The following is a 111,377-nucleotide window of genomic DNA, read 5'->3' on the forward strand; positions in this document are numbered from 1 at the left end:
TCAGGAAGTCATACGGGGGTTAGCCTAAGATATTTTGGGGGCTTTCTCAGTAGCTAAGTAAGGGAATAAACTAAAGCAGTTATTTTTCATGCATGTTATTATTAATTATGAGCACATTTATTTTCAGAAAAGCCTATGCTATCTTTGTATATTACATATGAAATGTATGTTTGGAAAATACTGCTATTATGATGAAAATATATATGTATGAATGAGATACCAGAAATGATGATTTTAGAATATGAAGCATGACTTTAAACGGCATATGTGTGGCATGAACATTATTTTTATGTGAAGTGAATCATGATATGAAGGATTTTACGATCAAAGCATATTTTCAGGTGCTTTGAAAAGACGACTTATGTTATACTGAGTTTGAGGAATATATGATAAATGAGTTGTTTTCAAAATGTAAATACCTGAAACGTATCAGGCACGAGGCCATACTTATATTATCGGCACAAGGCCGTATTTACGATTTTGGCGCGAGGCCATGTATTTATACTATCGGCACGAGGCCGTATTTATGATTTCGGCGCGAGGCCGTATCTATGTTTTCGGCACGAGGCTGTGATGATGTTATGTATGTTCATGTATTATATGTTATTACAACTAGGATGTTAGTTTAGTTTAGTTCAGGGCTTGGTACCGTAGCTATTTGTGTGGATTAGATATTTACGTCAGATTAGTGCTAACCATCCCACGAGGGGATGGGAGATGGATAGTCGATGTGGCTTTCAGTAGAGTGTGGACGTCCACCTGGCAGTCCGGACCAGGGTGTGGCGGGCCCATCGTACTTACAGACATATTTGATTCTGCAGTGGTCGACCAGTCATTGTCGGGTCCCGCCTTCGAGCTGCCCAACCCGTCATGGGGGGTAATACATAACATTAGCTAACTATTCATCCTAGGTAAGTTTTCAGTATTTTTAGTATTATCAGTATATCAGATGCATTATTTATGATATGATTTACTAGTAAATATGAAAGTTTATGATGATTTATTTTACGACGATGAATGTCTACGGAAATATGAATTGTACTGTATATGCATGATTGCATTAAATGTTCATGTGCCACACAGCTGTATTTAGTTTATTTTCCCTTACTGAGAAGTGTCTCTCCCCCAATATTAACACATTTTTCAGGAAACCCAGAGAAACCAGCGGATCAAGACCGCCGTTGAGTGAGTGGAGCTTCCCTACTAGAAGGGTAAGCATTGAACTAGGACTAGAAGATTTTGTTGTAAGGTCCTAGTGTCATTTTTTACTTTTTGAAAGATTGTAGATAAATACAGTATTTTGGGAATGTAAATAACTCTAGTATTATGTTTTATGATTGGATATTCGAGATTGTATATTTACTGCTGCTAGGTTTTCCGCTACGCTTGACAGGTGTCCCCGCTACCCACGGGTTCAGGTTGACCATCTTTATCTATTATGTGACATTTTATATTAAGAAATTGAGGGACGTTACAAGAAGGTTCTCTATGCGATGTCTAAAATGACGAAAGAGGCGAAATGTTGGTGACTTTCTGTGAAGCTACTCGAGGGACAGAGGTTAAAACCAGTGGCGTTGACATGGGACCAATTCAAGAAATTGTTCTTTGACCAGTATTTCCCCTCTTCCATCAAAGAAGATAAGACGGGGGAGTTTACCAGTCAAACCTAGGGGAGTTTTACCGTCAGAGTGTACGCGGCCAAGTTTGTCAAGCTGTCACGCTTCACCTGTACATGATCCCAGATGAGACGAGGTGTAAGAACCCGACCCGAGGTATGTAAATCGAATAAATGAAAAAGGGTAAAAAGGTAAATTTTTGCAGGCTTCGTCGACAAAGCCATTGTTCTTGTCGACGAAGGACTTCATACTCTTCGTCGCTGAAATTCAGAGCCTCATCGATGAAGAGATACCGAATATGTTGTAAAATATCAAAATAGGGTTCGTCGCCGAAGGAGCCGGTTCGTCAACGACGGCGTCATCTTGTGGACGAGGTTGGCCGAGTCAAAGGGGCTATAAATATTCTATTTCATTGCTTAGGTGCTAAGAAACCTAAAATTCTCTCTCTCTCTCTCTCTCCCTCTCTCTCTCTCTCTCTCTCTCTCTCTCTCTCTCTCTCTCTCTCTCTCTCTCTCTCTCTCTCTCTCTCTCTCTCTTTTTCTTTTCGATTCTTTGTTGTTCGTGGCCTAATTCGACAATCCGACGTTACTGCGTAGATCAAGTGAGGAATCTCTTCGAGAATAGTGGATCAAAAGGTCGTTTCAAGGATTTTTGGATTTTGATCCAAAATCGAGGTAAGGGTCCAATTTTAATTTTGTTTTGGAATATATGTAGTAGTAAGAATTGTAAGGAAGTATTGTTCTTGGATGTTTAGGTTTTGGTGTCTCGGTTTCGTAGTTTTGGAGCCATAGAATTCGTATTTTGGTATTCGAGAAAAGATAAGGGGATTCTATTCATATCAGTTTATTTTTGAAATCGAGATCGATAAACTTGTAGTTTACTTTCGTATGTATGTTTTGATTACTTATTTAGGAAAATCTATCGGGTGAAAATGCGGGATTTTCGGGTTACAATTTTTGGGAAATTTTGAGGGTTTCAAGTATCATCTTTATTTTGTTGAAGAAATTGTATGTTGTATTAAAATTGTAGTATTGAGATGACCGTGCCCATATTTGTATTAAACTGTATTCTTGAACTGAAAACGATAGGATTTTCTATATACCAAGTAAGTATAGAATGAACTGTTGTATGTAAAATGTTTCAGGTTTTGTAAAAACAGCTAGGGGCGGCTAATTACCGTATGCTGATGAGTATAAGGACATGAGTTCCAAAATTGTTCCAGATTTTGTAACTCAGTTAGGAGCAGCTAATTACCGTACGTTGAATCAATTAGGGGCAACTAATTAACATACGCTAATGCCATGTCTCGGCTAATTACCGTAAGCGAGAGTATCCGGTTCTATATCCGAGGATATGAAATATCACTTGTTCTTTCTCGCTAGTCACTGATGGGTGTGCGCTACGCCGTAGTGGCAATGATATCACTGTGAGGCTTCGATTATCGCAGGTTATCGGGTGCTCGTATTGGCAACGTTATCGTTGTGAGGTTTCGGTTATCGCAAGGTAATTGGGTGCTTAGTGTGACGACACTGACCGTATGTTTAGGTATCGAATGTATTGGAATTGGATTGTGAAAAATATCGAAACTGTATTGAACTGTATCATATTGTATTGTATTGTATTGTGTTATATTTTATGCCGAAATAACACTCGTATGCCACACATTAATATAACCTGCTTTCTTCCTTACTGAGAGGTATCTCACCCATAATATACAAATATTTTTCAGGTCTTTCGGGTAGCCGAAACTAGCATCCTAGCATTCGAAAGCGGGGGTGTCGGTTAGCTGCATTTAGTACTTGTGTAAGTACGAGTTTTCCGCTGCTGTAGTCACACCCAAATTAAAAGGGCAAAATTACAAACGATATTAGAGTAAAGGGGCATTACAAGTTATGGGCTTGTAATCTCCCCAATCCTCGGGAACTCTCGCTTTTGAATGATTGTGTATGTGTGAGTACAGTCTACATATGTCTTCTCAGTTGTTGTTGATTAACAAATGGTCATATTTTGTATATACTAAAACTCATGATAGCCACACACTGATAATAGTTTATTCGTCCTTAGTAAGAAGTGTCTCACCCCAATATACAACTCATTTTTCAGGACTTTATGGTGATCGAGCTTAGAGAGCATACTGAGTACAGTCTGCATGAGTGCCTGTAAGATACTGGAACATTTAAGTTTATGTTTTAAATTCCTTGATGTGTAATATGGTTGAATGGATACACCTTTTTGGGTTGTGTAGTATAGTACTTTGGTATTTTAATGGAGAATGTTTAATTATTTTCGCTGCGTGCATGATGAATATGGTATGAGAGAGGTGTGAATGGTCTCATAACACCCTGGGCCCCACTCTCGGGTTCAGGGCATTACAAGGGACTTGAATGACAAGAGGTTTACTGTAGTAACTCGACCCCGAGAAAAAATAATAATAATAATAAAATAAATAAATAAAATTAAAATAAATAAATAAATAAAGAGATATTTTGGAGAAGATATTTTGAAAAGAGATATTTTGAGATATTTATATATAAATATCTTGGAGGAGATATTTATTTAGATTACTTAAGGGCTAAGTTAGGAATTATTCTATAAATTCTCTTATTCTCTCTCTCTCTCTCTCTCTCTCTCTAAGATTCTTCGCCGTTCGTCATCCGTTTCCAAAAACGAAGGGTACTGCGTGGATCAGAAGAGGAAACTCTACACTTTTAGTGGATCGGATCGTCGTTTCGGAGAGTTTCGGGTTTTCCCAAGAATCGAGATAGGAATCTGATCCTAATTTTGATTGGATATTTGGATAGCAGTAGAAAACATAGTAAGGTTATGTTCTGTGGTTTTAGGTTTTTGAGATCGCGGGTTGTCGATTTGGACCGTTTTCATACGAACTTTCATTTCGAGTATAAGGTAAGGGGAATTTGATTACAACAGTTATTTTGGAAAACTAAACCACTAAAAAGTTAGTTTACGTTATTATGTATGATTTAACTGCTTATTTGTGAAATTCTATCGAGTAGAAATGCCAGTTTGACGATTTTACGGTTTTTGGTAAAAACGAGGATTTCGATATGTGATCTCCAAACTTTACAAATATTGTTTATTTGTGTTTATACTATAGTAGGAGAGGCTTGAATCCTTTATTTATTCAGTTAAACTATGTATATTGAATTTCTATCATTTAGAGGGTTTTTGTATTAAACTTGTGTGATATATGTTGATATGGGAATGAATGGATTTTCTATACTATTGATATAGAATATGGGAACAAAGTTCCAAATTTGTTATACTGATAATGTGAATAAACAGAGGCTGGTGATACACCGAGTCGCATCAGTAAACAAAGAAGGATAAACTGAGTGGAAAGACACCGGTTTGAACCCAATGCTATTATGTGAATTTGTGAAAAATACTAGAAATGCGCAAGTTATTATAATTGTATAAATTGAATTTATGATACACGGAACCACAACTTGAGAGTCCTGGGAGGGTTGAAAAATACTTTCTTTGCAGGGTGAAATTGTAATGACCTCGTAATTCTTATCATTTTTTTATATATATGTATACAGTAAACATTCCTACGCAGCGGAAACAAAAAGCATATCACTATTACAATATAACTGTACAATATCAGATTCTAGAATATACAGACCATACACAAAAGTGCCACTCCAGTATTATCTATTCCAAAAACATACACATCTCTGCCAAAAACTCACCCTATAACCAGGGTGACCAAACACTCTCTCTATCCGCGAGCCTGATCTGCTCGCCTATCTGGCTCTCCTGAAAAATATGAGAATAAAGGGGTGAGTCGACGCTCAGTAAGTGGAAATATGCTATTTTTAGTGTGTGGCAACTAAGTTAAAGGTACTTTAAAATATAGCAACTGAACTGTAATGCAACAATCTGTAAAACATATTTTTCAAACATATCTATCTTTCTCAATTTAAAATACACTGTATCATTTGTATTTTCTACTTTTCATACTGATAATATATCATACTATTCTCATCTTATACTGTAAAACTGTAAATATATATATAACTGTGCTTTTATCCTTGGGACTCTGTACGTCATGATTTGACCCCTCATGACAGGGTTGGCGGCCCGTAGGCGGGACTCTATCTGGTCGGCCCTCCAGATAAGTTATCATACTCTACACTACCTCAGTTCAGTCAAACTACATCCTCTCCTAAGCTCGAGACCGGTTACTATCTCGTCAAACCGGCCCCCTCAACCCAGTGTACTGGGGAGCTGCATACTCTCCGAGCACGGCTGACGGTACCCACATACTATCTGAGATATGTGATTGCACTCTATCTGTATCTAGCAACGGTACCGTGCTCTGTAATCTGTATCTGTCTGTGTAACTTTTCTCAGGGATCTGACACTATATACATATATACATATATATACTCTTTTACTGTTTTCATCGTGTTTCCAAAATTACCATAACTCTGTCTTTCTGTACTGTAAACACTATATCTATAGCATCTTGATGCTACCTCTGTGTATCTATCTGTGTATTTTGTATGTATACTCTGTCTGTGTTCTGTATGTTATGGTAATAGGAAAAACATGACATGTTATAATACTGTATATATGTATATACCGTTCTATAATAAACTGCAATATAAAATACTGATCTGAGTATCTATATACATGTATTTGGATATATGTATATAACCGTTTCATGAACTATTCATATAAAACTGTATATGCATGTACATTTCTCCGCGAATATAAATCTATCTCTGTATAATCTCATATGCTGGAAAACCATATCAAATGTATATACTATCTATATCTTTGTATTTAGTATAATATGATGTTTCATAACAACTGTGTAAATTCATTTTTCACATGAAAAGTCTACTTAGGCCACACAAACATTTATGCTCATTTTCTATAAAAACTGTATAATAGAATGACATAAAAATATGCTTATGAAATCTCTATTAACTCTATTAAAACTCCTAGCATAACATATTTCCCTTACCTCAACTTTGAAAAACCTCTATAAAAATCTGGCTCTATACCCATAGGATTCCTAACCCAACATCCTGAAAATACAATGTCCTAGAACAAAATATTATTATTTTTTCGCTTACGTCATTTCTTATAACTACCATAAGGCCAAAAACTCAATAAAAGACCTCACCCAGAATTTGGGATGAAATCCAACTTCGTTTTCCTGATGATCCGCTCCGACAATCTTGTAGAGAACTCCGCCAGAAGCGTCGTGGTAGCTTCGGATCGTCGATCCGGCGACTGGTGGGACCAAAAACGAAGAGAGAAGGGAGAGAAAGTCGTAGTGAGAGAGAGAGCTTTCGTAAAAATGAAAATTTTCCCCGGATTCTGTATATATAAACAGGGGATTTCGTCGACGAGACCCTGTGTTCATCGACGAGTCCATCTCAAATTTCGTCGACAAGACCTTGTATTCGTCGACGAAATTCAGGCTGCCTCATAACCCCCCTCGGTATTTTCTCGTCGACGAAGCCCTGTGTTCGTCGATGAAATTCTGAAGGTCTTCATCGACGAGACCCTGTGTTCGTCGATGAAGTTTGGCAATTTTTCTGAGATTATTTTTATTTAATATTATCTCCAAAATACAATGTCGTCGACAAACTCCTTCTGTTTCTGTATCTACTTTCCTCTCTCTTTAATATTTGAATATGGATATTTTCTGGGTCGTTATAGAAATGAAACCACTATTATATGATATGACACGATATCGTAGTTAGATGTACACGTGCAACCACACGTATTAAACGATGTGGGTACCAAGATGGTCGACTAGCAGGGTGAAACCATTGGCTGATATTGGGCCAATGGGGGCATTCAGATCGTATGTAGGTACTCGGCAGTGTCTACACGAACAGGGCATTGGACGAATACCAGTGCACAACCCGAGCCACGGGATAAAACTGGTTATAGGGATATTTTGTTGTTGGTCATCTGATAAATCATTAAATGGTCGAAAGACAAATGTGAGAATTTTGTAATATGAATATTGATATACCTTATGCATTACTGTATTGAAAATATTTGATTTATATTCCAGATGTTGAATGAAAATATGCATGTATGCAGTTACACACTGTTGTAACTCCTTCTTCCTTACTGAGAGGTGTCTCACCCTATCTTACAACCTTTGTTTTCAGGTCCGTCCGTCCGTCGGTCCTAGTAGATAAAGGGACTGGGGAGGTTATTTTGGTTAGCTTATGTAAACATCTAAATTTTGTACTAAACTTGATGAAAGTCCTTTTTGGAGGGTTGTAATATGACGATTACTCTAAGTCCGAATGTATGTAAATTATGGATGTATTAGTGAACTCTGGTATAAGGCTAGTAGTAATCCCAATGAATGTTTATGTTTTTCTGCGACATTTACATCATGATTATGTATGATTTACACCCGTATGTCCCTGTTTAGGGCGGATTGTTTCCATATCTTGAACAGGTATAGGTATTTGATGTATGTGAGTGACACCTGAGTTCGTGTAAAGGGTCGAGTCGTTACATTTACTACAGCGTATGTGTTCACCCTTGCAGGAGTGCCTATGTTTTGGACGTCCATGGTTCAGTCTCTAGTTACATTATCTACTACTAAATTGGAGTATATGGCAGTGGCTGAGGCTACCAAGAAAGCGTTGTTGATTACAGGATTGGTGAAGGAGTTGGGTATTCAACAAGGTGGAGTTCAGCTGCATTGTAATAGTCAAAGTACCATTTATTTGCGAAGAACCAGGCGTATTATGCAAGGAACAAGCACATAGATGTGAGATTTCACAAGATTAGGGAATTGGTCTCTTCTGGTGAACTACTGCTTGAGAAAGTTTAAACTTCTAAGAATGCAACGGACATGTTGACAAAGCATGTTATCACGGACAAGTTCAAGCATTGCTTGGACTTGATTAATGTCTCAAGATGCTAGATAGGAGGCGTCCCAATTTATTATCTCAGGTGGAGCTGCAGATTTTGTTTTTGTTTTCTCCTAAGGGATGAATATTCGTCAAGGTAGAGATTATTGTAGTATATGACTCATATTGAGTGGAACATATGTACAGAGAAAGCATGTTGAGAAAAAAAAAAAACAAGGAAGCTGGTCTTCAGAAGAAAATTGTTAGCTGTTTGCATAGAGAGTTGACGGTTACATCGAGGGTTTCAGTATTAAGAAGAAGCTGTTGACAGTTTAGTCTCATTAAGAAACCGTCGACGATTTTGTTTGGCTCTATTTTTGAAATTTGAATTGGGAAGATCAATAGGTTTGGAATTTAGAGGCAAATCCTCCTGGGATTGATACAGGGGTATTTAGGGAACTTTCTAATCCCTCTATACGTGTAGGGTTAGCATAAATACAATGTTGTAATCCTGATGTTTAAAGATAGTGACTTTCAGTTGCTGCTTGCTCCCGTGGACGTAGGCACGTTGTTGAACCACGTTAATTATTGTGTCATTGTTTATTTTCTTTCCTTATAATCTGTGTAATTGTTTTTCCATATTGTTTATTCTTAGTTGTTGCATTACACTTTTGAGGATGCAACAGACATGTTGACAAAGTCTATTACCAAAGACAAGTTCAAGCATTGCTTGGACTTGATTAATGTCTCCAAATACTAGATAGGAGGCGTTCGAACCTACTGTCTTAGGTAGAGCTACAAGTTATATTTTCATTTTCTCCTAAGGAGTGAATATTCGACAAGGTGGAGATTGTTGTAATATGTGACTTATATTGAATGGAACATATGTACTGAGAAATCATGCTAAGGAAAAGAAGCAATGAAGCTGGTTTGTAGAAGAAAATCGTCCATTGTTTGCATAATGGGTTGACGGTTTCAATCTTAGGAAGAAACCATCGACGATTTAGTCTTAGTAAGAAACTGTCAACGGTTTTCTAAAACCATCGACAATTTTATTCGGCGCTATTTTTGAATTTTGAATTGGGAAGATCATGCAATGAGTTGGGGATTCGAAGGCAATTACTCTGGGGATTGATACATGGGTATTTAGGGAACTTTTTAATCATTCTATACGTATAGGGTTAGCATTAATAAAATGTTGTAACCCTAATTTTGACAGTTAGTGAATTTTAGCCACCGCTTGTTCCCGTGGACATAGGCCCATTGCCAAACCACGTTAATTATTGTGTCATTATTTATTTGCTTTCCTTATTATATGTGTGATTATTTTTCTATATTGTTCATCATTAATTGTTGCACTATAGGATTGTATGCATTAATTTGCACAAGACAAACCTAAAAGACAAACCTGCCAACCAAACTAACCAATCTGAACCTATCCAAGTACAATAAATACCAAATACCAATTCATATAGATTCATTCACCCTAAAGCCATGAGAAAATATTAGATATAATACATGTGTATATATCATATCTAATATGATTTTGTAATGTGTAAAAAAATTATTTAATTTAATTAAAATATAGAAAAATAATAAAATCATATTAGATCTGCGGTATATACTTGATATATATAATAATTTTTCCCGAAGTTATACAATGAAAAATATGCAAATAAGACTCCATGTGTTTGCACACAAAACACCCACCATCTACTTTTAATATATATCATAGATGTTGCTTGTGTCTCTTTCTATTTTTCCTTTATTGAACCAAGAGGAAAGAAAGGAAGCTTCCTTCCACTTTTAATTCCTTGGTAAATTTTGTTTTCCCTTCTTCTTCCCCCCCCCCCCCCCCAAAAAAATAAATACAACCTTCACTAGCATTTTTTTTTTTTTTTTTGCTTTTCTTTTGCTATTTACTTGATGAACTGTTGTGTGATAGAATGGTTTTCAAATTTTTAGCCCTTTTTTTTTTTAAATCAAATTTTTAGCCCTTTTGAGAGGATTCTTTTGTGTGTGTTTAATTGAGCTTGTGAATCTGTCGTTAAAAAGAAAAAAAAATTAGCTATCTGTTTGATTATCCCAGTGAATTAGTTGAGTGTCTAAGAAATTTCGGACATTACCATCTGCAAAAAAAAAAAAAAACTTTGATTTCAATAAAAATGCTGAAATGTATCTAGCTAAGAGTATTTAAATAACTAAAAAGCACATATATTTTTAGAAAATGTAATTAATGTGTCAATAATTTTAAGATATTCAAGGGAAAAAAAGTTAGGGCAAATAATTGTATAGAATAATATGTAAGGAAAAAAGTTCATTTTTTTAACCTTTAAAAGTTTTAAATTTGTTATTGTTAAAAAAATCTTCAAAAAAGTTCAAAACTAACTTTTAAAAGGTTTAAAAAGCATTTATCAAATACATGCTACTTGGTTTTTCTTTCAAAAAGCAGATATTGTGGTAAAAACCGGTATAAACACACTTAGAGATTACGATATCGTTTCTAATACATTTTTGTGTTTCTATATCGTCATAAAAAACCAAGCAACCACAATCTATATTTATCTATATTGCTATTTTTCAAATTTACCTTTGGAAATTTTGAATTTCAATTGTTATATATATGACAACCTATTGCCACTATTTTAATGTCTAATTTTTTTTATGGATCAAATCATCGCATTGACAATTTTCAATACAAAATTTAAATAAAATTAGCATTTAAATTTAAATTTAAAATCCTTTAAAAATGACCAAAAATCAAATAATAAGATTATCCAAAAATATTTTCATTATTTAAAACCTTCTTATGAAATTGGACTAGTCTTGAGGTAGAAAATCAGCACAAATTCAACTAGGTATTTGATATACCCCAAATATATCACTTACCATAAATCCAAAGGAGACTAGAGCCCAATATTGACGAGGGCAATTACCACGTAAGTCAACTGCTTAGGCAGAGCAATTGACGACAGCTCCATGATGATTAAAGCAATCTACGCCAACGTTATAACAACCGGAGCGATTCATGCTTGCGCCATAATTCGCTAATAAATTGCACATCACCCTTGGGTCAAACTCCATCACTATAAATGGGATTCAGAGAAGAGGCTAAGGTATCTCATTCTATACTCTACTTTACTGTTGCATAAAAAACCTCTCAAGTCAATCCCTGACTTAGGCATCGGAGCGATCCCCCGGAGTACACCCCGGGTCCTCCAAGCCTTGCTTATTTATCTCTTTTCAGGTGGTCATGATCAGGGATCGTGAAGGTCGTTCAATTTTTGGCTGCAACAGTTGGCGCCGTCTGTGAGAACTTCTTTAGAGGTTTTCTCTTTCAATCATTGATTATGACTACATCAGATAATTGAAGGTCGGTGCATTGGCTCAATTAAGATCGTCCGAAATGCCACCGTCCGACACCTAGACGTACTCAACTCCATTCGATCCATCGCCAATTGGGACCCTACCCAGTGCAAACTCTTAATTCGCGGAATTGGATGTGACACTACCATCAAGAACCTCCACAATTTCTTCTCCACCTACGGTGACCTCGAAGAGGCTGTCGCGATTCTTAGCAAGGTCATTAGGAAAAGTAAAGGGGACCCAGCTTGCGATATTGGGAAATTCCGAATCTAATATGAATTTGACTACAATTGATGTTTTTATGCACAAGATTTATGTAGTCAACGTGTCTATTCTCAAGATATGATTTTTTGTCCACCATACAATAATAATTCTAAAAAAAATAAAAATAAATAGATGTCATAGTTTCAACGCTTGAAGAGCTCCGCCTTAATGGCTAATAATAATTAATAGGATGTTCAAGATATTTAATTGATTGAACAGTGACCTATGCACTAAATGCATAGTGGGGTCATGACAGTTACACTGCCAGTCAAATAAACAAAGCCAAGCTTTAAAATTTCAAATGGGTTAGCCGAATGCACCATGGGGTTAGTAATAATGACTCTTGCACATTCATGTGCATTGAACAATGCTCTAAATAGTGAATTTGAAATTACAATTGGAAATTTGAATTGAAATTGCAATGCACACTAAAATTGCATAATTGTAGCAACTGCAATCGGCAAAACCCGAAATAGCAAAACTAAGCTTCTTAGTGACATTCAGTTAAGCACCTGGAGCCCAATCAACTGAATAATCCACACCATAATCAAAACAAACAGTAACAAAATCACCGTCATCAATGGTATACATCTCGCAGATCTCAATCTTAAACTTCAATCTGCCACTGCACTTACAACCCCATTCAACATGGGACTCACGAATCAACTAGGATACAATTGAATAATCTAAGTTTATAGACCCCATATATGACACAAACAACACAAAAATAGTCTACAAAATCTATAACATTGCACGCTTACTTGCAGTTCCCTTTACCATAAATGATGGAACACTTGGTGCATACACATTCAAACCCTTTGAAACAAATCCATCTCGAACCGATTAAGAATCCTAATTGATATTGAAAATACCATAACTCACATCTTTAACCCCAATGAAATCAAAACTACAAGAACCTGTCGAATTGAACAACCATCCCAGCATCATAAATTATCAAAATGTTACTGAAAATATAGCCCAAAAAATGAGCACGGCTCATTAGGTAAGGAAGAATCGGCCCAACTGATGAGCAATACTCGTGAGGCCAGAAGACTGCCCAAAAAATGAGCACAACTCATTAGGCAAAGAAGAATCAGCCCAACTGACGAGCAACGCTCATGAGGCTAGAAGACTGCCCAAAAAATGAGCACATCTCATTAGGCAAAGAAGAATCGGTCCAACTGACGAGCAACGCTCGTGAGGCCAGAAGACTGCCCAAAAAATGAGCACAACTCATTAGGTAAAGAAGAATCGGCCCAACTAACGAGCAACGCTCGTGAGGCCTAAAAACAGCCCAAAATATGAGCACAGCTCATTAGGCCAGAAATGACAAAAAAGAAGAGCACGACTCATGAAACCACAAGCAGCCCAAAATGCCTCAAGAAGAGCTACTCGACAAAAATAAATAAATAAATACAACTTTCGAACTTTGGAAGCCAACTTCAAAAATTCGAAACTGAAGGGGGGACAACTGATATACCCCAAATATATCACTTACCATAAATCCAAATGAGACTAGAGCCCAACATTGATAAGGGCAATTACCACCTAAGTCAACTGCTTAGGCAGAGCAATTGACGACAGCTCCATGATGACTAGAGCAATCTACGCCAACGTTATAACAACCGGAGCGATTCATGCTTGCGCCATAATTCGCTAATAAATTGCACATCACCCTTGGGTCAAACTCCATCACTATAAATGGGGATTCAGAGAAGAGGCTAAGGTATCTCATTCTATACTCTACTTTACTGTTGCATAAAAAACCTCTCAAGTCAATCCTTGACTTAGGCATCGGAGCGATCCCCCGGAGTATACCCTGGGTCCTCCAAGCCTTACTTATTTATCTCTTTTCAGGTGGTCGTAATCAGGGATCGTGAAAGTCGTTCAATTTTTTGCTGCAACAGTATTAATTTATTTTTGTTTTATAATATTAAAAAAGGGTTATATCAATTTTCAAGTTTTAAAATTTTGTTTCTAATTTGTTTTATTTTTCATAAAATTTCACTCTAATATCATACTATTATATTTTAAGTAATTTTTATGGTTATCAATCAAAATGAATGGTTCATACATTTGTAATTTAAGTAAATCATGTGGATTTAGGTCAGGGTGCCTAACTCCAAACAATCCACAAATTGCGAGATTAATTGCACATATGCAATTTTATAGGATTGCAAGTGCATTAGCCCATTGAAGAGCTATTTAGTGTCTAAATAGATAATGACTCATTTGAAATCATCCATTGATATAAATGAGACAAACTCTCACTTAACTAAATTTGAAACTTAAAAACTAAACAAATTAGTTAGTCTTAAGTTAGATCATACCCAACTTGCCCAACTCTCAATTGAATTAACTTATTTATTGAATTCAGAAATTAATTAATTTATTTTTAAACTCAATAGTAGTCAATAAACTTGTTTAATGCTGTCATGAGTTCAGTTATTAAATTTGTTCATAACTATGTTCACAGTTTTATATTTGATTCGTTTGTTAGTTAAGATATAACTTAAAAAGTACTTCATTATAAGACAAATTAATATATATATCCACATAATCTTGTTTACCCCTTTCCTATTTTTAAATTATAGCTTTAAGTTAAAGTTTGCCTCATAAAATTTACAATGAAAAGATATTGACCTATTTTTCTATTTGTAAAAATGGTAGCATTATGATCTAAAGTTTTAAAATTTTCATCAACACTTTCTAAACTTTAGCAAAAACACACGAATTAATCTCTCTTTATATTTCAAAAAATCATGGAGATCTAAACCTGTGAACAGAGAAATGTTTATTCCCAAAATTAAATATTTTTCTTCAAAGTCCCTATGCCTGCATAAGCTGATGTCATGGAGAGAGAGAGAGAGAGAGATTTGAGGTTAAAGAAAAAAAAGGATGATGGCAGAAAAAAGTTCACCCTTCAAAGATTACGACTGTTGAAAGGCAGCTCTCCGCCCTAAACTAAACATACTAGGAAAAGTCCATATCAATATACTTAAAATATATATATATATATATATATATATATATATATAAATGAACAGAGTAAACACAAAAGTAATGTGATAAAACTGTTGGTTGGGTCAAATGAAAAATCTAACTTTGAAGATACGGGAAGGATTCGGTGTGATATTTGGTCGGATCTGAGCATCTCCCTCCCTTTCCCTCTGGATTTCCATATCTACACTCCCCCCCATGTGCCCCCACCCCCTCTTTAATTTCTCTCCGCCTCTCATCATAATTCATATTCTTTTATATGTATATATATATTCAACCCTTCCGTCTTCCACCTACCTCTCTCTCTGTTTCTTCTTCTTCTTCTTCTTCTTCTTCTTCTTCTCCTGCTTCTGGTGCATCATCGAGCTCTGCACACAATGGATGTGGCTGCAGATATCCAATTCCATGTTCTTGCTGTTGATGACAGCCTCACTGACAGAAAGCTCATTGAGAAGCTCCTCAAGACCTCTTCTTTTCAAGGTTTAATAAATGTTTTATGCATATGCTTGTACACACACACACACATACATACATACATATATATATATATATATCACACACGCACACGCACACGCACACACATAGATATATATATATATATATATATAGCTTGTATTCGAATTGGGTATCCCTTTGTTCTAGTTGTTTTTGTTTTGTTTTTCTAATCTTCCATGGATGGGGATGCAGTCACTGCAGTGGATTCAGGAAGCAAGGCTTTGGAATTTCTGGGCTTGCAAGAAGATGAGCGTGCAAATTCAGACTCTCCCTCTGTTTCTCCACACCATCAGGTATTTATGATTCTTTTAACTGAAATTTTCTGATTGGCTTCTCTCTCTCTCTCCCCCCCCCCCCCCCTTTCTGGGTGTTATGATTTTCATCTTTTCTTGTAAATAAAATTTTCAGGAAATGGCAGTGAATTTGATCATCACAGATTACAGTATGCCTGGTATGACAGGCTATGAGCTTCTCAGAAAGATTAAGGTGTGTTTGCTTGTTCATCTGCTTTTTTTTTTTTTTTCCTGTAATTTCATTCACACATTTCCTTTGATCTAATCTAATCTCCAATCCCGAAGGCAAACCCTTTATTTATTTAATTACCAGATCTGAGTTCCAAACATTTTGTCTGATCTTCTTTTCTTAAAAAAGAAAAAGAAAAAGATTTTTGTGTTGGGTTTATTCAACTCACTACATAATTTCATGCAAAAGGAGACTAAAATTTTAAGTCATCTGATTTTCAGGAATCTAACTCAATGAAAGACATACCAGTTGTGATCATGTCTTCAGAGAACATCCCCTCAAGGATTAACAGGTCAGAAAATTAACTTGAATTTGAATTTATGTGAATTTGGATTAAGTATAATAGAAAATTATATTGAGTTTCGTCAAAATCTGTTCAAATAAAAAATATTCAAATCAAAATTCAGGATTTCGGCTTATAGTGTAATGGGTATGGTGCAGATGCTTGGAAGAGGGTGCAGAAGAGTTCTTCTTGAAGCCAGTTCAACTATCAGATATGGACAAACTTCGACCCTATCTGTCAAAGGAAAGTGCTGAGGATCACCAATCCAGGAAGAACAAAAGGAAGTGCACAGAAGAAAATCTTTCAAATGACAGAACAAGAATCAGATACCGTGATCTGCAAGTGGCCTGATCTTTAATTTTACAAGTGCAAAATAGGAGTGACATACTAATTTATTTAATTCTTCCTCTTCTTTCATTGTTAGAATTTTCATTCTTTTTTGGGTATTTTTTTTCTTCAGCTTAATTTTGGAGGCCTATTAGAATTGTAAATACAGAGAGAAAGGGAGGGAGGACAGAGGGGGTGCTAATCCTAAACCCTAAATCTGTAATGCAAGACTTTTGCAAGTGCCAAAAAAAAAATTTCCAAAGGGAATTCATGTTCAATTTTGTATTCTGCAGAGGCCAAGCAAATTGCATTTGTAATTACACCATTTATTTTCATTTTTTGTCATTAAAAATTAGTTTGACACCTAATTCATTTAGGTAGTGTTTTGATAGATTTTGGGGTTTTGATTTTGATTTATATGTTACACAAATTTAAGGCTTGAAATTTATATTTTTATATGACAGATTAATATATTTTTAAAAATAATTATGAATTTAGTAGATAAAAAAAGAGTTTTAAAAAAGAAATCTATGAAAATGAGCTTTTGAAAAAAATTGATAAAAAATTATTTGAACTGATTTAGATTGCTATGAAAATTGATTGGCCATTGAGAAAACAACTATTAAAAAGAAAAGAAATTGATAAAAAATTACAAATTTTCTAACATATTCAAAATGATCAAAAAATAATTGTCATTTTTTGAGTTGGTGTAAATCATGCATGAATAATTTCATAACATATGAAAACAAAAAATTAAGAAACCCATTTTTTGTGGGAAAATAATCAATTTATGTATTTTGAAAATTTTAACTACAAAAAAATTTGAAACTCTAAAAATTCAACGGTCTAATTTTTCAGGAATTAGATTTTGTTAATCATCTTATATTTTCATTTTACTGTGAAGCATGTATTTATATAAGTAAATACATTGACATCCTAAAGGTTAATCACATAATGAACCATTATGTGGATAGTTGTAACCAATTATTTAGATAGTTATCCACATAAATATACATGTTTTACAACAAACTTCACAACTTTTAAAAACTACCAAAAATTGAAAGTAAAATTAAAATTATAAAAACTCAAAAATATTTTCCAAATACTTTGTGCCCAATTTCTTTAATGAAAAGATGGGAAGCAATCACCCTATTGAAACGATAAAATTTTTTATATTATATGTGTTAAAAATAATTAAATTATATCGATTCAAATTAATCCTATAACACATTCAAATACTTAAAAACTTTATAGTCAAACTTTATTTAATTGTAGTAACTAAAAAATTAATCTTATTAAGTATTACTTTAAATTTATTTAAATCTTACACTGTAAAATCAACATTCCGCATGTTTGTAGATACTTTATACTCTTCAGAGAATTTGAGATGAGAAGGGATCTCATTTATTTTAGTTTATTTAATTATAAAATTATTATTAATTTATTTTTATACAGTAAAAAGCTTTTTTTTAAAGATAAAAATTGCAAAATATTGAATAAATAAAAAAAAATGAAAACTCAAGTGAACAATCAAAAACTTTGCTCGGAAGAATTGATTTAAACCTTAAATTTGGATTTGGGTAATATGAATAAATTTTATTATAATTTTATATTACATATGATCCAAATCCAATATGAGTTCAAATTTAAAGTCTCTTAAATATAAGATGATTGTATATATCGAGAGAATTGTATTCATTAGTATAGAAAAATAAGTAAATTATAAAATGATTGCAAAGTATGAGAATTTATCAAATATAATTTCAAGATGTATTTAATTTTTATGTTTTGCAATAAAAATATTTTAGGCTTGTCTATTTATTTTGAAATGATTTTAATAATATTTTATACCAAATTTGTTCCTAAATTTTGCTTCAATTAATAAAAAAATACAACTTGATTTTTATTAACTCCTAAAGAATTTAAACATTTAAATTATTAAAATATCAACTTGCAATTTCCAAAGATATTAAAAAAAAAAATTGCTACTCCAAAAATCTTCCTTGGCTTATTTAATAAAGTAATAGGATTGTATGCTTTGTTATTCGAACACCTTAGGATAGACTTTTCGTGGAGCCGATTGTATGAAGCAGTTCGCCGTTGTTCGACTGTTTGAGCTCGAGATTTTCAGTAATGGAAACATTTAATTGTTGTTCTGTGCATAACGGGAATGTCAGCGCTGTTTCGGTCATCAATCGCTTGGGCTTATGTTGCCAATTCTACCAGAACACCTCTTCTGAGTTCTACTCAAATTCTTGTACCCACCGTGAGAAATCTGAAGCTTCTGTGGTATCATCAATGTCAATCGTATTATTCAACGATGGATGGACCTGGAGTTTCCAAAATGTCGATACCCAGAAGAGATTTCTCTTGTGATTCAAACATTGCTCGATCAAATTGGATGATAACGGAGCTATGCCGAAAAGGGAGGATTGATGAGGCACGCCAGGTGTTCGATGGAATGCCTGATCCAAATGTGATATCGTGGACTGCGGTGATTACGGGTTATTTAAAGTGCGCGGTGATTGATGAAGCTAGGAGTCTGTTTGATAGATTGGATGCTAGGAAGAACGTGGTCACATGGACTGCCATGGTTGGTGGGTATATTAAGGCCAATAAGATTCTGGAGGCAGAGAAGCTTTTTAATGAAATGCCGAACAAGAATGTCGTATCTTGGAACACAATGATTGATGGGTATGCGCAAAATGGTCGTATTGATTCAGCTTTACATTTGTTCAAGAAAATGCCCGAGAGAAATGTGGTTTCTTGGAACACGATTATAACGGGGTTGGCTCAATGTGGAAGAATTCAGGAGGCACGAAAGCTTTTTGATCTTATGCCTGAAAGAAATGTGATTTCTTGGACTGCGATGATTGCGGGTTTGTCAAAAAATGGGAGGATTGATGAAGCCAGGGCACTTTTTGATAGAATGCCAAAACGTAATGTGGTTTCTTGGAACGCAATGATTACGGGCTATGCACAGAATTTGAGGTTGGATGAAGCTATTGATTTGTTTGGGAAGATGCCCGAGAGGGATCTTCCTTCCTGGAATACGATGATCACAGGTTTTATCCAGAATGGGGATTTAAGAAGGGCGAAGAAATTGTTTGATGAAATGCCTCGTAAAAATGTCATTTCTTGGACCACGATGATCACGGGCTATGTCCAAGACGGACAAAGTGAAGAAGCATTGAAGAACTTTTCAAGAATGCTGGCGGCTGATGGAATAAAGCCTAATCAAGGAACTTTTGTGAGTGTCTTGGGAGCTTGCAGCAACTTAGCTGGCCTCAGTGAGGGGCAGCAAATCCACCAAATAATTAGCAAAACAGTCTATCAAGATACTGCATTCGTGGTGTCTGCGCTCATAAACATGTATTCGAAGTGTGGGGAGTTGGGAATTGCTAGGAAAATGTTCGATGATGCTCTGATAAGCCAGAGGGATTTGGTATCTTGGAATGGTATGATTGCTGCCTATGCCCACCATGGATGTGGCAGAGAGGCAATTAGCTTGTTCAAAGAAATGAGGAAATTTGGATTCAAACCCGATGATGTAACTTATGTGGGACTTCTCTCTGCTTGCAGCCATTCTGGTTTAGTGGATGTAGGGCTAAAATTTTTTGATGAGCTTGTCAGAGACAGGTCCATAAAAAAAAGAGAAGATCACTATGCATGCTTTGTTGATCTCTGTGGTCGAGCGGGAAGGCTCAAGGAGGCTTTTGATTTCATTGATAGAATTGGGAGAGAAGCATCTGGTGCGGTTTGGGGAGCACTTCTTGCTGGATGTAATGTTCATGGAGATGAGAATATAGGGAGATTGGCTGCAAAGAAACTTTTGGAGGTAGAGCCGGAGAATGCTGGTACTTATTTGTTATTGTCTAACATGTATGCATCTACTGGGAAATGGGGAGAAGCTGCAAAAGTGAGGTCGAAGATGAAGGATGAGGGCTTGAAAAAACAGCCCGGTTGCAGTTGGATTGAAATCGGGAATAGGGTTCATGTATTTGTAGTTAGAGATAAGTCTCATTCCCAATCTAAGCTTATTTATTCTTTCCTCCGTGATCTTCATGCGAAAATGAAGAAGGCTGAATGCGTACGAAATGATGATTTAGTAGTTTGCTAGCACCATCTCCTGTGGTTTAAAAATGTAGATTATATTATCCTTCTGTTTGTTGTTATAATAAAGACAACATATGTGTCCACAACTCTTATTTCATTTGTCGCTACAACGGGAATAACCTTTGCTTTCTTTTCCACTGGCTACTAAGATATTTCAGTCCAGGTTATTTCTTCTCTGCCCATGGATTCAGTGGTAGTTTGAAAAGGTTAACCTATACGAGGACTCCGAATCTATCCTAATTTTCAACTCCTGGAGCATTTTTTTGCTTACTATGCCCTTCCTTGGGTCTAGGACCCAATAATTCTTCGCTCTTTTCTTTGAAATCAATCTCTATAAAAGCAGAAGTGATTTTATATGATGATATCTCAACATGCAGGCTAGCCTGCCTCAGAAGAGCTATAAACCCAAACTTGACTAAACTCCTAGGTCCAAGTTGGGCAAAGGGCGTTGACACAGGTGATGCTGAAAACTATTACATAGCAGCTGATGTCACCAGAGAATCTTAGTGCAATCTAACCAAACAAATTGGTCCCTTTGGAAGCCTCTCTTTATATATATAAGCATTCAATCCCGCTTAGGCAAGTGAGTTCACTAGTTTTTCCTTTGCCCTTTCACCTTCTCTTCTTTATATAGCTGTCATGTTGAGTCACAATTTCAACCTCAAGTTATTGAAGTTGTCTTTGGAAGACAAAAAACCTATCCACTCTAGCATGGATCTCCATATCAAAGGTCTGTGCTTGATGCCCATCCTAAGTTGTGCCAGCCCAATGAGCCTCCAAATTCTTATTTAAGAGCCCCATATGACCAAAACACACTCACCTTTCTTGATATTTGACCAAAAAAAAAAATTGAGACCACTCTTAAGATTTGTCAAAATGACACAAATATTCCCTCAAAAGACTTGTCTTTTTACAAAATATAAGAGAAGATTTGTGTCTTTTTGACAAATTCCAGGAGACGTCTTGAGAGTTTTGAAATCTCAGGAGAGTAAATGTTTTTTTATCAAACCTTAAATGTCAATATCTTTTTCTCAAAAATAATAATGATAAAAGCAGCTGGCTTGGGATGGTTCCTTTTTGGTACCTTTTTAAAAATAAAAGGCCTGGGGGCCATATATTGGAACATAGTATGCTGTTTTGTTTTATATGGGGGCTCATCCAAATATAAAAGAAGTGTATAAATAAATATATTGAACAGGAGGAATATCAGATTTGCTTCATCGCCAACTCAAAGATCAACAAAGGAGATTCTGCTGATTCTGTGGGATATCTTATCAGATCCTTCTCCCTAACGCAATTCAAGTGGATCTTTCCTGTTTCTTTTGATACTGTTCAAATGATCCTCAACACACTTCTGAAAAATATAGGAGTCTGTGACTTAAACACTGTTCGGAAAGAGTGAAAAAAGATATGAGATGGGACTCAGTTATTTCCCGTTGTGTAGTTCTGGCCCAACAGGCCTCTAATTAATTAAAAAAACAGTGCTTATGGCTTGCTCATATCTACAATGGATTCTTTCCCACCAACACTCGAAACAGCTTCACGGGTCACTTTCTCTGTTCCATTACTCTTCAAGGCACTTCTGTTTATTCATCGTTTTGCTCTTGCTTTGGTGCATAATACAGCAGTTTGAATGGATGGCTCCTCCAGATATTCAGTTTCATGTTGTGGCTGAGGATGACAGCATCATTACAGAATTTTTAATTGAAAGGCTCCTCAGGACCTCACCATTTCGAGGTTGATTTCATATTTGATTGTAATGCAGAGACAGAATGATCTCAGAAATGGGATTTTGGTAGACACCCCCAATTTTTTTGGGGCTTATATAACAAAAAAATTGGGTAAATACAATAAAATGATAAAATGCCAGAAATTAAAAATATTGAGAAAATTGAATTTTTGCAATGAAATTTTTTTTTTGAAAGAAAAAAAAAAAAAGCAGAAAAGGAAAAAATGAAAAAAAAAAAAAAAAGGTCGGATTTTCCATGCTTGTACCTTCTCCCACACAATAAAATTTTAGCTAAGAAATCAAAATTTAAAACTAATTAGTTACTTAAGATTGATTGAGCAATTTAAATTAATTAATCAACTTAATTAATAAATTAGTTTTAAGTTTGATAGATTAATTTAAATTTTGATTAGTCAATCAAATTTAACTTAGGATTCAGAAACAAGCCTATAAATAGAAGATTTCAGAAAGATAGAAGGACATAAACACACAGAGTCAAAACTGAAATCCAAAGAGAGTAAAGAAAAAAATAGTTTGTTGATAAATTTGAGAAGGAATTAAGAGGATGAGAAAGAAGAGCTAGAAAGCTTGAGGTTCAAAGGAGGGGAGGGAAGTAAAAAGGTTAAAGGAAAGGTGATTCAAATGGCAGAAATAGCAATGGAAGAGTTAAAAAAAACTCACAAGAAGAATTGTAAAGTGAAGAATTTAAAACAGGTTAGTACTTTATTTTACACTATTTTCTTTTAAATTTTTTTAGCAGATCTTAAATTTCAAATTTTTTAGTTAGTGTTTTAATAGAATAGAAAATAATTTATTTCCTCAGAATATATATCAAATAAAATTCGGATATTTGACCCGAATTTAGAATGCCCCGGCCTGAATGTTGACCCTAATTCAATTACCCATAGTTGGATCTAATTACTCGAATTTGAAGCACTTTTTGCCACGTGGGTGATGTCATGCTAAAGTTACTTTGCTGCAGAAAATTTAAAATATATATATAAAAAATAAATTTAAAAAGGAAGTGCCACGTGTCACCATTATTGGTTGATAAGGCCATCTTTTCCCAATCGACCGTTGACCCGATTTAGATCAGTTGAACTGGTCTGACTTTTCCAAATTACCGGTTCATTTATTTAATTTTAAAATTTATTTTAATTTTAAAAAATGAAAATATAGTAAAAAACTTAGAAAAAATAAAATAAAGTAAAAAATAAAATAAAAATTTTGAACTATTTCAACTCTGATAACAAAAAAATTAAAAATATTCTATAAAAAATGAAGGGAAAAGTGTTTAAAAATCCTAGGAAAAATGCAAAAAAATGTTGGAAAACTTTTAGAAAATTAAAAAAATATTGAAAAAATTTGGGAATGTTTTAAAGACAATTTTTTTTTAACAAATTATTGAATTATTTTTGTATATATTTTATTTTTATGCGTGTGCGTCTCAATAATTAAATAAAGGACAAAAAGGTATTTTAAACCTCACCTATATTAGCTCTAAGAGGGTTTGTCTAATAAGATCACATCCTTTAGAGGTTTTATTAGACATTCATAAATCGCACCTTATTCTATATTTTATTTTAAAATTTTAATATTTATTTATATTTGTTGAAAGAGTTAATTATAGACAATTAGATTTAATTTAGGGATAATTCGTAATTAATTAGATATCGTTCGCAAAGCGGGTGTATATGCAGTGCTAGTACCTTTCCCAGATTGAACTCTCAACCCCAACTCTGATAAATGCAGACCGAGACTACTGATTCTTTGGTCTTAGATTAGTTTAAAGAACAATCAATAAGCAGTGATTAGGTGAACTAACCGTACCTAAGAAAATAACAAGTTAGTGGTAACTTTATCGAACTTTTGTAATGATTATATTTTCAATGATGAACAAACTTTAATTTTATTAGTTGGTATGTAATTCAAGTTTTCTTTTTATATTATGGGAAACTTAGGGTGGCCAAAGTCCTTTGAGCTTTTACCTCCTTACCAAGATTTAAGACAGGACTAACCTTACCTAGAAAGATCAATCCCCAAATCGATCTTTTTAGGACCTCTTTTAGCTTTGGTCGGCCTTTACCATTCTATTCAAATGAATAGAGAATTGCTCGAATATTGCAAACAAGAAATTCAAACCTTACTCAAAAAGGGACTTATCCGAAATTCCAAATATCCTCAAAATTGAAAGAAGTGTTCAACTTCTTTACTCGTCAAAAGTAGATTTCAATAAAGCTAATTTCAATAAAGTCTGACAACTCAACTTTTTCAAACACAGATTCTATCCGTCAACTTTATGTTTAAATCACAGGTTCAAGTTCCACCGACAATTGAATGAAAACCACTTATTTAAAGTTATTCAATTATTGTACTTAGATTCAATTATTCAATTCTTCAATTATTGTATCAGAATTTGTCTATTTAAGAGTTTGTATCTCGCATTATGAGCAGACCCGATAAAGTGGATCGGGTCGGATAATTCATGGTGAATAAGGTGGATTATTAGGTGAAGAAATCATAATCCATATTTGACTTGTTTAAGTGGCGAATTAGGCAGTTTTAGGTCGGATAATTCATGGCAGATAGACGGATAATCCATCATTCTCAATTATAATTTTATTAATAATTTATTTTGTGTCATAATAATTTAAATTGTATATGACAACTTGCAATTAGTTTGTGTATTAACTTTTCTAATAATTATACCAATCATTCAATCGTTTATACTAATTAACAACTCCCGATCATCTAAGTAAAACTGTAAGTATTAAAACATAATAAATTAGTCTTAATCCAACTCAAAATAGAAACTCAAACTGTGTGACTCGTGTGAGTCTCTCTAAAATCTAAACATTACAATTGTTCTTAAAGCATGCGAGTTTCTTTAAACGCAACTATTTAATCGATTGTGTGAGTGACAATTGTAAATAATTTCATAAATGGGTGTTTGGTAAGAAAGAAAAAAAGAAGAAAAAATGTCATAAAAGTGGGAGAAAAAAAATGAAAGAATCTTATTTTTTCCAAATTTTAAAAATTTTGTGAATATTTTTATTTTAATTGTAGTTTAAATTCCCATGGACATTTTATTTCACTTTTTATTATAATTCTAAATAGAATGATTTAATCACAAAAGTAAATTCTACACATGGCAACTTGTTGCCATAAGAACTAATAATAACAAATTCTAATTTACAATTTAAAAGAACACCTAACTTTGTGTGTACCTCATTACATCTTAACATGTCTCATTTCAAGTCGAACATTTGAAAAATAATTTGGCTATTAAATCATTTATATTAGGTGGGGGGACTTTCCTATAACTTCTAAAGAAAATATTTGTAAATGTCTATGTATACATTCATATATAAATACAAAAATCCATTGATCTTATATACGTATCAGTTTCAGGTCTTAAATTTTAATTTGCATGCAATTAAATAAAATAGACTATGAAATTATATATAACTTCTTCTAAATTCGATGAAATTAAAACCTAAAATTCAAAAGTCATACTCGCAAATGCTATCTTAAGTGCAAAATCCTAAAATAGAATTCACTCGAATTCGGTCATAAGTACTAACTCTTTGATTAAACTATAATAGATCCAATTAGTAGAACTCAATTAAATATTTACCTAATTTATTTTTCAAGTATTTTATTTTTTGAGTGTTCAACATACTTAACTGTAATCTTTTTAAAAAATAAATTAAGAATTTTTTGAGAAGGTAAGAAAAATATATTAGCTCCGTAAAAAAAATACAACAGGAGAAAAGCACATGAAAAGGTAACTTAGCCAAGAAAGAAAATCAAAACAAATTTTTTTTTCAATATGAAGAATAGATGGTTCTCTCAGCCCAAGTGATACTTCAACATTAAGCAAAAGACTCATGATCCAATGGAGGAGAGCCAATGATTGCCCTTATTGATTTCCCTACAATAGTTGATTTTTTCTTCAAAAGGGGAAAAATAAAAACAAGAATTAAGGACCAATAGCAGATTTTGAATCATCGAAACACTTTGCCATGAAAAATAATGCAGAAATTAAAGAATATATGCAATCCACCTCAAGTTGAATCGTGAACTGGCCGACTGGCTGAGTGGCCGGCGAGGGCCGACTAAGCGAGTGACTGGGCGAGGCCCCGAGGGAAGACTGGGTGAGGGAATCGTGGCTCGTGGCCGTGGGTGCCAGTCGGCGACGGCAGTGGCAGTGGGAATCGTCGTTGTCGTGGGATGGGATGTGGCCGCGCAGCTGAAATCGTGGCTGGCATGTGGCTGCGCAGCTGTAGTTGAAAGTTTAAACTCTGAAAGCTGAAACAATGCAAGTATGAAACCATAATAGGACTTTTAGACTGGGCTGGCTTGGGAGTGGGAGGGACTGACGGACTATGGGCCTGTGGCCGTGTGGCGTGGGCCATGTGGCCGTGGGCGTACAAAAATTACTGAAAAACTGAAAACCGGATCGAAACCGAACTGAAATCATAAACTGTTCGGTTTTGTGGTTTTCGGTTTTGGTTGCGGTTTTCAAAAATAAAAATGTTCGGTTTTTGTTTTATGTTGAAACCAAACCGAAAAAAACCAAAAAACTGATTTATATAAGATATATATATAATATGGTTAGTAAAAATAAAGCATGTAATATAGTCATATAGTTACTATAGAAAATAAAATTTCTTAATAAATTTTTAAGAATTTTATGAAAAATAAAGGTTATTTTTGTTAAAAGTGTTCAACAGATTTTATTTTGTTAAAATTATGAGTCCTTATAAAAAATTAAAATGCTCAAAAAAATTTTAACAACTTTATGAAAAATAAATGTTATTTTTTTTGTAAAAAAAATCGATTTAAAACCAAAAAACCGCAACCGAAGCGTCACATTTTCGGTTTTCAATTAAAGCATAATTTCGGTTTGGTTTCGGTTTTAGGTTCTGGCCAAAACCAAACCGCACCGAACCGTGTACAGTCCTACGTGTGGGCACTGCCGCATTAGGCTCTCCATACTTGGGTAGTGGGTTGTAGGCCGTTGGGCTTTTATAGGTTAATTAGTAATGAACTTTTAAGTGGTTTGGTAGATATTCGTCCGATAAAATCGACCCAACCCGCTAAGGAGGCGGATATAAAAATGAAAAGTCATATTTGACTCATTTAGCAACAGTTGACTATAAGTCGATTAAAACGGATCGAATGCGGGTTGGATGAACGGATTTTTATCCATTTGCTCAAGTCTAATTGTGAGGTATCGATTTTTGGAAGAGAATTCACTCTTGAAGGAAGTTCTTCGAAAGAATTGAACACCTCCTTTCTTTGTAAGTTTTTTGTTTTTATTTCAAGTACTTGTATTGTAGTTAGTTTATCAAGTTATCAAAGTATTTTCAATATTGTTGCATTAATTTTGCTTGACAACATTAATTTTGCTTGAGGTGGAATAATTATAATTTAATTATAGAATGAGTCAAAAATCACATTTCTATATGCTACATTATCTTCCCTAGTTTTTGGATTCTCTTTTCATATTTTCCTTTCTTACTTTCATTTTATACTTACCGAAAACATGATAAGTAATTCCACTTGTAGAATTTCGGATTTTTTGAATTTTAAATTTTCATTCTTTCTTATTGTTTGATTAAGTTAAATTAAATTATCTGAGTCAATTTAATTTTAATAATTTTAATATTTAGTTTATTGTCATTTTCATCTTTATAAGGGATGCCATTAGAAAAGAGACCTATGAATCTAAATAAGATGTGTCATGTTTCCATATTTGGTTCTAGACAAATTTTAAGAAAATTTAGAATTGCTCCCAATTGCTCTGAAGTTTGACCGGTTAACTTATTTATTGAACTAGTTCAAACTTGACCTCTTTTCAGCGATTATTAGATCAAATAAACGTCTCGTCAATACTTTCAGAAAATTTTTGCATATTAAAAGTTATTCCAAAAACTTAAAATTATTTTACAGTTGTATAGTTATGAAACACTAAAAAATACCATATTATTTTATAGTTCCTTGATATTTATGTAGAACGCTAAAAAGAGTCTTTTATTATTTTCCCAGTTCTCCATTAAAATGTTGAAAAACACAAGAAAAAATAATTGTATTTCTTTTAGGGTCTGTTTGGATTATGGATTTTACTTGTTCAAAGGAGAAAACTCATTTTTCCTTTATGTTTTCCTTCTCTATTAAATACTATAATAAATGAAAATTTACTTTAATGTGACTAAAAGTTAAGAAAAACTAAATATTAAAAATGTGTTAAATTAAAATTTTGTTTATAGATTTGCTATATTTTTTTTATTTTATTTATACTTTATTTGATAACCAAACATGAAAACATGATTTTTTTTTTAATATTTTTCTTTCATTCCCTTAATATTTTCCGAGTTCCAAACAAAGCCTTTGAAATTATGAAAAAAAAAAAGGCTATTTCCCACCACTTAGTAAATCTAATGTTTTTTAAAAGAAAATCCTAAATTTATTAATAACCTTCATTTATGGCGGACGAAAACCGTGGTTATAAACAAGTTACAAGGGATTTACAATTAAACTAGCAAAACCATCTCAGGCAACAAGATCAAAAACAAACCTAACAGAACACGACCCAAAATCCAACTAAAACAAATTAAACAAGGCCATATGAAACAAAGCAAAACAAACAAAAACAAAACAAAATACCTACAAACTGATAACAATTACCTATAAAACAAAAACTTGAGAAAAATATAGAAAGACTAAATGATGTCAATTAAAAACGAAAGTTTGGAATACTTATCTTATTCATACGAATTAGACCTCTCATTTTACTTGACAACACATCACTTACAAAATATCTTCTCGTGTTGTCTCCCTCGCCTTGACGAGCCAATTAATATGTCACGTGATTATCTTTTCTAAATTGGTATTTTATAGAGAATTGAAGATCTTGTATCTCCTCCTCTAATAAAGTTTGGAATACTTATCTTATTCATACGAATTAGACCTCTCATTTTACTTGGCAGCACTTCACTTACAAAATATCTTCTCGTGTTGTCACCCTCACCTTGACGAGCCAATTAATCTGTCACGTGATTATCTTCTCTAAATTGGTATTTTATAGAGAATTGAAGATCTTGTATCTCCTCCTCTAACAATTCCTAAAAGTCTCATAAGTATCAAGAACAAATTCTAGATGTGATCCATCCCACCCACCACCAATTCCAAGTCGTTTTGTAGTAAGCTAATTATTATGTTGTAGAAAGCAATTTTTATTTTTTCATTTAAAGAAGTTTAACCTATTTCTTAATTTTTCAACATTGGTAGTTTCAAAATTTTTTATTTAAATTTATAATAATAATAATATTAATAATAATAATAATTTGGTATTTAAAAAAAATAAATTTTTTGAAAAAAATAAAAAAAAAATAAAAATAAATTTTCACAGGTAAACATCCCAGAAAATTTACCAAGCAATTTGCCCAAAAACAGGAGAATCGGCCAATGTGATGTGCAGTGCTACTCTCTTTTAATTAATTAGCAGACAGAATTCAATACTAAAACAGGGGATCAGCCAATGTTATGTGTAACAGCGTAATGCTATTCTCTTATAATTCATTAGTAGATAGAAGAATTCAATACAAAAACAGGGGAACCAGCCAATGTGATGTGTAATGCTGTTAACATTTATTGAATTCATGGTTATTTGGTATCATATGTTTGGAAGAAGTGGCAGATGAGTTCTTTCTGAAACCACTTCAGTCATCAGATGTGAACAAGCTTAAACCCCATTAGCTAAAAGAAAAAAGCTATCTAAGGAGCTGCAAGTCCTGAATTGAAACAGAGATATGCCCTTTTTATCATTTGTGTAGCCTTTCTTTCACATTTATTAAATTTTCCTTTTCACTATGTTTGGGAGTTAAATTTCAGGTTTTAGATTTAGATTTGTATAAAAATGTAATATCAAATTGTATTTAATTTCATTCAAATTCATCCAAATCTATATTGGTAATATCTATATCACCAAACACTACCTAGATAATATTTTGAAGAGTAAATTTCGGACCTTAAAATTAGATTCAAGTGAATTTTCAAATAAATTTTAATACAATTTTATATATCATCTTATCCAAATCTAATACAACTTGAAATCCCAAACCTCTTCAAACATAGGATTAGGTTATTTGGGATTCTGCATTCTTGCTTGTTACTAATTGTGAAGCTCTTATTGCTTTTTCTGTTTTCTTTTCTTTATATTTAGTCTAGTAGGCACCAGCTCTAGCTCTAATGCATTTACAACAAACCTAATGTTTTTTCTTTTCTTTAAAAATTAAATTTTTATTATTTTTTATTTTCTTTTTCACTTTTCTTGATAGCCAAACATAAAAAACCAGGTTCCTCCAAAATTTCCTTTACTTTTTTTTTTTTTTTTATAATATTTTTCAAGTTCCAAACTGGACCATACAAAAAATGAAAATTTACTATAAACAGGAGTTTGGAATTCAATAATCAATAAAAATTAATTTACAAAAGAGACTTTATATGAATCATCAAACGCCCTTATTGATGAGAACAGTAGCAAGAACAAACCCTTGTGTCTTCAAAACGAAAAGAAAGTCTTGTTGTGTGAAGAACACAAGCATGGGGATTTGGCTCAAGTCCATCTTTTCTGAAAATAGGTAAGCTAAGAACTTGGTAATGACTTAGCTTCACAACGTGTGGAAAAATAATAAAGGAGTCAATTTGACTTTTTTTTTTCTTGGTCGGTTTTTGTTTAACGTATGTGTTCTTTTTTCCTCCCTATGAGAGTGAAATGTTTATGCGTGGCTCACAGGTCATGATTAGATATATTTAATATGAGTTGTTGAAATACTTTTTATTTTTTTATTATTTTTTTTTTTAAGTTTGTAATAATTGAACAAGCTATTTTGCATCGAAAAATTACTAAATATATCTGGATGTATATACCATATCTAATATGATTTTGTCATGTATTTATTTTAACTGAATTGAACAATTTGTTTGTACATGATGAATTCATATTAGACCCAGTGTATCTCGTTTTGTATGATGATATAGAATCCAAGTTAGGTGTGGATAAATTTTTGACTATTTTGTTTGTTACAACTTTAATTTTTCATTAGCAAATTGAACATGAAATGTTCATATTTGAAATTTTAAAGAGGTGAAATTCAAGTTGGGTGTGAAAAGAGGGATTTCTAAAGGTATATGTAACTTAATTGAGTTTATCTACAGAAGCTCCACTAGTGAAATAGTTACTTTCGGATATTGTTAACACAAAAACTAGGGATTGAATAAAGAATAAATGGTAGGTAAACTAACCTACATAAGAATTTAGTAGCGCACGATGCACGTGGATGAAGAAAATAACCAAGATCAATGAATTACAAGTTTCAAAAAGGCAAGTTAAGAATAAATGCATGCCTTTTTCATTAATGATATGATAATAATATAGTTAACATACTTTATACTTATACCGAAACAATAGATAAAAATAACACTATTCAATTAATCGTAGATTGAGTCATCTTGCCATATACTTTTACCAATTCAAGATAAATGAAAATGACAAGGGAGTGATTAATTTGTTGGGTGTGTGGATGAGTGCATGAGCGATTCTTTAAAACTTAAGGAATTTACCCATTCTTATTTATATAGAATGAAGAGGCCCTAATATTCCTCACGAGCATTCCAAATATATATATAGTATGTAAGTCAAACCATAATAAAAGAATTATCCTACAAGATTTAATTTTTTTATAGCATCAAATATTGTAATCCGTGAGATTATAATGTCCAATGAGCCATATTTTTCTAAAGGTTGACATTATATTGTTGACACTGAAATTCTGTAGTCATATTTTTGAAAAATAAAATATATCTTAAAATATAAAAATAAATTTAAATTTCTCAATAATCCAGTAATAATAATAACATACTATACATTAATAATAAATTAATAATAATATGATGAGGACAAAAACATTTTAAAGTAGATATTACAGATGGAAGCATTGACCGCGAGCTTCATAAATGACGGTCAGCGTCACCTTCCGGTCACCATCCTCCCCAGATCTCTCCCCCCACACACCCTCCTTTCATTGCACCCGACCGGATCTGCCTCGTCCAATCTTCACCGTCCATCCCGTGGGTCCAACCGAATTTGCAATCCTAACCGTCCGTAACGAGAACGTGGCGTCATCCAGACGATTCTTTACTTGAAGAGTATGTAGCCAATCATGATCTCCGCCCCTCTCTCTCTAACATTTCCAAGATTCTCTCTCTCTCTCTCTCTCTCTCTATCTCTAGATTTTCGACACTCTCCCCAGCTCTGCGACTGATCGGCGATCGCTTCTTTACTCTTTCCTGCTATTTCTCTCACTTTCTCAGCCGAATTTAGTACTCGAGACGGAACATCTAGTCAAGCGAGCTAGGAGTCTTAGATATTTGGCGGTAGTGTTTGGCACATTCTTTTGTCGGTTTGAATCCGGAATTCAAAGCCATTTTTTCTCTTTGCATTCTCCTTAGATTTATCCGTCTTGAAACCCTAGCTGGCACGGTGCATTTGCCGTAGGTTTCGGCGGGATTTGATGATTCGTGAAGCGAGCATTTGAGATGCTTGAACAGTAATTGGAGTTGAATCTGAGGGTAATTGGTGCTAGTGTTTTGTGCTCGCGATGGTTAGTTTGGGCTTTGGTTGTGAGATGAATGTGTCTGTGAAGTTGCGATGAAGAATGAGTGGGAGAAGTTTTGCGGTGACGGATGGTGCGTTGGTTGTGATGGCCACTGATGGGAAGTAGGGTTTTGACGGCAGGCGCTTGTTCTTGATGTCGCGGACGGACAGAATGAGTGCGGATGCTGCAAGGGCGGGTCCGGTGGAGAGGGACATTGAGCTGGTAATTGATTTTTGATTCCAAAATTCATTGTTTTAACTGTACCATGCTGAAGCTTAACGATGTAGTGTGACAAAGGAGAGAACTTATTAGTTTTCTTTAATTTCTGCGGTTAATTTTGCGGATGTGGTCAGTGATGTTGGCTGATGAAATTATAGTGTTCGAGCATTGATTAAGCTGTTTTTATATTTTGAAGGAATAAGTATTAGTTGTTGTAGAGAGTAGTGACATTGAGAAAGCATGTATTGCTCTAGTTTGCTCCGCACATTTTTGTTTGGGATTGTCGTTACTTTTTGCTATTGAGCTTCTGTTTTCCCAAATGATGCGTCTGCATATTGATGTGAGGACAGTGAAGATTGTCTGAAGACGTTATTAAGGATTTGAATAGGAAAAGTTAAAATGCTTGTCTTTATAACATGGAACATTAATTTTATCATATGACTTGATTGCAAACAACAGTTGAAATTGCACCGGATGGATAGTAAAGATTGCCTCTCCCTATCGTGTATTTTGTAGCAGTCTACCAGAACTCTGAATCTATTTATTGTTTATTTTTGTAATATTAGTGGAATCAAATGTTGTAGGGAAGGACCACTGGGCTTCCGATGATTGATTAGTAGGCTTCCTCATAATTTTGTTTATATCTGGCAGAGAGTTTTGTTTCTTGTCCCTTCCAAGCTACCATTTTACAATTTGCTACTCAATATTGTTCAGGCTTAACTCTACACTACCTTCAGATAGCAAGGATGTGAGTTTAGCCAATGTTTGATAGTCGATTAAAAAATGAAACAGGTGCCGTTTATAGTTTATACCACAATTATTACTATAAATTGCTTGGCTCAACGTATTGTCATCCCTATTGGTTCATTTTAAGTAATTAACCAAGTTTTTGGTTGAATTTAATTTATCAACAACAGCAGGAGCAATGCCAGCAACAACAACTAAGCCTTTAAGTCTTACTAGATGTGCTCGGGTAAATGAATCCTCTTTCGCCATTATGCATGTTCTAGGGAAATATCCTCTCAGATGCAGCACCATCAAATCCTTGTTTGCTATCTCAATCTAATTATTCTCTAGTCTATCCCTACCCCTAATGTTCCTGCTAACAACAACTCACTCACTTCTCACTTGTGGGTTATTTGGCTTATGTTGTGAGTGCTCAAGTCATCTTAACTGCCCTCCCCTTATTTAATCTTCTATAAGTGTTATGTTAGCTTACTATGGAGTTACATCTCATCCACTTTAGCAGTTTCATATGCGTAACTTTTACATTTTTGCATATGTTGTTTCTTAGTTGTCCAAATCTAATCCATAGAGCATAGCTCTTTTTTTTTCTTCCCCATCATTTTTTATTTTTTTATTTCTAATTCTCATCTTGCGAAAATGCAAGGTAAGGCTGCGTACTATAGACCCATTGTGGTCCACCCCTTTCCGGACCCTGCATATGTGGAGCTTTGTGCACCAGGCTGCCCTTTTATTTAGTAGTATTCTATGATCGCACTACACATCCAAAGCACTTCTCCATTCTACTCAACTTGCCTTAACTTCATGTATTACATTTTCTTCAATTTTTTTTTTAACTTGCATAATAGGTCCAATGTACCAAAATCTACTAGTGCTAAGACTCTTTTGAATATTGAGTTAATTTTTTTTTTCAATTTTATCCTTTAAATGATTAAAATTATATTGCATTTATTTTATCATATTTTAGTCACCCTAAAATCTCTAGATTCTAAGGTTTTTGCTCATAATTTTAACTTGGTTTCTACCACAACTCTAGTTTCATCAGTCAAAGCAATGCCATAACATGGTACCTCATTTTGGATATTCCTACTAAGTTCATCCATAACTAAAACAAAAAGATTAAAACTCAAAGAAGATCCTTGATGTACCACTTAGACACTCCTACCCAATTGTACATATCCTTAATGAAAATTTTCCTACTATATGTTCCTAGTGTTTTAAAAGGCAAAGGCACAATGTGAGGTGTTTTACCCTCGGAGAGGCGAGGCATAAGCTTTTTGAGAATTTAATTTTAATTTAATTTATAAAAATAAATTTTATGTATTATAAATTGTATAATTTAATAACAATTTAACTTTTTGACCCTTGGTAAGGGCATGGTCTTAAATTTCCACGAAATTGTTGAAATTTCCGATTTCCATCATCCTCGAAATTGAAGTGACAGGCGATTTTTGTCTTGCATAATTTCCGTCGAAATCTCAACGAATCATCTGAAATTTATTGAAATCTCGAAATTTTAGCGAAACTTGTCAAAATTTTAACTATACAATGAAATTTTGTGAGAATTTAAATGATAAATTTAGGAGTGAAGTGAAATTTGTATCTTAATTTATTTTATCGAAACAAAAGATTATTACCAGTGCTTTTGAAATTATATGAAAATATAAACTTACAATAACATTTTATTTAACCATTGATGTCTAATTATCTGGCACGAGCGTTACACACAAATGTATGTATGAATGCATCGATGTTTGTATGCTTCATGTGTGCATCCATATATAAAAGAAAGAACTGATGATAGTCTTCTTTTGGCTTGAAATATTTCTATTATGTTTGTCTATCTATATCTTTGTTAAGAACTAGAATATATTTCCCTTTAAAATAAGCTGAACCTGATGGCAAAGAGAAAATTAATTACATTTGACTAAGCCATCTTACTGTTTACATAATGTCTTTTGCATCGTAAAGAAGGTAGGGGGGTCTAGGGATATCACAAGACCAAGGAAAACTTCTAAGAAATTTTTTGGTGTGTTAAGGAAGTCAGGAGCATATGGTCTTGAGCATACAATAATGGTTGATATGAATGGAAGAAGATCCTTACTTAGCATGTTAGGGATCCTCCCCCCCCCCCCCTTTTTTTCTTGTTAGATATTTTCCCCTCTTTTCTTCTTCTTATTTACCATGTGTTACGTATAATATGCTCTATGAGAAAACGTCTGCATGGAGCAGTTTGCTAGGTTTGCTTCATAGGGAAAGACAAAGTTAATATGTTGCCTAAAGAAATCTTCGTATGGCTTAAAACAGGCTCTAGTGCTGTAAAGTGTGGCTTGGTAGGTTTTGTTATGTTGTCATACAATTTGATCTTCATAGAAGTGAAATTGATCATTATGCATCTTACAGCCACACACACACACACACACACACACACACATACATATATATATATATATATATATATTTTTTTTTATTTATTTATTTATTTTGGTAAGATTTGAACCCTGGATCTACTTGCACCACCCAATCCTTTATCACCTGAGTCTGGCTTCTGGGGTACATTTTTGTGTCATTTTTCCATAGGAACAAGAATGATTGTTTATGTGATGATATTATGTTTGTGGAGGATGATAATGGTGGAACTGCAGAGGTGAAAATGTTTATATCTATGAAGTTAGTTTGAGATTGAAGACCTTAGTAACTAAGATTCTTCGTGGGCAATGAATCTTGCAGATCTCATCATGATATTTCTATGTCTCAAATGATATTTTCCCTTGTGTTAGCTACAACTGGAATTCTGGATGTAAACAAAAAGGGGCTGTTTAATTGTGAAAAAATGTTTTGATTTTCCGAAGAATTACAAAAAATGCCACAATGTTTTACAATCTTCAAAATGTTTTCAATAAATTCGTTTTTTTTTTTCACTAATTTTTCTGTCTAATCGAAAGTGACATTTTTGAAAAGTTTAGTCATCTTTGTGTGTAATCCTGAAGTATGTTTATATCCAGGTCAAATTCTTCAGTTGCTTAAAAATGTATGATCTTACATGTTTTTCTATCTTACATCATTGCAGTATGTGCTGAGTTTGTTTTAATATAGGTTCTTGGCTTGTTTATTAAAACAGGCCATCACCGCTCTCAAAAAAGGGGCTCATTTGCTTAAGTATGGACGTAGGGGGAAGCCCAAATTTTGCCCCTTCAGACTGTCTAATGTAAGTTTGTTGCATGTTTAAGGATGCAAATCTTTTATTTGAAAAATACATTCATTTTGCTTTAATCTTCATAGTGGATTGTTAATATAGTACTTCATTATTCATTTAGCATTCCTTTTTCTAGCATTTGCTGCAGGGCAAGCCAGTTATTTGTCAAATGGCTGTTTTCTCCTTAACTATGTCGATTGATGCATTAGCACATAACTGCGTATAAAGGAGTTTATTTAGCCTGACAAAGTTTTAAGTGATTTTTGGTTGAAATCCTGGATTCTTTGGTGAATCCCAAATTTATTGTTAAAGCTTGATGTACATTGTTGGTTCACAACCTAACAGCTTAAGCTTTTAGGTAAAGTGGTAATCTAACATACTATCGGAGCTGGTTATCAGGAAGTCCTGGGTTCTAGTCTTGTTGCCCACATTTATTGTGTTGTCTTCAAAAAAAATTATTGTGTTCCCTGTAATGGGTGTTATCTACCATGTGTTTATCTCTTCATGTGATGTCGGGCTGCACGTGTGGGGGAGTGTTAAAGCTTGATATACATTGTTGGCCCACAACCTAACAGCTTAAGCTTGTAGGTAAAGTGGTAATTTAACATTTATCATAAATTGTGTGACCCTTTTCATGTTGCATTTTTTCTGGCCACTTCATGCTGCATTTGTTCTACTTATGATTAATCCTTTCAATGTTTGCCTCCAAAACAGCTTTTTACTGCTTTGAAATGTGGTACTTATTAGTTATAAAGAACAGGTGGTAGTCATTGAATGAATGTGGCATCTTAAACACTGTTGATTCTCTTTATTTAGTGGGTTTACCTTGCTTGTTTGTGCTTGGATACAAATCATAATAGAATCTATTTCATTTTTTGATTTTCAAATGAATTATGAAGTAAAATTTATTTGCAAACAAATTCATGTGTTAAACTGTAGAATTCAAAGACACTGTCACATTTGGAATATGATTTGTTGTCGTTTAATCTCCAATTTTTTGGAATTCATTCACAAATTCTCTCAATTTCGATTGGTTTTTCAATAGAGGATTCCATTCTGATTTTTTCCAGTTTCACTGCGATGATATTCCTTGGTGGGTTTTGAGGAATGTGTTGGTTGACATGCAATGAGATTGATGGATTCTGCTCCATTTGTTTGGTCTTTTCTTTTCTTTTCTTCTATTCTTCTTTTGGGAGGGTATCTTGTCTTCCTTATGCTTTCTTTCTAATATAATTCTTTGTTTATCTTTTAAAAAAGCAAGAGGATTCAATTCCATGATTTGTTAGTTAGAATTCAATTGCATGATTAGCTAAGCTTCCAACAGAAACAAACAAGGATTTGCAAATGAATTCTATAAATTTTGCTGACTTCATTTGTTCCAGAGTCTTAAAATCTTATTATGTCTCTCTCTGAGAATATATATTTGTTTTCAGGATGAATCTGTTCTAATATGGCTCTCTGGGAAAGAGGAGAAACACCTTAAGCTAAGCCACGTCTCCAGAATTATACCTGGGCAGCGGACTGTAAGTTTTCCATGTTGAGATCTTAGGCAGATTTTGTGTGGTGCATATTTCATAATTATGCCAATTATAGATCAGAAGATATAAATCTATAGCATTTGGTAACTTTGCAGCTGATAAAATGTGGGTCTGTGTCATCTAATTTTAAAGTGCTTGGCTTTATTTAGTATTGAGAAAATTAATAGCATGTATAAGTATATTTTGTAAATGGTTGAATTTCAAAAATCCCTTTGAACGTGGCTTAGGTACAGAGTTTCCCACTTAATATAGGGTGAAGCTGTTTAGAATTGCATTTTATGATAATAGCTATTGTAAGTCATTTGTGACTTTGTGATTTACTTCTACACTTGTGTAATATCTCTGCCCCATAATAGTTCATGAGTCAGTAGTGGTTTTACTTTCAAGATGCTTCCAGCATCTACTAATGGAACAATTCTTGTGTTGGACTCTCTCTCTCTCTCTCTCTCTCATTTTTGTGTTTTTCCCTGCCCCCGCCGGGGCGGGGGGGGGGGGGGGGGGAAGAAAGTGTGTTGACTTTCCAGAGAGCTTTCTTTGGAGACTGATGGTTGGGGATGCTCTCAGATGGAGCAGGAGCTTCAGTTGCTCTGTAGTTCAGGGTAAGTATCGAGTTAGCAATGGATTGCTTTCAGACAGGGAGTACTGATCTGGGGAAAATTATGTGGAGATAAACGCTGACAAGGTAAATAAGGCTGATCATACCAAGGTGTATACACATTGGACCGTAAGACAGGAGGATCTAGGTAAGAAATGCTCTCTTGTTAATAGTTGAATGACTTCTAATGTGCGGGTGAGTACATTCTTAAAAAGAAATAGAATTTTATATTAATGAGTCTAAGAATTGTTCTAAGATTGGCTCATAGAAGAAAAATGGGTGATATTTTGGAAGATGAGAGTTTGATGGTGCTTTTATCAGTGCTGGTGATTTGTTATTGGATGAGGCTTGCTAACAATTTGGATATGCTTTTGGTTCTTCTGATTTGGGGATATCTCTCATGTGCCGCACCATCTCCCTTGAAGGTTTGTGGGGTGTATCTAACTTTGAGGAGGATGGTCTGGGTAACTAGCTGCTGGTGAGTAATCAATTTAGGGATGGGATTTCACGCACTCCTGTGGAGAAGATTAGTGGAAAGATATCAAAATTCAATAGCTGATGGATAAGATGGGATTGTGGCTGTCTGATCCTATGGGGGGAATGAAGTTTGTTTGGATGGTGGTAAAAGCTGCAAAACAAGTTCAGTATGAATTAGCATGTTTGCAATGCTATGTTGACTACAATGGCAAGGGTTTAAAGACAGGTTTTCTTATTTAGATTTTGTTAGATGTTTTTTTTTTTTGCCTTATTTTTTGTTGTTTTCTATTTTGAGAATCTCTTATGTTCTTCTAGGTGGTAATTTCACTCCTCTTTCTTAATAGTATGTGAATACTTTAAAGTGTTACCAATGGAGATCGTAAGGCTTGATGGTTAATATGTGTTATTGGTCCAAAGGACCACAACATAATAGCTTGGGCTTTTTGGTCAAGTGTTGACGTAAACATGGTAATGGTTGCTAGGATATTTCAGGTTCTAGTTTTGTTGCCCTTGTACATCATCAAGCTGCTGAAGTAATCTTATTCCCCACTAGAGTGGTTATTCATCATTTTACCTCTGCATGTGCAGGGGAGTGTCAAGTTGCCACAGGCTGAATCTTTCACACTTTTGTGAAGGGCCGTGCGGTGCTAGCTAAAGCATTCTTTACTTAACAAGCCAGCCAAATGTTTATCATGGTTTACCAACATCACACATTCATAGCAGTTGAATGAAATGTAAGCGGAAGCAATCAGCAGTTCATAAAAGTAATGACACGCAGGCAATAAACATCAGATCAAGACAATTCATTAAAGCAACACCTCCATTAACCATGTGTTTCTAGTGAGGGAAGCAAGTAGGCTAAACACGATCACGATATCTAGCTAGTTTTATAGATTGATGAACATTCACTCTCCCCTAAAGAGCTTTCTATGCTAATCTTAAATCTGTCTGAGAAGTCATACTCCCATATTTACACTAAGATAAAAATACCCTTAAGAAATCAACCTGTACTAGTATGTACATGATGGTAACCCATCCCACACACATGAGATAAGTGGTTGCAGGCTAGCATAATGCCCTGAACAAGCTTGGCTCTTGACGCACTCCTGAGAGTTTGATAGTGTTTTTATTGCTGGTGGTTTGTTATTGGTTGAGGTTTGTGAACAATTGGGATATGTTTCTGGTTCTTTTGATTTGGGGATATCTCTCATTTTCCACCATCTCCGCTTGAAGGTTTGGGGGGTGTATCTAGGTAAATAGCTGCTGGTGAGTAATCAATGTAGGGATGGGATTTCATGCACTCATGCAGATAAGATTAGTGTGAAGGATATCAAAGCTATATAGCTGATGGATAAGATGGGATTGTGGCTGTTTGATCCTATGGGGGTAATGAAGTTCGTTTGGATGGTGGTAAAAGACACAAGACAAATTGAGTATGAATTAGCAAGTTACAATGGAAAGGGTTTAAAGACAGGTTTTCTTATTTAGATTTTGTTAGGTGTCTCTTCTTCTTCTTCTTCTTTTTGCCTTCTTCTTTGTTGTTTTCTATTTCGAGGATCTCTTGTGCTCTCCTAGGTGGTAATTTCACTCTTCTCTTTCTTAATATATTTGTTTTGTTGTATATAAAAAATAGCATGTGAATTCTTTAAAGTGTTACCAATGGAGATTGTGAGGCTTGATGGTTGATATACATTATTGGTCCAAAGGACCATAACTTAATAGCTTAGGCTTTTTGGTCAAGTATTTACTTAACATGGTAATGGTTGCTAGGATGTTCCAGGTTCTGGTTTTGTTGCCCTTGTATATCATCAAGTTGCTAAAGATATCTTATTCCCCACAACAGTGGTTATTTATTGTTTTACCTCTTCACGTGCAGGGGAGTGTCAAGGCTTGACATATATTGTTAGTCCAGAACCTAATATCTTAAGCTTTTAGGTCAGGTGGTGGCTTAACAGAGACCATTTTGTCTACCTTTTTTCATGTAATGACTTTTGGGAGATCTTTTATGTACCTTGAAGTCGAGACGGGAGGAAATTATGAAATTCACAATTTAATATATTTTAGTAACTTGCATTATTTATTTGCTTGCAAGATCTATTTGTCAATTTCTTCCTCTCATTCTATTTTTTGGGGAGTAATGGTAATTCAGTTTGTTTATTTACAAAGAATTTGTCCAGCAAGTACATTACTTGTTCAGCTATCACTAAAAGATCATGTTATGAGTATTTTTTCTTCTAGGCTGTGATGTCTTTTAGACAATCTGTTATGCACCTGAAATAAATTAGCATTTAGACTCAAACCATTTGTTTTATATCTTTATTTTTATTTTTTTTGTCATGTGCTTGACTTCTAGTCAAGATGTGAGGAGGGTGCTTCCTGATGAGTGATATGCTTCTCTCTATTTCTGATGATTGAACATCTTTTCTCGTAAAGCTCAACTTGAATCCTTTTTTCTATATGGTAGCCAAGTGTTGCACATGAAACTTTTGATGCATGAGAAAATCAAATGGTGAAAAGGGCTGTTGAATTTAAGTAATGTACATGTTCAGTGTTGGTAGACACCAAAACCCCACCAAAAATAAAATAAAATAAGGTAGGTAGACAAAATGCTTTTACTACTAGCAGTTGAATTAGCAAGAGATAGGTATTAAATAGTACGAGTCTGTTTCAGACTGAATAAGAATCTTATTTGGATTTGGATTAGATAAAGTTTGATAATTAATTGTTATACGGATATGATGAAATTAATTGTTTGTACGGAATTCAGGTTTGCTATTGGGATTGTGTAGGCATTAAATCAGCCAAATACTAAGAATATGTGAAGTTTTTGTTTATAGTTTATAATTATTATTGGAGTTCTCCTAGTGAACACTATCTCTACGCTGTATACTTTGTTAGGAAATACTTACTGTGCCTGGTCCCATTTCTGCAGCCAATATTTCAGAGGTACCCTCGGCCCGAGAAGGAATATCAATCTTTTTCTCTTATATATAGCGATAGATCTCTGGATCTTGTAAGCATTTATTTAACTGACATTATTTGACTATTTTTTTTTCTCATTAGCTGACATTATTCTCTGATGGTTGAAAATCTTTCATGATTTGTTCTTCCTACTCTTTTGTATTAGATTTGCAAGGATAAAGATGAAGCTCAAGTCTGGTTTACTGGCCTGAAAGCATTAATATCAAGAGGTCATCATCGGAAGGGAAGAACAGAATCAAGAAGTGATGGATTTTCATCTGAAGCAAATAGTCCCCGAACACACACTCAAAGAAGTTCTCCACTAAGCTCTGCATTTAGTAGTGGTGATAGTTTGCAAAAGGTGTTCCATTTGTGTCTCTGTTACTTATTATTTGCTTTCAAGAACATCATTTAAAAAAATTATTTCTAGAAAAATCGTTTAAAAAAAGTTAACTTGTTGCTGATTCAGGATGGGGTTGATCCCCTTCGACTTCATACTCCATATGAAAGCCCTCCTCAAATTGGTTTAGAAAAAGAATTATCAGATGTGGTGTTATACACTGTGCCTCCTAAGGTTTTCTTGCCTTCAGAATCTGCTTGTGGCTCAGTTCATTCATTATCATCGGGAGGCTCAGATGGCATAAATGGCCGCATAAAGGGCATGGGTGTGGATACCTTTAGAGTAAGTTTATCAAGTGCTGTTAGCTCATCAAGTCATGGCTCTGGTCATGATGATGGTGATGCTCTAGGGGATGTTTTCATTTGGGGAGAAGGCACTGGAGATGGCATTCTGGGTGGGGGAATTCATAGAATGGGAAGCTGTTCTGGTTTTAAAATGGATTCTTTTGTGCCTAAAGCCTTGGAATCTGCAGTAGTACTTGATGTTCAGAATATAGCTTGTGGTGGGCGACATGCTGCTTTAGTGTCTAAGCAAGGAGAAGTTTTCTCCTGGGGCGAAGAGTCAGGGGGCAGACTTGGACATGGCGTAGATTCTGATGTTTCACACCCAAAGCTTATAGATGCGCTTAAAAATACGAACATTGAACTTGTAGCATGCGGGGAGCACCATACCTGTGCTGTAACACTCTCTGGTGATTTGTACACATGGGGGAGTACTTACAATTTTGGGCTGCTTGGACATGGAAATGATGTGAGTCATTGGGTTCCAAAAAGGTTGAATGGACCTTTGGAGGGAATACACGTCTCCTCAATTGCCTGTGGACCATGGCACACAGCTGTGGTAACCTCTGCAGGACAATTGTTTACTTTTGGTGATGGAACTTTTGGTGTCTTAGGCCATGGGGACCGTAGAAGTGTGTCTACACCCAGGGAAGTAGAGTCCTTGAAGGGCCTTCGCACGGTGCGAGCAGCTTGTGGTGTTTGGCATACTGCTGCCGTTGTTGAAGTCATGGTTGGATCTTCAAGTTCCAGTCACTGCTCTTCAGGAAAGCTATTTACTTGGGGAGATGGGGATAAAGGTCGTCTTGGGCATGGTGATAGGGAGCCAAGACTTGTGCCTACTTGTGTTGCTGCTCTTGTTGAACCCAATTTTTGTCAAGTTGTCTGTGGACACAGCCTAACTGTTGCACTGACAACTACCGGGCAAGTTTACACAATGGGAAGCCCTGTTTATGGTCAATTAGGTCAGCCACATGCTGAGGGGAAACTACCTATACGCGTTGAGGGAAAGCTTACAAAAAACTTTGTTGAGGAGATAGCTTGTGGTGCTTATCATGTGGCTGTATTAACTTCAAGAACTGAAGTTTACACTTGGGGAAAGGGTGCTAATGGTCGATTAGGTCATGGTGACACAGATGATAGAAATTCTCCAACAGTTGTTGAAGCTTTGAAAGACAAGCAAGTCAAAAGTATAGCTTGCGGGACTAATTTTACTGCAGCAATCTGTCTTCATAAATGGGTCTCTGGTGTTGATCAGTCGATGTGTTCTGGATGTCGCCTTCCATTTAATTTCAAGAGGAAACGACACAATTGTTATAATTGTGGACTTGTATTTTGTCATTCATGCAGCAGTAAAAAGTCTCTTAAGGCTTCCATGGCACCAAATCCCAACAAACCTTATCGTGTTTGTGATAATTGCTTTGGCAAACTGAGGAAAGCTGCTCAAACTGACTCTTCATCTCACTCTGCTCTGAGTAGAAGAGGAAGTATCAATCAAGGTCTTAGTGAACTTGTTGAAAAAGATGAAAAGTTGGATTCCAGATCCCAGATGCAATTTGGAAGATATTCCTCTTTAGAATCCTTTAAACAAGTGGAAAGTGGTTCTTCCAAGAGAAACAAGAAATTAGAGTTCAGTAGTAGTCGTGTTTCACCCCTTCCAAATGGTGTTTCTCAGGGGGGTGTGCTTGCTAACTCTAAATCTTTCAATCCAGCATCTGGGTCATCGAAGAAGTTTTTCTCAGTTTCCCTTCCTGGATCAAGAATCGTATCTCGAGCAACATCACCAACATCTAGACGGCCTAGTCCACCTCGTGCGACTACACCAACCCCAAATCTGGCTGGGCGTGCATCTCCAAAAATTGTTCCTGACGATGCTAAAAGGACAAATGATAGCTTGAGCCAAGAAATTCTCAAACTAAGGGCACAGGTATTCACATTTTGATTTCATTTTCGGTCATCCATGGGTTGAATTTTTCTCATTTTCTTTGCTTTTGGAATTTTACAAAAAAATTCCATAATCTGGTGGAGAAACAGGAACAATTCTTTAAGATGTTTATACACGGGTCTTGCTATCCTTGCTGCTTTGAGGGAAGGAGAGCAGTTTCTCCTGTTTGAACAGACCCAAATACCATTCATTTCTTGCTTTTTTGAGACAGGTTTCATAACAAGTTGTGCCTTTCAAATCATACTGCTCTGACTTGCCTTTTCTGCATGCCTGCAATATATTGATTATTAAGTACCCATCACATCATTTTTTTTTTTCACTTATTCATTTTTATGGTGAGAGATCCTAAGTGCATTCATAAGAAACAATAGCACAAATATGTGATGTTGCAGTTGTCATCTGCCTATGGAGTAAAATAAATATTGCCAGCTATAACAAGCAGTAAATTTTAAAGGAAAACAAAATTTCAAGTAATGGATAACTAATTTTAGTAGCAATATGAACAGTCATTTTTAGTGCTATGATGCAGGGTTCTGTGTTCAATACTCAAATCTATGCACTCTTCACTTGTTCTTACCAGTGTGTGCACATGTATTAGCCCATCCTACCTGCTTCAGTAGGGTAGCAATCTTTTTAATTTTCAATTGACAAAAGCAACAAGTGATCTGTTTCCTCTTTTCCTTTCAAGACCTAGGTGTCAAAATGAAGAATAAAACTGGAAGGTACTCTTAGGAACTGGACGAATATAATTTGAGAGGAGTGGAGCATGTACTGTAAACCTTATTTATGTTTTAAGCTATAATCTCAAGAAAGGGATTTAATTTTCATTTTTCCGATCCAAGGGGTGCAACCCATATGAAGTAAAGGGATTAAGGGAATTTTCAAGTTACAAATCCGTTAAAATTTTTTCTTATATTGATCCTGGAACATCCTTTGTCGAATTGAAGTATATTTAAAAATCTCAATTTAATGTTGTAAATCAAACAAATGTATGCTACTTGTTTTGGAAGGTTATTTCCTGTGGCAGATTTATCATTGGCTCTGAATCCGATTTTGGATTGCTGAGAAATCAGTCATTCAGTGCCTGGAATCGTATGATTTGGGAGGAAGTGCAACATTCCTAATCATTCCTTTTTGGTATAACTTGCTTGAATTGCTGAACAAAATTTGAGAGGGTAATGAGGGATTTTCTTTGGTTGGGTGTGGCGAAGAGGAGAGATCATTTGGTTAAAATGGTAAGTGGTGTGTAGTTTGAAGGAAGGGAGGCCGAGTCTGGAAATTTGGTGTCTAAAAATGGTGGCATCTTGGCTAGATTGCTGTGATGGTTTCCCTTGGAGGTGGTTCCCTTTGGCCTCTACAGAGAGTCCTTGGAGATCCATTTAGCAGGTTTATACTTCTTGTCTTCCTTTAACAAAGTTCTAATTCGGTAGAGATTGTATTAGGTTTTAGGAAGATGTTTGGTTCGGGGGGAATGCATTATACTGTCCTTTGCTCATTTATATCACCTATCTTCTCATGACAATGATGTGATTTCTTCTTTTTCTTATTCTTGAGAGAGATTATTTTTTTGAAGACTTTCATTTCAGAAGGGATTTAAATGATAGATAGGTGGAGTAGCTCTCTTTGTTGCTCATTGTTCTGGAGGATTGCAGAACCTCCAGTAGGGGAGATGATGGAGTTTGTTCTTTGGATTTATCAGGTGATTATTCATGTCAATCTTTCTTCTCTCATCTTATTAAGTCTGCTGCGGTTTTTCCTCATTATGAGAGTAAGGAGGCCAAAGTTCCTTCTAAGATAAAGATGTTTATATGGCTGGTAGCACTTAATAGAGTAAATACCAGCAATCTGCTGCAGAGTTGGAGGCCTTCTAAATCTCTGTCTCCCAATATGTCTCTCATGCATGGTGATAATCTAATGTGTTTCATTTATTCCTTCATTGTGCATTGCTTGGAACTTGTGGAATACTCTTTTTGGAATTCTTGGTGAAGTTTGGATTTGTCCAAAATTGGTGGAGGAGCTCTTGACTACTACTTTTACTGGTTTTGGGAAAGGCAAGGATGTTAAGTGGATGTGGAGGTGTGCTTTGGCTGGAATGGAATGCTAGAATATTTTGCAAAGAGATTACCATTGGGGTTTCTTGGGATAGAGTGAGGTAGTTAGCTTCCCTTTGGGCTTTTATAGGGCAGGCTGCTTTAAGGGATGCTGTTTTCAAGATGTTGACTGAGACTGAGTGGCTTTATTAAATTGATGTTTTTTCTTCTTTGTTTTCTGACGGAGTAGTTCTTGTGCGCCTTTATTGTTTCTGTCTATTTTAAAGTAAAAGAATTGAAAAATGTTAAAAAAAAAAATGGCATCCCAGGCTGGAAGTCTCCTTGCTTTGTAAGGTTAGGGGGAGGGTTGTCACAGTGCATGCGGGCTTACCCCTGCTTTTATGCTGAGAGGCTATTTCCTTGGACTAGAACCTGTGAATAAGGAGCATCCTTACCATTGAAAATTATGCCCCTTCATGTTATTCCACTCTCCCACGTATTGAAATTGCTTTCTAGGCACTGCATATAAGATATTTCTTCACAAAAAATTGTCTCTGAATATCAAGTTGTGGAGCAAAAGCTTCAGTTTCCTTGAGTAGCCATGCTCAACAGGATGCCTTTGAGACTGATTCCAGAGTTCAAAAACCCAGTTGTGAGAGGTTGAGGGATTTGTAAAACTCTTTTCAGTTTTGTAGGTAGAAAGAGATTCTAGACCTTTAAATATGATGTTTGAAAAGAAGAAATTTAAGTAGAATTTCCTTCTTTTGTGGTATTTAGATTCTGAACTCTAAAGTACATGCACTAGTTGGGGATCGCTACACATTGCCATTAGCAAGATGTATATGATACATAGGACAACTTTTAGGGCTAAGACAGGCCAAAACAAATGGGGTATTACTTTCTTGCACACAATGTTCATTATTTTGCTCCCAATGTTCTTTCATGAAAAATTATTTCATGGAACAGCAATTTTAGAATTCTCATTATTGGTTTTTTTCCTGCACTTTGAAGCCTTGTTTTGTCAGATTTGCTGGTGCACTCGGCAAGTAGTATGTTGCACTTCTACAGCTTATAATGTTGTGATGTAGGTTGAAAATCTTACTCGTAAAACCCAACACCAAGAGGTTGAGCTTGAAAGAACAACCAAACAGCTGAAGGAGGCCATTGCAATAGCAGCAGAAGAGACTGCAAAATGCAAGGCAGCAAAGGAAGTGATTAAATCGCTTACAGCCCAAGTAAGTTCATTGACTGTGTTTATAGTATTTTACTATATTATTGTGTATAAACTGAAAAATTTTGTTTTGTTGTTCCTGTAAAGTAGTATGGTTTTATTATGGGCTCTCAAAAGAAGGGTTTGGAGGTCCTTGCCCAGGTACATGCCCCTTGTGTGGGATAGTGCTTTGGGGTAAAATTTGTTTGTATGCAGTCGTCTGTTTCAGGCATTGTGCTTTAATATGGACTGGTCTTTGAATCTAAATGGGCATAGTGCTTTTGATTTAGAAGATTAAAATTTGTGTTGTAAAGGCATTTATTTGATTTGGAAATTGTGCTCTACTGGTACAATTGAATTTATTTAGTTGCTTTGATCAAATAACAGTACAGCATATTTATTGCATTCTATTTGTACCTGTTATTGCAAGTCAAGCTCCCTCATTTCATTTTAACCCTCAATTAGAAACCCTTTTTTGGATGTATGTGGTCCATAATATTGTACATCTTAATTACGGGTTGCATACAGGATATGAAAATAGATTATACAGCGAATGCTTGAACTGCAGCCTATTGCCCTGTGAAAAGAATTTAAAAATTAACTCACTGAAAATCCAAGATGAGGGGTTGGATTATGGTTCACTTCTATCTGTGGTATGTGAATGAATTTGTCAGACTGGTTTACATGATTACTGTGCATGTGCTTATTCCTTTTCTTTTTAGATGAACAAAAGTTCTTTATATTAGAACTCATTTTAATTCATGTTTGTTCATGACAGTTGAAAGAGATGGCTGAAAGGTTACCAGTAGGAGCAGCACGAAACTGCAAATCACCTTCTTTCAATCCCTTTGGTCCTGATCCTCCTGGTGATGTTTCTACCGCAGTGATTGAGCAACTGAATAGTCCAACAACTTGCCATGCACCAGATTTAAATGGATCAAACTGTCTTGTGCTTTCTAATGGTTCAAGCACTGCTGTCAACCATACTTCATTCCAAACTGGAGCAGCACATTCAGAGGCCATGGGAAGGAGCAAGAACAGAACAACAGATGTTGAACCCACCCATGGGTCTGAATGGGTTGAGCAAGATGAGCCAGGTGTCTATATTACCCTTGTGTCCTTGCCTGGAGGTATCAAAGATCTCAAGCGTGTTCGCTTCAGGTGTGTTAATACCAACTTCCACACGGTATTTTTTTTTTTTTTTTGTGACAAATTTCTGTAGATTGAATCCACCCTCTCTGACCTCCTACCCCACACCATGAAAAAAAAAAAGGCTAATGATTAATTGGACACAACACATTCTTTGTTAATTTTAAAAACAATCATTGCAATACTATTTTACTGTTACAAGATCTGGACTTTCTCAAGCTTGTTTCAAACTTCTTCCAATTGGAAAGGTATTGAGCAGCATATTTTCATGATTTGGGTGATTATATCCAATAATGATTATTCCTGCATGTGTCTTGCATACATCACATGAACATTGAATGTGCCTCTTGATCCCTCTCTTTGGAAGCCATCTTTCCTTTGGCCAAATTACTCATGAACATTGAATGTGCCCCTTGATCCCTCTCTTTGGAAGCCATCTTTCCTTTGTCCAGATTACTCTTTAAGACATCTGACTAGCGATAGATCTGTTAAATAGTACTCGTAGCCTTGAGGTTGAAGGAAAATAACCTATGGTGCCTCAATTCCTCTTAATGCAGTCGAAAACGTTTCAGTGAGAAACAAGCAGAACAGTGGTGGGCTGCCAACAGAGCTAGAGTTTACCAGCGGTACAATGTTCCCATGGTTGACAAGTCCAGTGTTGGCATAGGGAGAGAAGGCTTAGCACATTGACCTGCCAAACTCAATCAAGATGTAAATGAAATGACACAGTTCGCATTTTATGACTCAAGTTTGTGTTAATTGGTTTAGAATTCAGCATTAGTTTTTGGGGGAAGTGGGGGAAGTGAGGGCTGGACTGATGAGAGGGAGGGAGGGAAGAGAGTGGGTTGATTGCTTATTGTGCTTTTTTGTTTTCTTTTTTGGTTTTGTTTTCTTCTTCTTCCTCTTTTTTTCCTGTTTTAATTTTTCACTTTTTTTTTTTTTTTAATTTTTTTTGGAGGAAAGCACTTTGAGGGTAAGGGTGAGGATTGTAAATAAGTTGTAGATTGTTGGCCATTTAATTCAAATAGCTGCCTTGTAAATTTAGTGAAAATTCCTCAGTTGAATTTTACTTGTAATCTTCACTTCATTTTTTGTATGGTGCTAGCTGTACTCAATTGTCAGAATCAAGAATGCCGGTTGGCCTATGTGAAAAAAATTCCCATTGAAGATTTTGTTGTTGTCACTTCCCAGACCATCTGTATCCAGGTCATTTTCAATTATATTTGTCTGCATATTTGAAGCTAGTGCTGAAAATTTCCATAAATAAATTGTTGCTTCTTGGCTTTCTTCTATGTGGTGGTTTGGTTACAAGTTTTTGCTTCATCAGGCAGCAGGCAACATTAACTTTTGCAGGTTGGACTCAAAGATCTAATGGTACATTTGCTACCAAATTAGAATGGAATAGGTTGGAGAATAAGATACAGCTCTTTTTTCCATATTGATTTGAATCACACCGATTTTTACATGGCCATTTGCTTTAAAATTAATAACGTTTTTCTCCAATACAAGAAACACAGTTTCCTTCGTTTTGTAACTTACTGTATTATCACACAATGCCTACTATAGTCAACTGCCAGCATTGCGCCAGTGACAACTTGCAAGTACACAATTGTAAAGCTGCCAAAAAAGTACATACTCATCTTTTATTTCAACCCAAAAGACTCGTGAAATAACTCTCTGCTTGTCTCTTTAAACACAAGGACCTTATGCTCCATGACTGGGCACTACAGAATATGAACTCTGCATTTGGAGGCAAAAGAGAAAAATGAAAATGATGATGAGATGAAGTAGTAATGATTTATAAATTCATCCCTATAATCAATTACATATGCGCATAGCAAATAGCATCAACATTACAAATATGTAATGCGTGTAAATTAGACAACCCTACTTTTAAAAGTTGTTGTGGGGATACGGTATTCATGCAAACTCAAATGTTCTCCTGTAATCAAAATGAATGTAGCTGCCACCAAGAGATTACAAGTTCAACTGCGAATTTCAGACACAAATAAGATGCAGGCTTTTTCTTTTTGAAGGTGTAATATTAAGCATGAGATGATTCTCACTTGGGAATGGCAACTACAAAATAGATGGTAACCATTGAATAAATTCCAGAAAATTTGGGTTAGGCGGATGATGCCACCAAACTTTTTAGAAGAAAAAACAGTTGAGGAACTGTTAGTACAATGGAGGAACCTAAGTACATAATCACAAAGGGTACCACCAAGTATAGTTAAACATTTCCCTGTAAATCTAATCTCATGCTTCATTTCCAAACCAGTGATCTTCATTTGAAGACTTCAATGAAACCTGCATCCGCCGCAATAACTCAAACACACAAATTAAGCCATGATAATTTCATAATCATGAGCACTGTGATTAATTCAAGGAAAGACAGAAACAACACATACATATTTGACTGCTATGAAACCTGCAACCATTGCAAGTTGACTCAAATATACAAATTAAGCCATGATAATTTCAAATTCATCATGAGCACTGTCATTAATTCAAGACAAATAGCATACTCGTACACACACACACACACACACACACACACACACATATATATATATATATATATATAGAGAGAGAGAGAGAGAGAGAGAGGTGATGGAACTGAGAAACAAGTGGACAGCATAAAGTGAGAAACATCAAAGCAATTAACCAGAAAATGTGTCTCCCCTTGCTGTGGCCTGATCATACTTCACTAAATGTGCTACAAGAGGAAAATGACTTTGAACAAGGCACAATTGTACACTATATCCCCATTTGATGTTATTCAACAAGCCATCCAAGCACCAACAAATGCTCATAAACCAGTCCTTCAAACAATTCTAGTTCAGACGACAATGGAATTATTTGTCACTGTAGATACATTTTACCGCAGATATCTCCTCTCCCTTTAAAAGACAAACATCAGGATCCTAATCGGGGTACTTAAGCTTGTCACTCATAATGAACTTCAAGCAATAACAGGTTCAACTGCAAATTACTAATGACATCCAAACAATCAAATTCCTGAATAATAAAGAATAGAGTAGAACTCCACAAAATTCAATATGCCAAAACTACAAAGCTACAGATCACGCAAAATACTTTTATGGTCAACAAATAGCTTCCTTTACAGCTTTAAGCCTCTTTAACTTGACCAGAGACCAAACGTTGAGCTTCTTAGTCAATTCAATCAAAGAAAACATTTTCTTTTAAATCTGTATAAGCGACCTATAGTTAACAATAGCTTGCTCTAATGCTCCAGACCAAATATTGAACTTCTTGCCAATTCAATCAAACGATAAAACTAACAATGCCCACAGAGAAATAGCAATGTCTTGCCAAAACTCATCTGCATTTTTAATTCACTCCAGTTCAAATATGTGGAAAGTACAGAGAAACAATTAACAGCCAAGACTAAATGGCCCAAAAACCAGCTTAAAAAGGTACTACTTTAGAATAAAAAAATACATAGTAACCAACCAAGATGAAACACAATAACGATAGAAAATAATCATGCAGATGTCTGTCCATTGCCAGATGAAACATCACCCAGAAACCAGTTTTAAAATAATACTGATAGAGTTTAGCAGTATAAGAGGAACTCTCAAGTACTGGACTGCATAAATGAGACCTATAAGCTGCCCCTTCAAAGACTTTGTCCTGCCTCCTGAGAAATCTGAGAAGCTCCACCCTCTCGGCGCAAGGAAGCGGTCCTCATTTAATATTGCAAATGCATTTGCAAGAAGCAGGAAGCCTTCCAGTAAAGTCCACAAACCCATTGCCTGCAACATAAATAGTTTAGCCACCTACCTTGCCAGTAGAGTCAAAATGGATTCGATTTTAGAAACAATCAAATCCTGCCTTTACCAAGGGGTTTTTACGGTTGGTACTAGGAGGTGTTGTGATAGTGGGGGAGGGCTATCAAATGGTTGGGCAAACAAAACTAGAATAAACAGAAGAAGCCAGAAATGTTGCTATGACCGCACAAGTGTGTGCACACACCATCTTCCAAATACGCAAATAAAACAGGAACACAAAGTAATAGAACCTATGTGGCGCTACGCATGCTGCAAACTGTAGAAGCTATGCATGCTGCTTTGACCACAGACAAGCCAAGATACAGTATTGTAATTATATGCCTACTTTAAACTACACAGGAATGGAAAATGGAAGAAAGAGTTTCACCAACCACCCCACTTTTGTAATAAATGTACAAGAGGTTGTTGCATTAAAAATACGTTCTTAATGTAATTCCATTTGCATTAGAGAAGCATAAACCTTCCTATGCAAGTTTGGCATGGCAACATTACAGCCGATGATAACACCGCAGGGAGCTACCCAAGAAAATGAAGACAAAAGAATGCAGTAACTGACTGTCATGTCCATGATGCAATGCAATTTGACTAAAAAAATTGAGACACAAAATGATGTAAACTGAACAATTACTGAATAGAAAAGATTCTTATTTCCAAAATCAAAGGCTTCGCTATTTAAAATATTTATTTCATAGATAGGGGAAAAAATTCTCTAGATTCTAGAAATTTTGACAATGAAGCTCCACATCAGGAATCCAAGATACCAATTCATCATTACACTTAATATTTAAAAAAAATTAATTCATACATTTGCCATTGCTTAAGCAAATATTCATTACTCACAATTTATGGAAGGATGATGTCCCGGAAGTCCACAGTATTCTATGTAAAAGGCTTGAAAAGAAACAAACTCTTGGGCTGGAACCATATGGCACTTATTTGAAGGGCACCATATGAATTACATTAAGTGCAGCAATGCAGACTAGGGGTGTACAAAATTACTGAAAAATAAAAGACTGGACCGAAACCAAACTGTTTCACACTTTGGTTCGGGTTTTTGGTTGCAGTTTTTGGTTTTGGTTTCCCATATCATTCAAAACCAGTTTTCCGGTCTCAGTTTTGGTTTTAGAAATATACTAAACCAAATAGCCAAAATAAATTTCATTTCTTTAAATTTTAAGTATTGTGTCTGGTATTTATATGTTAAAACTATTTCAAAATTTTTATTCCAAGTTTCGGTGGATCTATGAACATGGACAGACTTCTAAAGAAACAAAAGTCTTGTCGACAAGTGTTTGGTAATGGAATCAAATTATACCAAAAAAAGAAAAAGAAAAAAGGATCATCCACTTCTCTAACCAATGTGTGGCATAAGGAAATTCCTGTTAGGAATGGCATCTATGTTCAACAGACTTAACACCAACAAGTGCAAGCGTGTGCAACCGTGTAACTGAGTAAGTGGGAAAGCCCTTGTGAGGGTAATTGTCCCACATTTGCTGCATGATCAATGGAGGATTCCTATCTCCCTTATCAGAACACAGCAGCCCCAAGTTATGTCACTCTTTTCAGAATCTGATCTCGAGATGTCCAATAAAAATAAATTAAATTATATATTTTTATATGTTCATCCTCTAATTTTTTATATTATTTTATTTATAACTCATTTTATTGTCAATTCATCAAAAGTTGCATTAATTGTCTTAAGTTTATTCTTTAAAAAAAGTTAATAACAAAAAACTCGAGTATTCATGATAACTTTAATTGCATAAATTTAATAATTAACAAATTCTTAATCCAGAGATTCGAGATGACAGCCACTGCTTCCATCTTCAAAGCCATCCATTAATGAATTCGTCTGCGTCTTACACTTGTGACCTTGCTTGGTTGCTTGTGGTTCAGTGGCTGATCCAAATTGCCCTTGCCTCTTGCGACAGTTCTTCAAGAACTACAAGCCTACAACGCGAACTCGAGACTAAAGCCAATGATCTCAGTTTCTCAGCAAGCTTCAAAAATGCACGCCTCATCAATGTCAGATTTTCTAACCCTAGCCCCCTTTTCCATCTCGCTTTCTCTCTATGTCATCAGGTTTCAGTGTAAACTATAAATTTTGTATTTTTTCAGACATTGGAGAGAATCATCAACACATCAAGTGAGAAAGTACACTTTTCAGCTTGGTGAGAGCGAACTCAACTGGTCCTTAAGATTTGCATCTCTGTTTCCCTCTCTCTCTCTCTCTCTCTCTCGCTCTCATATTTACGTGTTTATAATAGTTATTGTACAGATTTTTTGTTTGTTTTAAACCATAGTTTATGAGATGTTTGTCCCTTGCTTTGCTTGTGGCTGATCCGAATTTCTTCTTCTGATCCTTCTTTTATAATCTTCTTTGTCTTCATTCCTGGGCTGCTCCATCTCTGATTGTCCACTCTGTAAATCTGATGCACCAAGCCATCAGGGATATATACATAATTTTCAGTGTTCTGATGTTCATTGAACATACATAATTGATTGAGTTCCATTTTCCGAGTTGATACAGTGAACATAATTGCATGATCAGTATTTAGTTGATCCTATATTCAATAATTTTTGTACTTTTGGCATTCTAGTGTTCTGGTGAAGCAATGCTGGATATGGGTGGCATTGGATTGGCTTCACCTATCTCCACTTAAGTGGAGAGCAGTCCACCATTGCTTCAACAGATCACCAAACCCATAATGCTTAAGCCGCATGTTCTCAAATCGGAAAGAAGTCAGCCCCCACTTAATCCCACCCATATCCAGCAGGATAGGGAAATGATCCGAGATAGGCCTTGGGAGAAGACTTTGAGAGACCTTAGGGAAATGTTCTTCCCAACCGTAGAGATTAAGAACCTACCAATCCTAGAAAAGATGGAGCCTCCCTTGGGTTAGACCAAGTAAAGAAGCCTCCAGTCATGGTTGTTAAAATTGTGATCCACATCATACAATCGTATTATCCTAAGATCCTACTTTACTAAAACAATCCTGGACCTACCTAGTATTGCAAATTGGCAGGACCGTAGTAGGATCGTAGTACTATGGAGGTAGGATCACAAGATCCTATATTCTCTCATATTTTTAAAATCTTTACTAAAATACTTTTCATATAAGCTGAGCCTTTGTCTTGTATAACTTATACATTAAATGGACAATTTAGGAAGTGATTTGGTTTATTTTATATTGACGAAATTATGACTGAAAAATTCACTTTTTGGTTCATTGGTGATTATTAAGTGGTGCAAACTCTAAATGTTAAGAACGAAGATCGGTAAATAACACATTGATGCATTTAACAATATTAATGATAATGATAGTGATAATTTTAATGATGCACTTGATTAAGTCATTGATGGTAGTCTTAGTGATACCAATGAGAAAAATGGTGGCCTGGATGCTGACATTTAAGGTTGAACTTAGCTTGATACTATAGCTTTTGTTTGTTAAGAATTTATTGAAAAAGAAAAGTGAATATTCATGTTGTATGGTTGTTTGTCGATCTGATTCTACGATCTGATCCTGCAAACCATTCTAGCGATCCCCAATTAACCTTGCCTCCAATGAAAGTAAGACCAATGAATGCATTCTTGCTAATGAAGTCGAGAAACTATTTCATGCTTGCGGTCTTTGAGGTGCTGCCACTTCTTTTGTGGGTGTGTTAGACCATATTTAAATCACCCCCGAAGACCCTAGGGGAATCCAAATTACCTTCAATTTCGAGGAGCTCATTCCATAGAATTTACCTAGAAAGTCCTTCACCTTAGTAGTGTCACGTCTTTGGAGTTAGCTTCCTATGCTGGGTATGGTATTCTTGCATGGAGCTTGTCTTATTCAGGAGTTCCCTTGGGGGGCAACCCTAGGTCTTACGGGTTTTGTGATCGAATGGTGCAGAGGGTGTCTAAGCATTGGATGGGTGTGGAAAGGTGCTTGATTTTCTCCATGTGGTTGTATCACCCTTAACCAGGTTTGTCTCTTTAGTATCCCTTTTTATTATTTGTCCATTTTTAGGATTCTAGTACAAGTAGCTAGGAAAATTGATGAAGTAATGAGACATTTCTTTTGGTCCGTAGGGGAGAAGAGAGACAATTTGGTTAATTGGAAGAGTTGTGTGGATCTCACCTGGAGGGTGGTTTGGGTCTTGGGGATTTGATGTCTGAACACGCAGCTTTATTGAGTAAATTGCTGTGGCATTTTCCCTTTGAGGAGAACTCACTCTAGCATAAAGTTAAGAAAAGTAAATTTGTCATGCATTCTAATGGTTGGGATATTAATTGAGGTTTAACATTGCTTAGATTTATACTTTAATTTTTCTTTACATACAACAGTTGAGGGCAATGGGTCTCAAATACTTTTTCGAGAAGATCTTTCCCTTTTCCACATTTATCGTCTCTCTTTAGCACACAATATTGTCATTGCTTCCTTCCTTAATTCAAATGTTCTACGTCTTGTTAAAATTTCCATATTCGTAGGCCTCTAAATGCAAGGAAGCTGGCAGGATTCTCTTTTTAGTTTTGGTTAGAGGGCCGTCATTTCTCATGTGAGATTGTTGGACTCATGGATCCCTAAGGTTGCTATTCTTCAAAATCTTTCTTTGATCATTTGACCAGATCCTTTAAGTCCTTTCACCTTCATCGTTTTATTTGGAAAGCTAAAGCCCCATCTAATATAAAGGCATTTACTTGCTTGGTAGTTCTTTCTAGACTTAACACCAACAATTTGTTGTAGAGTAGGTGGCCTTTGAAGGCATCGTCTTTGGATGTTTGTTTCTTGTTTGTTGACAGCTCAGAAACTGCATTGCTCTTTCTCTTGGGGAATTTAGAATAAGTTATTTGCTGTTTTTGGTGAGAATTGGTTTGCCTGGACGCAATGAAGGAATTATCACACATCTCTTTTACAAGTTTTGAGAAGAGTGGAGATGATTTAGTTTCGTCGATAAGCATCTTTGCAGTTTTATGGGAAATTCAGATGGAAAGGAATGATCTTATTTTTCCAAAGAAGAGGAATTTTGGTACTTTGCTTTGGTATAGGATTCAGTACTTGGCTTCCTTTTGGTCTTTTGCAGCAGGCTGTTTCAAAGAGGTGCCTTTCTCAGATCTTCAAAGATACTAGGTGGTGGCTTTATAACTTTTTTTATGATGGTTATTTAGTCTATTTTGGTTTTCTTCTTTTTATAGGAGGATCTTATTCTCTTCTCTGTACACTCTTTCCTTTACCATGAATATATCTTCTTTTTCAATTAAAATTTTTTTTCCCCCGCTAGTTGTAAGCTTCTAAAGAATAGAATTGTTAGGAGAAACTACATGGGCAATAGGGTTTAGAGGTGAAGAAAAAAGAATTGATGTTAAGCTTGGGATTTTTAACTGCTGTAAACTCCCCATGTGTGACTTCAATACAACAATAGACAGTAATTACTACTTTATATGATGGAATACCCTGGCAATTGTATGTGGCTCATAGAAAAGAATGAAGATGCTGGCAGGAACAGAGTCAGGCAAATTCAGGATATGTATACTTCTTAATGTGCTGGAAAACCATGTAGTGGTTGGTGATAATGATTACTTTTTTCTATTCATAACAATTATGACTGGCAATATATTACAAGCAGGAACTATAACAAAAAAAAAAAAAAAATACAAGGCCGAGTTAAACAAAGGTAAGATGATGGGGTATGGATGATTAAATATGTCTATACATGAGGAACAGTAATAAATCAGCAAGGATGCATTTGAATGCAACTTTTCAAGGAAGGATTTCTGGATGGATTTTGAAATCATTCTGAGAAAACTTACAAAAAAACATGAATTTTACCACTGCTACCCTTGCCATTTTACCTAGTGTTATACCATGGACAACTTGCAGAGAAGAGGGTTCTCCGTTGCCAACAGATGCGCCCTATGCATGGTTGAGGCAGAATCAGCTGAGCACATCCTTCTCCCCCCCCCCCACCCCCAAGAACAGAAATCTTTGAAATTTACTACTGAACCTTATCTGTATGGGAGGGGAGCTTTGCGCCTGGAGAGGGATTCAGGCAACAAAGGAAAATAGGAAGTCTTTATCACTCATTTCTCTCGCAATTTTCTGTTGTGTTTAGAAAGAGAGGAATTGGAGAGTTTTGAAAAATTCAATCTCATAGCTTCAGTTCAGCAAAGAGCAGCGGTTTATTTCAGTTACTAGCTGGCATAGTGGACTTGTATTATTTCAGTGTAATTTTTTATTTTTGTGACACCCTTCAGGGTGGTTGATTTCCTATAGCTTGGGCTGGCATCTCCTTGACCCCCAAAAAATAAAGGATTACCTACATCATAGAGCTGCCACCACTTCCACCATTGTACCACCAGCAACACTGTTGCGCAGCTACTATTACTTTATCAAAAGCTCCACTAGGTCACACTATTGGTCCATCACTCTTGTGCACATCTAGTGACTAGATTCTGAAACTGTTAAAGTCAAATGAAGTGTCCTTCATTTGGTTCAAGCTGCAAACCCATGTGTGGCTTGGGTTAGAATCGTTAGGTATGCTCACCAAGTAGTGGGAACTAAATGAGCTTTTTTAAATTTATTTATTTTTTGATTAGTAAAGAGAAACTTTATTAGCTGGGCATCAAGGGGATGCCATCCCGTGGTACAAAATGTCAACCACTTCGTAGAATGTCACAAACATCAAGAACTACATGATCGTTAACAATTTGTCCACTAAGCCAGCTGGAAACAACAGCAATCCACTGCTCTTTGCAAATCCGAAGCAACGTAACTGTATCTTTGAAGGCTCGCTTGTGTTTTTCTTTCCAAGCACACCACAAGATTGCGAGAGGGATGAGATTCAAAGCCTTTCGCTTCTCCTTTCCAAGCCTGAATCTCCCCTTCCATAGAGTTTGCAGCAGTCCACTGATGTCTAGTCAGATACAGCCATATACCACAAATTCCTTGTCAAAGGCAGTGGAGAAGAATGTGGTTGACCGATTCTGTATCAACCAAGCAAAGAAGACATCTATTTGTAACTGTAGACCCCCTTTTCTGTGGATTGTCTAGGGTAAAATATTTCCAAGTGAAAACTCCCAAGCAAAAAAGGCAACCTTTGAAGGGCTGTTGTCCTCCAAATATGAATCCAAGGGGAGTTGTTGCGATTTGTTGCCATTGGGGAGAGCTTCTTGCAGAAAGATCTAATAGTGAAAACACTGTTTCTCTCCAAGCCCATTTTGGTTTGTTGGGGATATTTTGGTAGCAAAAATTATAAAGCTCACTGTAGAAGTCTGAGAGTGCCTAAAGCTCCCAATGTGTCACATTCCTAGTAAAAGGAATTGTTCAAATTTGATTAAAATGAATGACCTAACTTGAAGATAGGTCTCTCCCTCTATTTATTATACAAATTAAATACATTCTAGTGACAATAATAGCCTTACTAACTCTCACTAATTAATATACTAATCTACTCAATAATAATAATACTAAAAGGCATATTTAACCTCTAACACTCCCCCTTAAGCTGAAGCATAAATGTCATAAGCTCCTAACTTGTTACAAATGAATTTAACACGAGCACCCCCCCCCCCCCCAAATGCTTTGTTAAACAAATTAGCAAGCTGCCTGTCCGACTTCACAGAAGCGGTTGTCATGAGCTTCTGCACAAGTTTCTCCCAAACAAAGTGAGAATCAACTTCAATATGCTTTGTCCGCTCAAGAAAGACTGAATTAGAGGCAATATGAAGAGCAGTTGATTATCACACATCAACTTCATAGGCTGAGAATGCGAAAAACTCAATTCTTCCAACATGTTCTTCAACCAAACAAGTTCCCAGGCAGTGTGAGTGCTCTATATTCTGATTCAGCACTTGACCTTAACACCACAATTTGTTTCTTATTTTTCCAAGAAACCAAATTACCACCAATCAAGAAACAATACCCAGTGGTGGATCGCTGATCAGAAGGCGATCCAGCCCAATCTGCATTTGTATATCCCGGGATATAAGTGTGACCCCGATCACGATATAAAAGACCTCTACCAGGTGCACCTTTAAGATATCTCAAGATGCGAATTACTGCATCCCAATGACTTGTCCTTGGAGAATCTAAAACTTGACTCAAAACACTTGTTGCAAATGATATATCCGGCCAAATAACTGTGAGATAATTCAACTTTCCAACAAGTCTCTAGTATTGTCCAGGATTAGGCAGCAAATCACCCATATTCGACATTAACTTCTTGTTAGGATCCATGACAAGCCAATTTCATCCAACAATCAAGAACATACTTCCTTTATGACACAACAGTTCTAATACGAGATCTAGATACTTCTATACCCAAGAAGTATTTTAATGGTCCCAAATCTTTGGTCTAAAACTTAGTCTATAGAAAAAAGTTTTGAGACTCTGAATACCTCTATTATCATCACCTGTAATAACAATATCATCCACATAAACAATAAGAAGGATCCTACCCAATGAAGTATGACGATAAAACACGGAATGATCCACAACACATCATTGATGACCAAACCCAAGTACTACAACACTGAAACAACCAAACCATGCTTTGCAAGACTGTTTTAAATCATATAAAGCCTTCTTGAGCTAACAAACTAAACTTGACTCCCCTTGAGCAACAAGCCCAAGTGGCTGCTCCATATAAACCTCCTCCTCAAGGTCAACATGAAACAAGGCATTTTTCATATCTAACTAATGCAAAGGCCAGCGACAAGTAGCAGCCAAGGAGATGAACAGACGTACTGATGTAAGTTTGGCAATCAGAGAAAAAGTATTAGAATAATCTAGACCGTACGCCTGAGTGTATCCCTTAGCAACAAGACAAGCTTTTAGATGAGCCACAAAACCATCGGGGTTGAATTTCACAATGTAAACCCAGTGACAACCAACCATAGACTTGTTAGAAGGAAGAGGTACTAAATCCCAAGTACCATTGTCATGTAATGCATTCATCTCTTCAAGCATAGCATCCCTCCACCCTGAATGGGCTAAGGCTTCTGAAATAGATTTAGGAAGGATAGAAGATGATAGAACAGTGATAAAACAATAATAGGAGGGTGATAAGGAGTCATAAGAAACATAGTTGGAAATGGGGTGTTGAGTACATGCGCGTTTACCTTTTCAAACAGAAATAAGAGGATCAGAATCAGGGGAAGTATGATCATCAGATGAGGAAACCAAAGGTGTGGTAGTAGAAGCTAGAGGGGACTCTCTTCCTTGGAGTCATCGTCATGAATACACCTACAAATTAGGATGATCAAGGCGATGAGAAGGACTCAAACTACATGGAGACTCAGATGGTCTGTTAGGCAAGGACAGTTATGTAGAATCTAGAAGATTAGGCAAAAGAAGAGACTCATTGAGCTCAGAAGCGCTTAGTGACTGGGCATAGTAAGGTGTAGACTCAAAGAAGGTGACATTGATAGAAACAAAGAAGCGATGCAGCATAGGACTATCACAACAATCTCCCTTTTGAGTATATGAGTAGCCCAAAAAAACACATGTCATAGCATTAGGATCCAACTTATCCACTCCAAGAGTTAGTTGATGAACAAAGGACACACACCCAAATATACGAGGAAGAGAAAATAAATGTGAATTAGGAAAGAGAATGGAGTAGGGAATTTTATTTCTAAGAACAGAGGATGACATGCATTTGATAAAGCAAAGCGCGAGTGATTTCAAGAAGATGTCTATTTTTCCGCTCTGCAACCCCATTTTGTTGAGTGTGGGCACAAGATGATTGATGAACAATACCAAACTGAGTCATATAAATAGTGAATTGTGCACTAAAAAACTCTTTAGCATTATTATTGCGAAGTATTCGAACTGGCAAACCAAATTAAGTTTTATTTCAGAACAAAAGGCACAAAATACATGAAATAACTCAGAACAATCTTTTATCAAATATAACCAAGTCATTCCTAAATAATCATCCACAAAGGTTACAAAGTACCAGAAACCCAACTTGGACACAACCCTACTAGGACCCAGACATCTGAATGAACTAACATAAAAGGGCTTGCAACCCATTTATTGACCCGGGAAAAGAATGAAACACGATGGTGATTTCCCAATTGACAAGACTCACAATCGGGAGTAGACATAGAACTCAAACTAGGAATAAGACATTTTAACTTTTCCAATGAAGGATGACCCAAGTGACAATGAATTTGGAAAGGTGTGGCAGCAGTAGTGCAGGCAGTAGAAGGAGATAGCGGCTCAAAGTGATAGAGTCCACCAACTTCATGCCCTCCGCCAATTGTCTTCCTCATCTTCAAATCCTGAATAACCACAGAATTAGGGAAGAATGTCACTAAAAAATTCATGGATTTAGTAATTTTGCTAACAAATATAAGATTGAAAGGAAATTTGGGAGTACATAAAATCGAAATAAGAGAAATAGAAGAGGTGGGATTTACAGTCCCAATCCCCTTGACAACAGTAGTGGATCCATTAGCAAGAGTAACACAAGGTAAATTTTTAGGATATTGATGAGTGGAGAAAAAGCTAGGTATACCTATGATATGATCAATGACAGCGGAATCTATGACCCAATGACTAGGACTAGAAGGACTGGATGACAGGCATACCATGTGATTACATGTTTAGATGAGAGATGCAATGGGAAGAGAAACTTTTTGTGATGCTTGGTACTGTTGGAACTTGGAATACTATTCCTTTGACATAGACACATTACATTGCCCCCTACTCGACCCCAAAGGTGAGGATTCGGTGGTGGCTGCATCAGCTGCCCCCAAAGGTGTGAAGTTAGTGATGGCTGCATTGGCAACATGTCAAGTCTGCCATAAAGATCCCATTACCGCTCAATAGTATGATTATTCCGTCCACAATAACAGCACTTGTGAGGAGTACCTCTACCTCGTCCGTCTCTACCATTACAACCACTTGAACCACTGTGATAACTTTTTCGATTGTTTGGTAGAGAACTAGAATCACTCTGTGTAGCAAAGGTTGTCCTCTCAGAGCTGGATGCAAGATCAGGAGAATGTGTGCTAAAGGAAGCAAGAAGGACATGAGAATAAACAACAGCAAATGATGGCAACTTGGCACTACTAAGAATCTTAGACCGAATTGCCTCAAACTTAGGTCTTAAGCTTGCTAGAACACAAAGAACTGTAATCTACTCCCTCTGCTTCTGCATCTCACAAACGTTGGCAGTTATAGGTTGCACAACTTTAAGCTCCTCATGAATACGCTTCATCTCTCCAAAATAATCTGCAATGCTCCTATCTCTTGGTTATAACTGAAAGTACTCCTGGGATAAATCATAAATATGTGTAACGGCACTAGAGTATAGAAGTTTGACATAATCCCAAATCTCCTTGCACGTATCTAGATGCATACACATCTGTGCAATTTGCGGCTCCATCGAATTCCATAGAAGGGAAACAATCAAGGCATCTTTCTGAACCCAAGCGTATTTTCTCTTCTCATAAGAATCAGATTGGAGCAAGTAGTCAGATTCCCCTAATTCTGCTAAATAAATCCGAACAACTTTAGACCATTGAACATAGTTCTTTCCATCTAACTTTTGAGTTGTTATTCATGGCAGCGATTTTGGGATTCATAGATTCCATCCCAACACTCACAAATTAGCTTTCACACCAAAAACAAGAAGAACAATCAAAACTAATCGGGACAATCACAAACTATGTGAGAAGCGCCGGCACAATGACAGATGAGGTGAACAACTCACCAACAGATATAGCGCTGCCACAGCACTCACAAATCAGCAACCACACCAAAAACAAGAAGAACAGTCAATAATTAGAACAATCACAAACCATGTGAAGCACCAACGCAACAACGGATGAGGTGAACAACTCACCAACAGATATAGCACTGCCACAGCCTCACAATTGAATGTACGAACGCTGCCACAACTCTAAAAAACTCACTAGGAAGCCTTCGCAAACCATGAACAGAAATTAAGGAAATACCGCGAGTGCATGATAAAGAAAGGTTAAATTTTTTAGCAAAAAAAATGGCCTAACAGCTTGAAAATATAGTCTAAACAAGGAATCGGAACATGGTGTAAGGAAAAAAAAGTGGCGAAAATTTCACTCACGCGCTGGCGCATGGGGCTGGCCCTGCCTACATTTGGCCGGCGAGTGGGGGCACATGGAGTGCCCTCCAGCGATGGGATTTTGTGGGGTGGGTCACCAAGGTGGGTTTGACTATGGGTATTTGGCTAGTCTTTTGTTATTTAGTATGGGATGGAGGTGGATTAGGGAAGAACAGCCGCAGGAATGGTGTTTTCCGGTGACGGATGAAGGAAATATGGTTTAGGTAGGATAATGCTCTAATAGCATGTTTAAGATTTGATTAAAATGAATGACCTAACTTGAAAATGGGTCTATCCCTCTATTTACCATACAAATTAAATGCATTCTAATGACAATAATACCTTTACTAACTCTCACCAATTAACATACTAACACACTCAATAATAATAACACAAAGACATATATAACCTCTAGCAGGAATATTCTAGAAAATTCCTTAACCAGTGATTTGGAGATGCCGATTGATGCGGGCATTTTTGTCACAAGCCAAGCCGTAGATGGAAGGAAAGGCAGCCACACATCATGCCAAAAGTAAATATTCTAGGCAGTAGATGTTCTTTCTTTTCAAATAGAAATCCATGATATACCTTTCAGTCAGAGATTTTTTTTTGCATGTATCTTCATAAAAAATGGGATGTAAAAAGGTGCCACCAAGATATTGCACATTGCATGTTCTTTGTATGGATCTCTATTGCTACCAACTTCTTTTGTCTTATCAAAAGGTTATTATCTATGTTTAAGCATACCATAACTACAATAGATACACCTGAACGAAAATTTTATAAATATAAATCCATCAAAAAAAAATTATGTAATATGAAATTTGTTTTCCAATAGGAGGGAAAAGAATTACAAGCATTAAGTGAACAGCATTTTAATAAATAACACTGAACAAGACCAAAATATACTTTTTCAAACAAATACAAGTTAGTCATTGCGGAGCTTTTGTAAAGTAGTCACAAATAAAGATCACCTGAAAAAAGAAAAAAATAATTTCCCTCAAGGATGGGTATAAACTTACCTCTGGAGAGGGACTAATACAACTGGAACCACCAACCTTGATGGCACTTAGGGTAGTGGTATAAACACTATCAAATAAAAAGAGAATAGAATAAATCCTATTAATGTCGTTTACATCAAGATATGGAAAATGAACAGAAGTAAAAGTACCCAAAAAACCAAGGTTAAAATAGAAACAGCATGTTACTAGTAAATCGCTAAAAGGAAATTTGTGGTGATGAGAATGAACAAACCTATTGTAAACCAATTGTAAAACAAAACCATGCATTATAGACAGCTGACAATGAACAAAGCTAATAGAAATCAAGTGTATTTGCTTTGGAAAATGAAAAAGGTGTACCCTTAAAAAAAAAAATAAAACAATGTTAAAATTAAAGACAGCATATTACCAGCAGATTGCTAAAAAGAAATTTGTCATGATGACAATGACCAAATCTACTGTAAATCAATTGTAAAACAAAACCATGGATTACAAACAAGCTGAAGCAGCCAACAATGAACAAGGCTACAAGAGACAAAATAAAGCACTCCATACAAAGCAAATGCTAAATATGATGTTGTGATATTATCAAATTTTGCTGGATTTATTACATTTTTAAAGGATAAGTTAGAATGCTCATCTGTACTCATCCCCAACCATGTGAATTATTGAAGGCAAGAAACCAGAAGGGGTAATTAAAATAATCCACAAATGTCATTTAAATTGAAGTTGGGAAATTAACCAGGAGACAGTATCACTGTATCACATGCATTACATTGCTATACAAATAAATATTTGAATGGCCATAAGTTACCAATTGATCCAGCTGTTATAAGTCAACCTGAATTAATAAATCCAGCTAAAATTGTCACACCATAATTCTTGGGGTACGAAAACAGGGAATTGAAACACCAAAAAATGAGAAAACATTAACATCCAGCTTCTTTTTAATATTTGTATGTAACAATTGAAGGAAAACAAACAACATGCAGCCCTTGGAGCAGATTCATTTGCTTTCAGAAAACTATAGAAGGTTAAGTACAGAATTAGGAGTCTATAAAATAGAAGATTCATGAAGTATTTTAAATCAAACCAACCTCAATAAGAGTGACAAATGAAGCACCGACCCTACAAAAATGTCACCAGCACTGAAACTGGGAGCCCCCTATTGAAAAGGATATGGAAACCTTATCTTGATTGCAATAAAGCAACATAAATAGAAGGTTTAACTTCCCACAAAGGTGAACAATAAATTGGAGATCCTATTGTAGAATGATTTATTATTGTTAATTAACATGGAAGTTCCTTGCATCAATTGTCAACCATCTAACTTAATGCCCTTTGTTAGGAAGCAGATTACCTCTTAGCAAAGAAGCTATTTTGAGGTGCTTTGAGCCATAAAACAGGGTAAAGAGTCCACTACACCATGGGTTGAATAGGGCATGACTTTCAACAATGTATCAAGAAAAGGGAGGCACTAGCCAGAAAACATAATTTGGGGGGGGGGGGGGGGAATCGTTTGAAAAAATTATAAATATAAATCAAATAATAATAGTAATGAAAAAAATATATATGAGAGATTTGAAATATATAAAATAAAAAAATAGTTGATGATGGCAGCAGTGAGAATCTAGTAACATAAGAAATGGCAGACAACTTGAAACCCAAACAGATCTTTTACTCTCCTATAATTTTTTGGATAAAAAATTAACATTCAATAATTGGAATGCAAATTCAAAAGCTGGGCTTGGCAAAGCATGAAAAATACCATTGGCCTCAGCCAGCCTATCCAAATTGGAATCTGAAACAAATCCAGAGCCTAACAAAGAAGTAATTTTAACATTGAATATTTCTTTCATCTCAGTTCTGTGCATATCATGCATAGTGAAGGATTGCTGATCACTACTATATATAAAATAATAAATGGCTAGCAAGAACTAGGGAGTAGGGAGTGAGAAATCCAAATAAAGGCTTAACTGCGATGATCAATAAAGGATTAAAATCACAAATCCAATCGGAAAAGAAAAACTGTTGTAAGCCAAAACAGAAGATTAAGCAACTAAATATAGAAAGCAAGCATTTCATATATTGGCTGTATTTATCTAATAATGTAAATGACAGAGTACAATCAGATGCCATTGATCATTTCTCATTCTTTGCAACTATTCTAATGCACAAAACAACTCTACATGGAATTCTGCAGCATTATTCGAAATACCATGCGTGCCAAGGTAAAGTGCATTTGGCAGATCATTGGGTAGTTAAATCAGATCAAATTAACCCAAAATGGCATCACAACAATAGGATCAAACAAGAGAATACCCAATAAATTTACATGCGAAATGCTCATTATAGCTGTGCCTATCAGTCCAGAGTTTCAATCCCAAGCCCACACCGAGTTAGAAAACTTAACAGCACAATTGACATGTTAGAAATCCGTTCTTAACATGGCATCCAATTGCAGAGCATAGTAACATCCGCAGCATTAAAACTATTGCAGTGCAGCATAAGATAATTTCACAATTTGTTGCTCTTGTTCTCACTCAGTGTTCTGCAGATTGGGTACTCAAGCATACATGCCTGATGTCACTTAACATTTTCTTTTGGGATTAAAGACAATTTTATTAAATCAGCAGACAAAGTACAAAATGGAGGAAGATTTTTCCAATACCTTCGAAATCGAAGCTCCGTCGAAGACCCTCGGATCAAAACACACAATTCATTCTGCAAGCCCTAACCCTAAAACTCTCGCGAGCAATTGGAAAACGGAACTCGACGAGAAAAGGTTTTAAAAAATAACAATCGAATAAGAAATCTAAGAGCAAAATTCAAGATCAAGTCCTTCAACCGCGTGATATTGCATTAATTTAATAGAGTTCCAAGACTCTTCTCATTCTTCTTCTGCTTCGTCTTCTTCCTGTTCTCGTTCGACGTCTGGATCGACAATTGGAGTGCACAATAGAGGAAGAGAGAGAGAGAGACAGGAGTACCGGGGAGAGGTCGGGGATGAGAGAAAATGGGAGTTTTTAATGGAAATATTTAAATAAAAAAAAAACATACCCACACACACACACACACACACACACACAAATGTAGGGTAATATTTGGCCCCACGACATGACGCGGTGAAAAGACATCAGCAAGTAAGAAGGAGCATCGGGAGTTCAATTCTAGGTAGATACACTCACGGAACCAGCAATACTTGTGAATAGTGAGAATTTACTCTGTGAGCCAGCGGAGACTGTGAATGATGAAAGTTCACTCTATAAGCCAGCGGGGACCGTAGATGGTGGGAGTTCTTTATGAGTCAGTGGGGATCGTGGATGGTAATGGAGATGTGTCCCGGAAGTCGGGTTGACCGAACGTCCAACTGATGCACAGAAGTCGTGACCGCATTCGGACTTTACCCTGATCAGCGAGACCTAAGGGCGGAGGACGCTGATCCATAAATTTGGTGTCGCACTAAAGGGTTTGAAGGGCTTGTTGGTGGCTGGAGTTCCTATGTAAAAAAAAAAGGGATATATTTACACAACTGAACTTGACCGACTTTCTAAAAGTCGGTTTGAGCATGAAAAAAATATATTAAAAAAGTTGGTTCTTACCCTGTGTTGCTCCCCTTGCCCCACACTCTCTTCTCGAGGTGGAAAATGGGAGAAAAACAATAAAAGTTGAAATTCATAATTGAATTTTTAAAAGTCGGTTTTGCACTCATGCACCCTCCTTCTCAAGGTCACTGCACAAAAAAAAAATAAAAAATAAATAAAAACAAGAACAAAAAAATAAAACCATAATTGACTTTTGGAAAGTCGACACACAACGACGTGGCTTCCTCCCATTTGTGCACTTCCTTCCCCGACCCCCCTTCCCTCCCCCCCCCCCCTTCCACTTGCCATTTATCCTTCTCCTTTCTTCTTCCTTTCTCCTACAACCTCCCCCACCACCTTCATATGTTAAGTGAATGTTTTCAATGATTTACTTTTCCAACTGCTCTCTTTCAAAGGTCAGTGACGACGCTGTTAATAAATGTTTTCACTAATTTCTAGTTTTTGCTTTGATTTTGTACATTCATTTCATTTGATATAGATTATGGTATATTTAAAACAAATTCTCTAATACTTAATAAATATCTTGACTAAGCATACGTTTATTTTTCCATATGTTTCCATAACATGGATACCGGTCTGACCGATCCTTCGCTCTTGACGTTGGGGGCTCTTCATCCCTCTCATAGGGCATGAGAGGAGAATCATTCTGACACCTTTAAAGGGTGTTAGTGTGCACCACATTAGAGATGTAGTGGCGAGCTGATCCTAGGATCATTTTGTGGATTCTACAAGCAGGTTTCTATCCACTATACCAAATTCGGTATATTCGGCTTGATTACCATTTTATTAGCACATTGCTAGAGCACTAGAGGTCTGAGACTCACATCTTTTACTTTCCCTGCGGTGAGGCGATAGTAATGTTGCAAGATGTTACCATCATTACAGGATTACCAATAGATGACGACATTGTTACAAGCACGACACAGAAGGAATGGTCCAGCCTTTGTTTTAGACTCCTTAGATGTGAACCCCCCACTATCCAGAGTGGACGATCTGGCTTCTCCTTGTTGATGGCATAGATGGACAACGACCTATCAAGGCTTGATAATAATGCATTAGAGGAGCAAGTAGTGTAGTGCACTCGAGCGTACATATTACAATTCATATGCGACTTATTGTTCGTCAACAAGTTGCAATACTATGCCTTATCGATGTTCCTACCTCTCCTCAATGACTTGGATATAATGTTCAGATATAGTTGGGGTAGTGCCACATTTGCGTTGCTATATAGAGAGATATGTTAAGTTGGTTGTAATGCCCTGACCCTCTAAGTGGGCCCGGAGTGCTACTAATCCATTCATTTACTTGCTAGCCAACATTCTAATATCATTTATGTAGCGGAAAACATAAATATAATCTTCCAACAATATAATACCAGAGTTTTCTACTTCTTTCTATATACCAAAATCAACTTTTAATCCACCTATATTCACATATTTAGATATATCCAATCAGTATTCACAACCATCCATCTCTTAGAAGACTTCAAAATATAAAGTGTAGTGACCCAAAGAATAATAGCATTTTAATAATAATAAGAGGGAGAGAAAATGGATATAGAAACAGAAGGAGGTCGTAGACTTTGTCGACGACATTGCATTTTGAGGGAAATAAAAATTTCAGAAAATTTTCAAGACTTCGTTAACGAACACAGGGTTTCGTCGACGAAGGTATAAAGGATTTCATCGACGAACACAGGGCTTCGTTGACGAGAAAATACCGAGAGACGGTTCGGGCTATTCTAAATTTTTCGACGAATACAGGGTTTCGTCAACGAATTTTATGAAAGACTCGTCGACGAGGTGACGTGTCTCGTCGACGAACTTGGCCCTATAAATAGTGGAAACTCGGGATTTTTATCATTTTCACCGCGCCTCTCTCTCTCTCTCTCTCTCTCTCTCTCTCTCTGCGTCTCCCTCTTGCTTCTCTCTTCGATTCCGGCCCCACCAGTCACCGGATCGACAATACGAAGCTACCACGACACTCCTGGCAGAATTCTCTGCAAATCTGCCAGGGCGGATCGTCGGGAAAACATAGTTGAATTTCATCCCAAATTCAGGGTAAGGTCTTTTAGACCTTTTTTGGCCTCATGGCAGTTATGGAAAATAATGTAGGCGGAGAAATACTAATGTTATGTTCTGGCATATATTATTTTCAGGGTGTTTTGTAGGAGGCCTTGCGGCTGTTAGGCTAGTATTCCTTAAGGACTTTCCAGTAGTCAGGTAAGGGAAATATGCTATGCTAGGTATTTCTTAAAATACTATACAGCTTATTTAATCATGAAAATTATGTATTTATGTATGGTATGGCTTGTGATTATGATTATGGTACGGGTATATGTTTTACGAATGCTAGTTTCATGATTTTATGAATTTCAGTACCATGATTATGTGAATTTCAGTACTATGATTTTATGGATTTTAGTACCATGATTATATGGATTTCAGTACCATGATTACACAAATATCAGTATTATGATTATGCAGTTTCAGTGTTATGATTATTCAGTTCTCAGTATTACGATATATGAATTACAGTGTAGTTATGCAGCATCATAGTTAATTCAGTACTGCAGAATCATGGTAAATCAGATAGTTATATATATATAGAAATATATTATATGATATCAGACCTTTTTGGACTTGCAGCTACAGAGCACGGTACTGTCGCTACAGATACTATGTTACTTTATTAGTGCAACCACCTATTTAGATAATACGTGGTAAGGTCTTTCACCTAGGCCCTTGAAGAGGTTAGGCTCCCCATCCAGATATGGGTTGAGGTGGGCAGATCGACCTTTAGAGTACAATGATTTATTCCTGGTTGGTCAGCCAAGGTAAATCTAGCCTACGGGCCGCACAACCCTGTCATGAGGGGGGGCAGTCATGACACACAGATAGCCACAGGGAACAGTTTCGGTTACTATTACATATGTACGGATTTACAAAAACAGGGACCATACTTATGTACACTAGAAGTACTTTGAGTTATAACCATAATACTGTTATGTTAAGTAATAGGGAAAAGGGATGGAGTATTTTATTATTTGTACGGTACTTTCGTATTCAGTTAATCATGTTTATATGAAAACAAATTTCATGATACATAGTAACTCATTTGCCACACACTAGTAATAGCATATTTCGTCTTATTGAGCGTTGGCTCATCTCAGTGTTGAAATATTTTTCAGGTGATCCAGGTAGGTGAGCAGATCAAGCTCGCAAATAGAGGGGCGTCTATAGTGCCCTGTCAGCAAAGTGAGTATAGTGGAGGATTTTTGTATTGCCCTAGCTAGCTGAGGGTATATTGGGAAAACATGTAGTACTCTGGTATTGAGTGGTATTGGTTTTGTATTGTATATAATGGTTATGGTTATGTTTATATGATTCTGCTTCTCGCTGCTTAGGTTAATATTGTGGTATCAGAGTATATTAATTGTTACAGTGTTTTTTTAAAAAAAATCAGTTAATTAAGCAGGTCATTACAGTTTGGTATCAGAGCCTAGGTTTGCTAGGTTCTATAGACTTTAGAGTGCAGCAGAAACAATACCAGAGTATAGGAAAAGGATTGGAGTTTGTTCTGTGTCTAGGTACAGGATTTTCATAGTGGTTTCTATGTTTTTCCTGGGGTGACGATTTCAGGAAAACGATAGTAAAATATTGACAGGTCGTGTGTCTAGGTGACAAGATCGGATATTGGGTAAGGTCAGGGAAGGTAGTTAATTTTGAGTTGATGCAGGATAGGTCCGTATAGGAGATAAGCTATTTAAGTGTGTTTTCTGTTTTAGGATGGACCTAGGAAGCAGTGGCATGAATGCTGGGGAGGATAGGCTAGGACCTTTTAGCATAGGTGGAGGAGATATAGATGTTGTACTGCGCAGTGTCACTCAGCAGGTGATGGTTGAGATGGCCAGGAGTTCTGGGGAGCGTGGTTGTTTGATTGAGCAATTTATGAGTATGAAGCCCCCATCCTTTGTTGAAGGAGATGACCCGACTGTAGTTAAGAATTGGGTCCAGGATATTGAGGAGATGTTGGCGGTGCTTCCATGTACGGATGAGCAAAAGGTAGCTTTTGCCACTTTTAAACTGACAGGGGAGGTGAAGCGCTGGTGGAGAGCAGAGCATCTGATAGAGGAGCAGAGTCCAGTTCCAGTTCCAGTGACGTGGGATCAATTCAAGGATTTGTTCTTCGAGCGGTATTTCCCTGCTATCGTTCGGAGTGCGAAGGCAGTAGAGTTCCTACATTTGGTACAAGGGCAGATGATTGTATCTCAGTACGCAGCTTGGTTTGTCGAGTTGTTGCGTTTTGCTCCACATCTAGCACCTGATGAAGAGAAGAAGGCTAGGAAGTTCGAAGAAGGGTTGAGGTAGAATCTGTTTGAGTAGGTGATTGGTTTCAGGGCTCAGACATTTAGAGAGGTTGTAGACAAAGTTGTGATTATTGAGAGTGGCATTCAGAGGGGTGTAGTAGCTCAGAGTCAGAGGAAGAGGCCTGCACCTCAGGGTTTTCAGGCTGGCTCCAATAGGGGTACATGGAGAGGTGGTCGTGATAGGGGAGACTAGAGGCAGATGGCAGGACCTCGTGGGAACCAGGGTGCACAGACTTACCCGGTGTGTCAGACATGCGAGAGACATCATTTGGGAGAGTGCCAGGTAGGCAAGGGTGTGTGTTATCGTTGCGGGAGACCTGGTCACATGATGCGTGAGTGCCCAGGTCAGCAGGACCAGGTCCCAGCTCTTAGGCCTTATCAGGGAGGACATCAGGCAGTTAGGGGAGGATACCAGGCATCTCGGGGTGGCCAGCAGAGGAATGTTACCCCAGCACGAGTATATGCCCTGATGCCAGGTGATGCAAAGGCTGCTACGGATGTGGTGATAGGTACATTTACCGTTTTATCATACCCGGTTATTGTTCTTTTTGACTCGGGTGCTACTCATTTTTTCATTTCTGCATCTTATGTTAAATTATCTGAGAGTGAGACCCAATCATTAGATATAGCATTGTCGGTAGCTACACCATCAGGGTCAGTGATAAGATGTTAGAGGATACTTAGAGGCTATCCGATAGAGATTCAGGGAAAAGTATTACCAGCAGATCTTATTGTGTTTGATATGTGTGGGTTCGATATAATACTGGGTATGGACTGGTTAGCTACCAATCACGCTAGCATTGATTGTTTCCAGAAAGAAGTAATTTTCATACCTCCTAGAGAGCAGGAATTCAGATTCGTTGGTTCACGGGTACGTGCTCCAACACAGCTGGTGTCCGCCGTACAGGCAAACAAATTACTCCTGGATGGAGGTCAGGGGTTTATAGCATTTGTGAGAGAAGCATCTGAAAATGAATTGAAGATTGACAGCACCCCAGTGGTACGGGAATTTCTAGATGTTTTTCCAGAGGAGCTACCAGGGTTGCCTCATGTGTGCGAGGCAGATTTTCCTATAGATTTACCTCTAGGGATTGCGCCAATCTCTAAGGTCCCGTATCGTATGGCTCCAGCTGAATTGGGAGAATTAAAGGGACAGTTGCAGGACTTATTGAATAAGGGATTTATACAACCCAGTGTATCGCCATGGGGAGCTCCAGTGTTGTTCGTAAAGAAGAAAGACGGGTCCATGAGGATGTGCATTGATTACAGGGAGATAAATAAAGTTTCTATCAAGAATAAATATCCTCTACCCCGTATAGACGATTTGTTTGATCAGCTCCAGGGTACACGGGTATATTCCAAGATTGACCTTAGATCCGGGTATCATCAAGTGAGAGTAAAAGCGGAGGACGTCGCGAAGACAACCTTCAGGACCAGGTACGGGCACTATGAATTTCTTGTTATGCCATTTGGTCTGACGAATGCCCCGGCCATGTTTATCGACTTGATGAACAGAGTTTTTCACCAGTATCTAGATCAGTTTGTAGTAATTTTCATTGATGATATACTGGTGTACTCGAGGAGTTTTGAGGAGCACGAGGTACATTTGAGACAGGTGTTGCAAACTCTCAGGGAGGAGCAGTTTTATGCTAAGTTTAGCAAGTGTGAGTTCTGGCTAGAGAGGGTGGAATTTTTAGGCCATGTGATCTCAGGGGATGGTATTTCAGTGGATCCCAGCAAGATTGACGCAGTGGTAGATTGGGCTAGGCCGAGAAATGTGCAGGAAGTCAGGAGTTTCTTAGGGCTGGCAGGTTATTACCGTCATTTTGTTGAGAGGTTTTCAACATTGTTAGGTCCTCTCACGCGGTTGACTAGGAAAAATGCCAGATTTGTGTGGAATGAAGAGTGCGAGCAAAGCTTCCAGGAATTAAAGCAGCAGCTCGTCACTGCACCAGTTCTTACGATTCCATCAGGAGGCGATGGTTATGTTATCTACAGTGACGCGTCCTTGAAAGGGCTCGGTTGTGTGCTGATGCAGCATGGTAGGGTAGTGGCGTATGCGTCTAGGCAGTTGAAAGAATATGAGAAAAACTACCCTACTCACGATCTGGAGTTGGCTGCGGTTGTACATACACTGAAGATTTGGAAGCATTACCTTTATGGTGAGAGGTGTGAGATATTTTCTGATCATAAGAGCCTCAAGTATTTCTTTACACTGAAAGAATTGAATATGCGGCAGAGGAGGTGGTTGGAACTCATTAAGGATTACGACTGCACCATTAGTTACCACCCAGGTAAAGCAAACGTGGTAGCCGATGCCTTGAGCCGTAAGTCAGGAAATACAGCACAGTTAGCAGCAGTAGTTCAGCATCCGATTCAGATGGACTTAGAAAGACTCGGTGTGGAGTTAGTGGAGGATGATCCTCAGGTACTTATCGCTAGTTTGGTTGTACAGCCCACATTGTATGAGAAGATTAAAGTTGCTCAGAGAGATGATCCAGAGTTAGTGGAGGTGATAGTCAGAGTACAGGATGGTCAGAGGGAGGAGTTCAGTATCTCTGATGATGGAGCTCTGAGATTCCGCACTAGATTATGTGTGCCTGCAGATGATACTATCAAGAGAACGATTCTGGAGGAGGCACACAGATCTCTATACACTGTTCATCCTGGCAGTACGAAAATGTATAGGGATATACGAGATTCTTTCTGGTGGAGTGGCATGAAGAGAGAGAGATAGTAGAATTTGTGCAGCAGTGTCTGACGTGCCAGCAGGTTAAGGCTGAGCACCAGAGGCCGGTTGGTCAGTTGCAGCCACTTTTCATTCCCGAGTGGAAGTGGGACCACGTGTCCATGGATTTTGTTACTGGGCTGCCACCGGCATTGCATGGACAGAATGCCATCTGGGTGATAGTTGATAGATTGACGAAGACATCACATTTTCTGCCTATTAAAGTCAGCTACCCTATGAACAGGTTAGTAGAGATATATATATAGGAGATTGTACGATCCCATGGCGTGCCGGTATCCATTGTCTCGGACCGTGATCCACGTTTTACATCACGATTCTAGAGGAGTTTGCAAGAGGCACTAGGGACTCGGCTAGCATTCAGCACCGCTTTCCACCCTCAGACCGATGGTCAGACTGAGAGAACCATCCAGGTATTGGAAGATATGCTTCGTGCTTGTGTTCTAGACTTCGGAGGTAGTTGGATTCAGTTTTTGCCGCAAGTTGAATTTGCTTATAATAATAGTTATCAGGCTAGCATTGGCATAGCACCCTACGAGGCATTGTATGGTAGGAGATGTAGATCTCCTCTTTTCTAGGATGAAGTAGACGATAGGTGAGTTCTGGGTCCAGAGATAATTCAGCAAGCATGTGATAAAGTCTGACTTATTCGAGTTAGGATTAGTGCAGCACAGAGTCGGCAAAAAAGTTATGCAGATACTCGCCGCCGAGAACTAGAATTTGGAGTAGGCGATCATGTTTTTCTGAGAATAGCTCCTCTGAAAGGAATTATGAGGTTTGGGAAGAAAGGCAAGTTGAACCCTAGGTATATTGGCCCTTTTGAGATACTTGAGAGAACTGGGTCAATTGCCTACAGGCTAACTTTGCCATCAGCTTTGACTTGTATTCATGACGTGTTTCATGTTGCCATGTTACGGAAATAAGTCCTAGACCTATCCCACATCATTAGCTATGCAGAGGTAGAGCTTAAGGATTCATTGGCATATGAAGAAGTACCAATACAGATTTTGGATAGAAAGGTCCAGACTTTACATATTAAAGAAATACAGCTAGTTAAAGTTTTGTGGAGGAATCACGCCATAGATGAAGCTTCTTGGGAACTTAAGGAGCAGATTAGACAGAGATACCCGCAGTTATTCCAAGAGGTATAGAGGTACTCAGGTAAAGTATAATAGTTAGGTAAGTTTTTCTTGTAGGTACATGTATTAATTTTAGTTAGTAGATAGTTTAGTTTATATATATATATATAATCTCCCAGGACGTAATTGTAACCATGGTATTCCTCCGCCATAAGTGAGGGCAGGTAATAAAATAAGTAGACCCTTTTCTTTACAAAATGATGGAAGTATAGATAGAGATTCAGATAGTAAATTTCGGGGACGAAATTTTATAAGGAGGGGAGAATGTAGTGACCCGAAGAATAATAACATTTTAATAATAATAAGAGGGAGAGAAAATAGATACAGAAACAGAAAGAGGCCGTAGACTTCGTCGACGACATTGCATTTTAAGGGAAATAAAAATTTCAAAAAATTTCCAGGGCTTCGTCGACGAACACAGGGTTTCGTCGACGAAGGTATAAAGGATTTCGTCTACGAACATAGGGCTTCGTCGATGAGAAAATACCGAGAGATGGTTCGGGCTGTTCTGAATTTCGTCGATGAATACAGGGTTTCGTCGACAAATTTTATGAAAGAATCGTCGACGAGGTGACGTGTCTCGTCGACGAACCTAGCCCTATAAATAGTGGAAACTCGGGATTTTTATTATTTTCACCGCGCCTCTCTCTCTCTCCTCCCTCTCTCTACGTCTCCCTCTTGCTTCTCTCTTTGACTCCGGCCCCACCAGTTATCGGATCGACGATCCGAAGCTACCACGACACTTCTGGAGGAGTTTTTTACAAATCTGCCGGAGCGGATCGTCGGGAAAAGAGAGTTGGATTTCATCCCAAATTCAGGGTAAGGTCTTTTAGACGCTTTTTGGCCTTATGGCAGTTATGGAAAATAATGTAGGCGAAGAAATACTGATGTTATATTCTGACACATATTGTTTTCAGGGTGTTTTGTAGGAGGCCCTGCAGGTGTTAGGCTAGTATTCCCTAGGGGCTTTCCAGTACTCAGGTAAGGGAAATATGTTATGCTAGGTATTTCTTAAAATACTATACAACTTATTTAATCATGAAAATTATGTATTTATGTATGGTGTGGCTTGTGATTATGATTATGGTACGGGTATATGTTTTACGAATGCTAGTTTCATGATTTTATGAATTTCAGTACCATGATTATGTGAATTTCAGTACTATGATTTTATGGATTTTAGTACCATGATTATACGGATTTCAGTACCATGATTACACGAATATCAGTATTATGATTATGCAGTTTCAGTGTTATGATTATTCAGTTCTCAGTATTACGATATATGAATTACAGTGCAGTTATGTAGCATCATAGTTAATTCAGTACTTCAGAATCATGGTAAATCAGATAGTTATATATATATAGAGAAATATTATATGATATCAGATCCTGTTGGACTTGCAGCTACAGAACACGGTACCATTGCTACAGATACTATGTTACTTTATTAGTGCAACCACCTATTTAGATAATACGTGGTAAGGTCTTTCACCTAGGCCCTTGAAGATGTTAGGCTCCCCATCCAGATATGGGTTGAGGTGGGCAGATCGACCTTTGGAGTACAGTGATTTATTCCTGGATGGCCAGCCAGGTTAAATCTAGCCTACGGGCCACACAACCCTATCATGAAGGGGGGCAAGTCATGACACACAGATAGCCACAGGGAACAATTTCAGTTACTATTACATACATATGGATTTACAGAAACAGGGAGCATACTTACGTACACTAGAAGTACTTTGAATTATAACTATAATACTGTTATGTTAAGCAATAGGGAAAAGGAGTGCTGCATTTTATTATTTGTACGGTACTTTCGTATTCAGTTAATCATGTTTATATGAAAACAGATTTCATGATACATAGTAACTCATTTGCCACACACTAGTAATAGCATATTTCATCTTACTGAGCGTTGGCTCATCCCAGTGTTGAAATATTTTTCAGGTGATCCAGGTAGGCGTGCAGACCAGGCTCGCAAATAGAGGGGCGTCTGTAGTGCCCTGTCAGCAAAGTGAGTATAGTGGAGGATTTTTGTATCGCCCTAGCTAGCTGAGGGTATATTGGGAAAATATGTAGTATTCTGGTATTGAGTGGTATTGGTTCTGTATTGTATATAATGGTTATGGTTATGTTTATATGATTCTGCTTCTCGCTGCTTAGGTTAATATTGTGGTATCAGAGTATATTAATTGTTACAGTGTTTTTTTTTTTTTTAATCAATTAATTAAACAGGTCGTTACATAAAGCATAAAACATAAAACATAACTTTATACATCCCAAAATATCATCAACATTATACCCTTTATTTCTATAACTCAAAAATGTTATAATAACCTCGAACTCTCTAAGCTCGATCTCGTGAAGGTCCTGAAAAGATAGATTTGCATTCGGGCGAGACACGTCTCAGTAAGGGAAGAACAATATAATAAAACAATGTGTGGCCAATATGAGGCTTGTATTTAACATATTATTCACCATTTTCAAATCATTAAAATAATTTATGAAATCATTTTCTGATCCTATTCAAACACATGTAAGGTGTTTTACCCACGAGATTACCTAAGGATGGGGGTGATTACCCGCTCATACAAGCAGCATCGCTTTGCTCTGATACAATAGGTAACCCAAAGGTGACAACTGAAGCATATCAGGGCACTCACCTTACTCAGTAAGCCCTCAAGTGATAGATTAATCTCGTAGTCACGCAGTTCATACAAAAGTTTACCAGCGAAGTCCCTCGAGAATACGGAAATCTACTCGCCCATACAAATAGTTTTCCTCTGCCCTAGTATGTTATGTAACCTACTGCTACATCTGAAACTTACCAGGGCATTCACCTTTCTCAGCAAGCCCTCGAACGAAGAGTTTGCTCCACCCAAACGTAACACGTTCTACTAGCATAAATACCGATAATACCATAATACATTATTCTGTCTATTGTCTCTCTGTAATTCTCATCTGTTCATGTTTTCAACTTTGTCATTTCGTAGCGTTTCACTTTACGTGGCTCTTTCCCTTTTTACATTGTTCACATTTCACATTTCATTTCTATTTCATTCATTTCCATTTTCATTTTATTTTATACATACCCAACATCTTTCAGTTGTTTTACTCAGCATCTTTCAACTATTTTACCCAACATCTTTCAACTGTTTTACCCAACATTTTTTAACTGTTTTACCCAGCATTTTTCAGCTGTTTTACCCAGCATCCTTAAGCTGTTTTACCTAGCATTTTTCAACTATTTTACCCAACATTTTTTAGCTATTTTATCCACCATCTTTTAACTGTTTTACCCAACATCTTTCAGTTATTTTATCCATCATTTTTCAACTGTTTTACCCAACATCTTTCAACTATTTTATATGATTGCATTAACACTCACATGCAACATATTTTATATAACATTTTCATACTCAGTTCATTTCCTGTATATCTTGCATCTCATACATATAAGATATTTCTACGCAAAATTTTATTTTACTCATGTCACACTATTTAGCAGTAAAATTCATATATATATATATATATCCTATAAAATAAGTCAACCTACATTTAACATTTTTATACTGAAAATATACCTTTCATTTCTTACATAATTATCTTGAAAATATCTTTCACTTTCATCAGTTCAATTTCACATATACATATCTAATAAAACAGCCCTAGGCTCAGAAAGCGTAATTTAAACGGTTGACATTTTAAATCCATACAAAAACATATACATGTATATTCATAATATATTTCATTTTCCAATTAATTCATAAAAATTTGGTTTAATATATATATTTCCCTTTACCTGGTTTCTTGAACTACGCCAATAGGGACCCAAAAAAAATACCTGAGGCGCTTACCTGAGCCCTAAATAAAAATTCTAGTTTCATTAAATCAACCCTAAATAAAATACTATTTTAATATTTCCTAAACCCATAAATTCCAAATAAATAATTATACCCTCAAATATAACCAATTTACTTAATTCGCCAAATCTCACTCTTACTTTGGAGTGGTGCCTAAGAAACCCAAATTAAAAATTTACTCCGACCAATATGACGACGATCGCGACTGGGACCCCGTGGTGGTGTCCGATCGTCGATTCAGCAACAGATTTAAGGAGAAATTGAGAAAATAGGGAAAGGTTACCTTACCCTAGGAATGGTGTCTACGCCGCTTCTACGACAAATCCCCTCCGGTAGAAATGACGGTGGCAGAGTTAGGAATCCAGCGGTATCTTCAATTTTTCGATCAATTGAATATTTGTCGAGAAATTGAGAAGAGGGGGAGAGGAGACGAGGAGAGTGACGGAGAGTGGGGGAGGCGCCTGAGGGCCTCTGCCTGTTTCAAATTGAAACTGTGGATTTCAATTTGAAATCCGCCTAGGAAGCTTCTAGCTTCCTTTTTTTTTTTTTTCTAAGTGCAATTGTAGAGACCCAAAAATAAAATAAAATAAATAATAATAATAATAATAATAATAATAATAATAATAATAATAATAATAATAATAATAATAATAAAAGAAGAAGAAGAAGAAGGAGAATTTGGGTTGACACAGGCCAAACCGTCGATGGTTTTGGTGGAGCTCAGAAAACCATCGATGACTTTGAGGTACTGTAGTTGGGTAAGGGTACAATGATAGAAATAGGGTTAGGTTAAAAACCACACCGTCAACAGTTTGGGAAACAGTCGACAGTTTTGTTCCGGGTCCAAAACCTATCAATATGTCTCAATTCATTTTTTTTATTTAAAACTCATTCCTCTCTCTCTCTCTCTCTCTCTCTAGCTGCGGCAATCTCTCTCTCTCTCTAGCTGCGACAATCTCTCTCTCTCTCTCTTCATTTTCTCCCTCAAATCTTACCCAAATTGACGATATGATACTACCACAAGGTCCTAGGTTCAACCCTTATCATTTTAATTGGAGTAGATTTGTGTTTTGAGATTCTTAAGCACCACTCCAAGGTTGAGGTAAGGAAATAAATTATATCTGTTGTTTTTAGGATTTAATTGGTTAATGGGAGTGTGTGGGCCTAGGAATGTTAAAATGATATTTATCTTGGGGCTGAGCTAATTAAATTAGGGTATATGGATATAGGGTGTTGTGTGAACGCCATAGGCATTGCTCTAAGATCCCTGCAGACATTTCTTCAGGAAATAGGTAAGTGGAATAAATTATGTTAGGCATTTTGGAAATCAGTTGATTAATTTAAAGCATGAGAAAATGATAATAATAATAATAATAAGAATAATAATAATGTAAAGGATTTTCTAACATACCTGGCATTTGAAAAATACTGGTTTTGGAATATCATATATTTATCTGGGCAATTATTAATTTATGCAATATTACTTAAAAATTGTGTGGCATGAGTGTAACGCCTCGGGCATAGAGTCTTACCTCGCCGTAATTTGTTTATGCATTTTAATTTATATACATATACTCACACACATTCATCATCAATCATACCACAAAATCTGCATACACGTACTTTTCATAATAACACAACATATCCAAAATCATAATGTAATCAATTCACCTACGCATACTCACACCCACCAAGGATAATGCACAAGTACTTCAGTATTCATCATTCTCACTGCGTACTGAGCAGATCTGAATATGTGGCCCACACAAGGAATTTCATAGATACAATACACACAACACCATTCATAGCACATCGACAAAAACAAACTCCCCATCCATCTTGCCAACATTTTTGTCCCATTTATATAAATGACAATATAACAAATTCCTCATAATCCCGCTAACGTTATATCATAACTTATATCATGAACAGTATAACGAACTCCTCATTTGCTTGCCAACGTTATATTGTTATATACATGAAGGACATTAAATCACACAAACATATAAGTACTTACACCACAACAATCACATCCGGTTTATTAAAATAAAATATTAATCTCATGCCACACGATTTATGTATTTAACCATACTTTACTAAACTGCCTGTAAATAATAAATCATACTTTAATAATCCAATACCATTAATTTCATCCATTTGATTTATTCAGAAAATCCATTATAATTATCCAGAAATCAAATACTTTAATTCAATTGGTTCAACTTTAAAATAATAATAATTATTAAAATCCCTAGACTCACAAACACCAATTTAATCAATTCATAATAAATATAATAATCCAAAATCCATTCTCCATATGCCAAAATATTCAGAAAAACGTATATATAATTCTCGCAATCTCAGATTACAATTTAATCAGTTAAATTATGAAATTCTTGATATAATTTATTCCCCTTACCTCACCCTAGGAGTGGTGCCTACGATGCTCCTACGATAAATCCACTCCGGTTAAAACATTGGTGGCCGAGAATGGAATCCAAGGATATTTTTTGTTCTTCGATCGGCAGAATTGAGGAAGAAATTGAGGAGAGAGAGAGAGAGAGAGAGAGAGGGACGGTGAGGAGAGAGAAAGAGAGAGAGCGTGGAGAGACGGTGAGAGGTAGGGGGACTCTGTAATCTCAGGAAGCTTAGCTTCCTGAGTAAGTTTACACACACACACACACACACACATATATATATATAATATTATTATATTATTAAATTATATTATATTATTTAATTAATTATTTAATTTAATTTAAATTTTTTTTAGAATTATAACCCTAATCAAGTATACCTATTTTTGGGATCGTTACAATGAGTATTGGTTTTGTTAGCGTATATTTACCATGTGGGAATAGTTTATGACAGAATGTGATTTATATTGGCAAATATTACGAAATGGTAGAATATGATTTTATATTTAATATGTGGAAATATTTTATGACCGAATGTGATTTATACTGGCTTATGAGAAATATTGAAAATACATACATAATATTTTGATATCGAGAAATGTGATTTACACAAACATGATATTTTTTATATTGAAATTACTATGGAAATGAGAACCCTGATGGACCAGTGATGTACTTGAGAGCACGATACTATTGCTAGGAAATGAGTCAGTACAACCACACTTCTCGGGGAGAGTGTTGGTATTGGAAGTTGATTGGGCCTGCGGAGAGATGTTGACCGCCCCTGAGTTCGGAACAGGCTACGGTGGGCCAATCGTACTACAGACGAGAATTGTTTTGACTTAACTTGGTGGGCTAACCATGGCTAAGTCTTGCCTTCGAGCCGTACAACCTGGTCATGTGGGATGATTACATAACGGTGATATATGGATGTCCACTCAGGTTGGCTCCTCATTACAAATATGATGAAACTATGTTTACAGACATGTTGGGTTTCGAACCCAGGAAAACGTATTGAGCACATATATTTTTGAGAAAATACATGGTTGCAAATGTATATATATGTATATGGATATGAGTACAAATTTCATGATTACTCAGTTACATTATTTATTAATGAACGTGTTTTGAATCATTTAGATTCATGTTGTCATACACTAATAATAATTTATTCTATCTTACTGGGAGGTGTCTCACTCCTTAATATTTTAACATTTCAGGAAATCTAAAGAGACGAACTTAGAGAGTTCCGGGCAGGATTAGTGGTTTTGGGGATTCAAGTTAGTGCTGGTGAGACACTGCTACTTTATCTGTGTATAGATATGTTTATGTTCATTGGGTTATATAGGTGGTTTTGGGAGAGAGATACTTTTGTATTATGATGGTATTAGTACTCTAGTATGTATTGTATATGGGATGTATGTATATTATGCTTTCACTATATTGTAATATAGCTTATGGACAGTCGAACCCGGTAACCCACTTGGGGGGTCGGGTGGTTTATATATAGTATTAGAGTTTCATGCAAAAAAAAAAAAAGTTAAATTTTTGGATCATCACAGCAATGAATTCAAAAATTATGTATTTACAAATGTATTGTTTGCACACCTAAAAAATTTCTTATTTTAAAAAGTCTTACATCATCCAAACTTGTATAATTTAAAAAAAAAAAAAATTAGAAGAAGGCAAAAAAAAAAATATTACAAAATACACAACAATTTACTTGGTTCGGCTATAAAGCCTACGTCCACTAAGAGGGGGGTTATTGTTCCGATAGTAAGAAAATAGTACATTAGGGAGACCAATACATCACATTTACAATAATTACAAATCATAGACAAACAGTATGCTAATAGCATGTATAGGGATGAATAGGAAAAATCAAACATATTATGCATATTAACTACACATCAATGTGATGGTCTAGCTCCATTTTGACCCCCAGTCCTCCTTGGACATAGAATGCAGTTGTGACCTTTTTCTTGGTAGAAACCAGACCTTATATTTCTACTGCCATCTTGTATGATCATTTCGTTACGCAACTTGAAACTCTTCGATCGACCCTTTTGCCTAATCAACTGTCGATTTCCATATAATGTTGGCGCAGCCGGATCTGTCCAATACTCTTCATGGAGGATGGGGATGAAGTCCATTGCATATGTAACATAATGCTTGATTGTCATGAAACAAGGGTCAACATAACAACTGTACCCCAATCTCCTTGACCCACACACAGCTAACAAGTATGAACAAGGGTAGTGTAGATTTTGCCACTTTTCACATGTACACTAACGTCTCTTTATGTCAACGATTTGAACATTTCAACCCTTATTTGGATGGCGTGGTACAGTTTGAATATTGAACAATCCCCTTTCAATATTAAAGTTTATTACTTCATATCTAGCATACGTTATTTCCCTCCTTTGCATTTGCAACAAAAAATGTGGGGTGTAATCATTCCCTGACTCTATAGCTAGGCGAGATGCCTCCCGTTGGGCACTAAAGTATTGCGCAACGCGATATAACTTCATCTATACAATGACAGTTATTGGTAAATTGAGAGTTCCTTTCAGGACTACATTTAAGCATTCAACTAGATCTGTGGTCATGTTTTCGTACCTTCAACCACCATCATGACATTGCGTCAAGATGTGAAGAGGGATCTCTTTAAAAAAAGATTTCACAAGTGGCCCAGCTTTTGTTAGGATCCTTTCCATAATGCTATTGAATTTTCTAATTTGGTGTTCTATACTAGCTATTTCAACCACCGCTTCAACATGGTATTGTGCACCCTCTTATTAAAGTTACTAACAACGTGACGCAAACAAAATCTATGGTGTGCACGCGGAGGTTGCCAGTCAATATTATGAAGAATGATACTAATAATACCAGGGTGTCTAATTGATATAAGACACAAATTATGTCACGCCCCAAACTCGCAGATGGGCCCCAGGTGTGAAAATAGTAACCTAACCTATATCTGTATCAATTAAACATACATGATACAATACTGAAAGAGGGTCCGACCCCGTGGGGTATACAGAAGCTCTACAAAACATACACATACACATCCATACTCATCAAATACACAGCGGAAACTGTTCAATCTATCCATATAACATACCATACTAGAGTCTATACAACACTAGGATATACATTCCCATAATTACAAAATATACTTCGGGTGTCTACAAAAACCATCCCGACAACTCGGTTACAAAACTCGTACCTATCCAGGTACTAACTGTAGCTAAATGACACCCCCGCTTCCGGATGCTAGGATGTTAGTTTCGGCTACCCGAAGGATCTGAAAACATTTGTATATACATTTGGGGTGAGACACCTCTCAGTAAGGAAGAAAACATATTATATCAGTGTGTGGCATACCAGTGTCATTTTACATAAAACATAATACCATACATTACGATACAGTTTCGAAACATTTCCACATAGTTCCATACAGTTCTATACAGTTCCAGTATTTTCACAAATCCATTCTAGTACATACGATACCCAAACATAAGGTCAGTGTCATCACACTCAAGCAACCGATACCCTGTGATAACCGAAGCCTCGCAGCGGTACATCGCCAATACGGTGTAGCTCACACCCATCGGTGACCAACCGGAACACACTAGTGATATTTTGCACCATCGGATATAGAGCCAGACACTCTCGGCCACGGTAATGAACCGGTACATGGCGCAGCGTACGGTAATTAGCCGCCACATAGCTGTTTCAACGTACGGTAATTAGCTGCCACTAGCTGATTTCACAAAATCTAGAATCATTTTGGAACTCATGTTCCTATACTCATCAGCATACAGTAATTAGCTGCCACTAGCTGTTTTACAAAATACCTGGAACAATTACATACAACCATACATTCCACACTCAATTGGTATACTGTAAATCATAATGTTTTCCAATTCAAGCATACAACTTTATACAAATATGGATACGGTCACCTCAACAATACAGTTTAAGTACAAAACACCATTTTCTAAACAAAGTAGATATGATACCCAATATCCCCGATTTTCCTGAAAACTATAACCCAAAAATCCCGCATTTTTACCCGATAGATCTCCCCAAATAAGTAGTCAAAACATACATACAATCGTAACCTATAGGTTTATCGATCTCGATTTAAAAAATAAAATGATATAAACCGAATCCCCTTACTTTAACCCAAAATCGAACCACGAACTCTACGGCTCTCAAAACTATGAACCGAGACACCAAAACCTAAACAACGCAGAAAAATACTTCCTTACAATTCATACTACTACATATATTTCGAAACAGAAATGGAAACCGAGCCTTACCTAGATTTTGGACCAAAACTCGAAATTGCTCGAAACGAGATTCTGATCCACTATTCGTAGAGAGAATCCTGCCCTTATCAATAGGTAACGTCGGATTTACAAATCAGGCGACGAACGGCGAAGGAATCTAAAGAGAGTGAGTGATCTTCAAGTTCTAGAGAGAGAGGGAGGAGATTTTTGAGATTACATAACTTGGAAGTAAGGAAACTGATATTTATAACCCCTTTGACTCGGCCGCCGTCATTGACGAATGGTGTCCTCGTCGATGAGGCCATATAGATAACTCATAGATAAGACGAGGACCTCTTCGACGAACCTAATATTACCGGTTTCTTGAAATCCCTCGGCTTCTCCTCGTCGACGAGCCTCTAAATTTCTTCAACGAGCAGCACCTAGACTTTGTCGACGAACTCTGCTCAATTACCAATTTACCTTTCTTTTATATAATTAATCCATATATCACGGTTCGGGTTCTTACAACCTCCACTCCTTACAAAAAATTTGTCCTCAAAATTTGCAATCTCTCATTACGAACTCATTCACACTACTGAATACATACACACTCTAAGATGAACTGGCGGCCATTTATACGCAGCCTCGTCACAATACATACATACATACGTTCCCTCACTTATGGAGGAGGAATACCATGGTTACATACATACACGGCCTTGGGAGCTCACAATAAAACAGGACTCTCCCAGAGACTAACTACACAATACTAATACGATAATAGCATACTACATACATACATACATACATACCCATACCAACCCTGCTATCTAACTACTACTCAAAACAACCGCGGATACTTCCGGCGTATTTCCGCTTCTAACTCCCAAGAAGCTTCTTCAACTGCGTGATTCTGCGACAAAACCTTCACTAATGGTATCTCCTTGATACGCAACTTCTAAACTTTTTGGTCCAGAATCCGGACTGGTACTTCCTCATACGCCAAAGCATCCCCAAGTTCCAAGGACTCATAACTAATAACATGCGACGGATCCAACACGTACCTTCTCAATAAGGATACGTGAAATACATCATGGATCCTCGAGAGCGCAGGGGGTAGTACAATCCGGTAAGCCATCGGACCCACTTGTTCTAGAATCCCGAATGGTCCGATATACCTCGGGCTCAGCTGACCCTTCTTCCCGAATCTCATCACTCCTTTCATCGGAGTGATTCTCAGAAATACCTTACCCCCCACCTCAAACTCTAACTCACGGCGATGAACATCTGCATAGCTCTTCTACCTACTCTGAGCTAATTTAATCCTCTCTCGGATCAAACCCACCTTCTCAGATGTCTACTATACAAGTTCAGGTCCAAACACCTGACGTTCGCCAACCTCATCCCAATACAAAGGAGATCAACACCTCTGACCATACAAATCCTTGAATGGTGCTATCCTGATACTAGCCTGGAAGCTATTGTTATAGGAAAACTCTACTAGTGGCAGAAACTGAATCCAACTACCACCGAAGTCCAATACGCAAGCTCATAACATATCCTCCAAGATTTGTATTATCCTCTCCGACTGTCCATCAGTCTAGGGGTGAAACGTTGTACTGAAAGCAAGCTTAGTCCCCATTGCTTCTTGCAAGATCTTCTAGAATTGAGAAGTAAACCTCGGGTCTCGATCTGAAACAATGGATACCAGTACCCCATGCATTCTTACTATCTTATGCACGTACAAGTATGCTAGCCTACTCAAAGGGCAGCTAAGCTTCATCAGTACAAAGTGAGCAGATTTCGTCAATCTGTCCACGATTACCCAGATAGCATTCTGCCTATGAAGCGCTAGCGGTAATCCAGTAACAAAGTCCATGAAAATGTGCTCCTATTTCCACACTAGAATAGCTAACGGCTGTAACGGCCCTGCCGGCCTCTGATGTTCATCTTTCACTTGCTGACACGTTAGACACTGTTCCACAAACTGGGCAATATCCCTCTTCATAGCACTCCACCAGAAGGACTCGCACAAATCCTGAAACATCTTCATACTACCCAGATGTATTGTATACAAGGAACGATGCGCCTCCTCCAGAATCGTCCTTTTGCTCTCGTCGTCGTTTGGAACACACAACCTAGTCCCAAACCTCAACGCACCTCTCTCAGAGATGTTAAAATCCGCAGTCAATCCCTGTTGTACTTTATCTATAGTTTTAACCAACTCCGCATCCCTAGCCTGCACGACTTTAATACGCTCAAACAAAGTCGGTTGGATCACCAAACTAGCAATGAAAGCCTAATGATCACCAACTACCAAACTCCACACCAAAGCTTTCCAGATCTCGTTTGATATGATGCTGAGCTATAACTGCAGACACTGTCGCATGCTCTGACTTCTGACTCAACGCGTCAGCTACCACATTAGCTTTCCCCTAGTGATAACTAATCGTGCAATTGTAGTCCTTAATCAACTCCAGCCACCGCCTTTGCCTCATATTCAACTCGTTGGGCGTGAAAAAGTACCTGAGACTTTTGTGGTTAGTGAAAATCTCACACTGAACACTGTACAGGTAGTGTCGCCAGATCTTCAACGCATAAACTACAGCGGTCAATTCCAGATCATACGCAGGGTAATTCTTCTCGTATTCCTTAAGTTGTCAAGAAGCATAAGCAATTACCTTACCCTATTGCATAAGCACACATCCCAAACCTTTCAGAGACGCGTCACTATAGATCACAAATTCGTCATTCCTTAAAGGAATGGTCAAGATCGAAGCAGTAACCAATCACCATTTCAGCTCTTGGAAACACTGCTCGCAATCCTCGGTCCAATCAAACTTCACACCCTTCCTGGTCAATCGTGTCAAAGGTCCAGACAACTTAGAGAATCCTTCCACGAATCAACGATAATAACCCGCCAGTCCTAGACAACTCTGAACCTCCTGCACACTCTTCGGTCTCGTCCAGTCAACCGCAACTTCAATCTTGCTAGGTTCAACTGAGAAATCGCCCTTAGACACCACATGGCCTAAGAACGCAACATGTTCAACCAGAACTCACACTTCTTCAGCTTGGCATACAGCTTCCTTTCTCGCAGAATCTGCAGCGCCAACGTCAAATGGTTTTCATACTCTTTCGAACTCCTCAAGTATACAAGAATGTCATCGATGAACACCACTACGAACTAATCCAGGTACTCATAGAAAACCCTATTCATCAGATCCATGAACACCGCCGGAGCATTCATCAGCCCAAAAGGCATGACTAAGAACTCATAGTGGTCATATCTGGTTCGGAAAGCAGTCTTCGCAACATCCTCAGATCGAACTCTCACATGATGATACCCTGACTATAGGTCGATCTTTGAAAAGACTTGCGTTCCCTACAGCTGGTCAAAGAGATCATGTAGTGATCCTAATAAAAATTAAAATTAAAATTAAAATGAATTAAATATATATATTTAAATTAAAATAAAAATAAAAATAAAAATAAAAATTATTAATTAATTAATTATTTTTAATTAAATAATATAATATAATATAATAATAATTTATATATATATATATATATATATATATATATATATATATATATATATATATATATATATATATATATATATAAGTTAAGGTTTCCTAAAGGATAATCCTTCAGGAAACAGAAACTTTTTTATTTCTTCTTCTTCTTCATTTTCATTCTGCATAGAGACAGAACGTCTCAACGTTTCCCTCGTCCTCTCTCTCCCACTCTCCTCCATCTTGTCTCCATTATTCGGCCGATCAAAAATCTGAAAATACCGTTGGGCTTTGCTCGCCGCCACCAACATTTCTACTGGAGCGGATCTGTCGTGGGAGCGGCGTAAACATATCTCTTGGGGTAAGGCCAAATCTCAAACTTACCTTAATTCCTCTTAAACTATAAGCCCCATTAACGAATGCAAATTTCTAGGAGACTCGTGGGGAGATTCTCTACAATCTAGCAGGAGTGAGTTTTCAAATTGGAGCTCCGAGGTGCTAATCCTAAATCGGGGGTAAGTTTGATAATTTAGGCTTTTATTAAGCTATTTAGGGTATTCAGAATCTAGGGAAATTTTAGGGAAAGTTACTCTAGGGATTGTGATGAATAATATGGTGAAATTTGAATTTCAGGGCTCAAGGGTTTTGAACGCCGTAGGGCGTAGGCCAGGGTTTTATCGGGCTTTTTTAGGAATCAGGTAAAGGGATTAGGTTAAGTCAATAATTTTATGAAATTTGAATCAATTAAATTGTTATGTTTATATAAATTTATTTATTTATTCATTTGAGAATTTAAAGGCTATTTTGGAAACCAACCGTTCAAAATGGATTTTACAAACTAAGGATATACGGTATGGTATTTTTTAATAAAATGAACGGTGGAAAGCTTGTTTGTTTATATGGATTTGTTAAAATTTGGAAAATCGTGTCGCAGATGATTTAATTTGTATAGATTATTGTATATCTGGATTTGGGATTTTGAAATACTGAATTGTCTGTGAAATACTGAATTGGTTGAGAAATACTGGAAATGCTTGTTAAAATAGTAGAACTATTTATGAAATGCAAAAGTTTGAACTAATGACCAATGACTGGGTATTATTTGATTGGTCAAGGGCCAGGATTATTATTTGATAGCCGAAGGCCGAGTTTTAATTGATGTGTATACGCCAGATTGTATTTTGTGGCCAAGGGTTAGGTTTTTCGAAATAACAGGAAATATATGTGAATTAATATTTTAAATGGTGATTTCTATTATCTAAATTGCATGATATGCTTTAGGAACCCTAGGGACCAGTGTATTGTGAGCATGGTACCGTTTCTAGTTAGACCATGTGCACTCACATTGTCTGGATTGAAGTGTAGGGGGTCCAGCCGACTTCCTGCGTGAGGTTGAAGTAAGGGTATCGGACTTGCAGCTTTGCTGTGGATGCCTATAGATGTGTTTGTAGAGGATGTTGTTTTTGACTTTGTTTGAGTTGATCACCTAGGCTTAGTCTAGCCTTTGGGCCGCACAACCCGTGCCATGGGAAAGGTAAATGGCGTTTTTGTCACAGGGAGTGTCTTATATGCATATCTTAATTTATGTGAATTCGGTTAATTAATAAGATAACTTCGAGGGCTTACTGAGAAAGGTGAGTGTCCTAGTAGCAGTAATGGTATTAGAGCAGAGGAAGCTACTTGTATAGGCGGGTAATCTTCCCTATCCTTGACTAATTGTGTGTGTGAGTATAAAATAAGAATGTTTTCATAAATGAGTTTATCTGCTGAGTGAACTGGTTATTTTCTGTGCACTAAATGCATGCTGGCCACACACTAACATTAACTTAATCTTTCCCTTACTAAGTTGTTCCTCACCCCTACTTCACAAATTATTTTTTCAGGTAATCCTAGAGATCATGTCTAGCGGGCTAGAGGAGCTGCGCTAGAGGTGTAAATTTATGTAGGTAGTGTGTAGATAGAGATTTATGGGATATAATTATGTGAAAATGGATGTATTTGTGTATAAAGATAGTTAGAACTTTGGTAATGTAATTTGAGGATTTTATATTTTATTTCCGCTGCGTATGTGTGTTTTTTATTTGATGAATAAGGTATCAAGTACACTAACGTCACTAAAGTAGTACTCCGGGCCCACGTGGCGGGTCGGGGTTGTTACAGGTGGTATTAGAGCCTAGGTTTGTTAGGTTCTGTAGACTTTGAGGATTGATAATTACCAAAGTATAGGTTGAGATATTATAGGGATAGGAGTTGGTAGGTTAAGATGGGTTTTGGTCTGGAAGCTTGGAGGCAGAAATCCTTTAACGAACTTCTGTGATTTTCTAAATCAGGCGCGAGTTTCAAAAAACCATGGTAAATCCATTGATAGTTTTGTTTCTAAGTTGAGGGACTTGAACTCAGGAAATATAGGTTGGAATGTTAGAATGAGTGGGTATGTGGGTGAAGTTAATGTTAGGATGGAGATTTTTACCTCAATGGTTTTGTGATAGAATTGGAATATGAATTATCAAACTAGAACCTATATATTATATCAATTCCATTATTCCATATTTGCAATAATTATATTAAAGGTGAATTTCTAAGTCGGGTTATATCCTATTTATATACTGTCAGATAGTGCCATTATATTATTTGATTTAGGTGCAACCCACTCGTTTGTGTCTCGGGGATTTGTTAAATTATGTGGGTTATAAGTTCAACTGTTAGAGACAGAGTTAGTAGTGGGCACACCGACAGGGTCAGTGCTAGTATGTAGCAAGGTGATCAAGGATTATCCAGTCGAGATTCAGGGGAAAGTGTTGCCTGCTAGTTTGATAATCCTTGATATGCATGTTTTTGACATTATTCTGGGCATGGATTGGCTAGCATCTAGCTATGCGAGCATTAACTGTCATGGGAAGGAGGTGGTATTCAGACCTCCTGAGGAGCAGGGGTTTGTATTTGTTGGGTCGTGTGTGCGTTCGGCACCACGGATCCTTTCTACTATTCAGGCGAAGAAGTTACTTTTGAGGGGATCCCAGGGTTACCTTGCAATGGTGAAGGAAGCGCCGAAGGAGGAACTCAAGTTGGAAGATATCCCAGTGATAAGGGAGTTCTCTAATGTTTTTCCAGAGGATTTACCGGGGTCACCTCTTAATCGGGAGGTGGAATTTGTAATTAATCTGATCCCAGGGACAACACCAATCTCCAAAGGCCCATATAGAATGACTCTAGCTGAATTAAAGGAGTTAAAGGAGCAACTACCAGAGCTTCTAGATAGGGGGTTTATTAGACCGAGTGTATCGCCCTGGGGTGTACCGGGGTTGTTTGTGAAGAAGAAGGACGGGTCGATGAGGATGTGCATCGACTATCGGGAGATTAATAAAGTAACAATGAAGAACAAGTATCCATTACCTCGAATTGACGACCTGTTTGATTAGCTTTAGAGTATGCAGATTTTCTCTAAAATCGATTCGCGATCTGGATATCATCAAGTGAAGGTTAGATCAGATGATGTATCGAAGACTGCTTTTCGGACTTGGTATGTCCATTACAAGTTTCTGGTTATGCTGTTTGGGTTAACGAATGCTTCAGTGGTATTTATGGATCTGATGAACAGGGTATTCCACGAGTACTTAGACCAGTTTGTTATTGTGTTCATAGATGATATTTTCGTCTATTCGAGGAGCCCTGAGGAGCATGAAGCTCATCTGAGACTAGTACTTCAGGTACTCAGGGAAAAGAAGTTATTTTCTAAACTTAAGAAATGTGAATTCTAGCTAGACCAGGTTGCATTTCTGGGTCATGTGGTATCCAAGGAAGGGATTTCAGTGGATCCGAGCAAAGTAGAGGCTGTAGTTGACTGGGCAAAGCCGAAGAACGTGCTGGAAGTCAGAAGTTTTCTAGGTCTTTCCGGATACTACCGCCGATTTGTTGAGGGGTTCGATTATTAGGGTCTTTGACATAACTCATGAGGAAGAATGTGAAATTTGACTGGACCGACAAATGTGAGCAGAGCTTCCAGGAATTGAAGCAGCGTCTAGTCATTGCCCCAGTGTTGGCCCTTCCATCAGGTGAGGGTGGATTTGTAATTTACATTGTCGCATCACAGAAAGGACTTGGTTGTGTTCTAATACAGTAGGGGAAATTCATTGCATATGCGTCTCACCAATTGAAAGAGTATGAAATGAACTATCCTACGCATGACTTGGAGCTGGCAACAGTTGTGTTTGCGTTGAAGATCTGGCGACACTACCTTTATGGTGTAAGGTGCGAGATCTTTACTCACCATAAGAGTCTCAAGTACTTCTTCACCCAGAAGGAATTGAATATGAGGCAGCGCAGATGGCTCGAATTGATAAAGGATTAACACTGCACCATTAGCTATCACCTAGGAAACACAAACGTGGTAGCCGATGCATTGAGCCGAAAATCTGGAGGTATGTTAGCCTCAATAGTTATGGCTTCGCACTAGATCGTGATGGACCTGGAGAGGTTGAGTGTAGAATTGGTAGAAGGGAATCATTAGGCGTTCATTTCTAGTCTGGTGGTTCAACCGACTTTACGGGAGAGAATTAGAACGACTTAGTTGAAAGATGCAAAGTTGATGGAGATAGTAGAGAAGATATAGGATGAGAAGCACACAGGCTTTAATGTTGCTGAGGATGGAGTTCTTAGATTTCACACTCGATTGTGTGTGCCAAATGACGCAGAGATAAAGAGGACGAATTTAGGGGAAGCTCACTATTCTCTATATACTGTTCATCCAGGTAGTACGAAGATGTATAAAGACTTGCGAGAATCGTTCTGGTGAAGTAACATGAAGAGGGAAATTGCTAAATTTTTGGGTCAGTGCTTGACATGTCAGTAGGTGAAGGCAAAACACTAAAGGCCAACGGGACCACTTCAACCACTGGACATCCCTACGTGGAAGTGGGAGCATATCTTAATGGACTTTGTGTCGAGATTACCTTCAGCGTTGTATGGGCAGAATGCCATATGGGTAGTGGTTGACAGATTGACGAAGACTGCCCATTTCATCCCGATTAGAACCAGTTACTCCATGGATAAGCTAGCAGAACTCTATGTTCAAGAGATAGTCCGAATACATGGCGTGCCCATGTCCATTGTTTCAGATCGAGATTTACGGTTCACTTCCTATTTCTAGAAGAGATTGCAGGGAGCGTTGCATTCTCAACTCACTTTTAGTACTACATTTCACTTCCTAAGGATTGCTCCGATGAAGGGGGTGATGAGGTATGGAAAGAAGGGCAAGCTGAGTCCTAGATACATTGGGTCGTTCGAGATTCTAGAGAGAATTGGTTCGGCGGCGTACAAGATAGCACTACCCCCAGCGCTATCCAGGATACACGACGTGCTCCACGTGTCCATGTTGAGGAGGAACGTTTCAGACCCCTCACATGTGATCAGTTATAAGTTGTTGGAGATTGGGGATACTCTAGCATACGAGGAGGTACCAGTTCAGATTTTGGATAGGAAAATATAGGAACTGCGTATTAAGGATATACTGTTAGTGAAGGTGCTGTGGCGAAATCATGCAGTTGAGGAGGCTTCTTGGGAGTTAGAAATAGAAATACGCTAGAAGTACCTGCAACTGTTCAACGAGGGCTAGTGCTAGACGGGTAAGGGTATGATTGTATATAGGGGAATTAGAGTAGGTTGTGTGGTTAGTTGTGTATAGTTTTAATTATGTATAGTTTTTGGGAAACTTTGTTATGATTATTGTAACTTCCCAAAGATAGTATTGTAATCACGGTATTCCTCCGCCACAAGTGAGGGTAATTAATAAACGTGGGAAGGGGCCACTATGTGGGTAGCTACCGACTCTTGTGTAGACAAGGGTAATGAGTTAAGAATGCGATTGGTAATAGTTAACAAATTTCGAGGACAAAATTTTTGTAAGGAGGGGAAAATGTGGTGATCCTAAAAATATTAAAATTAAAATTAAAAATAATTAAATATATATTTAAATTTAAATTAAATTTTAATTTTAATTTTAATTTTAATTTTAATTTTAATTTTAAAATAAAATAAAATAAAAAATTATTAATTAATTAATAATAATAATTAAATAATATAATATAATAATATAGAATAATCCTTGAGGAAATAGAAACTTTTATATTTCTTCTTCTTCTTCTTCATTTTCATTCTATGTAGAGACAGAACGTCTCAACGTGTCCCTCGTCCTCTCTCTCCCACTCTCCTCCATCTCGTCTCCATTATTCGGCCTATCAAAAATTCGAAAATACCGTTGGGCTTTGCTCGCCGCCACTGACATTTCTACTAGAGCGGATCTGTCGTGGGAGCGGCGTAAACATATCTCTTGGGGTAAGGTCAAATCTCAAATTTACCTCAATTTCTCTTAAACTATAAGCCCCATTAACGAATGGAAATTGCAGGAGACTCGTGGGGAGATTCTCCACAATTTAGTCGGAGTGGGTTTTCGAATTGGAGCTCTGGGGTACCTATCCTAAATCGGGGGTAAGTTTGATAATTTAGGCTTTTATTAGGCTATTTAAGGTATTCAGAATCTAGGTAAATTTTAAAGAAAGTTATTCTAAGGATTGTGATGAATAATATGGTGAAATTTGAATTTCAGGGCTTAGGGGTTTTGAACGCCGTGGGGCATAGGCCGGTGTTTTATCAGGCTTTTTCAGGAATCAGGTAAGGGGATTAAGTTAAATCAGTAATTTTATGAAATTTGAATCAATTAAATTGTTATGTTTATATAAATATATATTTATTTATTCATTTGAGAATTTTAAGGCTATTTTGGAAACCAACCGTTCAAAATGAATTTTACAAACTTAGGATATATGGTATGGTATTTTTGAATAAAATGAATGGTGAAAAGCTTGTTTGTTTATATGGATTTGTTAAAATGTGGAAAATCGTGTGGCAAATGATTTAATTTGTATGAATTATTGTATATCTGGATTTGGGATTTTGAAATACTGAATTATTTGTGAAATATTGAATTGGTTGAGAAATACTGGAAATGCTTGTGAAAATAATGGAACTGTTTATGAAATGTAGGAGTTTGAACTAACGCCCAATGGCCAGGTATTATTTGATTGCCTAAGGGTCAGGATTATTATTTGACGGTCAAGGGTCGAGTTTTAATTTATGGCTATACGCCGGATTATATTTTGTGGCCGGAGGCCAGGTTTTTTGGAATAACAGGAAATATATGTGAATTAATATTTTAAATGGTGATTTCTATTATCTAAATTGCATGATATGTTTTTGGAACCCTGGGGACCAGTGTATTGTGAGCACGGTACCGTTGCTAGTTAGACCATGTGCACCCACATTGTCTGGATAGAAGTGTAGGGGGTCCAGCTGACTGCCTGCGTGAGGTTGAAGTAAGGGCGTCGGAACTATAGCTTTGCTGTGGATGACTGCAGATGTATTTGTAGAGGATGTTGTTTTTGAATTTGTTTGGGTTGATCATCTAGGCTTAGTCCAGCCTTCCGGCCGCACAACTCGTGCCATGGGGAAGGTAAATGGCGTGTTTGTCACAGGAAGTGTCTTATATGCATTTCTGTTAATTTATGTGAATACGATTAATTAATAAGATAACTTCGAGGGCTTACTGAGAAAGGTGAGTGCCCTAATAGTAGTAATGGTATTAAAGCAGAGGGAAGCTACTTGTATGGGCGGGTAATCTTCCCTATCCTCGGCTAATTATGTGTGTGAGTATAAAATAAGAATGTTTTCATAAATGAGTTTATCTGCTTAGTGAACTGGTTATTTTCTGTACACTAAATGCATGTTGGCCACACACTGACATTAACTTAGTCTTTCCCTTACTGAGTTGTGCCTCACCCCTACTTCACAAATTATCTTTTCAAGTAATCCTAAAGATCAGGTCTAGTGGGCTAGAGGTGTAAATTTATGTAGGTAGTGTGTAGATAGAGATTTTATTTTTGTTTAGTTTTATGGGATGTAATTATGTGAAAATGGATATATTTGTGTATAAAGATAGTTAGAACTCTCGTAATGTAATTTGATGATTTTATATTTTATTTCCGCTGCGTATGTGTGTTTTATATCTGATGAATAAGATATTAGGTACATTGACATCACTAAAGTAGCACTCCGGGCCCATGTGGTGGGTTGGGGTTGTTATAAATCATCAATACGAGGCAACGGGTAATGGTTCTTCACAGTCACCTTGTTAATCTCACGATAATCAATGCACATACGCATCGATCCATCCTTCTTCTTGACAAATATTACTAGAGCTCCCTAGGGCGATACACTAGGTCGGATAAAACCCTGGTCCAGCAGTTCTTACGACTGCTCCTTCAACTCCCGAAGTTCTGTTGGAGCCATCTGATACGGAGCTTTAGAGATCAGTGCCTTGCCAAGCATCAACTCTATCACAAACTCCACCTTACGATCCAAAGGTAAACTGGGTAAATCTTTCGGAAACACATCTGGAAACTCATTGACCACTCGAATATCCTCGAGCCTTAACTCCTTTTGCAAGCTAGGTACCCCTGACATCCATCCAAGAGTAGCCTCCTCGCATGTAATGTTGATAAAATCTAAGGCGTCGAACGCACACACGATCCCACGAACTCATACTCCTGCTTCCTAGAAGGTCTAAACACTACTACACTCCTACGACAATCAATCACCGCGTACCTAGAGAATAGCCAATCCATCCCCAGTGTAACGTCAAAACTAGACATGTCGTATACTACAAGATTCGCCGGTAGCAGCCTTCCCTGAATTATCACTAGGCAGTTTCCTAACATCTTACTACAAATCATCACACTCCTAGTCGGCGTAGCCACAAACAACCTCTCATCCATCACTCGGGTTTCAACCCTACACAACTTCACAAAACTAGCAGATATAAACGAATGGGTTGCTCCTAAATCAAATAAAATGACATATTTCGAAACAGAAATGGAAACTAAGCCTTACCTCGATTTTGGACCAAAACCCGAAATCGCTCGAAACGATATTCCAATCCACTATTCGCAGAGAGAATCCTGCCCTGATCTACGCGGTAACGTCAGATTTACGAATCAAGCGACGAACGACGAAGGAGTTAAGAGAGAGAGAGAGAGAGAGAGAGAGAGTGATCTTCAAGTCTAGAGAGAGAGGGAGGAGATTTTTGAGATTACTTATCTTGGAAGCAAGGAAACTGATATTTATAACTCCTTTGACTTGGCGACCCTCGTCGATGAATGGCGTCCTCGTCGACGAGACGAGGACCTCATCGACGAACCTGATATTACCGATTTCCTGAAATCCCTCGGCTTCTTCTCGTCGACGAGCCTCTGAATTTCGAAAACGAGCAGCACCTAGACTTCGTCGACGAACTCTTGCTTCGTCAACGAACTCTGCTCAATTACCAATTTACCCTTCTTTTATATAATTAATCCATATATCACGGTTCCGGTTCTTACAAATTATTGCAGTCAGTCACTTCATCTTGGATGCACTAAAGAAACCATGACCATATTCTAAGACTCTCCTCCTTAACAATTGCGAACATTATAGGAAATATTTGCTGGTTTGCTTTAAAGATCATTACAATTAGAAATTTTCCTTTATATTTCCTGTATAGTGTGTTCCATCTACACAAAGAATTGGAGGACAGTGACGAAATCGCTCAATTAAGGCTGCAAATGACTAAAAAAAACGTGTCAAAATATCGAAGTTGTTAGCATCGAAAATATTATCTCTCCATACCCACTTAACCTTTGTACTAGGATTTTATTCACATATATCATACATCCACTTCGACAGCATTTGATATGAAAGATCCCAGTCTCCAAAAATCCTTGCAACTATCATTTGCTTCTCAAGTCATACCTTTCTATAGGATATATAGTATTGATACTTTGACCTCAGGTGTGCATGCAAAGCTGCAATTAAAGCACCAACATCACTTGTTAGCTTTGGTGTATTCCAAAGAGGGGGGATGAATTGGAATTTTAAAATTTATCTCCTAGGTTAAACGAGATAGCCGTATAATACAACCTAGGGTCTTTCTATGCAATTCCAAATGTGCCGATAAATATAATATGCGGAAATTTAAATCATGCGCATCATTCACACCATAACATACACGTGCGGTAAATATAAAGTGCGGAAATATAAACAGACACACGATATATTATCGGGGTTCAACCAACTGTGCCTACATCCCCGCCTCTAGCTCGCAAACCCGAGGATTCCACTAAAGGCTCACTTAATGGGTGGAGTGGCACCGGTTACAATTAGGTCAATTAGTGGGGCTGACCTCAACCAACACACCTTACCAAGATGGCGCACCTAGCTTTCCTAACCAGGTCTAAGCTAGTTCGGGACTACTTACCAAAACTAGTCTCCCTCTTCAAGCCCGCGATGGAATACAACAAATTTGATATACAAATTTTTGCGTACACGAAAATGCTTCTTGTCACACCCCGAACCCGCAGGTGGGTCCCAGGTGTGAATAAAGTAACATAACATGTCTCTGTATCAATTAAAACATACATGACACAATACTACAAAGAGGATCCGACCCCATGGGGTGAACGGATGCCCTATACATATACACATAAACATCCATACTCATCAAATTACGCAGTGGAATACGGTCTTTTATACATAAACCATATCATACTAGAGTCTATACAAACTAGGATATACATTCCCATAATTACAATACATACCTCAGGTGTCCACAAAACTATCCCGACAACCTGGATACCAAAACTCGTACCTAGTAGGTACTAGCAGTAGCTACGACACCCTTGCTCCCAGATGCTAGGATGCTACTTACGGCTACTTGAGGGACCTGAAAACATTGTACATACATTCGGGGTGAGACACCTCTCAGTAAGGAAGAAAGCAAGTTATATCAGTGTGTGGCATACCAGTGTTATTTTACATACTTCATAACACTATAAAAGATACGATACAGTTTGAAACAATTCCATACAGTTTCATACATTTACATATAGTTTCAGTATTTTCACAAAAACCATTCTAGTACATACGATACCCAAAACATACGGTCAGTGTCGTTACACTAGTTCGCAACTACACAAGGTCACCTCGTCTCACAGCGATTACATTGCTACATACGCAGCTACGCTGCGACGACCGAGACCCAATAGTGATTACATTGCTCCATACGTAACTACACAACGTCACCTAGTCTCACATCGATTACATTGCTACATATGCAACTACAATGCGACGACTCAGGCCCACTAGTGATTACATTGCTCCATACGCAACTACACAAGGTCACCTAGTCTCACAGCGATTACATTACTACACATGCAATTACGAAGCGACAACTCAGGCCCACATTGATTACATTGCTACATACGCAACTACACAAGGTCACCTAGTCTCACAACGATTACATTGCCACATGCACAACTACGCTGCGATGACCGAGGCCCAATAGTGATTACATTGCTACATACGGCGTAGCACACACACTTCGGTGACTAGCCGGATCATACTGGTGATATTTCACACCTCGGATATAGAGCTGACCACTCTCGCCCATGGTAGTTAACTGATACATGGCTGTTTTACAAATCCTTAGAATCATTTTGGAACTCACGTTCCTATACATTTTAGCGTACGGTAATTAGCCGCCACATAGCTGTTTTACAAATATCTGGAACAAATACATACATCCATACATACCACACTTATTTGGTTTACAGCAAATCATATCAATTACAATTTCAAGTATACAGTTTATGCGAATATGGATTATGGTCACCTCAATAATATAGTTTTAACACAACCAACAGTTTTCCAAACAAAACAGAGATGATACCCGAAATCCCCAATTTTTTTCAAAAATTGTAACCCAAAAATCCCGCATTTTTACCCAATAGATTTTCCCAAATAAGTAGCCAAATCATACATACGATCGTAGCCTACAAGCTTACCGACTCTGATTTCGAAAATAAACTGATATAAACAGAATCCCCTCACCTTAACCCGAATTCCAACTACAAACTTTACGGTCCCCAAAACTACGAATCGAGACTCCAAAACCTACAAACCATAGTACAGTACATGCTTACAATACATACTACTACACATATACCGAATCAGAAATGAAAACCGAGCCTTACCTCGATTTTAGCCTAAAACCTAAAATCCTCCGAAACAAAATTCCGATCCGCTAGAAATGTAGAGAATCCTTCACTGATCCTCGCAGTATCGTTGGATTTACGAACCGGGCAACGATCGGCAAACAAAACTGGAGAGAGAGAGTGTAGGGAGAGTTCTAAAGAGAGAGAGAGTGTGTTTGGGGAAACTTAGCCCCAAAGCAACCCAAAATATCCTTTTATAGACCTTTGACCCGAGGGGATTCGTCGACGAATTGAGGTCCTCGTCAACGAATTCTTCACTAGCCTCGTCGACAAGCCAGATATTTCACATTTTTCCTAGCCTCTCAGAGTTCACTCGTCGACGAGCTTCTGAATTTCATCAACGAGAAGACTTCTACCTTCGTCGACGAATTTTGGCCTCGTCGACGAAGTCTGTGAAATTCCATTTTTACCCTTCTTTTACACAATTACTCATACATCACGGTTCGGGTTCTTACACTTCTTACACTAAGCAGATATGTACCGTTAAGCACAAGCAATAATCAATGCACATCAATATCATAAGAACTTTAAGCTCAGTGCAGATAATACTACAACTCTCAAGATAATGTCACTAGGCAATCAAAGTGTGAGAGTGTGTTTGCAATCTATCTTTGAAACTATATATAGATATATATCAACCACAAATAGGGTTTTAAATATATTCAGAGCATGTAATCAAAATATCTCTAAGGTGATTTTCTCAGGATTCTAACACAAGAGATATTTGAAATCAAGCTTGTTTGAAAAATATTTCACAAAGCACAAGAACAAGCTTTTAAATACTTGCAACAATAATGCAAGACTCACAAGCTCAAACGAGTTATCCCAAAATAGTATTTATCAATGAAATAATCTGGGATAAACTCAAGCTAACTCTCTAAAAATAATTTCAACAATAATAAATGAGAGATTATACTAGCTTTAAAATAATGTATGAAAACACACCAATATATTCACTCTTCAAGTTGCAACAATAATGCAAATGAAGAGGATACAATAAACGCTCTCTTTATCAAAGATGGTTTTGCAAAGAAGAATAAAAGAGAGTGTGAAAGATTTGCTTGGAATATAGAGTATATAGAAAAAAGGGGTATAAAATATTTGAGAGAAATTTTCTTAATCACTTTTTGCTAATCTCCTACTAATCCTTGCAAATGAGAGGCTATATATAGAAGTTAGAAAAATTATAGCCGTTAGGACATGTAAGAATTATTATGAAAATTTTAATACAATTTAACCAAGTTAACCCCATTTAAAAATATTAACCACGATAAAAATAATAAGCCAACCCGAGAGCACCGGTCGACCAAGGGAAGTTCGGTTGACCGAGTTTGTGCAAGTTCGGTCAATCGAGCATCATTTCAACTACAAGTTCGGTCGACCAGACATGGTGTCCCAAGGGCAATTTTCCTTTTTAGTGCGGTTTGGTCGACCGGGAGCTTTTGAACTAAGTAGTTCGGTCGACCAGACCGTTGAATTCTCACACGTGGGAACTCGATCGATTAGGGTGTTGGTATTCAATTTGGGCACGGTCGATCGTAAGATCAATTTGTTGACTCCCAAGGAGTTTGGTCGACTGGGAGAAATATACTGAGTCAGGCTCGGTCGACCAGGTTATGGTCAAACTGTTGACCAGGTCCTAGTTTGGTCGATCGGGAGGTTTTTGTACTTTCAAGTACGGTCGAACGAACATGCATATTTAGTACATTTTTCGGTCCTTTTCACTTATATAACCACTCATTCCATTTAGCCATATATATATGCATGTGTGAGTGTCCTAGGGTCATTCTAGGCCTTTTGAGGACACCGAAAAAATTCAGTGTCGGTCGACCGAAGGGTGTTCCCTAAGGTTTATCTATGGTCTTGAGCTTTATAGTCCCTACCATGCATGCCATGCATTCATTATTACAGACCTTTGAATTATTACAGACCCAATAGAAAGACTAAATGCAATACAAGTGAAATTTAAATGTCTTCAATCTTCTTTGGTCTTGTGACTTCCTTGGAATACGCCAGTTGATGTACATGTCCTTCAAGTTTCTTCTGGCTTCCCTTTTCAGTCTCCTTATGTGTGCGCTAACATATTAAGCCTGCTTAAACACTGGATACACACATAAGAACCTTACAGTTTGTCATTATCAAAACCAGGGATCGGACTCAAATAGTCAACATCACTCTTGATAATTTATATTATTTCATTTGTAACTAAGGTCGACATCAACTGTAGGTGGTCTTGCGAACGAGTATTATTAATGCATGTATGGGATACTTTGCACTGTGTAATTTCAAAGAGCTCATGCTTTCTACGTTGATAAGAACACAACCTCCAAGCACAACTCTCGTTTGCATTGCACCTGACAACCCATATTGTTGGGCTCGATTTCACCACCTTGAAGTTGTGGTGTGATTGTGCATGGTTTACGCGCACATAGTGTATTAGATAATCCTTTGTGTCAAAAATTATACCCTTACAAAATTTTGAGACACCATCCTATCGAGTGCCCTCAAGGGAACTTTCAAATTGGGTTTTGATAGCTCTAGCTTTGACATCGATCATGTACATTAATGGTGGCATGTCACGTACTCGTCTCTAATGCATAGTTGTGTTCTTAGGAGGCATGAAAACTTCTTCATGTTAAACCCAATAATCATCAAGTCCACCGACCTCATTTACCCCACCTTGCCTCTTCAAATCCTCCCCTAAATCGTCTTTTTCCTCTAATTCACAGTCACATTTCATATTTGGTTGCATTGACTCAATCGTGTATGCCCCCCCTCTCATTCATAACAATTGATGAAACAGATTGAAAATTTAGTATAGTCACAACTCCACCTGAACTTTGATTATGCCTATACTCAAATTGATTGTCTTGGTTCGTCATGAAAACTACGTTCCACATTGAATCCTTGCAAATTATCCTCCTCACGTCCAAATTAGGTTGACAAAAATTCTAACTGAAACGATGTACCCAAGACATTATTCAAATCTAAAGTTGTTGTCACTTGTAAAAGGTGATCAATAGTCTATTTGTGTCAGCAGTATTGCATTCATGATGTGATTGAGGATGAAAAAAATGCATCCCTTTGCACAGTTGAAGCTCCACCCATACTCCTGCTTCGAGGGATGTGTTTAACAAAAATTTCAATTATATACACATCAGGACAAGAACTTTGCGGATCCAATGCAATTAGCACATCTACATCATCCTTTATTGGGACTCTGATATACACTACATTTCCACCACACTCTGCAAATATTTCAAACTCAATTATAAGATGTAATCATTCGGATCAATATTTAATCCTTCATATATTTTCCATTTAAAACATTCTAATTTCATCTTCCTTCTAACTTGAATTGTCTTTATTGACCCTATGTTGTCAACCCATGTATAATCTCATCGTCAACGTATAATGAGACCAACAAACTTGACACCATTCTGAATTTTCAACCCAAATTAAGAAATTTAAATTTTCAACTAAAGTAATATTTATTTTCTAAAAAAATCGACAAATTAAATTAACCTCATGTAATTATTATTTTCTTACAAATATAGAGTTTAACTGCAATATAAAAAAAAATTCAACACAATAATAAACATTATGATTAAATCACAATAATATCAGATAAATCTTATTTCATATATGTAAACCATTATCTCACAAAAAATATATTAATATAAATATATCATCACAAAACATACCCCAATATCAAATGAAATGAATGCACAAAATCAAAGTAGAAACTAAAAATTAGTGAAAATGTCATTAACAGCGTCGTCACTGACCTTTGAAAGAGAGCAGCTAGAAGAGTAAATCACTGAAAATGTTTACTCAGCAGTTGAAAGTGGTGAGGGTGGCTGGAGGAGAAAGGAAGAAAAAGTGAAAGAAAGAAGAAAGGAGAAGGGATGAATTGCAAGTGGGAGGGAGAAGGAGAGGGAAGGAGAATAAATAGAAAATCGGGGGTGGGGGAAGAGGGGGCACACGGGGAGGCAGGGAGGAGGGGAACTAGGGAAGGGAGTGCGCGGGGGTTTCCCCACATAATTCGCATGTCAAAACCTACTTTCCAAAATTCAATTTTGATTTTTTTTTCCTTGCATAGTGGCCTTGGGAAGGGGCAGGGGGAGCAATGCTGTCAGACAAAATCAACGTAGTTGATTTTGAATTTTTTTTTTTCCACGTAGTTGTCTCGAGAAGGGGCAGGGGGGTTGGCAAGGCAAGAACTGATTTTTGGAAAGTTGGTTCTACCACGTTTTGTATTTTTTTTTTTCATACTAAAATCGACTTTTGGAAAGTCGATTGAGTTCAATTCCGTAAATATCCCCCATCTACCCTATATTTGTGTTTTTATTTTTATTAAATATTTCCATAAAAAACTCGAATATGGGAGTATCGGGGAGAGTCGCAAAGGGAGTTAGGTTAGATTCAACATTACTCCCATCTTACAATACAATCCTACTCTCACTCTTAGTGGGAATAAGCATGAGTATTCCCACCTTAAAAAATATAATTTAAAGTGAAAATAAAATAATAAAATGGTATTTTATTTTTGTGTAGAAAACATAGTATTATAATCTTTACATCTTATTATATATTTTTTTAAAAGAAATAAGCTTGCAACTAAAAGTATATTTAAGTTGAGTTAAGTCGATGCAATAAGATACTTGAGCTCCATGTGACTAAAAAATATTGAGCTCGAATTCAATTAATCTCAAAATTGGTAAAATTTGAACACAACTCGATTGCAAGTTTCTAAAACTTGAGTTCTACTTAATTAAACTCGATTTGATTATAAATTAATATTAAATACATATAATATGTATATATATATAAATATATATAATGCATATATAATATATATTATATGACTTACATAATATAAAATAATAAAATTGAAGAGTTTGATTAGGCTCATAAATAGTATTATAAAACTCAAAATTAACTCGTTAAGTTACTTGAGTAGTTCGAATTGACTCAAACTCAAATATAATTGAGTTGAATTAAGTTAGAAAGTAAGTCAAGTTTAAATAGCTCGCAAGTAGACAATCACACCCTTATTTACAACAAATTTATGTAAGTATTTCAACAAATGTATTTCATATGGTCTACATTATTCATAATTTTTTTTTTATAATGAATAGATTAAATAGAATGTTTTTGTATTTTTAATTTTTTTTCCATTTAATTTGATAATATTTGCATTATTTTTTTAAACAATTGTTGAATTCACTGCAACCCATTCTTGATCCTGCCAGAGGCCTAGTACTGATAGGATTACATTTTAATTGTTGAAAGTCACAACTATGCATTTGCATATATTATTCAATAATTTATATGAATTATTCAATAAATGCATATCAAGTATTAGAAAAAAAGTTAATTCTAATTATGTTTTGAGTATTAGGAGTATGTTTAAGAAAAGATTGTAAATTTAATTGAAAAAATAATTGTAACGCCCCGACCCGTCACGTGGAGCCCGGGATGGATGCTACTTTAGTGACGTCTGTATACCTGATATCATATTCATCATATAAAAGTAGTGGAAATAAATGATACATTTTCCAAAACATTACCAGAGTTCTAAACTACTAACATACATAAAAGTCTCCTAATATCCATTTTACATCCCAACCAAAAGAAAGAAAACTAACACAGTCCATATGACCATATTACATATCTAGGGACTTCTAACAAAACTTAAATACATTAGAGTTCTTACAGACACTCAAAAGCTGAAACCAGCTATCACCCTGCCCCGAAGCTTGCTAAGCTCTATCTCAATATGGTCCTAAAAAATGATTTGTATATTGGGGTGAAACACTTCTCAATAAGGCAGATTAAGTTAATATCAGTGTGTGGCCACCATGAATTTTAGTGTATACAAAATATCATCAGTTGTTAATTAACCATAGTTATAAAATCATTCCCCAAACCATACTCACACACACACACACACAAAATTATTTTTAGGCGAAAGTTCTCGAGGATAGGAGAGATTACACGCCCATACATGTAAATCCCCTCTGCTCTAACATGTTATGTAACTTGATATGGCTACAACTAATACTTGTCAGGGTACTCGCCTTTCTCAGCAAGCCTTCGAGCGGAGAGTTTACTTTGCTATAAATATTTTTATAATTGAAAAATATGCATTTGCATTCTCAGTATAAATCAGTTCAATAAATAATAACACATTTTACATAAATCAACAGATATGCATAGAAGACACTCACTGGGACTAACACACCATTTACTTCCCCCATTGTACGGGTTGTGCGGCTCGAAGGCTAGACTTATACCCTCGAAGATTAGCCCAAATACAGTCAAAGTAACCATCTGCAAGTACGTTTACAGGCATCCACAACTAAGTTGTAGGTCCACTAACCTTACCACTTCTTTGCCTGGGTCCCCAAGAAAGG

The 111,377-nt window shown here is 36.7% G+C and overlaps 4 protein-coding genes across 7 annotated transcripts; 3 read left to right on the forward strand and 1 right to left on the reverse strand.

Moving 5' to 3' along the window:
- Positions 1 to 15,235: 15,235 nt before the first annotated feature.
- Positions 15,236 to 17,014, forward strand: LOC131164606 (two-component response regulator ORR9-like). Its single transcript, XM_058121911.1, has 5 exons — positions 15,236 to 15,589; positions 15,797 to 15,897; positions 16,013 to 16,090; positions 16,348 to 16,418; positions 16,568 to 17,014. Exons 1-5 carry the CDS (start codon positions 15,487 to 15,489, stop codon positions 16,758 to 16,760), a joined length of 546 nt encoding a protein of 181 aa, XP_057977894.1. The 5' UTR covers positions 15,236 to 15,486; the 3' UTR covers positions 16,761 to 17,014.
- Positions 17,015 to 18,744: 1,730 nt separating this feature from the next.
- LOC131164763 (pentatricopeptide repeat-containing protein At2g35030, mitochondrial) lies at positions 18,745 to 20,933 on the forward strand. The gene has a single exon (XM_058122201.1). It carries the CDS (start codon positions 18,907 to 18,909, stop codon positions 20,854 to 20,856), a length of 1,950 nt encoding a protein of 649 aa, XP_057978184.1. The 5' UTR covers positions 18,745 to 18,906; the 3' UTR covers positions 20,857 to 20,933.
- Positions 20,934 to 32,751: 11,818 nt separating this feature from the next.
- LOC131163998 (PH, RCC1 and FYVE domains-containing protein 1-like) lies at positions 32,752 to 51,154 on the forward strand. 3 transcript variants are annotated; one of them, XM_058120874.1, is made up of 9 exons: positions 32,752 to 33,467; positions 37,305 to 37,416; positions 38,838 to 38,927; positions 42,947 to 43,027; positions 43,142 to 43,336; positions 43,445 to 45,580; positions 48,717 to 48,863; positions 49,617 to 49,999; positions 50,545 to 51,154. In XM_058120874.1, the coding sequence occupies exons 1-9, from the start codon at positions 33,427 to 33,429 to the stop codon at positions 50,675 to 50,677; spliced, it is 3,318 nt and encodes a 1,105-aa protein (XP_057976857.1). In that variant the 5' UTR covers positions 32,752 to 33,426; the 3' UTR covers positions 50,678 to 51,154. The 3 variants fall into 3 exon arrangements, with proteins under 3 accessions (XP_057976857.1, XP_057976858.1, XP_057976856.1); XM_058120873.1 differs by having other exon boundaries at positions 32,755 to 33,467; positions 37,330 to 37,416; XM_058120875.1 differs by lacking the exon at positions 37,305 to 37,416.
- Positions 51,155 to 53,315: 2,161 nt separating this feature from the next.
- Positions 53,316 to 69,945, reverse strand: LOC131163999 (uncharacterized). Of its 2 annotated transcripts, XM_058120877.1 has the most exons (3): positions 69,553 to 69,945; positions 66,903 to 66,969; positions 53,316 to 53,766 (listed from the first exon to the last, which is right to left on the reverse strand). In XM_058120877.1, exon 3 carries the CDS (start codon positions 53,761 to 53,763, stop codon positions 53,530 to 53,532), a length of 234 nt encoding a protein of 77 aa, XP_057976860.1. In that variant the 5' UTR covers positions 53,764 to 53,766; positions 66,903 to 66,969; positions 69,553 to 69,945; the 3' UTR covers positions 53,316 to 53,529. The 2 variants fall into 2 exon arrangements, with proteins under 2 accessions (XP_057976860.1, XP_057976859.1); XM_058120876.1 differs by lacking the exon at positions 66,903 to 66,969 and having other exon boundaries at positions 69,553 to 69,884.
- Between the last annotated feature and the right edge of the window lie 41,432 nt (positions 69,946 to 111,377).

Source organism: Malania oleifera, chromosome 9 (genome assembly GCF_029873635.1).
Source record: "Malania oleifera isolate guangnan ecotype guangnan chromosome 9, ASM2987363v1, whole genome shotgun sequence".
In the NCBI taxonomy this organism is placed as follows: Eukaryota; Viridiplantae; Streptophyta; class Magnoliopsida; order Santalales; family Ximeniaceae; genus Malania; species Malania oleifera.

Bases quoted from the DNA above. Each gene is read 5' to 3' on its own strand.
- LOC131164606 (XM_058121911.1), top strand. From the start codon at position 15,487: ATGGATGTGGCTGCAGATATCCAATTCCATGTTCTTGCTGTTGATGAC. The intron at 15,898-16,012 runs GTATTTATGATT...TAAAATTTTCAG, and splicing joins CTGTTTCTCCACACCATCAG to GAAATGGCAGTGAATTTGAT. The intron at 16,419-16,567 runs GTCAGAAAATTA...GGTATGGTGCAG, and splicing joins ATCCCCTCAAGGATTAACAG to ATGCTTGGAAGAGGGTGCAG.
- LOC131164763 (XM_058122201.1), top strand. From the start codon at position 18,907: ATGTCAGCGCTGTTTCGGTCATCAATCGCTTGGGCTTATGTTGCCAAT.
- LOC131163999 (XM_058120877.1), bottom strand. From the start codon at position 53,763: ATGGGTTTGTGGACTTTACTGGAAGGCTTCCTGCTTCTTGCAAATGCA.
- LOC131163998 (XM_058120873.1), top strand. From the start codon at position 33,399: ATGTCGCGGACGGACAGAATGAGTGCGGATGCTGCAAGGGCGGGTCCG. The intron at 33,468-37,329 runs GTAATTGATTTT...TTATTAAAACAG, and splicing joins TGGAGAGGGACATTGAGCTG to GCCATCACCGCTCTCAAAAA. The intron at 37,417-38,837 runs GTAAGTTTGTTG...ATTTGTTTTCAG, and splicing joins GCCCCTTCAGACTGTCTAAT to GATGAATCTGTTCTAATATG.